At 52.1% G+C, this 144,179-nt stretch overlaps 2 protein-coding genes across 16 annotated transcripts in view; both read left to right on the forward strand.

Moving 5' to 3' along the window:
* FNBP1 (formin binding protein 1) overlaps window positions 1–38,952 on the forward strand; it is a 120,890-nt gene extending 81,938 nt beyond the window's left edge. Inside the window, exons 7-17 of one of the 15 annotated variants that reach the window (XM_075324377.1) lie at window positions 4,615–4,743; window positions 4,913–5,059; window positions 16,759–16,956; window positions 19,495–19,680; window positions 22,387–22,470; window positions 24,378–24,392; window positions 27,320–27,429; window positions 34,669–34,801; window positions 34,901–35,025; window positions 35,238–35,377; window positions 35,453–36,616. In XM_075324377.1, the coding sequence (XP_075180492.1) occupies window positions 4,615–4,743; window positions 4,913–5,059; window positions 16,759–16,956; window positions 19,495–19,680; window positions 22,387–22,470; window positions 24,378–24,392; window positions 27,320–27,429; window positions 34,669–34,801; window positions 34,901–35,025; window positions 35,238–35,377; window positions 35,453–35,631 (1,446 nt within the window). In that variant the 3' untranslated portion in view covers window positions 35,632–36,616. Of the gene's footprint in view, window positions 1–4,614; window positions 4,744–4,912; window positions 5,060–16,758; window positions 16,957–19,494; window positions 19,681–22,386; window positions 22,471–24,377; window positions 24,393–27,301; window positions 27,430–34,668; window positions 34,802–34,900; window positions 35,026–35,237; window positions 35,378–35,452; window positions 36,617–37,065 lie in introns of those variants that run through there. The other 14 variants (XM_075324364.1, XM_075324362.1, XM_075324363.1 and 11 more) reach the window with 14 other exon arrangements.
* Window positions 38,953–53,513: 14,561 nt separating this feature from the next.
* ASS1 (argininosuccinate synthase 1) lies at window positions 53,514–113,974 on the forward strand. Its single transcript, XM_075322913.1, has 16 exons — window positions 53,514–53,600; window positions 60,367–60,428; window positions 68,133–68,245; window positions 69,059–69,127; window positions 69,963–70,151; window positions 74,153–74,209; window positions 74,298–74,372; window positions 80,372–80,442; window positions 82,438–82,468; window positions 89,247–89,337; window positions 92,204–92,288; window positions 95,100–95,164; window positions 102,179–102,310; window positions 106,340–106,496; window positions 107,692–107,757; window positions 113,641–113,974. Exons 3-16 carry the CDS (start codon window positions 68,138–68,140, stop codon window positions 113,690–113,692), a joined length of 1,248 nt encoding a protein of 415 aa, XP_075179028.1. The 5' UTR covers window positions 53,514–53,600; window positions 60,367–60,428; window positions 68,133–68,137; the 3' UTR covers window positions 113,693–113,974.
* The last annotated feature ends 30,205 nt before the right edge of the window (window positions 113,975–144,179 follow it).

The raw sequence follows: 144,179 nt of genomic DNA on the forward strand, positions 1-144,179 counted from the left end.
CATCATCCTCCCCGTGTATGTATGACCCCCATCCCTCTCCCCGTGTATGTATGACCCCCATCCCTCTCCCCGTGTATGTATGTCCCCCATCCCTCTCCCCGTGTATGTATGACCCCCATCCTCCTCCCCGTGTATGTATGACCCCCATCCTCCTCCCCGTGTATGTATGACCCCCATCCTCCTCCCCGTGTATGTATGACCCCATCATCCTCCCCGTGTATGTATGACCCTCATCACCCTCCCGGTGTATGTATGACCCCCATCCTCCTCCCCGTGTATGTATGACCCCATCCTCCTCCCCGTGTATGTATGACCCTCATCATCCTCCCCGTGTATGTATGACCCCATCCTCCTCCCCGTGTATGTATGACCCCTATCCTCCTCCCCGTGTATGTATGACCCCCATCCTCCTCCCCGTGTATGTATGATCCCCATCACCCTCCCCGTGTATGTATGACCCCCATTTTCCTCCCCGTGTATGTATGATCCTCATCATCCTCCCCGTGTATGTGTGACCCCCATCCCTCTCCCTGTGTATGTGTGACCCCCATCCCTCTCCCCGTGTATGTGTGACCCCCATCCCTCTCCCTGTGTATGTATGACCCCCATCCTCCTCCCCGTGTATGTATGACCCCCATCCCTCTCCCCGTGTATGTATGACCCCCATCCTCCTCCCCGTGTATGTATGACCCCTATCCTCCTCCCGGTGTATGTATGATCCCCATCACCCTCCCTGTGTATATATGACCCCCATCCCTCTCCCCGTGTATGTATGACCCCTATCCTCCTCCCCGTGTATGTATGACCCCCATCTTCCTCCCCGTGTATGTATGACCCCCATCCTCCCCCACGTGTATGTATGACCCTCATCACCCTCCCGGTGTATGTATGATCCTCACCACCCTCCCCGTGTATGTATGACCCCTATCCTCCTCCCCGTGTATGTATGACCCCCATCCTCCTCCCCGTGTATGTATGATCCCCATCACCCTCCCCGTGTATGTATGACCCCCATTTTCCTCCCCGTGTATGTATGATCCTCATCATCCTCCCCGTGTATGTATGACCTCCATCCCTCTCCCCGTGTATGTGTGACCCCCATCCCTCTCCCTGTGTATGTATGACCCCCATCCTCCTCCCCGTGTATGTATGACCCCCATCCCTCTCCCCGTGTATGTATGACCCCCATCACCCTCCCCGTGTATGTATGACCCCCATCCCTCTCCCCGTGTATGTATGACCCCCATCCTCCTCCCCGTGTATGTATGACCCCTATCCTCCTCCCCGTGTATGTATGACCCCTATCCTCCTCCCGGTGTATGTATGATCCCCATCACCCTCCCTGTGTATATATGACCCCCATCCCTCTCCCCGTGTATGTATGACCCCTATCCTCCTCCCCGTGTATGTATGACCCCCATCTTCCTCCCCGTGTATGTATGACCCCCATCCTCCCCCACGTGTATGTATGACCCTCATCACCCTCCCGGTGTATGTATGATCCTCACCACCCTCCCCGTGTATGTATGACCCCCATCACCCTCCCCGTGTATGTATGACCCCCATCACCCTCCCCGTGTATGTATGACCCCTATCCTCCTCCCTGTGTATGTATGACCCCTATCCTCCTCCCGGTGTATGTATGATCCCCATCACCCTTCCCGTGTATGTATGACCCTCATCCTCCTCCCCTTGTATGTATGACCCCATCATCCTCCCCGTGTATGTATGACCCCCATCCCTCTCCCCGTGTATGTATGACCCCCATCATCCTCCCCGTGTATGTATGACCCCCCATCCTTTTCCCCGTGTATGTATGACCCCCATCCTCCTCCCCGTGTATGTGTGACCCCCATCCCTCTCCCCGTGTATGTGTGACCCCCATCCCTCTCCCCGTGTATGTATGACCCCCATCCTCCTCCCCGTGTATGTATGACCCCCATCCTCCTCCCCGTGTATGTATGACCCCCATCATCCTCCCCGTGTATGTATGAGCCCCATCCTCCTCCCCGTTTATGTATGACCCCATCATCCTCCCCGTGTATGTATGACCCCATCATCCTCCCCGTGTATGTATGACCCCCATCCCTCTCCCCGTGTATGTATGACCCCCATCATCCTCCCCGTGTATGTATGACCCCCATCATCCTCCCCGTGTATGTATGACCCCCATCATCCTCCCCGTGTATGTATGACCCCCATCATCCTCCCCGTGTATGTATGACCCCCATCATCCTCCCCGTGTATGTATGACCCCCATCCCTCTCCCCGTGTATGTATAACCCCCATCCTCCTCCCCGTGTATGTATGATCCTCATCATCCTCCCCGTGTATGTATGACCCTCATCACCCTCCCGGTGTATGTATGACCCCCATCCCTCTCCCCGTGTATGTATGACCCCCATCCTCCTCCCCGTGTATGTATGATCCTCATCATCCTCCCCGTGTATGTATGACCCTCATCATCCCCCACGTGTATGTATGACCCTCATCACCCTCCCGGTGTATGTATGACTCCCATCCTCCTCTGCTGGGAGTGGCCGCTCACTGAGTCTCTTCTTGGCTTGTCTTGGACTTTCCGCTGCTGTTTTGGAGATTATTCGGCGGTCCCGTCCCCCCCCCCCCCCTCCTGTCTGCGCCCGGCTCATGGCACCAATCACCTGCCGACGTGGCGAGCCACCGCTGTGTCACTCAGGAGTCTGGGAAAGTTGAGTGACAACCTCTGTAAAGATTGGCTTGTTGTGCAGGTTGTCAGAGGTGGATTATCGGACTCTCCCACTGAGTGTATGTGTGTGATGGCGGATTATCAGACACTCCCGCTGAGTACATGTATGATGGCGGATTATCAGACACTCCCGCTGAGTACATGTATGATGGCGGATTATCAGACACTCCCGCTGAGTACATGTATGATGGCGGATTATCGGACACTCCCGCTGAGTATATAAGATGGCGGATTATCGGACCCTTCTGCTGAGTGTATGTATGATGGCGGATTATCGGACCCTCCCGCTGAATATATGTATGATGGGGATTATTGGACCTTCCCTCTGAGTGTATATATGATGGCGGATTAATGGACCCTCCCGCTGAGTGTATGTATGATGGCGGATTATTAGACCTTCCCGCTGAATATATGTATGATGGCGGATTATCAGACCCTCCCGCTGAATATATGTATGATGGCGGATTATCGGACCTTCCCTCCGAGTGTATGTATGATGGCGGATTATCGGACCTTCCCACTGAGTGTATGTATGATGGCGGATTATCAGACCTTCCCGCTGAATATATGTATGATGGCGGATTATCAGACCCTCCCGCTGAATATATGTATGATGGCGGATTATCGGAGCTTCCCTCTGACTGTATGTATGATGGCGGATTATTGGACCTTCCCTCTGAGTGTATGTATGATGGCGGATTATCGGACCTTCCTTCTGACTGTATGTATGATGGCGGATTATTGGACTTTCCCTCTGAGTGTATGTATGATGGCGGATTATCGGACCTTTCCTCTGAGTGTATGTATGATGGCAGATTATCGGATCCTCCCGCTGAATATATGCATGATGGCGGATTATCGGACCCTTCTGCTGAATATATGTATGATGGCGGATTATCGGATCCTCCCGCTGAATATATGTATGATGGCGGATTATTGGACCTTCCCTCTGAGTATATATATATGATGGCGGATTATCGGACCTTCCCTCTGAGTGTATGTATGATGGCGGATTATCGGACCTTCCCTCTGAGTATATATATGATGACGGATTATCGGAGCTTCCCTCTGAGTGTATGTATTATGGCGGATTATTGGACCTTTCCTCTGAGTATATATATGATGGCGGATTATCGGAGCTTCCCTCTGAGTGTATGTATGATGGCGGATTATCGGAGCTTCCCGCTGAGTGTATGTATGATGGCGGATTATCGGAGCTTCCCTCTGAGTGTATGTATGATGGCGGATTATCGGAGCTTCCCTCTGAGTGTATGTATGATGGCGGATTATCGGAACTTCCCTCTGAGTGTATGTATGATGGTGGATTATCGGAGCTTCCCTCTGAGTGTATGTATGATGGTGGATTATCGGAGCTTCCCTCTGAGTGTATGTATGATGGCGGATTATCGGACCTTCCCTCTGAGTGTATGTATGATGGTGGATTATCGGAGCTTCCCTCTGAGTGTATGTATGATGGCGGATTATCGGAGCTTCCCTCTGAGTGTATGTATGATGGCGGATTATCGGAGCTTCCCTCTGAGTGTATGTATGATGGCGGATTATCGCACCTTCCCTCTGAGTGTATGTATGATGGTGGATTATCGCACCTTCCCTCTGAGTGTATGTATGATGGCGGATTATCGGAGCTTCCCTCTGAGTGTATGTATGATGGTGGATTATCGGAGCTTCCCTCTGAGTGTATGTATGATGGCGGATTATCGGACCTTCCCTCTGAGTGTATGTATGATGGTGGATTATCGGAGCTTCCCTCTGAGTGTATGTATGATGGTGGATTATCGGACCCTCCCTCTGAGTGTATGTATGATGGTGGATTATCGCACCTTCCCTCTGAGTGTATGTATGATGGCGGGTTATTTCTCCTCTCGCAGGCGCGGCAGCAGGCGCAGATACGTCACCAGATGGCCGACGACAGCAAAGGGGATTACTCCTCCGTCCTACAGAAGTTCAACCACGAGCAGCAGGAGCACTACCACACGCACATCCCCTCCATCTTCCAGGTGATGCCCCCCAGAATACAGAGCCGGGGGGAGGGGGGGGCATGCTGAGAGTTCCCTCAGCTGATATCTGTAACCCCCTCCAACTGCAATGCATCCCCGCAGAAACATTGTAACAAACACTCAGCTGTGGGCGGGTCCAGACCCCCTCACTATCTCCTGTCACCCCCAGAAACTGCAAGACATGGAGGAGAAGAGGATCGTGCGGCTGGGGGACTCGCTGAAAACCTATGCAGATATCGACCGGCAGGTGGTCCCCATCATCGGGAAGTGTCTGGACGGAATCACAAAGTCTGCCGACTCCATCAACGGGAAACAGGTGCGAGGCAGAACAGTGAGCGCAGCTCTGGAGAATAATGTATGTACACAGTGACTGCACCAGGAGAATAGTGAGTGCTGCTCTGGAGTATAATACAGGAGGTAACTCAGGATCAGTAATGTATGTACACAGTGACTGCACCAGCAGAATAGTGAGTGCAGCTCTGGAGTATAATACAGGAGGTAACTCAGGATCAGTAATGTAATGTATGTACACAGTGACTGCACCAGGAGAATAGTGAGTGCAGCTCTGCAGTATAATACAGGAGGTAACTCAGGATCAGTAATGTAATGTATGTACACAGTGACTGCACCAGCAGAATAATGAGTGCAGCTCTGGAGTATAATAAAGGAGGTAACTCAGGATCAATAATGTATGTACACAGTGACTGCACCAGCAGAATAGTGAGTGCAGCTCTGGAGTATAATACAGGAGGTAACTCAGGATCAGTAATGTATGTACACAGTGACTGCACCAGGAGAATAGTGAGTGCAGCTCTGGAGTATAATACAGGAGGTAACTCAGGATCAGTAATGTAATGTATGTACACAGTGACTGCACCAGCAGAATAATGAGTGCAGCTCTGGAGTATAATACAGGAGGTAACTCAGGATCAGTAATGTATGTACACAGTGACTGCACCAGCAGAATAGTGAGTGCAGCTCTGGAGTATAATAAAGGAGGTAACTCAGGATCAGTAATGTAATGTACACAGTGCCTGCACCAGCAGAATAATGAGTGCAGCTCTGGAGTATAATAAAGGAGGTAACTCAGGATCAGTAATGTAATGTATGTACACAGTGACTGCACCAGCAGAATAATGAGTGCAGCTCTGGAGTATAATACAGTAGGTAACTCAGGATCAGTAATGTATGTACACAGTGACTGCACCAGCAGAATAGTGAGTGCAGCTCTGGAGTATAATGCAGGAGGTAACTCAGGATCAGTAATGTAATGTATGTACACAGTGACTGCTCCAGCAGAATAGTGAGTGCAGCTCTCTGGAGTATAATACAGGAGGTAACTCAGGATCAGTAATGTATGTACACAGTGACTGCACCAGCAGAATAGTGAGTGCAGCTCTGGAGTATAATACAGGAGGTAACTCAGGATCAGTAATGTATGTACACAGTGACTGCACCAGGAGAATAGTGAGTGCAGCTCTGGAGTATAATACAGGAGGTAACTCAGGATCAGTAATGTAATGTATGTACACAGTGACTGCACCAGCAGAATAATGAGTGCAGCTCTGGAGTATAATACAGGAGGTAACTCAGGATCAGTAATGTATGTACACAGTGACTGCACCAGCAGAATAGTGAGTGCAGCTCTGGAGTATAATAAAGGAGGTAACTCAGGATCAGTAATGTAATGTACACAGTGCCTGCACCAGCAGAATAATGAGTGCAGCTCTGGAGTATAATAAAGGAGGTAACTCAGGATCAGTAATGTAATGTATGTACACAGTGACTGCACCAGCAGAATAATGAGTGCAGCTCTGGAGTATAATACAGTAGGTAACTCAGGATCAGTAATGTATGTACACAGTGACTGCACCAGCAGAATAGTGAGTGCAGCTCTGGAGTATAATGCAGGAGGTAACTCAGGATCAGTAATGTAATGTATGTACACAGTGACTGCTCCAGCAGAATAGTGAGTGCAGCTCTCTGGAGTATAATACAGGAGGTAACTCAGGATCAGTAATGTATGTACACAGTGACTGCACCAGCAGAATAATGAGTGCAGCTCTGGAGTATAATACAGGAGGTAACTCAGGATTAGTAATGTAATGTATGTACACAGTGACTGCACCAGCAGAATAGTGAGTGCAGCTCTGGGGTATAATACAGGAGGTAACACAGGATCAGTAATGTATGTACACACAGCGACTGCACCAGCAGAATAGTGAGTGCAGCTCTAGAGTATAATACAGGAGGTAACTCAGGATCAGTAATGTATGTACACAGTGACTGCACCAGCAGAATAGTGAGTGCAGCTCTGGAGTATAATAAAGGCGGTAACTCAGGATCAGTAATGTAACGTATGTACACGGTGACAGCACCAGCAGAATAGTGAGTGCAGCTCTGGAGTATAATGCAGGAGGTAAGTCAGGATCAGTAATGTAATGTATGTACACAGTGACTGCTCCAGCAGAATAGTGAGTGCAGCTCTGGAGTATAATACAGGAGGTAACTAAGGATCAATAATGTATGTTCACAGACACTGCACCAGCAGAATAGTGAGTGCAGCTCTGGAGTATAATACAGCAGGTAACTCAGGATCAGTAATGTATGTACACAGTGACTGCACCAGCAGAATAATGAGTGCAGCTCTGGAGTATAATACAGGAGGTAACTCAGATCAGTAATGTATGTACACAGTTACTGCACCAGCAGAATAGTGAGTGCAGCTCTGGAGTATAATGCAGGAGGTAACGCAGGATCAGTAATGTAATGTATGTACACAGTGACTGCACCAGAAGAATAGTGAGTGTAGCTCTGGAGTATAATACAGGAGGTAACTCAGGATCAGTAATGTATGTACACTGTGACTGCACCAGCAGAATAGTGAGTGCAGCTCTGGAGTATAATACAGGAGGTAACTCAGGATCAGTAATGTAATGTATGTACACAGTGACTGCACCAGAAGAATAGTGAGTGCAGCTCTGGAGTATAATACAGGAGGTAACTCAGGATCAGTAATGTATGTACACTATGACTGCACCAGCAGAATAGTGAGTGCAGCTCTGGAGTATAATGCAGGAGGTAACGCAGGATCAGTAATGTAATGTATGTGGACAGGGACTGCACCAGCAGAATAGTGAGTGCAGCTCTGGAGGATAATACAGGATCAGTAATGTCTGTATACCGGAGGTAATATGGCCGGGGTCCTGTGTCTTGTTGTCGTGCTCGCTCTTTGTTCCTCGTCCCCCCGGCTGCAGCCTCCGTGGCTGTCCTCCATATACCTGTATCGGCTCCAGGCCTCCGGTTTCCTTCCTGAGCGCTCGGTGGAGATGTGTTTGTCGCTGTCTTATCTCTTGTCGAGCCCTGGGAAATCCTGCGGAGGATGTGACGCCTATCGATCAGGGAAAAACATGAAACTGCTGCTGTGCCGGCTCTGCCTTCCTGTTATTAGGGTGGGGGATTATCACCCCCATCATCTGCTGTTATTCTACTGTGCAGAGATTCTCCACACGTCTGACACCACTGTACCTTCTCATGGCGGCAGCGGGATGTGTATATATATGAACCCAATGTGAAATGATGAATGGGACGCTCCTCTCCTGAAATACTCTGTGCTGCTGGGACCTGCTCCTTCCTCTGTATCTCTGTATCCTCCTATAAGATCAGTGTTCTCCTCTCCTGAAATACTCTGTGCTGCTGGGACCTGCTCCTTCCTCTGTATCTCTGTGACCTCCTATAAGATCAGTGTTCTCCTCTCCTGAAATACTCTGTGCTGCTGGGACCTGCTCCTTCCTCTATGTATCTCTGTGTCCTCCTATCAGATCAACGCTCTCCTCTCCTGAAATACTCTGTGCTGCTGGGACCTGCTCCTTCCTCTTTGTATCTCTGTGTCCTTCTATAATATCAGAGCTCTCCTTTCCTGAAATACTCTGTGCTGCCTGAGCACCGTATTTCTTCCACCCTGTCGTCTTGTAGTCGTGCACATGTGGCTCTCATTACTGTACAGTGATGTTTGGTAGCCGCGGTGGTGCCGGGGATGCGGCCCCTTCATTCCTGGTTGCGGCCCCCACTCCTGTCAGTGGAGATTCCAGTATAAGACACAATCCGACATCCAGGGGGTCATTTCCCCTTTAAAATGAATTTTCCGGCAGCGTGTTATCACGACCGCAGAGCGATCTCCAGATGTGTGCGCAGCGCGGAGCCTCCATCACCGGGACCTGAGACAAATGTGCCAGGATGACCTCACCGCGGCGGCCATGATCCGCCGCTCATCTCCTCCATCATCCAGACCCTGGATACAAAGCCCCGGTGAAGGAATATGGAGACAAATCGGACAACTCCTCCCATTATGTAGAGCGCAGATGTGTAATGCCCCTTGTAGCATTGGGGGAGGGGACGTGGTGACCCCACAGCACATTTGTCCATTGAGGTTCTGTTCCGCAGATGGCGGCGGCGTCGTCGTCCTCTCTGGGGTCCTAGATCATTGCAGGTGGCGGCGTCCTCTCTGGGGTCCCAGATCATTGCAGGCGGCGTCCTCCCCGGGTCCCGGATCATTGCAGGCGGCGGCGGCCTCCCCGGGTCCCGGATCATTGCAGGCGGCGGCGGCCTCCCCGGGTCCCGGATCATTGCAGGCGGCGGCGTCCTCCCCGGGTCTCGCATCATTGCAGGCGGCGGCGTCCTCCCCGGGTCCCGGATCACTGCAGGCAGCGGCGTCCTCTCTGGGGTCCCGGATCACTGCAGGCGGCGGCGGCCTCCCCGGGTCCCAGATCATTGCAGACGGCGGCGTCCTCCCTGGGTCCCGGATCATTGCAGACGACGGCGTCCTCTCTGGGGTCCCGGATCATTGCAGGAGGTGGCGTCCTCTCTGGGGTCCCGGATCACTGCAGGCGGCGGCGTCCTCCCCGGGTCCCAGATCATTGCAGACGACGGCGTCCTCCCCGGGTCCCGGATCATTGCAGACGACGGCGTCCTCCCCGGGTCCTGGATCATTGCAGGCAGCGGCGTCCTCCCCGGGTCCCGGATCATTGCAGGCGGTGGCGTCCTCTCTGGGGTCCCGGATTACTGCAGGCGGCGGCGTCCTCCCCGGGTCCCAGATCATTGCAGGCATCAGCGTCCTCCCCAGGTCCCGGATCATTGCATGCAACTGCGTCCTCCCCGGATGATCATTGCAGGCAGCGGCGTCTTCCCCGGGTCCCGGATCATTTCAGGTGATGGCATCCTCCCCGGGTCCCAGATCATTGCAGGCATCAGCGTCCTCCCCAGGTCCCGAATCATTGCAGGCAACTGCGTCCTCCCCGGATGATCATTGCAGGCGGCGACGTCCTCCCCGGGTCCCGGATCATTGCAGGCGGCGGCGTCCTCCCCGGGTCCCGGATCATTGCAGGCGACGGCGTCCTCCCCGGGTCCCGGATCATTGCAGGCGACGGCATCCTCCCCGGGTCCCGGATCATTGCAGGCGGCAGTGTCCTCCCCGGGTCCCGGATCATTGCAGGCGGCGGCGTCCTCCCTGGGTCCCGGATCACTGCAGGCGTCGTCTTCTCTTCCTACTGTATAATGACAGGGTAGATGCTCCTAATCCGACCGCAGCGTGAAAACAAGAAGCGCACGCGGCCATCGTCACCCCGCTGTTTGCCAGCTGTCCTCCAACACCTCCCCTGGGGGATGGGGTCCTGGCACCGCTCCTGGCATTGTCCCCTCCGCCAGGCGTCCCGAAATCTGCCGGCTCCTCCACGTGTCTCACATCACACTCCAGAAATAGCTCTGGAGCGATAACGAGCGAGCGCCAGTAATGGCGTCCCAGAGGATCACTGTGCCCCGGCCGATAACACCCCACAGTCCTAGGGATCGCTGTGCCCCGGCCAATTACACCCCACAGTCCCAGGGATCTCTGTGCCCCAACTGATTACACCCCACAGTCCCAGGGATCTCTGTGCCCCAGCTGATTACACCCCACAGTCCCGGTGATTGCTGTGCCTCGTACCTCCTTTTCCCATCGCCCACTCTTTGCCAGCTCTTCTTCTTACATCGATATCTTTTTCTCTCCGCAGCCTCCTCTCGGTGTCACCATTTCTTCTCCTCGCCCCAGTGCGGTCTCCGCAGCCTCCTCTCGGTGTCACCATCTCTTCTCCTCCAGTGCGGTCTCCTCAGCCTCCTCTTGGTGTCACCATCTCTTCTCCTCACTCCGGTGTGGTCTCTGCAGCCTTCACTTGGTGTCACCATCTCTTCTCCTCGTCCCGATGCGGTCTCCGCAGCCTCCTCTTGGTGTCACCATCTCTTCTCCTCACTCCGGTGTGGTCTCTGCAGCCTTCACTTGGTGTCACCATCTCTTCTCCTCGTCCCGATGCGGTCTCCGCAGCCTCCTCTTGGTGTCACCATCTCTTCTCCTCCGGTGAGGTCTCTGCAGCCTCTTCTCTGTCACCATCTCTTCTTCTCGCCTTGGTTCGGTCTCCGCAGCCTCCTCTCGGTGTCACCATCTCTTCTCCTCCGGTGCGGTCTCTGCAGCCTCTTCTCTGTCACCATCTCTTATTCTCGCACCGGTTCGGTCTCCACAGCCTCCTCTCTGTGTCACTATCTCTTCTCCTCGCCCTGGTTCGGTCTCTGCAGCCTACTCTTGGTGTCACCATCTCTTCTCCTCGCCCCGGTGCGGTCTCTGCAGCCTCCTCTCGGTGTCACCATCTCTTCTCCTCGCCCCGATGCAGTCTCTGCAGCCTCCTCTTGGTGTCACCATCTCTTCTCCTCGCCCCAGTGCGGTCTCTGCAGCCTCCTCTTGGTGTCACCATCTCTTCTCCTCGCCCCAGTGCGGTCTCTGCAGCCTCCTCTTGGTGTCACCATCTCTTCTCCTCGCCCTGGTTCGGTCTCTGCAGCCTCCTCTTGGTGTCACCATCTCTTCTCCTCGCTCTGGTTCGGTCTCCGCAGCCTCCTCTCGGTGTCACCATCTCTTCTCCTCCGGTTTGGTCTCTCCAGCCTCTTCTCGGTGTCACCATCTCTTCTCCTCGCCCCGGTGGGGTCTCCGCAGCCTCTTCTCGGTGTCACCATCTCTTCTCCTCGCCCCGGTGCAGTCTCCGCAGCCTCCTCTCGGTGTCACCATCTCTTCTCCTCGCCCCGGTGCGGTCTCCGCAGCCTCCTCTCGGTGTCGCCATCTCTTCTCCTCCAATGCGGTGTCTGCAGCCTCCTCTCGGTGTCACCATCTCTTCTCACTCCGGTGTGGTCTCTGCAGCCTTCACTTGGTGTCACCATCTCTTCTCCTCATCCCGATGCGGTCTCCGCAGCCTCCTCTTGGTGTCACCATCTCTTCTCCTCCGGTGAGGTCTCTGCAGCCTCTTCTCTGTCACCATCTCTTCTTCTCGCCTTGGTTCGGTCTCCGCAGCCTCCTCTCGGTGTCACCATCTCTTCTCCTCCGTTGCGGTCTCTGCAGCCTCTTCTCTGTCACCATCTCTTATTCTCGCCCCGGTTTGGTCTCCGCAGCCTCCTCTCTGTGTCACCTTCTCTTCTCCTCACTGCGGTGCGGTCTCTGCAGCCTTCACTTGGTGTCACCATCTCTTCTCCTCGCCCCGATATGGTCTCCGCAGCCTCCTCTTGGTGTCACTATCTCTTCTCCTCTCCCCGGTGCGGTCTCTGCAGCCTTCTCTCGGTGTCACCATTTCTTCTCCTCGCCCCGGTGCGGTCTCTGCAGCCTTCTCTCGGTGTCACCATCTCTTCTCCTCGCCCCGATGCGGTCTCTGCAGCCTTCACTTGGTGTCACCATCTCTTCTCCTCGCCCCGGTGCGGTCTCCGCAGCCTCCTCTCTGTGTCACTATCTCTTCTCCTCGCCCCGGTGCGGTCTCTGCAGCCTCCTCTCGGTGTCACCATCTCTTCTCCTCGCCCCGATGCAGTCTCTGCAGCCTCCTCTTGGTGTCACCATCTCTTCTCCTCGCCCCAGTGCGGTCTCTGCAGCCTCCTCTTGGTGTCACCATCTCTTCTCCTCGCCCCAGTGCGGTCTCTGCAGCCTCCTCTTGGTGTCACCATCTCTTCTCCTCGCCCTGGTTCGGTCTCTGCAGCCTCCTCTTGGTGTCACCATCTCTTCTCCTCGCTCTGGTTCGGTCTCCTCAGCCTCCTCTCGGTGTCACCATCTCTTCTCCTCCGGTTTGGTCTCTCCAGCCTCTTCTCGGTGTCACCATCTCTTCTCCTCGCCCCGGTGGGGTCTCCGCAGCCTCTTCTCGGTGTCACCATCTCTTCTCCTCGCCCCGGTGCAGTCTCCGCAGCCTCCTCTCGGTGTCACCATCTCTTCTCCTCGCCCCGGTGCGGTCTCCGCAGCCTCCTCTCGGTGTCACCATCTCTTCTCCTCCAATGCGGTGTCTGCAGCCTCCTCTCGGTGTCACCATCTCTTCTCCTCGCCCCGGTGCGGTCTCTGCAGCCTCCTCTCGGTGTCACCATCTCTTCTCACTCCGGTGTGGTCTCTGCAGCCTTCACTTGGTGTCACCATCTCTTCTCCTCATCCCGATGCGGTCTCCGCAGCCTCCTCTTGGTGTCACCATCTCTTCTCCTCCGGTGAGGTCTCTGCAGCCTCTTCTCTGTCACCATCTCTTCTTCTCGCCTTGGTTCGGTCTCCGCAGCCTCCTCTCGGTGTCACCATCTCTTCTCCTCCGTTGCGGTCTCTGCAGCCTCTTCTCTGTCACCATCTCTTATTCTCGCCCCGGTTTGGTCTCCGCAGCCTCCTCTCTGTGTCACCTTCTCTTCTCCTCACTGCGGTGCGGTCTCTGCAGCCTTCACTTGGTGTCACCATCTCTTCTCCTCGCCCCGATACGGTCTCCGCAGCCTCCTCTTGGTGTCACTATCTCTTCTCCTCTCCCCGGTGCGGTCTCTGCAGCCTTCTCTCGGTGTCACCATTTCTTCTCCTCGCCCCGGTGCGGTCTCTGCAGCCTTCTCTCGGTGTCACCATCTCTTCTCCTCGCCCCGATGCGGTCTCTGCAGCCTTCACTTGGTGTCACCATCTCTTCTCCTCGCCCCGGTGCGGTCTCCGCAGCCTCCTCTCTGTGTCACTATCTCTTCTCCTCGCCCCGGTGCGGTCTCTGCAGCCTCCTCTCGGTGTCACCATCTCTTCTCCTCGCCCCGATGCGGTCTCTGCAGCCTCCTCTCGGTGTCACCATTTCTTCTCGTCGCCCCGGTGTGGTCTCTGCAGCCTCCTCTCGGTGTCACCATCTCTTCTCCTCCAGTGCGGTCTCCGCAGCCTCCTCTTGGTGTCACCATCTCTTCTCCTCGCCCCAGTGCGGTCTCCGCAGCCTCCTCTCGGTGTCACCATCTCTTCTCCTCCGGTGCGGTCTCTGCAGCCTCCTCTCGGTGTCGCCATCTCTTCTCCTCGCCCCGGTGCGGTCTCTGCAGCCTCCTCTCGGTGTCGCCATCTCTTCTCCTCGCCCCGGTGCGGTCTCCGCAGCCTCCTCTCGGTTTCACCATTTCTTCTCCTCGTCCCGGTGCGGTCTCTGCAGCCTCCTCTCGGTGTCACAATCTCTTCTCCTCGCCCCTGTGCGGTCTCTGCAGCCTTCACTTGGTGTCACCATCTCTTCTCCTCGCCCCGGTGCGGTCTCCGCAGCCTCCTCTCGGTGTCACCTTCTCTTCTCCTCACTGCGGTGCGGTCTCTGCAGCCTTCACTTGGTGTCACAATCTCTTCTCCTCTCCCCGGTGCGGTCTCTGCAGCCTTCTCTCGGTGTCACCATCTCTTCTCCTCGCCCCGGTGCGGTCTCTGCAGCCTCTTCTCTGTCCCCATCTCTTCTTCTCGCCCTGGTTCGGTCTCCGCAGCCTCCTCTCGGTGTCACCATCTCTTCTCCTCCAGTGCGGTCTCCGCAGCCTCCTCTTGGTGTCACCATCTCTTCTCCTCGCCCCAGTGCGGTCTCCACAGCCTCGTCTCGGTGTCACCATCTCGTCTCCTCCAATGCGGTCTCTGCAGCCTCCTCTCGGTGTCACCAGCTCTTCTCCTCGCCCCGGTGCGGTCTCCGCAGCCTCCTCTCGGTGTCACCTTCTCGTCTCCTCACTGCGGTGCGGTCTCTGCAGCCTTCACTTGGTGTCACCATCTCTTCTCCTCGCCCCGATGCGGTCTCCGCAGCCTCCTCTTGGTGTCACCATCTCTTCTCCTCCGGTGCGGTCTCTGCAGCCTCTTCTCTGTCACCATCTCTTCTTCTCGCCTTGGTTTGGTCTCTGCAGCCTCCTCTCGGTGTCACCATCTCTTCTCCTCCGGTGCGGTCTCTGCAGCCTCTTCTCTGTCACCATCTCTTATTCTCGCCCTGGTTCGGTCTCCGCAGTCTCCTCTCTGTGTCACTATCTCTTCTCCTCTCCCCGGTGCGGTCTCTGCAGCCTTCTCTCGGTGTCACCATCTCTTCTCCTCGCCCCGGTGCGGTCTCTGCAGCCTCTTCTCTGTCACCATCTCTTCTTCTCGCCCTGGTTCAGTCTCTGCAGCCTCTTCTCGGTGTCACTATCTCTTCTCCTCGCCCCGGTGCGGTCTCCGCAGCCTCCTCTTGGTGTCACCATCTCTTCTCCTCACTCCGGTGCAGTCTCCGCAGCCTCCTCTTGGTGTCACCATCTCTTCTCCTCACTCCGGTGCGGTCTCCGCAGCCTCCTCTTGGTGTCACCATCTCTTCTCCTCGCCCCAGTGCGGTCTCCGCAGCCTCCTCTCGGTGTCACCATCTCTTCTCCTCCGGTGCGGTCTCTGCAGCCTCCTCTCGGTGTCACCATCTCTTCTCCTCGCCCCGGTGCGGTCTCCGCAGCCTCCTCTCGGTGTCACCTTCTCTTCTCCTCACTCCGGTGCGGTCTCTGCAGCCTTCACTTGGTGTCACCATCTCTTCTCCTCGCCCCGATGCGGCCTACGCAGCCTCCTCTCGGTGTCACCATCTCTTCTCACTCCGGTGCGGTCTCTGCAGCCTTCACTTGGTGTCACCATCTCTTCTCCTCGCCCCGATGCGGTCTACGCAGCCTCCTCTCGGTGTCACCATCTCTTCACCTCAATCCGGTGCGGTCTCTGCAGCCTCCTCTCAGTGTCACCATCTCTTCTCCTCCAGTGCAGTCTCCGCAGCCTCCTCTTGGTGACACCATCTCTTCTCCTCGCCCCAGTGCGGTCTCCGCAGCCTCCTCTCGGTGTCACCTTCTCTTCTCCTCACTGCGGTGCGGTCTCTGCAGCCTTCACTTGGTGTCACCATCTCTTCTCCTCGCCCCGGTGCGGTCTCTGCAGCCTCTTCTCGGTGTCACCATCTCTTCTCCTCGCCCCGGTGCGGTCTCCGCAGCCTCCTCTTGGTGTCACCATCTCTTCTCCTCGCCCCGGTGTGGTCTCTGCAGCCTTCTCTTGGTGTCACCATGTCTTCTCCTCGCCCCGGTGTGGTCTCTGCAGCCTACTCTTGGTGTCACCATCTCTTCTCCTCACTCCGGTGTGGTCTCTGCAGCCTCCTCTCCGTGTCACCATCTCCTCTCCTCACTCCGGTGTGGTCTCTGCAGCCTCCTCTTGGTGTCACCATCTCTTCTCCTCGCCCCGGTGCGGTCTCCACAGCCTCCTCTCGGTGTCACCATCTTTTCTCCTCTCTCCGGTTCGGTCTCCGCAGCCTCTTCTCGGTGTCACCATCTCTTCTCCTCCGGTTTGGTCTCTCCAGCCTCTTCTCGGTGGCACCATCTCTTCTCCTCCGGTTTGGTCTCTGCAGCCTCTTCTCGGTGTCACCATCTCTTCTCCTCGCCCCGGTGCAGTCTCCGCAGCCTCCTCTCGGTGTCACCATCTCTTCTCCTCGCCCCGGTGCGGTCTCCGCAGCCTCCTCTCGGTGTCACCATCTCTTCTCCTCCAGTTCGGTCTCTGAAGCCTCTTCTCGGTGTCACCATCTCTTCTCCTCGCCCCGGTGCGGTCTCCGCAGCCTCTTCTCGGTGTCACCATCTCTTCTCCTCGCCCCGGTTCGGTCTCCGCAGCCTCCTCTTGGTGTCACCATTTCTTCCCCCGCCGCTGCAGGCCACGTCTCCTCCTTCGTGGATGAGTCATCTGACGTTTCGGCTTCTCTCTCTTCTTCTCCTCAGGACTCGCAGACGGTTATCGAATCCTTCAAGTCCGGCTTTGAGCCTCCCGGAGACGTGGACTTTGAGGACTTCACCCAGTCCATAAAGCGCACCGTTTCGGACACCAGCCTCACCAACAGCCGGGCGGACGGGAAGAGCGAACTCAAGATCTCCGGCAAATCCCGCGGCAAACTGTGGCCTTTCATCAAGAAAAACAAGGTAGTGAGCGCCGGCTCCGACACCGGATTTTTGGGGGGGTTTATTTCTTTTGTTTTTGTGATTTTATTAATTACTTTCCCACTTTTCTTTTATCATCTTCACCGTTAATTTCACCATTAATGAGCGTTCCCGATCGGCATGCTAACAGCCCTCACCTCTGGGCGCGGTTTATACCCTGGACCTCTTCTCTGCATTACATGGCACAAACATGGGTCCCCCCGGAGTCCCCCGGCCTGTAACACCAGGAGTGAAAGGGTTAATAGTGAATCCCATCTTCCCCCATAGTAGGGGATTCGGGGTGTGACATCACCAGAATGCAGTGGCCACGCCTCCCACTTCAGTGATGTCATCAGTTGTATGCATGTTTATTGGCTTCTGGGTTGGGGGCCCGGCGGAGCTCTGGGGGGCCCCTCGCTTTCTGCCGTGCTGTCTGATAGATATTCTCTTCTTCTAGTTGATCTTGGTTTTGCGCAGTGCATGCGGCTCTCACCATTCAACAGAGAGTGATGTGGGGGAGGGGGAAATTTAAACGGGATGTCCACGGTCTTATGCTTAAAACAGCGCCTCCTCTGTCTGAGGTTTGTGGCTGGTACTGCATCTGAGCCCCTATTAAAGTGCAGTTACTCTGCGATGGCGCTCACTGGAAGTGTTTTTATGAACCTGGACAACCCCTTTAAAGATTGTCACATGCTGGAAAGAGTTATAAACGAAGTGGGTGATAACAGAGTACAGTAGCGATGTAATGCATGGCTGTGAGCAGATGGTGCAGGGGGGAGATGCTGCTGCATGAGGTTTGCATGGCTCCGGAGCAGTTTCTTGCCTGATCTCGCTTCTTCTCCTAACATTGCCGACTTCCTTCCTCTATCACCGCCGCCGCCTCCATGGAATCGCACTTCCTTCTTTCTTTTCTTCTTTCTTTCCCTTTTTTTTCCTTCTTTCTTTCATTTTCTTTCTTTCCCTCTTTCTTTCTTTACCTATATCTTTCTTTCTTTCTTTCCCTCTTCATTTCCCTATATCTTTCTTTCTTTCTTTCTTTCTTTCTTTCCCTCTGTTTCTTTCCCTCTTTATTTCTTTCCCTCTTTATTTCTTTCCCTCTTTCTTTCTCTTTCCCTCTTTCTCTTTCCCTCTCTTTCTTTTTCCCTCTTTCTTTTCTCTTTCCCTTTCTTTCTCTTTCGCTCTTTCCCTCTTTGTTTCTCTTTCTGTCTTTCCCTCTCTTTCCTTCTTTACCTCTTTCTTTACCTCTTTTTTTACCTCTTTCGTTCCCTCTTTCTTTCCTTCCCTCTTTTTTTTCCTTCCCTCTTTTTTTCCTTCCCTCTTTTTTTTCCTTCCCTCTTTTTTTCCTTCCCTCTTTCTTTCCTTCCCTCTTTTTTTCCTTCCCTCTTTTTTTCCTTCCCTCTTTTTTTCCTTCCCTCTTTTTTTCCTTCCCTCTTTCTTTCCTTCCCTCTTTCTTTCCTTCCCTCTTTCTTTCCTTCCCTCTTTCTTTCCTTCCCTCTTTCTTTCCTTCCCTCTTTCTTTCCTTCCCTCTTTCTTTCCTTCCCTCTTTCTTTCCTTCCCTCTTTCTTTCCTTCCCTCTTTCTTTCTTTCCTTCCCTCTTTTTTTCCTTCCCTCTTTCTTTCCTTCCCTCTTTCTTTCCTTCCCTCTTTCTTTCCTTCCCTCTTTCTTTCCTTCCCTCTTTCTTTCCTTCCCTCTTTCTTTCCTTCCCTCTTTCTTTCCTTCCCTCTTTCTTTCCTTCCCTCTTTCTTTCCTTCCCTCTTTCTTTCCTTCCCTCTTTCTTTCCTTCCCTCTTTCTTTCCTTCCCTCTTTCTTTCCTTCCCTCTTTCTTTCCTTCCCTCTTTCTTTCCTTCCCTCTTTCTTTCCTTCCTTCCCTCTTTCTTCCCTTCCTTCCCTCTTTCTTCCCTTCCTTCCCTCTTTCTTTCCTTCCCTCTTTCTTTCTTTCCTTCCCTCTTTCTTCCCTTCCTTCCCTCTTTCTTCCCTTCCCTCTTTCTTTCCTTCCCTCTTTTTTTCCTTCCCTCTTTTTTTCCTTCCCTCTTTCTTTCCTTCCCTCTTTCTTTCCTTATCTCTTTCTTTCCTTCCCTCTTTCTTTCCTTCCCTCTTTCTTTCCTTCCCTCTTTCTTTCTTTCTTTCCTTCCCTCTTTTTTTCCTTCCCTCTTTCTTTCCTTCCCTCTTTCTTTCCTTCCCTCTTTCTTTCCTTCCCTCTTTCTTTCCTTCCCTCTTTCTTTCCTTCCCTCTTTCTTTCCTTCCCTCTTTCTTTCCTTCCCTCTTTCTTTCTTTCCTTCCCTCTTTCTTTCTTTCCTTCCCTCTTTCTTCCCTTCCTTCCCTCTTTCTTCCCTTCCTTCCCTCTTTCTTTCCTTCCCTCTTTCTTTCCTTCCCTCTTTCTTTCTTTTCCTCTCTTTTTATCTGTTTTTGTTTTTCCTTTTTCTTGATTTGATGTCATTTGTTTGGATTTCATGTTGTTTTTAATCCTTTTGGTTTTGTGTTTTTATTATTTTTTGTTTCTTTTGGTTTCTCTTCTATCACTGCTCCTTCTCTTACACGTAGCTTATGTCCCTCTTAACGTCCCCTCATCAGCCCCCTCCTCCGCCCCCGGCCTCTGACTCCTCACCCTCTGCTGTACCCAACGGCCCCCAGTCTCCCAAGCAGCAAAAGGAGCCCCTCTCCCATCGCCTCAACGACTTCATGACCTCCAAACCCAAAATCCACTGCTTCAGGAGTCTAAAGCGCGGGGTAAGTCGTGCTCTGGTGTCTCCCTGTGTGCTTCACCTGTACCCCCATCACCCGAAACCACTGCTCACCATCACTGTGGCCACCGGCTACCTGGGTGGCAAGTAGTGGAGAGCGCGACTACTGGGCTGAATTACTGGTATGTAAAAACCTAGAGATCAGCGACTAAAAACACCGCCTATTCATCACCGGAGATCAGCAGTGACATCACTGAGAACACCTCCTATCCATCACCAGAGATCAGCAGTGACATCACTGAGAACACCTCCTATCCATCACCACAGATCAGCGGTGACATCACTGAGAACACCTCCTATCCATCACCAGAGATCAGCAGTGACATCACTGAGAACACCTCCTATCCATCACCAGAGATCAGCGGTGACATCACTGAGAACACCTCCTATCCATCACCAGAGATCAGCGGTGACATCACTGAGAACACCTCCTATCCATCACCAGAGATCAGCGGTGACATCACTGAGAACACCTCCTATCCATCACCAGAGATCAGCGGTGACATCACTGAGTACACCTCCTATCCATCACCAGAGATCAGCGGTGACATCACTGAGTATACCTCCTATCCATCACCAGAGATCAGCGGTGACATCACTGAGAACACCGCCTATCCATCACCAGAGATCAGCAGTGACATCACTGAGAACACCTCCTATCCATCACCAGAGATCAGCGGTGACATCACTGAGAACACCTCCTATCCATCACCAGAGATCAGCAGTGACATCACTGAGAACACCTCCTATCCATCACCAGAGATCAGCGGTGACATCACTGAGAACACCTCCTATCCATCACCAGAGATCAGCGGTGACATCACTGAGAACACCTCCTATCCATCACCAGAGATCAGCGGTGACATCACTGAGAACACCACCTATCCATCACCAGAGATCAGCGGTGACATCACTGAGAACACCTCCTATCCATCACCAGAGATCAGCGGTGACATCACTGAGAACACCTCCTATCCATCACCAGAGATCAGCGGTGACATCACTGAGAACACCGCCTATCCATCACCAGAGATCAGCGGTGACATCACTGAGAACACCTCCTATCCATCACCAGAGATCAGCGGTGACATCACTGAGAACACCTCCTATCCATCACCAGAGATCAGCGGTGACATCACTGAGAACACCACCTATCCATCACCAGAGATCAGCGGTGACATCACTGAGAACACCTCCTATCCATCACCAGAGATCAGCGGTGACATCACTGAGAACACCTCCTATCCATCACCAGAGATCAGCGGTGACATCACTGAGAACACCTCCTATCCATCACCAGAGATCAGCGGTGACATCACTGAGAACACCTCCTACCCATCACCAGAGATCAGCGGTGACATCACTGAGAACACCTATCCATCACCAGAGATCAGCGGTGACATCACTGAGTACACCTCCTATCCAACACTAGAGATCAGCGGTGACATCACTGAGAACACCTCCTATCCATCACTAGAGATCAGCGGTGACATCACTGAGAACACCACCTATCCATCACCAGAGATCAGCGGTGACATCACTGAGAACACCTCCTATCCATCACCAGAGATCAGCAGTGACATCACTGAGAACACCACCTATCCATCACCAGAGATCAGCAGTGACATCACTGAGAACACCGCCTATCCATCACCAGAGATCAGCAGTGACATCACTGAGAACACCTCCTATCCATCACCAGAGATCAGCAGTGACATCACTGAGAACACCGCCTATCCAACACTAGAGATCAGCGGTGACATCACTGAGAACACCTCCTATCCATCACCAGAGATCAGCAGTGACATCACTGAGAACACCTCCTATCCATCACCAGAGATCAGCGGTGACATCACTGAGAACACCGCCTATCCATCACCAGAGATCAGCAGTGACATCACTGAGAACACCGCCTATCCATCACCAGAGATCAGCAGTGACATCACTGAGAACACCGCCTATCCATCACCAGAGATCAGCGGTGACATCACTGAGAACACCTCCTATCCATCACCAGAGATCAGCGGTGACATCACTGAGAACACCTCCTATCCATCACCAGAGATCAGCAGTGACATCACTGAGAACACCGCCTATCCATCACCAGAGATCAGCGGTGACATCACTGAGAACACCTCCTATCCATCACCAGAGATCAGCAGTGACATCACTGAGAACACCGCCTATCAACACTAGAGATCAGCGGTGATATTCCGCCAGTAGCTCAGCCCTGTATGCAGCTCTGTTCACGCAGTGGTTTGATAACATGATGCTTTTATTTTCAGGTTGGGGGCTGGGCTCGGGGGTCTGCGTTTCTTACATGGTCCTCTTCCTGCTGCCGGGCATCGCGGTGCAGGAGATGAGCTGTATAGTCTGATAAGCCCCGCCCCTACTGTATAATCTGATTAGCCCCACCCCCGAGGAGCTTTTTCCTGCAGTCGTGTCCTGCCTCATACGTAGCTGGGGCTGTTCCCTGCTCGCAGAGCTGTGGTGTCTGCACAGTGTATCAGCGGAGCTCCTTGCGCTTCACCCTGCACGGTGTTAGGTCAGGCTGTACTGCAGCTTCACTATCTGGTCCTGGGAAAGCTGGGTGGGGCGCTAATCTGGATTGGATGCCTGAGTCCAGCATGCGGCCCCCGGGGACCACCCTAACGCCCTTCTTGCTTTTGTCTCCTCGCTGACTCGGCCGCAGACTCCGCCTTTGTGTTTTCACAAGGCGGTGATGAAGAGGACGCTAGGAAAGGCCACCTGCGCCTACGAGGCCAGGGACTATGTCGTAAGTGCCGCAGTGGCGATAGTCCGGCGGCCGGCTCCGCCATGCCCCAGTCCCCGGCCATCGCTGTCCTACACGCTGCGCCTGATCATAGACTCATTTCCAGATCTCTGCTTGCTGTCAGTGAAGGATTCGCCCCATGTAGACGAGGTCCATAGCGGTCCCGCCGGTGACGCTGTGCCCTCCTGATCTCCCACCATATTCCTTCCGTGCCCCCGACACTGGTGATGAATGCGCGGAGCCGGCCGGGTCAGGACTATCTCAGGCGTCGCTGTCCGCCATGACACCGAGGCTCCCATAGAGCAGGCGGACGGCGTCACCTCTGCCCCTGTGTTAACCCTTCCCTGTTCTCCACCTCTGGTCCCTGCAGATGGCTTTGGACAGAGATTAGACGCAGCCCTCCCCTCCCCCGTCATTCCGCGCTGTCGCTCTGGGGGGGGGGAAACGCTTCTCACCGCTTGTTAGTTGCGTGTCAGATGTCTGCCCGCCATGAGCTCCCGCGTGCGGCCTGCACTTATCGCCACTGACACCGCACCGCAATACGGGTCTGTGTGGCCCAGACAGCAACCATGCAGCACCAGTGGCAATGACGTGCAGACGGCGCACAGGCTCCACGGCTGCTTCATAGGCCCAGGACATGTCCGCACTCTGCCGTGTCTGTGCCCGTCTGTCTGTATCCAGAAATGTGTTCATCAAAGCCGCGCCAAAGTTCACAAGCGGCAAAAAACGGGAAATCGGGGGCTGGGGTCCCCCCGCAGCGTCATCCAGGGACGGCAGGAGACTATCACCCCCATCATCCCCGACCCCGGAGCTCACAATCTATTCTCCTCTCCATAGTGATGATGAGGGGGGTGGTAGATTCCCTCTGTGCCAGGCTGCGCCCGCTGTGTTTTGTATTCTGCTCCTGCCATCACCATCTGTCACCCTGTGCCAGGACCATGCCAGGACGGTGACCCCCCCCCAAGCTGTGCGCCCCGCTCACTGAGGACTGCGGAGCTACAGCCGATCAGGATGGACCCTGTGGTGTTGGCCCATTTCTCCTTTCTGGCATTGTGTTGTGTTTCCAGCTCTGGAGGATTGATACTGTAGACAGAATGGGGCGCTGCGGCTGATGAGGAGCCCTGGCCTGCGGGGGGCACTGCGGCTGATGAGGAGCCCTGGCCTGCGGGGGCCGCTGCGGCTGATGAGGAGCCCTGGCCTGCGGGGGGCGCTGCGGCTGATGAGGAGCCCTGGCCTGCGGGGGGGCGTTGCGGCTGATGAGGAGCCCTGGCCTGCGGGGGGCGCTGCAGTAGATGAGGAGCCCTGGCCTGCGGGGGGCGCTGCGGCTGATGACTAGCCCTGGCCTGCGGGGGGCGCTGCGGCTGATGACTAGTCCCGGCCTGCGGGGGGCGCTGCGGCTGATGACTAGCCCCGGCCTGCGGGGGGCGCTGCGGCTGATGACTAGCCCTGGCCTGCGGGGGGCGCTGCGGCTGATGACTAGCCCTGGCCTGCGGGGGGCGCTGCGGCTGATGACTAGCCCTGGCCTGCGGGGGGGCGCTGCGGCTGATGACTAGCCCCGGCCTGCGGGGGGTGCTGCGGCTGATGACTAGCCCCGGCCTGCGGGGGGCGCTGCGGCTGATGACTAGCCCCGGCCTGCGGGGGGCGCTGCAGCTGATGACTAGCCCTGGCCTGCGGGGGGCGCTGCGGCTGATGACTAGCCCCGGCCTGCGGGGGGCGCTGCGGCTGATGACTAGCCCCGGCCTGCGGGGGGCGCTGCGGCTGATGACTAGCCCTGGCCTGCGGAATGCGCTGTGCAGCTTGTGAACTTTGGCGCGGGCGGTGTGTGCTGCGGTTCCGGCGTGTTTCATCCCTCGCTGACCTGCACTTTTCTCTCTCTTTTTTTTCATCATTTTTTCTCATCTCCCGTGAAGCTTTCTCTGAAGCTGGTAAGAAATGTTCCGCATGGACCCCGCACCCCCCCGCGTCCAGTCCCAGAGGCACAAGCAGGCGCCGCTCCCGCCCCCCGCTAACGCCCCTTTAATGACACCATTGTCAGCTCCATAGAGTGATCCTGGGAGTTGTAGTGCTCACAGCAGGGCCGGATGTGATTGCAGCAGATTATACGCGGCACTATGGGGGTCCGCACCCGGCTGCTGGCACTTGTTGTCCCCCAGGTCTGTGGCTCGTGGCTTGTGCCTCTGGCGATGCCTCCTCACCCCTTTTCATATATTTGCATGTGTGGTGCGTGTCCCCCTCCTCTGAGCCCCACCACTGTGTGTCACATGACCTGTAATCCCCCGTAATAAGTGTCGTCCACGGGTGTGGCAATTAACACGTAACACCACGGCCAGTTTGAGACTTGTAGTTCCCCACAGTGGCGGATTCCACGTCTTATACTCCAGTCCCTGCCAAAGCTGCATCCACAATCTGTCTACAGGCAGAAATCCTCGCCATAAACAGAGGACAGCCTTCCCTCACGTCCCTCAGGTAGCTCCTCCGGGTAACATTACATTGGTTGTATCTGGAGATCAGTGAAGCCACAGCTGTTCGGGTCCGGCCAGATTTAAAAAAAAAAAAAGTCCGGTTAAGGACCGGTCTTAAACCCAAATTACTCCCCGAACACCGAACCCCATATAAGTCTATGGGGACCCAAACATTACCTGTAGAATGAAAGGGTTAAAGCAGGAGAATATACTTACCGAGCCTCGCGCAGCAGAAGCACTGCTACGTGTCCACTCATCAGTCCTCATACACATTCGTGGCTTTCCCCACCCATCAGCAGCTCTGATTGGCTGCCGGTAGACCACGCCCCCACCCTCTCTAACAGCGCCTGTGATTGGTTGATATCACAGGAGCTGCCTGCATGCTTATGGCATAGGGTCCCCCCTGTAGTGATAGCAGCACAGGTAAAGCTACGGCTACAGGCTACAGCTCCCAGCCGTGCACTTATCTTGGCTGTGCATCAAAATAATAGGAAATAATTAAGAAAAACAACGTTCGATCCCCCCAAATTTTGATACCCAGCCCAGATGAAGGCGACAGCTGGGGGCTGGTATTCTCAGGCTGGGGAGGCCCATGGTTATTGGGACCCCTCCAGTCTAAGAATAGCAGCCCGCAGCTGCCCCAGTATTGTCGCATCCATTAGATATGTCATTACTGACGCTTTACCCGGCTATGCACAATTGCCCTGGTGCGGTGGCGGTCAAGGTAATAAAGGGTTAATGACAGCACAGCTGTCACTAAGCCCAGAATTAGTAATGGGAGGAGTCTGAGATCCCCCCCTTCCAATTACTAATCCTAAAAGTCAAAAGAAATAAACACCAACACCGGGAAAAATCCTTTATTTGAAATAAAATACAGCACCCTATTTCCCCTCTTTATTAACCCCAAAAAGACCCTTGAAGTTCCGCCGTAATCAACACGAGGTCCCACGACGGTCCTGGCTCTGCTGCATCCGGGTCTGGAGAGACCAAAAACACGTCTGCTCTCTCCAGGCTCCGGGAAACACTGACAAGGGGGGGCCCGGCTGGCAGCAGTGATGTCACTCAATTCACCGGAGGTCATATCGGGGTTCCCACGGCATGACCTCCGGTAATCTGAGTAATGGCCGGCACGGTCAGTGTCACAGAGGGTGGGGGCGTGGTCTACCGGCAGCCAATCAGAGCCGCCGGTGGTCAGGGAAAGCAGTGAATATGTATGAGCACTGATGAGCGGACCCAGAAGCAGCGTTACTGCCGCAGGGAGGTGCGGTCAAATCCGTGTGGCCGAAGCAGAACTGTAACACGGACTTCCCAGAGACGTCTGTGTCCGGGACCCCAAACTCCTGCTGATGGGTACGGATGCCGAACTGTACAGTTTGGATTCACTCATCACTAGTGCTTATAGCCAGCAATATGGCCGCCCGGTGAGTGACAAGTCCATTATAGCGTCACCGCCCCCTAGAGGTCATTGAGGAAAGTTGCTTTATCCGAAATGGCAGAGTTTTTGCATAAAACTACTTTCCCTTTAAATGCCGCTTTGGCCCCGGGGCCCTTCACCCCTCGGTCACATGTCAGCCGTGTCCTGTCATGGTTGGCGGCTGCTGATGGAGTCCGGTGTAATACTGGGGTGTAGCCTTCTGCCACCCTAGTGCGGGTGAGGCCGGACAGGGGGTACCGGCATAGAGCAGAGGCCGGCCAGGAACGGGGGTGACACCGGGGGACAGAGGGCACAAGACAAAGCCATTGTTCTCCGCCGTGCTTTGTGTCTGTGATGCGGGGACACGAGCTGCCGTGTGGACGGAGCGCCACCTAGTGCCGGGAGCCGCTCGCTGCAGCTCCACATTACACCAGAACACCCCGCCAATCAGGGCCCTGTTACCACCTGCCGCTATTAACCCCTCCAATGCCAGCAGCACAAGTGATGAGGAGGGAGGGGAGCACTCGGTGCACCGTGCAGGTGGAGGGGAACAGTGTGTCACCCCGTGCACGCCCCGCTCACCGCCGTCAGCAGCGCTCCCTACAGAAACACATTTTTTTAATCTAATATTCAAAAACTGAAAACCTCATAAATGTCCCCGCTGAGGGTTTGTTACACTGTGTCCAGTGCTCTGAGCTGCACCGATACATTGTAGCAGAAGCTCCAGTGCGGCAATGTATCAGTCCGGGCTGGATGCAACTGGAACAAACCCTCAGCAGTGAGGACAGTGGAGGCTCCAGGGACCGCGGGAGACGCACAGTAATGGTGGGGTCTCTGCCACCTCTGCCCCGGGGTCTGGTGGGCACCTTCTCTCCCAACCCTGAGTCTCCTTATTGCATGCGGTGCATGGGTGGAGTTGTGCATGCCGCCAGGACGGATGGTAGACATGACATTGCAGTGTTTCGGCTTCCACCAGGGGGCGACACCGGAGGACTTCAGCAACCTGCCCCCCGAGCAGAGGCGGAAGAAACTGCAGCAAAAGGTGGACGAGCTGAACAAAGACATCCAGAAGGAGATCGACCAGAGGTGAGCAGAACAGTGAGCGCAGCTCTGGAGTATAATACAGGATCAGTAATGTATATACACAGTGACTGCACCAGCAGAATAGTGAGTGCAGCTCTGGAGTATAATACAGGAGGTAACTCAGCATCAGTAATGTATGTACACAGTGACTGCACCAGCAGAATAGTGAGTGCAGCTCTGGAGTATAGTACAGGAGGTAACTCAGCATCAGTAATGTATGTACACAGTGATTGCACCAGCAGAATAGTGAGTGCAGCTCTGGAGTAGAATACAGGAGGTAACTCAGCATCAGTAATGTATGTACACAGTGACTGCACCAGCAGAATAGTGAGTGCAGCTCTGGAGTATAGTACAGGAGGTAACTCAGCATCAGTAATGTATGTACACAGTGACTGCAGCAGCAGAATAGTGAGTGCAGCTCTGGAGTAGAATACAGGATAAGCAGCGCTGCCCTCTTACCCATGCTGGCGATGATGCTGTGCACCGGCAGGCGGGACGGTTCTCCGCAGATCCCTCTCCCTTTCCGTTTCTGCTTCTCTTCTTGTTTGAAGATGAATGCGGAGTTCTCCTCCTTGGTGGTGATAATGTAGAAGCAGGTGTCGGAGCCGGCCATGATGTGCCGGGGCCCGGGGTTCAGGGAGATGCTCTTGTTGTCCTCTCGCCTGACGCCTATCAGGCACACCCCATACCTATGAAGGGAAAGGGATGATAAAGAGTCAATGCTTACTGGCCATAAAGCACCAGCAGAATAGTGAGTGCAGCTCCGGAGTATAATACAGGAGGTAACTCAGGATCAGTAATGTAATGTGTGTACACAGTGACTGCACCAGCAGAATAGTGAGTGCAGCTCTGGAGTATAATACAGGAGGTAGCGCAGGATCAGTAATGTAATGTGTGTACACAGTGACTGCACCAGCAGAATAGTGAGTGCAGCTCTGGAGTATAATACAGGAGGTAACTTAGGATCAGTAATATAATGTATGTACACTGTGACTGCACCAGCAGAATAGTGAGTGCAGCTCTGGAGGATAATACAGGAGGTAACTCAGGATCAGTAATATAATGTATGTACACTGTGACTGCACCAGCAGAATAGTGAATGCAGCTCTGGAGGATAATGCAGGATAAGTGATTAACCATTTCAGTTCTTACATTTTGTTTCTTCGGCGCTCCATTGGGAGACCCAGACGATTGGGTGTATAGCACTGCCTCCGGAGGCCACACAAAGCAATTACACTAAAAAGTGTAAGGCCCCTCCCCTTCTGGCTATACACCCCCAGTGGGATCACTGGCTCACCAGTTTTCTGCTTTGTGCGAAGGAGGTCAGACATCCACGCATAGCTCCACTGTTTAGTCAGCAGCAGCTGCTGACTATGTCGGATGGAAGAAAAGAGGGCCCGTATAGGGCCCCCAGCATGCTCCCTTCTCACCCCACTTGTGGTTCGTAAGGTTGAGGTACCCATTGCGGGTACGGAGGCTGGAGCCCACATGCTGTTTTCCTTCCCCATCCCCCTGAGGGGCTCTGTGGAAGTGGGATCTTACCGGCCCCCAAGCCCTGAGGCCGGGCTCCATCCACAGACCCAGTGAACCTGATGGATAAGGAGCTGTGTACCATTCAGGGACAAGGCCCTGCAACTTTCAGGTACTCTGTGTCCCCGTTCAGGCGGGCACGCACACACCAGACTTGCTGGGTGTGTTAGTGCGCCGGGGACAGTAACGCTGGGGTTTGAGTCACAGCAGCTTAGCTGTGTGACTTCATGTGCTGGGAACTACCGCGCCGGCCACTCTCGGAGCGGCGGCGCGGCTGGGACTTGTAGTGCGCCGGGGACTTAGCGCCGACCGCGCTTTTACGGCGGCGGCGCTTATAAATTTAGTCCCCGGCTTTTGCGGCCTAGCTCCGCTTCGTTCCCGCCCCCTCCCTGTCAATCAGGGAAGGGGAGAGACGCTGTACGTTTACTCAGCGCCGAGGGCTGGAGCCTTATTTACATGCTCCAGCCCTCTCACTAGGCACAGTGGGACGCAGGTTTCCCGCTTTTGGTCTGAGCACGCCCAGGGCCCGCCCCCCCCTCCACAGGACGCCGGCAGCCATTCCTGCATGCAGTTCTGGCTGGAGGACGGACACAGGCTCTGGGAGACCCAAGACTAGGGATTTCTGGCGACCACACACCCGCGTTTAGCGGGCGGTAAGCAGCACTTTAGTGCTGGCCCCTCTTGTGCCACAGTGTGTATTGGTATACTTTTTCCTGTACCAGATATCTATATATATATACTGCACTGTACGGTCGCTTCTTGGCTGTATACCCCTATATTGCTCTGGGAAGACAACAACATGTCATCCACAAAACGCAAGGGTGCCAAGGCACGGGCTGTATACACTGCTTGTACAGCATGTGGGGCTAATCTACCAGCAGGCTCCAACGACTCTCATTGTGTGCAATGTTCAGTCCCAGTGGCACTTCGTCAGCCAGAGCATATGGTGGTAGTAGCCCAGGCAGAGTCGCCTGTGAACCCTGCCCCGGTGACGGGGACAGAATTTGCAGTCTTTGCTGATAAAATGTCTGTGACTATGACAAAAATCCTGGAGACCTTGCAGTCCAGGCCAGTTGCTCAGACCATGGACACTACTGTCCCTAGGTTCCCCGGCCCCCCTCAGTTGGAACTAATCCGTACTTCACGGGGGTCCCAGGCATCACTGGCTGAGGGCTCTGACTCCGATGACAGTCCCAGGCCGCCTAAGCGAGCTCGCTGGGAGAGACCCTCCACGTCATCACGCGGGTCAGGGTCTCAGCGAGAAGGGTCTCTGTATGATGAGACAGAGGTGGGTGATCAGGAGTCTAGCCCTGACACCGCACTCAATTTGGATACGCCAGATGGTGACGCCATGGTAAACGACCTTATAGCGGCCATCAATAGGCTGTTGGATATTTCTCCCCCAGCCCCTTCTGCAGAGGAGGCAGCTGCCCAGCAGGAGAAATTCCATTTCCTGTATCCCAAGCGTAAATTGAGTACTTTTCTGGACCACTCTGACTTCAGAGCATCAATCCAGAAACACCATGCTTATCCGGACAAGCATTTTTCCAAACGTCTTAAGGATACACGTTATCCCTTTCCCCCTGACGTGGTCAAACGCTGGACCCAGTGTCCAAAAGTGGACCCTCCAATATCCAGGCTTGCAGCTAGATCCATAGTTGCAGTGGAGGATGGGGCTTCACTTAAAGATGCCAATGACAGACAGATGGACCTTTGGTTGAAATCTGTCTATGAAGCTATTGGCGCGTCGTTTGCTCCAGCATTCGCGGCCGTGTGGGCGCTCCAAGCTATTTCAGCTGGTTTGGCACAGGTGGACTCTTTCATACGTCCAGCAGTGCCGCGAGTGGCGTCCTTAACTACGCAAATGACTGCGTTTGCGACCTACGCTATTAATGCGGTACTGGACTCTACGAGCCGTACCGCAATGGCTTCCGCCAACTCTGTAGTTTTGCGCAGAGCCTTGTGGTTAAAGGAATGGAAAGCAGATTCTGCTTCTAAAAAATGTTTAACCAGCTTGCCATTATCTGGAGACAGACTGTTTGGTGAGCAATTGGCGGAAATCATTAAACAGTCCAAAGGTAAGGACTCTTCCTTACCCCAGCCCAGATCAAGCAAACCTCAACAGAGGAAGTGGCAGTCAAAGTTTCGGTCCTTTCGAGGCTCGGGCAAGCCCCAATTCTCCTCGTCCAAAGGGACTCAGAAAGAGCAAAGGAGCTCTGATTCCTGGCGGGCTCACTCACGCCCCAAGAAAGCAGCCGGAGGTACCGCTTCCAAGGCGGCTGCCTCATGACTTTCGGCCGCCTCCCTCCGCATCCTCGGTCGGTGGCAGGCTCTCCCGCTTTTGCGACATTTGGCTGCCACAGGTCAAAGACCGGTGGGTAACAGACATTTTGTCTCACGGGTACAGGATAGAGTTCAGTTCTCGTCCTCCGCCTCGGTTCTTCAGAACTTCCCCACATCCCGACCGAGCAGATGCCCTTCTGCAGGCGGTGCATTCTCTAAGAGCAGAAGGAGTGGTGGTCCCTGTTCCTCTTCAGGAACAAGGACAAGGTTTTTACTCCAATCTCTTTGTGGTGCCAAAAAAGGACGGCTCATTCCGTCCTGTTCTGGACCTAAAACTGCTCAACAAGCATGTGAACGCCAGGCGGTTCCGGATGGAATCCCTCCGCTCAGTCATTGCCTCAATGTCTCAAGGAGATTTCCTAGCATCAATAGACATCAAAGATGCTTATCTCCACGTGCCGATTGCTACAGAGCACCAATGCTTTCTACGCTTCGTGATAGGAGACGACCATCTTCAGTTCGCAGCTCTGCCATTTGGTCTGGCGACAGCCCCACGGGTGTTCACCAAGGTCATGGCGGCAGTGGTAGCAGTCTTGCACTCTCAGGGACACTCTGTGATCCCTTACTTGGACGATCTACTTGTCAAGGCACCCTCTCAGGAGGCATGCCAACACAGCCTGAATGTTGCACTGGAGACTCTCCAGACGTTCGGGTGGATCATCAACTTCTCAAAGTCAAATCTGTCACCGACCCAATCACTAACGTATCTTGGCATGGAGTTTCATACTCTCTCAGCGATAGTGAAGCTTCCGCTGGACAAGCAGAGGTCACTACAGACTGGGGTGCAGGCTCTCCTTCAAAGTCAGTCGCACTCCTTAAGACGCCTCATGCACTTCCTCGGGAAGATGGTGGCGGCAATGGAGGCGGTTCCGTTTGCGCAGTTTCATCTGCGCCCACTTCAATGGGACATTCTCCGCCAATGGGACGGGAAGTCAACATCCCTGGACAGGAAAGTCTCCCTTTCCCAGACGGCCAAAGACTCTCTGCAGTGGTGGCTTCTTCCCACCTCATTATCACAGGGAAGATCCTTCCTACCACCGTCCTGGGCGGTGGTCACGACGGACGCGAGTCTCTCAGGGTGGGGAGCAGTTTTTCTCCACCACAGGGCTCAGGGTACGTGGACTCAGCAGGAGTCCACCCTTCCGATGCAATGTTCTGGAGATCAGAGCAGTGTATCTTGCCCTACTAGCCTTCCAGCAGTGGCTGGAAGGAAAGCAGATCCGAATTCAGTCGGACAACTCCACAGCGGTGGCATACATCAACCACCAAGGAGGGACACGCAGTCGGCAAGCCTTCCAGGAAGTCCGGCGGATCCTGATGTGGGTGGAAGCCACGGCCTCCACCATATCCGCAGTTCACATCCCCGGCGTAGAAAACTGGGAAGCAGACTTCCTCAGTCGCCAGGGCATGGACGCAGGGGAATGGTCCCTTCACCCGGAAGTGTTTCAGGAAATCTGTCGCCGCTGGGGAAGGCCGGACGTCGATCTAATGGCGTCCCGGCACAACAACAAGGTCCCGACCTTCATGGCACGGTCTCGCGATCACAGAGCTCTGGCGGCAGACGCCTTAGTGCAAGATTGGTCGCAGTTCCGGCTCCCTTATGTGTTTCCACCTCTGGCACTCTTGCCCAGGGTGCTACGCAAGATCAGATCCGACTGCAGCCGCGTCATACTCGTCGCCCCAGACTGGCCACGGAGGGCGTGGTATCCGGATCTGTGGCATCTCACGGTCGGCCAACCGTGGGCACTACCAGACCGACCAGACTTACTGTCCCAAGGGCCGTTTTTCCATCGGAATTCCGCGGCCCTGAACCTGACTGTGTGGCCATTGAGTCCTGGATCCTAGCGTCTTCAGGATTATCCCAAGGGGTCGTTGCCACCATGAAACAGGCTAGGAAGCCCACGTCCGCTAAGATCTACCACAGAACGTGGAGGATATTCTTATCCTGGTCCTCTGCTCAGGGAGTGTCTCCCTGGCCATTTGCATTGCCTACCTTTCTTTCTTTCCTGCAATCTGGGTTAGAAAAAGGTTTGTCGCTCGGCTCCCTTAAGGGGCAAGTCTCGGCGCTATCCGTCTTTTTTCAGAAGCGTCTAGCACGACTCTCTAAGGTGCGCACGTTCCTGCAGGGGGTTTGCCATATCGTACCTCCGTACAAGCGGCCGTTAGATCCATGGGATCTGAACAGGGTGCTAGTTGCCCTCCAGAAGCCGCCCTTCGAGCCTCTGAGGGAGGTTTCACTTTCTAGACTATCACAGAAAGTGGCTTTTCTGGTAGCGATCACATCTCTTCGGAGAGTGTCTGAGCTAGCAGCGCTGTCATTCAAGGCTCCCTTCCTGGTCTTCCACCAGGACAAGGTACTGCTGCGCCCCATTCAGGAGTTTCTCCCTAAGGTGGTATCCTCTTTTCATCTTAATCAGGATATCTCTTTGCCTTCTTTTTGTCCTCATGCAGTTCATCGGTATGAGAAGGATTTACATTTGTTAGATCTGGTGCGAGCACTCAGAATCTACATTTCCCGCACGGCGCCCCTGCGCCGTTCGGATGCACTCTTTGTCCTTGTCACTGGTAAGCGCAAGGGGTCGCAGGCTTCTAAGGCCACCCTGGCTCGATGGATCAAAGAACCAATTCTTGAGGCCTACCGTTCTGCTGGGCTTCCGGTTCCATCAGGGCTGAAGGCCCATTCTACCAGAGCCGTGGGTGCGTCCTGGGCATTACGGCACCAGGCTACGGCTCAACAGGTGTGCCAGGCAGCTACCTGGTCGAGTCTGCACACTTTCACCAAACATTATCAGGTGCATACCTATGCTTCGGCGGACGCCAGCCTAGGTAGAAGAGTCCTGCAGGCGGCAGTTGCCTCCCCGTAGGGGAGGGCTGTCTTTGCAGCTCTAACATGAGGTATTTCTTTACCCACCCAGGGACAGCTTTTGGACGTCCCAATCGTCTGGGTCTCCCAATGGAGCGCCGAAGAAGAAGGGAATTTTGTTACTTACCGTAAATTCCTATTCTTCTAGCTCCTATTGGGAGACCCAGCACCCGCCCTGTTGTCCTTCGGGATTTTTGGTTGTTTTTCGGGTACACATGTTGTTCATGTTGAATGGTTTTCAGTTCTCCGAGGTTATTTCGGAGGGAATTTGTTTAAACCAGTTATTGGCTTTCCTCCTTCTTGCTTTTGCACTAAAACTGGTGAGCCAGTGATCCCACTGGGGGTGTATAGCCAGAAGGGGAGGGGCCTTACACTTTTTAGTGTAATTGCTTTGTGTGGCCTCCGGAGGCAGTGCTATACACCCAATCGTCTGGGTCTCCCAATAGGAGCTAGAAGAAAAGGAATTTACGGTAAGTAACAAAATTCCCTTCTTTTGTGATATACAGAGATGCGCTGACGAAGATGAAGGACGTGTACATGAAGAATCCGCAGATGGGAGACCCCGCCAGCGTTGCACAAAGACTGATAGAAATAAGTAACAACATTGAGAAGCTTCGGGTCGAGGTGCAGAAGTTTGAGGTCAGACCCCGTTACATCAGGCAGCAGCCCTGTGTGACCCCCGCCCTCCTGTATGTATTGGGGTCTGTTCACATTGTGTTTTCTCCGCCGTTTTGGCAGGGCTGGCTAGCGGAGGTGGAGGGGCGGCTTCCTGCTCGCAACGACAACTCTCGCCGGCAGAGCGCACTATACGAGACGCAGAACGCCACGACGCCCGTCAGTAACTGCGCACAGGACCGCGAGAGGTACAGTATACCGGGCGTGAGGAACGGCGGCTGTGATCCCGGCGGGCCGTCGCTGCTCAGGGAGTGTCTCACGGAGGGGGTCATGCACCAGGAGGCTCAGGATGAGCGGTGCAAGTTGTTAGATATATATCGATAGAGTGGGGCCGGACGGGGCGCCCCCTGCTGGCTGCGGGGTCTGCTGCTATAGTGATTGTATGGCTTTGTCTCTTGAGCAGTCCGGATGGGAGTTATACGGAGGATCAGAGCCAGGAGACCGAGGTGAAGGTGACGCCCACAGAATTCGACGACGACTTCGATGACGAGGAGCCGCTGCCGACCATCGGAACCTGCAAAGCCTTATACCCCTTTGACGGTAATGTTTGCGCCTCTCCCCGGTGCGGCCGTGTCATGACCGGATCGGCACTGACTCGCGGTTTTGTGCGTCCAGGTGAAAATGAAGGAACCATCTCGGTGGCGGAGGGAGAAGTCCTGAGCGTCATAGAGGAAGACAAGGGCGACGGCTGGACGCGGATCCGCCGGAACGAGGAGGAGGAGGGCTACGTCCCCACGTCCTACATCGAGGTGTACCTGGACAAAAACACCAAAGGTGCTAAGACCTATATCTAGACCCGTCTGCCCGAGCGGGGGAGGGGAGCGGCACCCCGCCTTATAGACTGTGCCATCATGGCCGCCCGAGGGGTGCACGAAGAACGGAGCAGAATCGGCCCCTCATCCATAGCTCTGCCCCGTGGTGCGCCCCTGACACGGTCACCTGCTCTGAGCTGGATGGTGTGAAGTCGAGGCGACGGTCCCATAAATGACGCACATATTCTGAAAAGTCCGATAATCCACCATTTATCTCACCACGAATGGTGGGAGATGTAGTTTATGGGGGGTGCGGGGGGCTCAAGGCGCAAGAACCATTATATCCAATGGTGCAAATGTGCCAGACCCACGTCCCATAGCGGAGTATCAGTGCTTCTGGACTATCAGACTGTGGCCTAAAATCTGCCAATATATACAGCCCCCCGAGCGTCTGCAGCACGTCCTCGCTTACGGTGGTCCCTCTGTACCCTGTATAATATTGTACAGACAATGAGTGGTCCCGCCGGCCCCCTAAGCCTCTGCAGCACGTCTTCACTTGCGGTGGTCCCTCCTGTACCCTGTATAATATTGTACAGACAGTGAGTGGTCCCGCCGCCCCCCCCCCCCCCCCAAGCCTCTGCAGCACATGTTGGCTTGCGGTGGCCCCGCCGTCCTCTGTATAATATTGTACAGACAGTTAGTGGTCCCGCCGGCCCCCCCCAAGCCTCTGCAGCACGTCTTGGCTTGCGGTGGTCCCACTGTCCTCTGTATAATATTGTACAGACAGTTAGTGGTCCCGCCGCCCCACCCCCAAGCCTCTGCAGCACGTCTTGGCTTGCGGTGGTCCCGCTGTCCTCTGTATAATATTGTACAGACAGTGAGTGGTCCCGCTGGCCCTCCGAGCCTCTGCAGCACGTCTTCGCTTGCGGTGGTCCCGCCGTCCTCTGTGTAATATTGTGGCACATAGTATATTTTTTATCGCGGGGGGCCTCCTCCGGCCTCATAATAAAGGACGTTATTTTTTTTACACCGGTCTGCAGATCATTGCACCAAAAGCGCAAGGTCATGAAAGCCTCCAAAGCTGCATTCATAATTCTGCCCCAGGAGAAGGGGACGCAGCCTCTGTACGGTGCACTGCGACTTTAAGGGACATTCACGCTTGAATTGAAGCACTCTTTCTTATGTGTAAGATCTCTGCTTGCTGTCAGTGAATAGTACAGTGCTGAGTTGCATTCTGATGACCAGCCTATCCTCACTTTCTCGCAGCTGAGGGTTCGTTACAGTATCGCCCACACGCTGACCCCTCAGACGTGAGATTGTAACAAACCCTCAGCGTTGGGTCGGGGTCCCTGGCTCCTCCACTCACTGACCGCAAGCAGAGATAGTGAAATCACGGTGCAGTATACCTGATGGTGCCGATGACTTTCCCATGATTTTTGCCACTCTCTAACGTATTTCCCGTGTGTTTTGTCGTAGATTCGTAGAGGTGTTGCTGATGCAAGGACCCCGGGGCGAGCAAATACAGGAGGAAAATAAGACCCCCACCCTCCTCCATATCAACCCGCCAGTCGGACCGAGTAGCCAATATACCCTCCCGTCATAGGAGAATCCCGCCAGCGACTAGCGATGCCGCAGAATGGACGCGGTTATCAGTGTTACCCCGGATCCTGGTGCGGACCCCTCTATAGTGACCCTCAATACTGGGGTCTCCCCGTGTCACATAGCAGCAGACTCCACATTTAACCAACTAACCTCCCGCCTTTATTTTCCCTCCCGCCGCCTCTTTCCCACTTTTGTTTCCTCTGCTCCGCACTTCTGGTCACCGCCCCTTTAAGAGCCCTGTCTCACACTCTGCTCACCGCCCTTTTCAGGGCCCTGTCTCACACTCTGGTCACCGCCCCTTTAAGGGTCCTGTCTCACACTCTGGTCACTCTTTTTTTCCGCCTGCATGCTCGCCCTGTCTCCTTGCCTTCGCGCACCTTTAAGGGGCTCACCACCCTCGTCCTGCTGCTGCATGTGCGCTAAAAAGACGCATCACCCCCTCCCTCCTCTAAAAAAAGCCCCCCCGCACATTTAAAGGGGCAGGGGGAGAACAATATTTTTATATCAATGGTGGAGGTGCGAGGTATCACATGGCCTCAAGATTCGCACCTTTATATCATGGTCCTCGGATGAACCACTAACCTGTGACTCCTGCTGCCTGTGTCCGTGTGCTCGTCCGTGGCTGCCAAGATGGCGGCTCCCTCATCTTCTCTCCGTGTATGAGCCGGCGGCTGGAGTGGAGGCCGCGCCAAAGTTATCCTAAAGGAAATGGCTTAAATAGCAATCGCCCAATATGGACTATTAACAGAATCGCTTCCTATGGGACTGGTGTCCTGTTTGTCCCTTATAGGCCACCGTACTGTCTGTTAGTCCGCGGGTCACTCCACGCTTGCATCTCGCGCTCTCACGGCCGGTGGGAGTGAATCTGTTACTAACAATATATCGGGAAATCGCTGGTTGTCTCCTTACCTACAATATTCCGCAGAGTGACGCCAATAGTGGAGTGCCCCTTTAAGTCCTCCCCGCCGGCCCCTCCCCCTCCGTTACACAGTGGCGCTCGTGTGCTCGCGGCTTCCCGTAGGTCTTTAGTCTCGGTGGACAGTATATTATTGTCAGCACTGGCGGCGTCTCCGGCTTTAGCGCTTTTGTGTCTTGTCGTCTCCTACAGAATGTAAAAAGTATAAAAGATAGAAACTATTAACCCCGTCCCCCCCATAATGTGCACTGCCCCCCCCTCCCCCGTGTGTACATAGGAGGCGGAGCCTCCGCCACCGCGGCTGTTACATGTTCAGACTTTTGCGCTGTTTATCGTCTCGTCGTCACCGGTTTTTGTTTTTCCCACTTTTTATGTTATTTTTAGAGATTTAAAAAAAAAAGAAAAATCTATATGAAATTACTGCCAAAATGTATAGATCTATTTTATTCTCCATGTTCCGGGGCGCTCACTCCTCCCCCGATTAATTATCCACGTGCCATAAACCGTAAGATAGAAAAACTCTGCTGTTCAGTGTTCCTGTGCCAATAAGGACTGGGCTCCGCCCCCGCGGAGCCTGAGGACTGGGCACCGCCCCCGCGGAGCTGAAGAGGCCAGGAGTGTGCCATTACCCAGCGGCCTGTGCGTTTCATTGTGTATCCGTAGAGCGCTCCCCCCTTCACTTTCTGCGTCTCCGTGGAAGAGGCCGGGGGCCGTGAACCCCGACACCTGCAACCCGACTGTTCGCTGGCACAGAGATGCTTCCGGAAGTTTCCATCCGCATGATACAATATTCCATTCAGTTCTGAGAACTGCCGAACCGCTGGAAATAAAACGACTACCAGAAACCCCCCCGGACCCCGACTCTTATTATCTGATTGGGTGACGCCGGGGAGATTGTGACTTTGTAGTTTGTTCTGAGTTCCGTTGTGTCTTCTGCTCCAGTCACCACCAAAGCAGCAGCAACAGGAGCCCCACAATGCATTGCTGCCTGGCAGTGACTGGAGGAGGAGGCGGCAAACATCAGGTGGGATGTGGTGGAGCCCCCTAGTGCCGCACTGCAGGGGTGTGGATCAGATCACCTGCACTGATTTATGGGTCCTCTGTATCTGGGGGTCCCGGGGTCGGACCCCCTGAGATAATGATTGTACTTTGTGTTCAGTTTCCTCCCAGCTCTTGAGGAGGCAGCGATGAGACCAAGGGGCTGCGAGGTCTAATGTAGGGGGTCCGATCAGTGGCCCCTCTGCCTCCTGGTTGCTCCCCGCTGTTTGTTTTGGGGGTCACTTAGCGGCCACGGATTCCTGGTTATATAAGTCCCAGCCGGAGCAGCGCTCGTAATTATCCCAATATGATGAGCGCCGGATCACGGGTAATAAGAAGTGACACCTGCCGCCCGGTGTTATCCGGATCATCACCCCAACACCTGAGAATTCGGGGCGAGGTCTCCGCAGCTGCTGTTTACTGCAGAGCCAACACCGTGAGTAATGGGGTGAGGGGAGGTCTCGTACCTGACAGGTAAGCGATGCAGCCTTCACTGACACGCTGCGACAATCCTGCAGCTGTGAACAGTCAGTCTGCTCAGGTTCCATTCACTGACAGCAAGCAGAGAACAATGCAAAGTGGAAAAGCAAAGAACGAGCAGAACCTTACACTGCACAGTGACATTGCTGTAATCCGGCAGATTATAGGGTCACCCGCCAAAAAAAATGACGACGGGTCCTCCCCCATTTTTCAAACCCAGCACAGGAACAGCAGACAACTGGGGGCTGATTATTAGGGTGGGAAGGGCCATGTTTATTTGGCCCTTTCCAGCCTAACAATAGCAGCCCACAGCCACCCCAGAAGTGGTGCATCAATTAGGCTGCTTTCACACATCAGTTTTTTTGCAATCAGGCACAATCCGGTTTGATCCTGATGCAACGGATCCGTCTCCGATTGTGTAAAAATTGATGCGACGGATCCGGTAAAAAAACGGATCCGTTTGTTGTTTTTTTTTATGCTGAGAAAGACCCCATCATCACCGCCGCACAAACGCCGGCACTATTGCCCCCATCGTCACCGCACACTCAGGCACTACCGCACGCATCATCTCCGCACACCCCTGCACTACCGCACGCATCACCACACACTCCTTCATTACCGCACGCATCATCTCCGCACACTCCTGCACTACCGCACGCATCATCTCCGCACACCCCTGCACTACCGCACGCATCACCACACACTCCTTCATTACCGCACGCATCATCTCCGCACACCCCTGCACTACCGCACGCATCATCTCCGCACACTCCTTCATTACCGCACGCATCATCTCCGCACACTCCTTCATTACCGCACGCATCATCTCCGCACACTCCTTCATTACCGCACGCATCATCTCCGCACACCCCTGCACTAGCGCACGCATCATCTCCGCACACCCCTGCACTAGCGCACGCATCATCTCCGCACACCCCTGCACTAGCGCACGCATCATCTCCGCACACCCCTGCACTACCGCACGCATCATCTCCGCACACCCCTGCACTACTGCACGCATCACCACACACTCCATTACCGCACGCATCATCTCCGCACACCCCTGCACTAGTGCACGCATCATCTCCGCACACTCCTTCATTACCGCACGCATCATCTCCGCACACCCCTGCACTAGCGCACGCATCATCTCCGCACACCCCTGCACTAGCGCACGCATCATCTCCGCACACCCCTGCACTAGCGCACGCATCATCTCCGCACACCCCTGCACTACCGCACGCATCATCTCCGCACACCCCTGCACTACCGCACGCATCATCTCCGCACACCCCTGCACTACCGCACGCATCATCTCCGCACACCCCTGCACTACCGCACGCATCATCTCCGCACACTCCTTCACTACCGCACGCATCATCTCCGCACACTCCTTCACTAGCGCACGCATCATCACCATACACGCAGGCACTCCCGCACGCACCATCACCGCCCACCCCTGCACTACCGCACGCACCATCACCAAACACGCAAGCACTACTGCACGCACCATCACCGCACACACCCCGGCATTACCTTAGTGACGTCCCCGCTGAAAGCGCGACTCCCTTCAGTTGCTGCGTGGAGCTCCCGGGAGCGGCGGTGTTCTACTGCCGCTCCTGTCAGCTTCATGTAGCAGAGCTGAAAGCGTCGTGGGACCTCTGTGGATTACGTCGGACCTGGAGGGGTATTTGGGGATTTTATTAAAATGGTGAAAGAGGGTGTTTTTTTTTGTCTTTTATTCCAAAGAAAGTATTTTTTTGGGTGTATGTGTTTATTTACTTTCACTTACAGGTTAATCATTAGGGGTGTCTCAAACGCCTGCCATGATTAACCCCTTATTACCCAGATTGCCACCGCACCAGGGCAATTCGGGATGAGTCGGGTAGAGTCCCGGGACTGTTGCATCTAATGGATGCGGCAATTCCAGGCGGCTGCTGGCTGATGTTTTTAGGCTGGGGGGCTCCCCATAACGTGGAGCTCCCCATCCTGAGAATACCAGCCTTCAGCCGTGTGGCTTTATCTTGGCTGGTATAAAAATTGGGGGGACCGCACGCCTGGTTTGTTTTTTTTTTTTTGTTTATTTACTGCACGATATAGACACTCCCACCGGCGGCTGTGATTGGTTGCAGTGAAACAGCTGTCACTCAGCGTGGGGGCGTGTCTGACTGCAACCAATCATAGGCGCCGCTGGGCGGGGAAAGCAGGGAATACGAGATTGAATAATGTGCGGCCGGCATTTTCAAATCAGGAGAAGCCGCCAGCAGTGTGACAGCCGTGCAGCGCCGCGCCCATGATCGGGTGAGAGTGAATGAGAGAGAGAGATTTTCTGACAAGCAATGAATTTATATCACTTCTGGGCATGCTCAGAAGTAAAAACCGAATCCGGTACATGCTTCCGGCGTTTGATGCATGCCACCGGATTCGGCGTGCATAGACTTTCATTATGCACCATGCCGCACAGCACCGCATGCGGCGCTATGCAGTTTTTTTGCCGCTGGCAAAAAACGTTCCTTTCTGCGTCCTGTGCGGCCGCCGGAGTGACTATTTTTGCTGCAACCGAAAAAAAACAGGATCAAACGCGAGTACATGCGGAACAATCCGGCGCTAATAAAAGTCTATGAGGAAAATACGCACCCGGCGGCAAAAAAAAACCTGATGCGTTTTTCTGCAAAGCGCTGGATTGTGCCGCACAGCAAAACCTGATGTGTGAAAGCAGCCTTAGATGCTACAGTCCCAGCACTTTACCCAGCTCTTCCTATTGCCCTGGTGCGGTGGCAATCAAGGTCATAAGGAGTTAATAACAGGCCACAGCTGCCACGAAGCCCTATGCTGGCGTCATAAGAGACGATATATCGTACGATATGTTGTTGAGGTCACGTCGTTAGTGACGCATGTCCGTCATCGTCAGATATGTCGTACCGTGTGACACCTCCGAACGACTGTGAACGAGCAAAAATACCTTATTGTTGCTCGTTGACACGTCCTTCATTTTCAAAATGTCGTTCCTCCTTCTGTGCTCCGGTTGTTCATCGTTCCCGAGGCAGCACACATCGCTCCGTGCGACACCTCGGGAACGATGAACTGCAGCTTACCTGCGTCCCGCCGGCAATGAGGAGGGAAGGAGGTGGGCGGGATGTTTACGTCCCGCTCATCTCTGCCCCTCCACTTCTATTGGCCGGCTGCCGCGTGATGTCGCTGTGACGCCGAACGTCCCTCCCCCTTCAGGAAGTGGATGTTCGCCTCCCACAGCGAGGTCATCCGGGAGGTAAGTGCGTGTGACGGGGTTAACGACTTTGTGCGCCACGGGCAACTAATTGCCGGTGACGCACAAACAACGGGGGCGGGTACGATCGCACGATAGATCCTCCCGTGTGACACCGGCACTAGATTAGTGATGGAGGATGTCTCAGACAACTGGCATCACTAATCTGTAAATGAACGTAAATAAACACAAACACCCAAAAAATCCTTTTTTTGAAATATAAGACAAAAAAGCCCCCTCTTTCACCACTTTATTAACCCCCCAAACACCCAGGTCCAACGTAATCCACATGAGGTCCCACAACGCTCCCAGCTCTGCTACATCTGAAGCTCACAGCGAGCGCCATAGAACATGACTGCCTGCTATGAGCTCTACACAACGACTGAAGTGAGCCGCACAATAAGCGGTGACGTCAGGTGATTTCTGGTCACAGCTAGAGTCCTACACCTGTGACCGCAAATCAGGCCGCACCAGAAGTGAGCCGTAGGGAGAGGACTCACCTGAATGACGTCATCGCTGATAGCGCGGCTCATTTCAGTTGCAGCCGGAACGTCACATTGGGCGGTCATGTTCTATGGCGCTCGCTGTGAGCGTCAAATGTAGCAGTGTTGGAAGTGTCGTGGGACCTTGTGTGGATTACGCCGGACCTGGAGGGTTGTGTTGGGGTTAATAAATGGGTGAAAGAGGGGGCTTTTTTGTCTTGTATTTCAAATAAAGGATTTTTTTTAGGTGTTTGTGTTTATTTACTTTCACTTACAGATTAGTGATGGGGGGTCATAGATGCTGCCATCACTAATTTAGGACTTCACTACCACTAACTCCTTATTACCCCGATTGGTGATGGGCGGGGGAAGCAGTGAATATGTATGAGCCCAATCAGTGGTCCCAGGAGCAGTGTGACAGCCGCGCTGCTGACTGGTGAGTATGAAATGCTTGCTTCTACTCCCTTTGCACTGGATTCTGGTCCCGATAGGTTAAATGGGGACCGCCATCCGGCCAGATACCAGGGATCAATCCCCCACCGACCCAGAGTCAGCGGGGGATTGATCTGAGAATCCTCCCATCAATAGTGAGAAACACAAAAAGATAGAACACGCTGCAGTTTTTTCCCAGAAGTTTGTGATAAACTGCAACGTGTGTATACAGCCTTACCTGCACAAAGTGTGAGTGACGGACGTGATGGGGGCAGTGATGCCGAACGAAGGTCACACCGGGACTTGGGGCAGCTCCAGCTCTGGCGAAACCCGCTGGCACCTGTGTCCCCCTCATGTGACTGCGGCGGCAAACAAACAGCGGCCTTGACTCAGGACAACGGAGAAGACACAATGTATCATCCCACACTGCACATAGTGTCTCCTAAAAGGACAAAACTGTCCTCCCCAGTAATGGCTGATAACAGGGAATAATGGATTGTACTCACCTGTCCTACAGTCTCCTCCCCCAGAAATAGCTGATAACAGGGAATAATGGATTGTACTCACCTGTCCTACAGTCTCCTCCCCCAGAAATAGCTGATAACAGGGAATAATGGATTGTACTCACCTGTCCTATAGTCTCCTCCCCCAGAAATAGCTGATAACAGGAAATTATGGATTGTACTCACCTGTCCTACAGTCTCCTCCCCCAGTAATGGTTGATAACAGGGAATCATAGATTGTACTCACCTGTCCTACAGTCGCCTCCCCCAGTAATGGCTGATAACAGGGAGTAATAGATTGTATTCACCTGTCCTACAGTCTCCTCCCCCAGTAATGGCTGATAACAGGGAATAATGGATTGTACTCACCTGTCCTACAGTCTCCTCCCCCAGTAATGGCTTATAACAGGGAATAATGGATTGTACTCACCTGTCCTACAGTCTCCTCCCCCAGTAATGGCTGATAACAGGGAATAATGGATTGTACTCACCTGTCCTACAGTCTCCTCCCCCCAGTAATGGTTGATAACAGGCAGTAATAGATTGTACTCACCTGTCCCACAGTCTCCTCCTCCAGCAATGGCTGATAACAGGGAGTAATAAAGTATATCACAAAAGTCAGTACACCCCTCCCATTTCTGTAAATATGGGACCACACTGCAGATCTGACCCTGTGATACAATTTGCAGTGTCAGTGCGCAGCTTGTATAACTCCGGACAGCCATTAATGTCTGAACTGGCAACAAAAGTGAGTACACCCCTAAGGCTGGAATCACACTTGCGAGTGTAAAATCGGACCGAGTCTCATGCTAGAAAGTAGTGTTGATCCGTGTGCAATGGAACAGCAATGTAGTCCGTCTGCAATCCGTGTGTGATCCGTATGGGATCCATTTTTTTTCTCAGCAGCTGTCATCTGCCATTCAGCTCTGCTACACAACCGGTGGCAGCAGACACAGACAGAGCCATGTAGCAGAGCTGAATGGCCGCTGACAGCAGACACAGACAGAGCCATGTAGCAGAGGTGAATGGCCGCTGACAGCAGACACAGACAGAGCCATGTAGCAGAGCTGAATAGCCGCTGACAGCAGACACAGACAGAGCCATGTAGCAGAGGTGAATGGCCGCTGACAGCAGACACAGACAGAGCCATGTAGCAGAGCTGAATAGCCGCTGACAGCAGACACAGACAGAGCCATGTAGCAGAGCTGAATGGCCGCTGACAGCAGACACAGACAGAGCCATGTAGCAGAGCTGAATGGCCGCTGACAGCAGACACAGACAGAGCCATGTAGCAGAGCTGAATGGCCGCTGACAGCAGACACAGACAGAGCCATGTAGCAGAGCTGAATGGCCGCTGACAGCAGACACAGACAGAGCCATGTAGCAGAGCTGAATAGCCGCTGACAGCAGACACAGCCAGAGCCAGTAGCAGAGCTGAATGGCCGCTGACAGCAGACACAGCCAGAGCCATGTAGCAGAGCTGAATGGCCGCTGACAGCAGACACAGCCAGAGCCATGTAGCAGAGCTGAATAGCCGCTGACAGCAGACACAGACAGAGCCATGTAGCAGAGCTGAATGGCCGCTGACAGCAGACACAGACAGAGCCATGTAGCAGAGCTGAATGGCCGCTGACAGCAGACACAGCCAGAGCCATGTAGCAGAGCTGAATGGCCGCTGACAGCAGACACAGCCAGAGCCAAGTAGCAGAGCTGAATGGCCGCTGACAGCAGACACAGCCAGTGCCAAGTAGCAGAGCTGAATGGCCGCTGACAGCAGACACAGCCAGTGCCAAGTAGCAGAGCTGAATGGCCGCTGACAGCAGACACAGCCAGAGCCATGTAGCAGAGCTGAATGGCCGCTGACAGCAGACACAGCCAGAGCCATGTAGCAGAGCTGAATGGCCGCTGACAGCAGACACAGCCAGAGCCAAGTAGCAGAGCTGAATAGCCGCTGACAGCAGACACAGCCAGAGCCATGTAGCAGAGCTGAATAGCCGCTGACAGCAGACACAGACAGAGCCGCACGGTCAGAATGAACTCTGATGAACTTCACCCGACTTCATTGTCATCCCGCGGCTCTGTCTGTGTGCCGAGGCCTGATTTTCAGTCACAGGTGAAGGTCTCGCTGGTGACCGCAAATCCCCTGAGTGACTTAAGTGATCTGCACTATCAGCAGTGCTGTCACTGAGGTTACCCGCGACCACAGCTGGAGTCATCCCACTGAGCTCTGTGGCCGCGGGTGACCTGAGTGACGTCATCACTGATAGTGCGACTCACTTCAGTCACGGCGGGGAGCTTACAGAGAGCGGTCGTGGTCTGTGACCACTCTCTGTCAGCTTCTGATGTAGCAGAGCTGAAAGCATCGTGGGACCTCTGTGGATTACGTTGGACCTGGAGGGGTATTTGGGGGTTTAATAAGGTGGTGAAAGAGGGTGTTTTTTTTGTCATTTATTTCAAATAAAGGATTTTTTGGTGTATGTCTTTATTTTCTTTATCTTACAGGTTAATCATGGAAGGTATCTCGGGGAGACGCCTGCAATGATTAACCTAGGCCTTAGTGGCCGCTATGGGCTGCTGCCATTAACTCCTTATTACCTCGATTGCCACCGCACCAGGGCAATTCGGGATGAGCCGGGTACAGTCCCTGTCGCATCTAATGGATGTGGCAATTCCGGGCGGCTGCTGGCTGATATTTTTAGGGTGGGGGGGCTCCTCATAATGTGGCGCTCCCCATCCTGACAATACCAGCCTCCTGACGTATGGCTTTACCCTGGGTGGTATGAAAATTGGGGGGGAACCGCACGCGTTTTTTTAAAAAAATTATTTATCTAATTTACTGCACGATATAGACCCGCCCACCGGCAGCTGTGATTGGTTGCAGTGAGACAGCTGTCAATCAACGTGGGGGCGTGTCTGACTGCAACCAATCATAGGCGCCGGTGGGCGGGGAAAGCAGTGAATACGTGATTGAATAATGAGCGGCCGTCTTTTTCAAAAGAGGAAAAGCCGCCGGAGCTTTGTGACAGCCGTGCAGCGCCACGCTGGGGATCGGTGAGTATGAGGGGGAGAGGGAGAGACCGACAGAGAGAGACCTCACTCATTTCCAGTGTTTTCTGCAACATGCGATAAATGTATTTAGAAAAACGGATGTCACTAGGATGGTGTGTGTGCGCGCCGTGCGTGTGACATCCGTTTTTTTTTTTCACGCACCCATAGACTTTCATTGGAGTGACTCGCACGTGAAACTCACCCAAACGCAGCAAGCTCCGACTGAGAAGAAAATAGCAGATGGGAGCTGCCTCATTGATTAACATTGGTCCAAGGGCAATGCGAGAATTTCTTCGCATTGCACTCGTGCGAGTTAATCGCAAGTCTGAAGCCAGCCTTAGAGAGAGAAAATGGACATATTGTGCCCACCCAGCCATTACAAGGTCTCCGGTGTGACTGAAGGACCCGGTGTGTTACATTCGGTGTTATCGCTCTCACATTCTCTCATACTGGTCACTGGAGGCTCACTATGGCTCCTCGTGGCGGAGGAACGGAGGATCTGACAAAAGAAAAGAAAAAAAAAATCATCTCTCTACATAAAGATGTCAGAGGCTACAAGAAGATTGTCACCCCCCTGAGCCTGAGCTGCAGCATGGTGGCCAAGACCATACAGAGGTATAACCAGACAGGATCCACTCAGAACAGCCGCGCCTTTAATGATTGATCAAGCCTTGTGCTCCCTTACCCGCTACCTAATTTTCCATCCTCCTGTCCCTGTTTCCCCAATTAAATTACACGACTTTCCACATCCCAACCTTCCCTGCATTCTTCTCATCCCTATCTTATACCGAACCCTTAATAGAAGCTTTAAGATCTAAAAGTCTTTTGTTATCTACGTAGTATTCAATCATATTCAACTATGAAATAATATCAAATTCCTCCTTCCCCTTCTTAATTATTGAAAATAAAAATATTTTAAAACAGAACAGCCTCACCATGGCCGACCACAGGAGCGGAGTGCACGAGGTCAGCATCATATCCAGAGGTCGTCTGCTCAGAAAAGACGTATGAGTGCAGCCAGCATTACTGCAGAGGTTACAGGGGTGGGGGGTCCGCCTGTCAGTGCTCAGACCATACCCCGCACACTGCAGAGGTTACAGGGGTGGGGGGTCTGCCTGTCAGTGCTCAGACCATACTCCGCACACTGCAGAGGTTACAGGGGTGGGGGGGTTCGTCTGTCAGTGCTCAGACCATACGCCGCACACTCACTTCAGCACATTGCTCTGCATAGCTGTGGTCCCAGAAGGAAGCGTCTAAAGATGATGATGCAGAATAAAGCAGCAGAGTAAGGACATGGATTACTGGAGCCGTCCTGTGTCTGATGAGACCAAGATAAACTTATTTGGTTCAGATGGTGTCAGTGTGCGGCAGCTCCAGGTGAGGAGGACAAAGACAAGTGTGTCCTGCCTACAGTCAGGCATGGTGGAGGATAGTCATGGTTTGGGGCTGCATGGGCTACAGGTCATTGAGGGAACCATGAATGCCAACATGTCCTGTGACACTGAAGCAGAGTCCAGGATGTCATCATGGAGGATGAAGAGGATCCAGCGGCTCCTGTGAAGATCTAGTGACCTCCAGGCCCAATAGGTAAGACGCTGGAAAAGAATGGAGGCCACACAAAATATTCACACCAAGGGCACAATGTTTCACTTAGGGGTGCACTCACTTTTGTGATGTACTGTAGATTGTAGTCACTTGTCCTACAGTCTCCTCCCCCAGTAATGGCTGATAACAGGGAGTAATAGATTGTACTCACCTGTCCTAGTCTCCTCCCCCAGTAATGGATGATAACAGGGAGTCATAGATTGTAGTCACTTGTCCTACAGTCTCCTCCCCCAGTAATGGCTGATAACAGGGAGTCATAGATTGTACTCACCTGTCCTACAGTCTCCTCCCCCAGTAATGGCTGATAACAGGGAGTAATAGATTGTACTCACCTGTCCTAGTCTCCTCCCCCAGTAATGGCTGATAACAGGGAGTAATAGATTGTACTCACCTGTCCTAGTCTCCTCCCCCAGTAATGGCTGATAACAGGGAGTAATAGATTGTACTCACCTGTCCTAGTCTCCTCCCCCAGTAATGGATGATAACAGGGAGTCATAGATTGTAGTCACTTGTCCTACAGTCTCCTCCCCCAGTAATGGCTGATAACAGGGAGTCATAGATTGTACTCACCTGTCCTAGTCTCCTCCCCCAGTAATGGATGATAACAGGGAGTCATAGATTGTAGTCACTTGTCCTACAGTCTCCTCCCCCAGTAATGGCTGATAACAGGGAGTCATAGATTGTACTCACCTGTCCTACAGTCTCCTCCCCCAGTAATGGCTGATAACAGGGAGTCATAGATTGTACTCACCTGTCCTACAGTCTCCTCCCCCAGTAATGGCTGATAACAGGGAGTCATAGATTGTACTCACCTGTCCTACAGTCTCCTCCCCTAGTAATGGCTGATAACAGGGAGTAATAGACTGATGAGTGGAGCGTGTATGAGCAGGTGCAGAGCTGGGGTGCAGTTCCCAGACATTCCACTAGAGGGTGTATGACTGTCCTTCTCCCCTGACCTGTGGATTTGGGGGTCGGGGGCTCCTGCAGACCCCTGTGTCAGTGTTCCGCCCCTGTAATCCTGAGCACAATGATGGGGGTTGTCCGGGGGGAGGGCGGTTATTTCCCAATTCCGGTTACACAACCTCCTGGCTCTCGGCCGCGCTGTGTGATCTGAGTCTCAGCAGCCGCCGCCGGTTTCTAAATCCCCATCACATGATTGGCGGCCGCTGTGGGGTCAGAGGTCGCGTCATCAGAGGATCCAGACGCCCCGCCCCCCGCTCTCCAGACTGATACATTGTAACAAGGGGGGCGCTGAGCTGCGGATACAACTGCACCGAACCCTCAGCTGAGAGGAGGAAAGGTGAAGATTCACTGACAGCAATCAGAGCTCCATATAATAGCACCTCATCATCAGGGGGCGCCTCAGTGCTAGATTCTACACATATCAGATTAGAGAAAAACCCCAATATTGAGACCCCTAAACACACTACATCACACTGCTATGGGGGATCTGTGGATGTCGCTCTGTTATGGGGGATCTGTAGATGACGCTCTGTTATGGGGGATCTGCGGATGACGCTCTGTTATGGGGGATCTGTGGATGTCGCTCTGTTATGGGGGATCCGTGGATGATGCTCTGTTATGGGGGATCTGTGGATGTCGCTCTGTTATGGGGGATCCGTGGATGATGCTCTGTTATGGGGGATCTGTGGATGACGCTCTGTTATGGGGGATCTGTGGATGATGCTATGTTATGGGGGATCTGTGGAGGACGCTCTGTTATGGGGAATCTGTGGATGACGCTCTGTTATGGGGGATCTGTGGATGAAGCTCTGTTATGGGGGATCTGCGGATGACGCTCTGTTATGGGGAATCTGTGGATGACGCTCTGTTATGAGGGATCTCTGGATGACGCTCTGTTATGGGGGATCTATGGATGACGCTCTGTTATGGGGGATCTGTGGATGACGCTCTGTTATGGGGATCTGTGGATGACGCTCTGTTATGGGGATCTGGGATGACGCTCTGTTATGGGGAATCTGTGGATGATGCTCTGTTATGGGGGATCTGTGGAGGACACTCTGTTATGGGAGATCTGTGAATGACGCTCTGTTATGGGGAATCTGTGGATGACGCTCTGTTATGAGGGATCTCTGGATGACGCTCTGTTATGGGGGATCTATGGATGACGCTCTGTTATGGGGGATCTGCGGATGACGCTCTTATGGGGGATCTGCGGATGACGCTCTGTTATGGGGGATCTGTGGATGATGCTCTGTTATGAGGGATCTCTGGATGAAGCTCTGTTATGAGGGATCTCTGGATGACGCTCTGTTATGGGGGATCTATGGATGACGCTCTGTTATGGGGGATCTGCGGATGACGCTCTTATGGGGGATCTGCGGATGACGCTCTGTTATGGGGGATCTGCGGATGATGTCCTGTTCTGGGGGATCTGCGGATGATGTCCTGTTATGGGGAATCTGTGGATGATGCTATGTGGGATCTGTGGATGATGTCCTGTTATGGGGGATCTGCAGATGATGTCCTGTTATGGGGGATCTGCGGATGATGTCCTATTATGGGGGATCTATGGATGATGCTCTGTTATGGGGGATCTATGGATGATGCTCTGTTATGGGGGATCTGTGGCTGACGTTCTGTTATGGGGGATCTGTGGCTGACGCTCTGTTATGGGGGGATCTGTGGATGATGCTCTGTTATGGGGGATCTGTGGATGATACTCTGTTATGGGGGATCTGTGGATGATGCTCTGTTATGGGGGATCTGTGGATGATGCTCTGTTATGGGGGATCTGTGGATGACGCTCTGTTATGGGGATCTGTGGATGATGCTCTGTTATGGGGGATCTGTGGATGACGCTCTGTTATGGGGGATCTGTGGATGACGCTCCGTTATGGGGGATCTGTGGATGACGCTCCGTTATGGGGGATCTGTGGATGACGCTCCGTTATGGGGGATCTGTGGATGACGCTCCGTTATGGGGGATCTGTGGATAACGCTCTGTTATGGGGGATCTGTGGATGACGCTCTGTTATGGGGGATCTGCGGATGACGCTCTGTTATGGGGGATCTGTGGATGACGCTCCGTTATGGGGGATCTGTGGATCACGCTCCGTTATGGGGGATCTGTGGATAACGCTCTGTTATGGGGGATCTGTGGATGACGCTCTGTTATGGGGGATCTGTGGATGATGCTCTGTTATGGGGGATCTGTGGAGGACACTCTGTTATGGGAGATCTGTGAATGACGTTCCGTTATGGGGGATCTGTGGCTGATGCTCTGTTATGGGGATCTGTGGATGACGCTCTGTTATGGGGAATCTGTGGATGACGCTCTGTTATGAGGGATCTCTGGATGACGCTCTGTTATGGGGGATCTATCGATGACGCTCTGTTATGGGGGATCTGCGGATGACGCTCTTATGGGGGATCTGCGGATGACGCTCTGTTATGGGGGATCTGTGGATGATGCTCTGTTATGAGGGATCTCTGGATGAAGCTCTGTTATGAGGGATCTCTGGATGACGCTCTGTTATGGGGATCTGTGGATAACGCTCTGTTATGGGGGATCTGTAGATGACGCTTTGTTATGGGGGATCTGTGGATGTCGTTCCGTTATGGGGGATCTGTGGCTGACGCTCTGTTATGAGGGATCTCTGGATGACGCTCTGTTATGGGGATCTGTGGATAACGCTCTGTTATGGGGGATCTGTAGATGACGCTTTGTTATGGGGGATCTGTGGATGTCGTTCCGTTATGGGGGATCTGTGGATGACGCTCTGTTATGGGGGATCTGTGGATGACGCTCTGTTATGGGGATCTGTGGATAACGCTCTGTTATGGGGGATCTGTGGGTGACGCTCTGTTATGGGGATCTGTGGATGACGCTCTGTTATGGGGGATCTGTGGGTGACGCTCTGTTATGGGGGATCTGTGGATGATGCTCTGTTATGGGGGATCTGTGGATGACGCTTTGTTATGGGGGATCTGTGGATGTCGTTCCGTTATGGGGGATCTGTGGCTGACGCTCTGTTATGGGGGATCTGTGGATGACGCTCTGTTATGGGGGATCTGTGGATGACGCTCTGTTATGGGGGATCTATAGATGATGCTCTGTTATGGGGGATCTGTGGAGGACACTCTTATGTGGGATCTGTAGATGACGCTTTGTTATGGGGGATCTGTGGATGTCGTTCCGTTATGGGGGATCTGTGGCTGACGCTCTGTTATGGGGGATCTGTGGATGACGCTCTGTTATGGGGGATCTGTGGCTGACGCTCTGTTATGGGGGATCTGTGGCTGACGCTCTGTTATGGGGGATCTGTGGCTGACGCTCTGTTATGGGGGATCTGTGGATGATGCTCTGTTATGGGGGATCTGTGGATGACGCTCTGTTATGAGGGATCTGTGGATGACGCTCTGTTATGAGGGATCTGTGGATGACGCTCTGTTATGGGGGATCTGTGGATGACGCGGCTGAAGAATTCTTCCAGGCAGCACATGGTTAATCTGGTGACTCTTTGGCGCTGTCCCTGAGACTTTCCCAGGTGACTCCCCCTTCTCGGTGGGGCAGGTCCTGGGCAGGTGACGTCTCCTCCACACCCCCTGCCCTCCTCCTCCCTATGTAAGGATCTGCAGGAGGCAGCAGCTCAGGATCCAGCAGCCGCCGCCGCACTGTGAGTACTCTGCTCCCTGATGTCTCTGCCTCTGATGCCTCTGCCTCTGATGCCTTCTCTGTCTCCTCTGCCTCTGATGTCTCTGCTCCCTGATGTCTCTGCCTCTGATGTCTCTGCCTCTGATGCCTTCTCTGTCTCCTCTGCCTCTGATGTTGGGGGCGAGCACCTGTCATGGTGACTCGTCCGCCCCTCGTCCCTCGCCTTAGACTTTGCCCATCCTGTAGGTTCTCAGTAACTAATGTCGCTGCTCCTTGTACTTCTCCTGGGAATCCAATATTAGGGAAGAGGTCACTGATGGGGGGGGCCTGTGATAAATCGGGGAATTGCCAGATGAGCGATTGTCTCCTAAGTTGCCTTTTTACGGCTCATCACACGGGATCAGTCACCGCTCCATCATGTCGGTGCTTGTGTCCTGCGGAAGCTGCGCCTCTGTGCAGTTTGGGATCTTATGGCCATGTGCACATGTTGCATTTTTGAGTGCAGATTTGTCACAAAACTACAAGTAAATCCTGATATTGGCAGAGTCAGGGAATCCTGAGGTCTCTGCACACGAGGAGGATTCTCTCCCTGCAGATCTGGTGCAGAAAATAATCCACAGCGTCAAATCTGTTTGGATTTATTCACCCATTAAATTCAATTGAAAAAAAGCATAAAAAAACGAGCGTCATCCCCTCCGAGAAATGCAGAATACTCAACATGTGCACGTACCCTAAGGGTCATTATACCCGATCTACTCGTCTCTGCTCAAAGGGATTCTGGGTAACAGCAATCTCCAAAAATAGAGGTAAAATCCTCCAGGAAAGCACAAAAGAAATTATAGCAAATCCCTAAAGGTAATAATATTATTTCACACTATGTTCCCCTGTGTAATAAAATCATACCTTTAGCCAGCACTAGGGGGAGCTCCCTGTATACAGAGACACATGATAAGATCCTGTCTGCAGCCACCACTAGGGGGAGCTCCCTGTATACAGAGACACATGATAAGATCCTGTCTGCAGCCACCACTAGGGGGAGCTCCCTGTATACAGAGATACATGATAAGATCCTGTCTGCAGCCACCACTAGGGGGAGCTCCCTGTATACAGAGATACATAAGATCCTGTCTGCAGCCACCACTAGGGGGAGCTCCCTGTATACAGAGATACATGATAAGATCCTGTCTGCAGCCACCACTAGGGGGAGCTACCTGTATACAGAGACACATGATAAGATCCTATCTGCAGCCACCACTAGGGGGAGCTCCCTGTATACAGAGACACATGATAAGATCCTGTCTGCAGTCACCACTAGGGGGAGCTCCCTGTATACAGAGATACATAAGATCCTGTCTGCAGTCACCACTAGGGGGAGCTCCCTGTATACAGAGATACATAAGATCCTGTCTGCAGTCACCACTAGGGGGAGCTCCCTGTATACAGAGATACATGATAAGATCATGTCTGCAGCCTCCACTAGAGGGAGCTCCCTGTATACAAAGATACATGATAAGATCATGTCTGCAGCCTCCACTAGAGGGAGCTCCCTGTATACAGAGATACATGATAAGATCCTGTCTGCAGCCACCACTAGGGGGAGCTCCCTGTATACAGAGATACATGACAAGATCCTGTCTGCAGCCACCACTAGGGGGAGCTCCCTGTATACAGACATACATGATAAGATCCTGTCTGCAGCCACCACTAGGGGGAGCTCCCTGTATACAGAGATACATGGTAAGATCCTGTCTGCAGCCACCACTAGGGGGAGCTCCCTGTATACAGAGATACATGGTAAGCTCCTGTCTGCAGCCACCACTAGGGGGAGCTCCCTGTATACAGAGATAGATACATGATAAGATCCTGCCTGCAGCCACCACTAGGGGGAGCTCCCTGCATACAGAGATACATGGTAAGATCCTGTCTGCAGCCACCACTAGGGGGAGCTCCCTGTATACAGAGATACATGATAAGATCCTGTCTGCAGTCACCACTAGGGGGAGCTCCCTGTATACAGAGATATATGATAAGATTCTGTCTGCAGCCACCACTAGGGGGAGCTCCCTGTATACAGAGATACATGGTAAGATCCTGTCTGCAGCCACCACTAGGGGGAGATCCCTGTATACAGAGATACATGATAAGATCCTGTCTGCAGCCTCCACTAGGGGGAGCTCCCTGTATACATAGATACATGATAAGATCCTGTCTGCAGCCACCACTAGGGGGAGCTCCCTGTATACATAAATACATGATAAGATCCTGTCTGCAGCTACCACTAGGGGGAGCTCCCTGTATACAGAGATACATGATAAGATCCTGTCTGCAGCCACCACTAGGGGGAGCTCCCTGTATACATAGATACATGATAAGATCCTGTCTGCAGCCACCACTAGGGGGAGCTCCCTGTATACAGAGATACATGATAAGATCCTGTCTGCAGCCACCACTAGGGGGAGCTCCCTGTATACATAGATACATGATAAGATCCTGTCTGCAGCCACCACTAGGGGAAGCTCCCTGTATACAGAGATACATGATAAGATCCTGTCTGCAGCCACCACTAGGGGGAGCTCGCTGTATACAGAGATACATGATAAGATCCTGTCTGCAGCCACCACTAGGGGGAGCTCGCTGTATACAGAGATACATGATAAGATCCTGTCTGCAGCCACCACTAGGAGGAGCTCCCTGTATACAGAGATACATAAGATCCTGTCTGCAGCCACCACTAGGGGGAGCTCCCTGTATACAGAGATACATGATAAGATCCTGTCTGCAGCCACCACTAGGGGGAGCTCCCTGTATACAGAGATACATGATAAGATCCTGTCTGCAGTCACCACTAGGGGAAGCTCCCTGTATACAGAGATACATGATAAGATCCTGTCTGCAGCCACCACTAGGGGGAGCTCCCTGTATACAGAGATACATGATAAGATCCTGTCTGCAGTCACCACTAGGGGGAGCTCCCTGTATACAGAGATATATCCAGCATTGTTCGTGGCCATCATTTCAGCTCAGTGTGAATTGACTTTTATCAGTGATCAGCACTGAGGCCGTCTCTTGTCCAGCATAGATGACACCTGTTTCTGTTGGGGCGGTCAGGAACCTTGCAGATCCTCTAGCACACAGACCACGCTGATGTAAATGGTTTTGAGTGATCTGACGTGACCTTTGGGCGTCTCTCACCTCTCTTAAATGTTCCTGGAGTTGTGTGACATTCATCATCTAATTCTGAAGGGCATTGTTCACAATGAAGCATCATTAGTGTGGGATGTGACCAGAGGACGTCCACTTTTCTGCCTGTGACTCTTCCAGTCTCTCTGTGTCTCTGTACAACCTGCTGGTGACACTCTGTGACGCTCTAAGTTCAGTGGCCACTTCTCTGCCTTTCCATAATTCTTCTAGTCTCTCTTCCTCATGGGACCTGTAGAGGGGGTGGAGGCGCCTCTGGTGTGCGGTCCTCGGGGGTTGGCCTCCTATGTGCCACGCCCTCGTGGTTTCTGTTCTCGCCCCCACTCTCCATTTGTCTTTGAATCATCCTGTTGTGAAAGGTTCAGCTGCTTTTTAGTCATTTCTGCTTCTGGGAAATCTGGGTGACTCCACCATGGGGCTTTATATTCAGTCTGGAGGTTTGGGGTCAGCGCGGCCCCTCTGCTGTTATTTCTAGATGAGTCGCTGTGTTATGTTGGTTCTGGTTACGCTCCAGCGCCACACACGGATGCACTCGTCCCATCCCTAATGTGAGCTGACATATGCCATAGAGCACACAGCTGACGTCACACCTCTACCCCCGGCAATGTGTCCTCCAAGCCTTTGTAGCTTGTGAGTAAAGCAGTTTGGGTCTGGGGTACTGCTCCAAGTCAGGCGAATGAGAACCGCATGAAATAAGGGTCACAGGGCCACATATCAGCCTCATAGAGGGTTTTACTGTACAGCCCTGGTGGTCTAGAGCAAGGTAATGTGAGTTACTCTGGTGGTCTAAGGAAGCATAAAGGTATGTGAGTGTCCCTGGTGGTCCAAGGCAGCATGGGATTAATGTATCACTGGTGGTCTAGGGTAGTGTTAAGGATGATGCCAGGAGTACTGGTGGTCTAGGGGAGTGCACGGATCTATGTAAGCATGATTTAGGGCATTGTAGGGGTTAATGTGAGTATTCCTGGTGGTCTAGGGCATTGTAGGGGTTAATGTGAGTATCCCTGGTGGTCTAGGGCATTGTTTACGTTCATGGGAGTATCCCTGGTGGTCTAGGGCATTGTAGGGGTTAATGTGGGTATTCCTGGTGGTCTAGGGCATTGTAGGGGTTAATATGGTTATTCCTGGTGGTCTAAGGCATTGTAGGGGTTAATGTGGGTATACCTGGTGGTCTAGGGCATTGTAGGGGTTAATGTGAGTATTCCTGGTGGTCTAGGGCATTGTAGGGGTTAATGTGAGTATTCCTGGTGGTCTATGGCATTGTGGGCGTTAATGTGGGTATCCCTGGTGGTCTAGGGCATTGTAGGGGTTAATGAGTATCCCTGGTGGTCTATGGCATTGTGGGGGTTAATGTGGGTATCCCTGGTGGTCTATGGCATTGTGGGGGTTAATGTGGGTATCCCTGGTGGTCTATGGCATTGTGGGGGTTAATGTGGGTATCCCTGGTGGTCTATGGCCTTGTGGGGGTTAATGTGGGTATCCCTGGTGGTCTATGGCATTGTGGGGGTTAATGTGGGTATCCCTGGTGGTCTATGGCATTGTGGGGGTTAATGTGGGTATCCCTGGTGGTCTAGGGCATTGTGGGGGTTAATGTGGGTATCTCTGGTGGTCTATGGCATTGTGGGGGTTAATGTTGGTATCCCTGGTGGTCTATGGCATTGTGGGGGTTAATGTGGGTATCCCTGGTGGTCTATGGCATTGTGGGGGTTAATGTGGGTATCCCTGGTGGTCTATGGCATTGTGGGGGTTAATGTGGGTGTCCCTGGTGGTCTATGGCATTGTGGGGGTTAATGTGGGTATCCCTGGTGGTCTATGGCCTTGTGGGGGTTAATGTGGGTATCCCTGGTGGTCTATGGCATTGTGGGGGTTAATGTGGGTATCCCTGGTGGTCTATGGCATTGTGGGGGTTAATGTGGGTATCCCTGGTGGTCTATGGCATTGTGGGGGTTAATGTGGGTATCCCTGGTGGTCTAGGGCATTGTGGGGGTTAATGTGGGTATCTCTGGTGGTCTATGGCATTGTGGGGGTTAATGTTGGTATCCCTGGTGGTCTATGGCATTGTGGGGGTTAATGTGGGTATCCCTGGTGGTCTATGGCATTGTGGGGGTTAATGTGGGTGTCCCTGGTGGTCTATGGCATTGTGGGGGTTAATGTGGGTGTCCCTGGTGGTCTATGGCATTGTGGGGGTTAATGTGGGTATCCCTGGTGGTCTATGGCATTGTGGGGGTTAATGTTGGTATTCCTGGTGGTCTATGGCATTTTGGGGGTTAATGTGGGTGTCCCTGGTGGTCTATGGCATTGTGGGGGTTAATGTGGGTATCCCTGGTGGTCTATGGCATTGTGGGGGTTAATGTGGGTATCCCTGGTGGTCTAGGGCATTGTAATGGTTAATGTGGGTATCGCTGGTGGTCTATGGCATTGTGGGGGTTAATGTTGGTATTCCTGGTGGTCTATGACATTGTGGGGGTTAATGTGGGTATCCCTGGTGGTCTATGGCATTGTGGGGGTTAATGTGGGTATCCCTGGTGGTCTATGTCATTGTGGGGGTTAATGTTGGTATTCCTGGTTGTCTAGGGCATTGTAGGGGTTAATGTGAGTATCCCTGGTGGTCTATGGCATTGTGGGGGTTAATGTTGGTATTCCTGGTGGTCTATGGCATTGTGGGGGTTAATGTGGGTGTCCCTGGTGGTCTAGGGCATTGTAGGGGTTAATGTGGGTATCCCTGGTGGTCTAGGGCATTGTAGGGGTTAATGTGGGTATCCCTGGTGGTCTATGCATATAACAAACTACAGGACAGTCAGGAGCTGCAGTTCCAGTTTCAGCCACACTGGTATATACGGCGCCGTCAGGTTCTGCAATGAATGGTGGCGCTGTGGCCCCTCCGTTGCGCTGATCTGGGGCCCCAGGGGCCGTATACACATGTGTGGACTCGCTGTATACCAGTCGCCGCGGTCTGGGCTACGTCGCGACCTCCGGTCTCTGCAGTTTCCTCTCTGGGTGATGGAACAATCGGGGAAAGTAATCAGCCGTTAGTTTCCACTTCTGGCGTTTTATCCGGAAACTCCGCCCGGCGCAGATCATTAAAATATCCGCAGATTATCCTCCAGTATGCCTGGTGGTGTGCGGGCAGCGCAGGAGACAGTCATTATAATCTCCCCTGACTATCCCGCAGTGTCCCTGGTGGCCTGGGGGATGCGTAAGGGTTAATCCTTATAATACCTGCTGATTATCCTGATCCTAGTCACCCAGCTTTCCCAGGTACAGATAAAATCAGAAAACTTCTAGAACAGGTGAGGACAGGGGCAGATGGCAGCCGCCATTCATTAGTGCCGGACCGCCGCAGTGACGGAAACGTATAGCACAGGTGAGGACGGGGCAGATGGCAGCCGCCATTCATTAGTGCCGAACCGCCGCAGTGACGAAAACGTATAGCACAGGTGAGGACGGGGCAGATGGCAGCCGCCATTTAATTAGTGCCGAACCGCCGCAGTGACGAAAACGTATAGCACAGGTGAGGACGGGGCAGATGGCAGCCGCCATTTAATTAGTGCCGGACCGCCGCAGTGACGGACGTGTTTCCTTCTTTGCAGGAATCCGGAGATCTCAGCCAATCAGCGAGGAAAACTGATCATCTCCCATCTCTAACTACTGGGTAAGGTATAGCAGAGAGGAGGGATGGGTGGATGGGTGGATGGATGGATGGGTGGATGGATGGATGGATGGGTGGATGGATGGATGGGTGGATGGATGGATGGGTGGATGGATGGATGGATGGATGGATGGGTCGATGGGTGGATGGATGGATGGATGGATGGGTGGGTGGATGGATGGATGGATGGGTCGATGGGTGGATGGATGGATGGATGGATGGATGGGTCGATGGATGGATGGATGGGTCGATGGGTGGATGGATGGGTCGATGGATGGATGGGTCGATGGATGGGTGGGTGGATGGATGGGTGGGTGGATGGATGGGTCGATGGGTGGATGGATGGGTCGATGGGTGGATGGATGGGTGGGTCGATGGGTCGATGGGTGGATGGATGGATCGATGGGTGGATGGGTCGATGGGTGGATGGATGGATGGGTGGATGGATGGGTGGATGGCTGCATGGATGGATGGATGTGTGGGTGGGTGGGTGGATGGATGGATGCGTGGATGGGTGGATGGATGGATGGGTGGATGGATGCGTGGATGGATGGATGGGTGGATGGATGGGTGGATGGATGGGTTGGTGGATGGATGGATGCGTGGATGGATGGATGCGTGGATGGATGGATGGATGGGTGGGTGGGTTTCTGGGTGGGTCGATGGGTGGATGAATGGATGGGTGTTGGGTTTCTGGGTGGTTGGGTTTCTGGGTGGGTGGATGGATGGGTTGGAGGGGTGATTGGGTTTCTGGATGGATGGATGGATGGATGGATGGGTGGGTGGGTGGGTACATGGACGGATGGATGGATGGGTGGGTGGATACATGGATGGATGGATAGATGTATGGTATATCTGAGCGGCACCTTCTAGCAGGATGAGGCTAGTGTACACAGGAGGCTGCTCTGACTGCAGAGTATGTATGTATGTATGTATACAGGGTCTTGCAAAAGTATTCACCCCCTTGTCTTTTTACCTATTTTGTTGTATTACAACCTTTGTTTAGATATTTTTCTAATCTGATTTGGGTGTGATAGTCTAAGATAAGAAGGTGAAGTGGGGAAAAAAAATAAGCAAAATTTAATTTATGGGATAAAATAAATAAAAATTGCCATGTGCATATGTGTTCACCCCTTTTGCTATGAAGTCCCTAAAAATTTCTGGTGCAAGCAATTCTATCATAAGTCCCATGTTTAATGGAAGTCCACCTGTGTGCAATCTAAGTGTCCCAGGGTCTGTCAATACACACACCTTTTTTTTTGAAAGGCCACAGAAGCTGCAACACCACGAAGACCGAGGAGGTCTCCAAACAAAACCACGAAGACCGAGGAGGTCTCCAAACAAAACCACGAAGACCGAGGAGGTCTCCAAACAAAACCACGAAGACCGAGGAGGTCTCCAAGCAAAACCACGAAGACCGAGGAGGTCTCCAAGCAAAACCACGAAGACCGAGGAGGTCTCCAAACAAAACCACGAAGACCGAGGAGGTCTCCAAACAAAACCACGAAGACCGAGGAGGTCTCCAAACAAAACCACGAAGACCGAGGAGGTCTCCAAACAAAACCACGAAGACCGAGGAGGTCTCCAAACAAAACCACGAAGACCGAGGAGGTCTCCAAACAAAACCACGAAGACCGAGGAGGTCTCCAAACAAAACCACGAAGACCGAGGAGGTCTCCAAACAAAACCACGAAGACCGAGGAGGTCTCCAAGCAAAACCACGAAGACCGAGGAGGTCTCCAAGCAAAACCACGAAGACCGAGGAGGTCTCCAAGCAAAACCACGAAGACCGAGGAGGTCTCCAAGCAAAACCACGAAGACCGAGGAGGTCTCCAAGCAAAACCACGAAGACCGAGGAGGTCTCCAAGCAAAACCACGAAGACCGAGGAGGTCTCCAAGCAAAACCACGAAGACCGAGGAGGTCTCCAAACAAAACACGAAGACCAAGGGGATCTCCAAGCAAGACAGAGACAAAGTGTTGAAATGTACAGGTCAGGCTTGGGTGCTAAAAAGTATCCCAATCTCTGATCCCCCGGAGCTTCATCAAATCCATTATCATCAAATGGAAAGAACATGGTACCACAACAAACCTGCCAAGAGAGGGCCACCCACCAAAACTCTCAGTTCAGCCAAGGAGGACATTAATCAGAGAGGAGCACAGTAAGGTTACCCTGAGGGAGCCGCCAGAGTTCCCAAGAAGTGACTGGGGTATCAGTCCATACGTCTACAATAAGCCGCACACTCCATAGAGCCGGCCTCTATGGAAGATCGGCCAGAAAAAGCAGAAACTTACAGCCAAAAACTTGAAGGTTGGTTTTGATTTTGCCAAAAGCCACGTGTGAGGCCCCCAAATGTCTGGAGGAAGGTGCTGTGGTTAGATGAGACCAAAATGGACCTTCATGGCCACCAATGTAAACGCTGCGTCTGGTGCCAAGAACACCCTCCCTACAGTGAAGCATGGTGGTGGGAGGAGGTTTTTCGGCAGCAGGGACAGGGAAGATGGGCTGAATTGAGGGGAAGATGGATGGTGCGAAATACAGGGAAATTCATGAGGAATACCTGTCTGTCTGTCAATGATGTGAGACGGGGGACGGAGGTTTCACCTTCCAGCAAGATAATGATCCAAAGCTCCTGCTAAAGCCGCATTGGAGGGGAAACGTGGTAAATGTCACAGCCCAGAGCTTCATCCAATGGAGAATCTGTGGTCAGAGGTGAAGAGCGATGGTCACCAGAGGAGACATCTAATGGAAGGAGCCGGAGCAGATCTACCTGGAGGAAGATGTGGAAAGTGCTGACTACAGGGGGTGAATAGTTTTGCACACTGATGTTTCAGTTATTTTGTTCTATTTGTTGTTTGCTTCACAATAAAATAAAAACACGAATGTTCCCAGTTGTAGGAACGTTCTGAACAAGAAACCATGCAAATAAGAAAAAACAAGAAAAAACAAACAGAGAAATACCAGGGTGTGGGGTAGAAAAACATGAAAATGCCAAGGAGTGAATGCTATTGCAAGGCACTGTGCATATATATGTGTGTGTGTGTGTGTGTGTGTGTGTGTGTGTGTGTGTGTGTGTGTATGTGTATGTGTATTACACACACCAGAGAGTGCAGCCGCCGTGCGCCCAGACACTGCACTTCTAGCATGGAGACCCTTGCTCGCCCTCCTCCTCCACCTCCTCTCCTGCCTTTCACATGAGTTGTTAGCCGGGGTCTGATGGGAAGGTCTGTGTCCCATGCTAGTGGGTGTGCACATTGTCGTGGCCAGGGAGGGGTGCACATTGTCGTGGCCAGGGAGGGCGCACATTGTCGTGGCCAGGGAGGGGTGCACATTGTCGTGGCCAGGGAGGGGTGCACATTGTCGTGGCCAGGGAGGGGTGCACATTGTCGTGGCCAGGGAGGGGTGCACATTGTTGTGGCCAGGGAGGGGTGCACATTGTCGTGGCCAGGGGGTGGTGCACATTGTCGTGGCCAGGGGGTGGTGCACATTGTTGTGGCCAGGGGGGAGGGGGCGCACATTGTCGTGGCCGGGGGGGACGCACATTGTCATGGCCGGGGGGAACGCACATTGTCCTGGCTGGGGGGGGACGAACATTGTTCTGGCTGGGGGGGGGGACGCACATTGTCTTGGCTGAGGGGGGGGACGCACATTGTCTTGGCTGAGGGGGGGACGCACATTGTCCTGGCTGGGGGGGGACGAACATTGTTCTGGCTGGGGGGGGGGACGCACATTGTCTTGGCTGGGGGGGGGGGACGCACATTGTCTTGGCTGAGGGGGGGACGCACATTGTCCTGGCTGAGGGGGGGGACGCACATTGTCCTGGCTGAGGGGGGGACGCACATTGTCCTGGCTGAGGGGGGGACGCACATTGTCCTGGCTGAAGGGGGGACGCACATTGTCCTGGCTGAGGGGGAGACGCACATTGTCTTGGCTGAGGGGGGGACGCACATTGTCCTGGCTGGGGGGGGACGCACATTGTCCTGGCTGGGGGGGGGAGACGCACATTGTCCTGGCTGGGGGGGGGACGCACATTGTCTTGGCTGAGGGGGGGACGCACATTGTCTTGGCTGAGGGGGGGACGCACATTGTCTTGGCTGAGGGGGGGACGCACATTGTCCTGGCTGGGGGGGGACGCACATTGTCCTGGCTGGGGGGGGGACGAACATTGTCCTGGCTGGGGGGGGGGGGACGCACATTGTCCTGGCGGGGGGGACGTACATTGTCGTGGCCGGGGGTACGCACATTGTCCTGGCCGGGGGGAACGCACATTGTCCTGGCTGGGGGGGACGAACATTGTCCTGGCTGGGGGGGGACGCATACATTGTCCTGGCTGAGGGGGGGACGCACATTGTCCTGGCTGAGGGGGGGACGCACATTGTCCTGGCTGAGGGGGGGACGCACATTGTCCTGGCTGAGGGGGGGACGCACATTGTCCTGGCTGAGGGGGGGACGCACATTGTCCTGGCTGAGGGGGGGGACGCACATTGTCCTGGCTGAGGGGGGGACGCACATTGTCCTGGCTGAGGGGGGGGGGCGCACATTGTCCTGGCTGAGGGGGGACGCACATTGTCTTGGCTGAGGGGGGGACGCACATTGTCTTGGCTGAGGGGGGGACGCACATTGTCCTGGCTGGGGGGGGACGAACATTGTCCTGGCTGGGGGGGGGGACGCACATTGTCTTGGCTGAGGGGGGGACGCACATTGTCCTGGCTGAGGGGGGGACGCACATTGTCCTGGCTGAGGGGGGGGACGCACATTGTCCTGGCTGAGGGGGGGGACGCACATTGTCCTGGCTGAAGGGGGGACGCACATTGTCCTGGCTGAGGGGGAGACGCACATTGTCTTGGCTGAGGGGGGGGGTGCACATTGTCGTGGCCAGGGAGGGGTGCACATTGTCGTGGCCAGGGAGGGGTGCACATTGTTGTGGCCAGGGAGGGGTGCACATTGTTGTGGCCAGGGAGGGGTGCACATTGTCGTGGCCAGGGGGTGGTGCACATTGTTGTGGCCAGGGGGAGGGGGCGCACATTGTCGTGGCCGGGGGGACGCACATTGTCATGGCCGGGGGGAACGCACATTGTCCTGGCTGGGGGGGACGAACATTGTCCTGGCTGGGGGGGGACGCATACATTGTCCTGGCTGAGGGGGGGACGCACATTGTCCTGGCTGAGGGGGGGACGCACATTGTCCTGGCTGAGGGGGGGGACGCACATTGTCCTGGCTGAGGGGGGGACGCACATTGTCCTGGCTGAGGGGGGGACGCACATTGTCCTGGCTGAGGGGGGGGACGCACATTGTCCTGGCTGAGGGGGGGACGCACATTGTCCTGGCTGAGGGGGGGGGGGCGCACATTGTCCTGGCTGAGGGGGGACGCACATTGTCTTGGCTGAGGGGGGGACGCACATTGTCTTGGCTGAGGGGGGGACGCACATTGTCCTGGCTGGGGGGGGGACGAACATTGTCCTGGCTGGGGGGGGGGACGCACATTGTCTTGGCTGAGGGGGGGACGCACATTGTCCTGGCTGAGGGGGGGACGCACATTGTCCTGGCTGAGGGGGGGGACGCACATTGTCCTGGCTGAGGGGGGGGACGCACATTGTCCTGGCTGAAGGGGGGACGCACATTGTCTTGGCTGAGGGGGGGGGTGCACATTGTCGTGGCCAGGGAGGGGTGCACATTGTCGTGGCCAGGGAGGGGTGCACATTGTTGTGGCCAGGGAGGGGTGCACATTGTTGTGGCCAGGGAGGGGTGCACATTGTCGTGGCCAGGGGGGTGGTGCACATTGTTGTGGCCAGGGGGAGGGGGCGCACATTGTCGTGGCCGGGGGGACGCACATTGTCATGGCCGGGGGGAACGCACATTGTCCTGGCTGGGGGGGACGAACATTGTCCTGGCTGAGGGGGGGGACGCACATTGTCCTGGCTGAGGGGGGGACGCACATTGTCCTGGCTGAGGGGGGGGGGGCGCACATTGTCCTGGCTGAGGGGGGACGCACATTGTCTTGGCTGAGGGGGGGACGCACATTGTCCTGGCTGGGGGGGGGACGAACATTGTCCTGGCTGGGGGGGGACGCACATTGTCCTGGCTGGGGGGGGACGAACATTGTCCTGGCTGAGGGGGGGGACGCACATTGTCCTGGCTGAGGGGGGGACGCACATTGTCCTGGCTGAGGGGGGGGGCGCACATTGTCCTGGCTGAGGGGGGACGCACATTGTCTTGGCTGAGGGGGGGACGCACATTGTCCTGGCTGAGGGGGGACGCACATTGTCTTGGCTGAGGGGGGGACGCACATTGTCCTGGCTGGGGGGGGACGAACATTGTCCTGGCTGGGGGGGGACGAACATTGTCCTGGCTGGGGGGGGACGCACATTGTCTTGGCTGAGGGGGGGGACGCACATTGTCCTGGCTGAGGGGGGGATGCACATTGTCCTGGCTGAGGGGGGGGACGCACATTGTCCTGGCTGAAGGGGGGACGCACATTGTCCTGGCTGAGGGGGAGACGCACATTGTCTTGGCTGAGGGGGGGACGCACATTGTCCTGTCTGGGGGGAGACGCACATTGTCTTGGCTGAGGGGGGGGACGCACATTGTCTTGGCTGAGGGGGGGACGCACATTGTCTTGGCGGGGGGACGAACATTGTCCTGGCTGGGGGGGGGGACGCACATTGTCCCTGGCTGGGGGGGGGGGACGCACATTGTCCTGGCGGGGGGGGGACGTACATTGTCGTGGCCGGGGGTACGCACATTGTCCTGGCTGGGGGGGGACGCACATTGTCCTGGCTGGGGGGGGGGACGCACATTGTCCTAGCTGGGGGGGGAGACGCACATTGTCCTGGCTGGGGGGGAGACGAACATTGTCCTGGCTGGGGGGGGGACACACATTGTCCTGGCTGGGGGGGGGACGCACATTGTCCTGGCTGGGGGGGGACGCACATTGTCCTGGCTGGGGGGGGGACGCACATTGTCCTGGCTGGGGGGGGGACGCACATTGTCCTAGCTGGGGGGGGGACGCACATTGTCCTAGCTGGGGGGGGGACGCACATTGTCCTAGCTGGGGGGGGGGGACGCACATTGTCCTGGCTGGGGGGAGACGCACATTGTCCTGGCTGGGGGGGGACGCACATTGTCCTGGCTGGGGGGGGGACGCACATTGTCCTGGCTGGGGGGGGGACGCACATTGTCCTAGCTGGGGGGGGGACGCACATTGTCCTAGCTGGGGGGGGGGGGACGCACATTGTCCTGGCTGGGGGGAGACGCACATTGTCCTGGCTGGGGGGAGACGAACATTGTCCTGGCTGGGGGGGGACGCACATTGTCCTGGCTGGGGGGGGGACGCACATTGTCCTAGCTGGGGGGGGGACGCACATTGTCCTAGCTGGGGGGGGGGGACGCACATTGTCCTAGCTGGGGGGGGGGGACGCACATTGTCCTGGCTGGGGGGAGACGAACATTGTCCTGGCTGGGGGGAGACGAACATTGTCCTGGCTGGGGGGGGACGCACATTGTCGTGGCCGGGGGTACGCACATTGTTGTGACTGGTGAGCGCACATTGTTGTGGCTGGTGCGCGCACACAGATTGACCAGCCTGACCTCTGCATGGCTGTGACGCTGTTCACACTTGCGTATTTTCTGCAGTCCCCGCGGCTTGTACCTGTTCACAATGCGGGATAAATGACGCCTTGTTACCTAATTTTCTTCCTTCTCTCCATAGACAAGATGTCGCAGAGTAAAGGCACGGTGGTCCTGGCGTACAGCGGGGGGCTAGACACCTCCTGTATCCTGGTGTGGCTGAAGGAGCAGGGCTATGACATCATCGCTTACCTGGTGAGTTGGGACACTGGGTGACACAGCCATGATCTCTGGACAGATTTGCCGTACAGGGTCCCGGGAAAGCTGGGTGCTGGGCCCTGCAGGACTGTGGTGGTCCGGTGGGTGAGCAGCCCCACCCTCCTCTGTTATGTCAGGTGTGTATACAGTGATTCTGCTGCCGCTGCAGATTCACAGATAAACTTTCACCTTTAAATTCCGTCTCATATTTGCTGCGCTCTCACTTTAAATAGCAGATAACAGAGAGCAGCTGCGGGCAGTGAAGAGTCTGTGAATTTGGGGTTCATATTTCGGGGTCGCCCTCAGGAGATCTTGATGCCCCAAAGAGACCAAAAATCCTACTAAAGACAGAGCACAGATACAGAGGAGTGGGGGAGGGGAAGTGACAACCAAGCGGCCAGTGTGGGTGTTTGGAGTTGTCAGAGTCCGGGTGTGGATATTGGAGGAGTAGCTGCGAGCTCCGGGGTGGGCAGCACCAGCAGAGCCGACACCACCGGGCTCTGTTCACAGGTTTCTAGATCTCTGCTTGCTGTCAGTGAATGGGAACTTTCTGGTTTATATTCGGAGTCTGACCTAATACTTCTCACAGCTGAGGGTTTGTTACACTGTGTCAGTGTGGACGATCTTCTGTAAGGAATCCCAGGATCTCCGATCCTTTGTTACATTTGTATCCAGTGTAGAATCCTCAATGACTCCAGAATGATACATTGTAACAAACCCTCAGCTGTGAGAGCGCTGGGACAAAATAGGTGTTCAGCCTTTGAATATTGACACAAGACCCCCCACTAATTACTCCTCATTCCATCACAGGCAAATATTGGGCAGAACGAAGACTTCGAGGAGGCGAGGAAGAAAGCGCTGAGCCTGGGAGCGAAGAAGGTGACGGCACAACGGAGGAGTATCACCCCCATCATCTGCAACCTACTATAGTGCTGACACTGTCACCCGGCCTGCAAGGGCTGATAACCGAGAGTAATAGACTGTACTCACCTGTCCTACAGTCTCCTCTCCCAGTAATGGCTGATAACAGGGAGTAATAGATTGTACTCACCTGTCCTACAGTCTCCTCCCCCAGTAATGGCTGATAACAGTGAGTAATAGATTGTAGTCACCTGTCCTACAGTCTCCTCCCCCAGTAATGGCTGATAACAGGGAGTAATAGATTGTACTCACCTGTCCTACAGTCTCCTCCCCCAGTAATGGCTGATAACAGGGAGTAATAGATTGTACTCACCTGTCCTACAGTCTCCTCTCCCAGTAATGGCTGATAACAGGGAGTAATAGACTGTACTCACCTGTCCTACAGTCTCCTCTCCCAGTAATGGCTGATAACAGGGAGTAATAGATTGTACTCACCTGTCCTACAGTCTCCTCCCCCAGTAATGGCTGATAACAGGGAGTAATAGATTATACTCACCTGTCCTACAGTCTCCTCCCCCAGTAATGGCTGATAACAGGGAGTAATAGATTGTACTTACCTGTCCTACAGTCTCCTCCCCCAGTAATGGTGTGGTGTGTACCCCCTCCTATCTGACCTCCTGTGTTGTGTACCCCCTTGTATCTGAGCTCCTATGTTGTGTACCCCCTTGTATCTGAGCTCCTGTGTTGTGTACCCCCTTGTATCTGAGCTCCTGTGTTGTGTACCCCCTCCTATCTGAGCTCCTGTGTTGTGTACCCCCTTGTATCTGAGCTCCGCTTCTTCTCCACCCTGCAGGTCTTTATTGAGGATGTAAGGAAAGAATTTGTGGAGGATTTCATCTGGCCGGCGGTGCAAGCCAACGCCATCTACGAGGACCGCTACCTGCTGGGCACCGCGCTGGCCCGGCCGTGTATCGCCAAGAAGCAGGTGGAGATCGCCAAGAGAGAGGGGGCGAAGTACGTGTCCCACGGGGCCACCGGGAAGGTGAGAATCACTGCAGTGCTCCACTGCGGGGACCCCCAGATCACCCCCTGTAGGATTCACAGGATAGTGACTCCCCACCCCACCCCCTTCCCGGATCAGTGACCCCTGTCTCCTCATTCTCGGATCAGCAATCCCCCCCCCCCCCCCCCCCCTCCTGGATCAGTGCTCGAATCAGTGTCCTTCCCTCCGGATCAGTGACCTACCCTCCGGATCAGTGACCTACCCTCCGGATCAGTGTCCTACCCTCCGGATCGGTGTCCTACCCTCCGGATCGGTGTCCTACCCTCCGGATCGGTGTCCTACCCTCCGGATCGGTGTCCTACCCTCCGGATCGGTGTCCTACCCTCCGGATCGGTGTCCTACCCTCCGGATCGGTGTCCTACCCTCCGGATCGGTGTCCTACCCTCCGGATCGGTGTCCTACCCTCCGGATCGGTGTCCTACGCTCCGGATCGGTGTCCTACGCTCCGGATCGGTGACCTACCCTCCGGATCGGTGTCCTACCCTCCGGATCGGTGTCCTACCCTCCGGATCGGTGTCCTACCCTCCGGATCGGTGTCCTACCCTCTGGATCAGTGACCCTCTCGCATCAGTGACTCTCCTGGATCAGTGACCCCCTGCCTCCTCATTCCCAGATCAGTGACCCCCTGCCCTCTCGTTCCCGGATCAGTGACCCCCTGCCCCCTCGTTCCCAGATCAGTGACCCCCTGCCTCCTCGTTCCCAGATCAGTGACCCCCTGCCCCCTCGTTCCCGAATCAGTGACTCCTGTCCCCTCGTTCTAGGATCAGTGACTCCTGTCCCCTCGTTCCCGGATCAGTGACCCTCCCCGGAACCCCCACCATCCTACAAACCCCTACTATTTAATATCCATGCAACGAGCATGAGAAATGCCAGGAATCGCTGCACATGTAGGGCTAGTTTCACACTTGCGTTGAACGGTATCCGTTGCATTGCGTTGTGTGACGGATGCAACGGATGTGTTGCATATAGTGGCACAACGGATGCTGCAAAACAACGGAATCCGTTTTGATTTTTTTTTCTTTTTTACAGTTTTACCGGCGGCAGACTATTGTGAACGATCAGCTGATTGCTCCCAGTAGCCGGCCGCCGGGTGATCAGCTGATCGCTCCCAGTAGCTGGCCGCCGAGTGATCAGCTGATCGCTCCCTGCAGCGGCCACCGGGTGATCAGCTGATCGCTCCCAGTAGCCGGCCGCCGGGTGATCAGCTGATCGCTCCCAGTAGCTGGCCGCCGAGTGATCAGCTGATCGATCCCCATAGCCGGCCGCCGAGTGATCAGCTGATCGCTCCCTGCAGCGGCCACCGGGTGATCAGCTGATCGCTCCCAGTAGCCGACCGCCGGGTGATCAGCTGATCGCTCCCAGTAGCCGGCCGCCGGGTGATCAGCTGATCGCTCCCAGTAGCCGGCCGCCGGGTGATCAGCTGATCGCTCCCAATAACCGGCCGCCGGGTGATCAGCTGATCGCTCCCTGCAGCGGCCACCGGGTGATCAGCTGATCGCTCCCTGTAGCCGGCCGCCGAGTGATCAGCTGAGCGCTGTCACTTGCCGGCGCCCGGGCATGCCGGCGGGCGCTCAGCTGAGCGCTGTCACTTGCCGGCGCCCGGGCAAGCCGGCGGGCGCTCAGCTGAGCGCTGTCACTTGCCGGCGCCCGGGCAAGCCGGCGGGCGGGCGGGCGCTCAGCTGAACGTTCGGCCACCGCGAGCCAAAATAAAGTTTGTGATTTAAAAAAAAATAAATAAAAGAGCATGCGCAGTGAAATCCAAGGGAATCCGCTGCTCAAAACAACGTTACATGCTGCGTTCCTCCCACTGGGCGGAAGCAACGGAGCGTCGCCCAGCGGAAGCAACGCAGGTCCTTTTGGTACAATCCATCATCCATACAAGTCTATGGGAAACAGCGGAATCCGTTAACGGATTCCGCTGTTTTCCAAAAGGGCGGATTGTAACGGAAGGAAAACAACGCAAGTGTGAAAGTACCCTAATGTCTCTAGACGGCCACCAGATGGAGCCACATGACAACATTTCACTTCTGTCTGGAGCACTGGGAATCTAAGGCTAAGTTTACATTTCCGCTAAAATGTATCAGTCTTAATCCGTGGCTCTGGTAAACAACGCTATCCGTTTAGCGGATTCCGTTGTGTCCCATAGACTTGCATTAGTGGCGGATTGCGACTGATGACCCTGCGTTGCGTCCGCTGCGTCGTGGTCCGTCGTTTTTTCACTGACCGCTGGGCGGGGAGCAACGCAGAATGTAACGTTTTTCTGGCCGTCAATATTGATGCACCGCGCAGGAATCCGCCGCAGTCCGTCACGCCTGTAATGTATGTCTATGGTGCTGAATTCCATCATGCTCTACTGAGCATGCCCAGCAGGTTTGGCGCACCCACTGGGCTGTCCCAAACACAAATGGATCATGACTGATCCGTCAAAAAAAGGACGCAACGGATCAGTTTTTTCACAGGATTCCTGTGAAAGGAATCCTGTGAAAAACACATCCGTTGCATCAGCTGACAACTTAAAAACGAATGATCCGTCGCTGACTGATTTAAAACAACGGAAGTGTGAACCTAGCCTTAGCTGTCAGGGCATGCTGGGAGTTGTAGTCCCTGCATACTGAATAATTGTTGGTTGAGGAACATCTTAAATAAACAATGACTGATTTATATATGGACCCTTATACGAGGTCCTCGGCTCAGGGGCCACACGTCTGTACGCTTTGTAAATAGTTTTTAGAGCACCAAAACTATTCTCCTGCCCCTCATTACACAGCGGAGGAGAGACCGGGACCGAAATCCACAAACGCTGGAATACTGGGGTAGAAAGGCATCCTGTACAGCGCCTGTGGGGCAGCATCACAGCATCCCATAATACATCCCGTAATATGTCCCATAATACATCCCATAATATATCCCATAATATATCCCATAATACATCCCATAATACATCCCATAATATATCCCATAATATATCCCATAATACATCCCGTAATATGTCCCATAATACATCCCATAATATATCCCATAATACATCCCATAATATATCCCATAATATATCCCATAATACATCCCATAATATATCCCATAATACATCCCATAATACATCCCATAATATATCCCATAATATATCCCATAATATATCCCATAATATATCCCATAATACATCCCATAATATATCCCATAATATATCCCATAATACATCCCATAATATATCCCATAATACATCCCATAATATATCCCATCACTGGTGCAGATGACTCTCCTGCCTGTAGCTGTAACTCCATCACCCAGTCTTATGTGCAATGTCTGCTGTTATATCAGCACATGACCACTAGAGGGAGACACAGACCACTGTCCAGCAAATCCTGCAACCACTAGGGGGTGATAGGTGACCTGCAGTCCTATGTAACACCACAGATAACACAGTGATATCTCTGAGTACAGATAATGTAGTAGATGACACCTGCAGTCCTATGTAACATCACAGATAACACAGTGATATCTCTCTGAGTACAGATAATATAGTAGATGACACCTGCAGTCCTATGTAACATCACAGATAACACAGTGATATCTCTGAGTACAGATAATGTAGTAGATGTTGCCTGCAGTCCTATGTAACACCACAGATAACACAGTGATATCTCTCTGAGTACAGATAATGTAGTAGATGACACCTGCAGTCCTATGTAACACCACAGATAACACAGTGATATCTCTCTGAGTACAGATAATGTAGTAGATGACACCTGCAGTCCTATGTAACACCACAGATAACACAGTGATATCTCTGAGTACAGATAATGTAGTAGATGTCACCTGCAGTCCTATGAGTCCTATGTAACACCACAGATAACACAGTGATATCTCTCTGAGTACAGATAATGTAGTAGATGTCACCTGCAGTCCTATGTAACACCACAGATAGCACAGTGATATCTCTGCTCTGTCAGTACAGTCCGTTCACCTCCTCCTTTTTCTTGCAGGGAAATGACCAGATTCGCTTTGAACTGACCTGTTATTCTCTGTATCCGGAGGTGAAGGTAAAAGTGATCATCACCCGATGCCATCTATAGAAGGAGGAAAGTCCCCCCCCAAATTATATTTTGACCTTTTTCCCTTTCCCTTTAGATCATTGCTCCATGGAGGATGCCAGAATTTTACAACCGTTTCAAGGGGCGCACAGACTTAATGGATTATGCCAAGGTGCAGAAATTCTCTACTATATACACATATAGGAACAGTATTATAGCAGTTATATTCCTTTACATAGGGGCAGTGTTATAGTAATTGTATTCTTGTATATAGGAGCAGCATTATAGTAGTTATATTCTTGTACATAGGGGGCAGTATTATAGTAGTTATATTCTTGTACATAGGGGCAGTATTATAGTAGTTATATTCTTGTACATAGGGGGCAGTATTATAGTAGATATATTCTTGTACATAGGGGGCAGTATTATAGTAGTTATATTCTTGTATATGGGAGCAGTATTATAGTAGTTATATTCTTGTATATAAGGGGCAGTATTATAGTAGTTATATTCTTGTACATAGGGAGCAGTATTATAGTAGTTATATTCTTGTACATAGGGGGCAGTATTATAGTAGATATATTCTTGTACATAGGGGGCAGTATTATAGTAGTTATATTCTTGTATATGGGAGCAGTATTATAGTAGTTATATTCTTGTATATAAGGGGCAGTATTATAGTAGTTATATTCATGTACATAGGGGGCAGTATTATAGTAGTTATATTCATGTACATAGGGGGCAGTATTATAGTAGTTATATTCATGTACATAGGAGCAGTATTATAGTAGTTATATTCATGTACATAGGAGCAGTATTATAGTAGTTATATTCTTGTACATAGGGGCAGTATTATAGCAGTTATATTCTTGTATATAGGAGCAGTATTATAGTAGTTATATCCCTGTATATAGGGGCAGTATTATAGTAGTTATATTCTTGTACATAGCGGGCAGTATTATAGTAGTTATATTCTTGTACATAGCGGGCAGTATTATAGTAGTTATATTCTTGTACATAGGGGGCAGTATTATAGTAGTTATATTCATGTACATAGGGGGCAGTATTATAGTAGTTATATTCATGTACATAGGAGCAGTATTATAGTAGTTATATTCATGTACATAGGGGCAGTATTAGAATAGTTATATTCTTGTACATAGGGGCAGTATTATAGCTGTTATATTCTTATATATAGGGGCAGTATTATAGTAGTTATATTCTTGTATATAGGGGCAGTATTATAGTAGTTATATTCTTGTACATAGGGGCAGTATTATAGTAGTTATATTCTTGTGCATAGGGGGCAGTATTATAGTAGTTATATTCTTATATATAGGGGCAGTATTATAGTAGTTATATTCTTGTACATGGGGCAGTATTATAGTAGTTATATTCTTGTACATAGGGGCAGTATTATAGTAGTTATATTCTTGTACATAGGGGCAGTATTATAGTAGTTATATTCTTGTACATAGGGGCAGTATTATAGTAGTTATATTCTTGTACATAGGGGGCAGTATTATAGTAGTTATATTCTTGTACATAGGGGGCAGTATTATAGTAGTTATATTCTTGTACATAGGGGGCAGTATTATAGTAGTTATATTCTTGTACATAGGGGGCAGTATTATAGTTCTTGGTTTCTTCTTCGTAATGTATATGTTCGGGATAATGGGAGTGATTGTGGCAGGTGTCCTATGCACAGGTTGTGCCGGTCTCACCTGACTGGTCGCTGTGCTGTATCTGTGTAATGTGGAGCAGTCAGTGAGTGTAATGGATCCGGTGATCAATCATCATTAGTGCGGGTTGTGGTTGTCATTGACTTCTCTCACCCCTGCTCCTGGCCGGCAGCTCCTGTGTCACATCTAGGGGGTCATTAGCTCTGGTACAGATGATCAGTGAGTGCTGGGTGCGGGGGTCCTGTGTCTGTGTGTGGGATTGTGATGAGCCGGTGTCAGGATGTGACAGATTTGCCCCCTGGCACCGCCTGAGCCGCTGATTATTATCCATTCAGAATAAACAAAGGGCGTCATTAATTGACTAACAAGCTCTTGAAAAGTAATGAGTCCGGAGTGGTGGAGCGCGACGATTCCCATGTAACATTGACTGCAATCCGCCGCTCCGTCCCATCTGGGGTCCGCGCTGCCGGCTCAGCCGCCACATTCACCTACAAGAATGTCAGCCATTCCTGAAATCTGTTCCCAGGAAAGCTGGGTGTCTGGTAATCTGCCACACTGAGAAGGCGGGAAGATCAGGCGCAGAGTTCATATATGGCGGTATGATGTGAGCTCTGGTTGGGGGTATTATTTGGAGCTGTATGGTGGTGCTATTGGAGTGCGGTATAATGTAAGGACCATGTGGCAGTATTAGCTGAATATAGCAGTTTGGCAAAATATTGCCTCTATAGAGCATCACGTAATACCATAGTGCAGTGCACAAATAACACCGCCATACAGTAATCAACCACACAGCTAATACCTACATATAATGTCCAAATCACATCGCTATATAGTGACTGAACACCACACCATATTGTGGTCTAATCTGACATTGCAGAAAGGCATTATGTGGTGGCGGTATTCAGGCACTATATGGCGGTGTGATTTGGGCATTATATAGCGGTATTAGTTGAGATGTGAAGCACTGTATGACAGTGTATAAAATGTGAATCTCACGGCAGTGTTATTTAAGTATTGCCGTTCCGTATTATCTGACATTGCATAGCGGCATTATTTGGCCTCAGTATGGTGGTTGTAGTCCTGTTTCAGGCACTGTTACATTATGGGTTGGGTAGTGCTATTTGGGTACAGTATAACGCCATAATCGTGGCACTGTGTGGCGGTATTAGTTAACCATCAGTAACATATTATAATGCAGTACTTCTGGACTCTATATAGCGTCATACATTGGGCACGATATGTCGGTATTACTTGGATATTGCACAGTACTGTATGGTCACGTCATTCCTATAAAGGAGGAGCGATCCGGCCCAGGGCCCCCCGCACATTGATGGGGGGCCCCCGCACATTGATGGGGCCCCAAGTGAGTTCATTACAAGTGTTGTATTGGAATTTTCCTTGTGACGTAAAGTACACACACCCCCTCCATTGCATCTCTCCTTCTGCCCTCGCCCCTCTTGCCCCCAGGCCACCTATTATAACATGGCCTGTGCAGATCGCTATCAGGAGACCCCCCTGGTCCTTGCAGGGTCTCACTCCCCTCATAATTGGTGTCATTCTGGAAATAGATAAACTTAAGTGTCCTGTCAGCCCCCGGGGCCTGGGATAAGTAAAAGCCCCTCAGTTAACAGCCCGGCTACTGATTAACTGGCCGGGCTCACGCTGGTCCGGTGGTCTTTCCCTGCATTCCTAGGGGCTTCCCGGCCATTCATTGCAGGGACAATCCATTCACCGCAGCAGCAAAAGATACAAATTGGAGTTTTGTTCTCGGCTGATTATAAAAACCTCAGAGGGACAATGAGAAAAGGAAATAAAGGCAGCGGCCATCAAAGTGGTCCCCGCGGGAAATGTCACAGCCCCGGGCAAGGGGATACGTTATATTAGAGGGTACCACAAGGTATCCGACCGCATGGCATATATACAGGTGCCAGACATAAGGGACATTATACTGCAGAATATGGGAGCACTTCTGTTATATTACAGGACCCCATAACTAATGCAGTATACTGAGCAGTTTGTGTGGCTCAGTGGTTAAGATGTTGCCACTCGAACTATAAATTCCCGATATTAGGATAAATCCTCTTAACACTAGAACTACTGAAGTAGTCATTTTGACTACTTTGCACCATGTATTTCTATATAGGTGTCACGAGTCCAGTAGTTCTAGTGTTAAGGGATAAGATATGCAGTTTTCTATGGTGTAGTGGTTATGTGTTACTATTTTTATTCTTGTTGTGTGTACTTTTATCCACTGAGCACAGCATCTTGCTAGTTTTGCTGCTTCTGTGACTAATTTTCCACACTAACCCAGGGGACGTATCCACATTGGTTTGCTGCTATTATGGGGACTTTTACTCTCTGAGCCAGGATAAAAATACACTGTTTTGCTAGTATTGTGGGTATTGTTCCCCTCAGAGTCCAAAGATACATGCAGAGTGTTTTTACCCACTGAGCTGGGAACACTTTGCTGGGATTGTGGGTAGTTTTGCCCACTGAGCCGGGGACACATGCACAGCCCGTTACTGGGAATGTAGGTAGCTGTGCCCACTGATCCACGGACACATGCACAGCACTTTGCTGGGAATGTGGGTAGTTTTGCTCACTGAACCGACAACACATGCACAGCACTTTGCTTGGATTGTGGGTAGTTTTGTTCACTGAGCCGGGGACATGTGCACAGCACTTTGCTGGGATTGTGGGTAGTTTTACTCACTGAACCGATGACACATGCACAGCACTTTGCTAGAATTGTGGGTATCTTTGCTTACTGAGCTGGGACACATGTACAGTACTTTGATGAGATTGTGGGTAGTTTTGCCCACTGAGCAGGGACACATGCACTTTGCTGGGACTGTTATGAGTAGTTTTGCCCACTGAGCCAAGGACTCATGCACAGCAATTTATTGGAATTGTGGGTAGTTTTGCCCACTGAGATGGGGACACATGCACTTTGTTGGGAATGTGGATAGTTTTGCCCACTGAGCCAGGAGCATCTCGCTGCTGTGTGGAACGATTGCCGGTGAGTTATAATGAAGTGGATGGGACAATGAACTGTCTTTCTGCCATTGACATCTTCATTATTTCAGCCCTTTATATAGTGTGAGCGCTGCTCCGGGGGCTGAGCTGCTGAACATCACCCACCAGCCTTTCTTCTATGTGTGGGTGGCATCGCTCCATTAGCCGGAAGCTTTGGGTCCTTTGTTGTGTTCATCATGGGTGCATTGCTTACCCCTCATTGCCTCACCCAATGGGGGAGGATGCATCCGGAGAAGCCTGTCGACCACCTATGGGGGTCCTCCGAGGCCCCAGTCGGGATCCTCTTCTTCCCGTGATGGGTTTGTTAACATATTAGGGTCCCCACTGAGACGGAAGCGGCTCTGAGTTATTCTGACGCTCCGGCCCAGACGGGGAAAATGGAGATTTTTACGGATTTTCTGTGGGAAGGGAGGAATACATTTTCTGGCAAATCCGTGAAGTGTGAGTGTTTTTCACTTGTCATTAAATTCCCCCAGTGTTTATAATGCATAGAATCCATCTGTCTGCTCGCTCGCTCGTACATGACGTGCGGCCCTTTGGCGGTGGCGGTGTGCTGTGTCTGCTTGCTCGCTCGTACATGACGTGCGGCCCTTCGGCGATGGCGGCGTGCTCTGTTGGCTTCTTACTTCCATTTACTGCGCGTTTGTGGAAATGTAAAACTGTAAAGTCCAAACGGGGTGAATTCATACATTCTGATCAGCGGCGGACACAAGTCCTCTGAACCCCCATGTGTGCCCATCCTGCGGACCCTCGGGCCAGGGCCCTTCCAGTGGTGTGGGGCCTATGGAGATGTGATGGGCCTTCCTTCAAGGGCCCCATCACCATCTTTGGTACCTCTGACTTTATTCCTAGCCCAGGTGATACGCCTCATGCCGCCATAATCCTTCTATACCCAATAGCCCTATTGAGTCCATTATCAGGCCGTCCCGGCCCCCATAAATCACCCAGATTACTTATTAAACTAGAGGACAATGGCCGCTGCCACACGGCCACCAGAATGACAGATTGACTGGAGAAGACACAATTCATTTTATAGATTTGCTTCCTGAAATGTCGGCATCAGGGGCGTCCCCCCCCGGGCCTCAATAGACCCCAGAACACACAATAAGTGGCATTCGTGCTCGTGTATGTGACGTATAGGGGAAGATGGCCACCCAAAGCCCCTCATAGAATGTTATACTGGACCATGGTGGAGGGTATAGGGGTCCCACGAAGAAAACATGGATAATACCCAGTATAAGGCAGTTATAGGCCAAAGCCTGAGGTGGCACTACTGAGAGTCTGCTATCAGGTGTTGTCATAGCGATCATGTAAAGCAGTGAACAAACATGGCTGCCGGCAGGAACTACACAAGGCCTCCATGTACAGGCGATGGTGAAGGAAGCTATTTATTCAGAATATTTCTATGGTATATTGGATTTTTGTAAAATATAAATAATAATATATATTACAGAAACATGGCATCCCTGTACCTGTGACCCCAAAAAGCCCCTGGAGCATGGATGAGAATATCATGCATATAAGGTAATGGACACCAACATGACACTGGGGGTACAGGATAATGACACTGGGGGAACAGGATAATGACACTGAAACTGGGGGTACAGGATAATGACACTCGGGGAACAGGATAATGACACTGAAACTGGGGGAACAGGATAATGACACTGGGGGTACAGGATAATGACACTGACACTGGGGGTACAAGATAATGACACTGGGGGTACAAGATAATGACACTGAAACTGGGGGTACAGGATAATGACACTGATACTGGGGGTACAAGACAATGACACTGGGGGTACGGGATAATGACGCTGACACTCGTGGTACAAGATAATGACACTGACACTGGGGGTACAAGATAATGACACTGGGGGTACTGGATAATGACGCTGACACTCGTGGTACAGGATAATGACACTGGGGGTACAGGATAATGACACTGGGGGTACAGGATAATGACACTGGGGGTACAGGATAATGACACTGAAACTGGGGATACAGGATAATGACACTGACACTGGGGGTACAAGATAATGACACTGGGGGTACGGGATAATGACGCTGACACTCGTGGTAAAAGATAATGACACTGAAACTGGGGGTACAGGATAATGACACTGAAACTGGGGGTACAGGATAATGACACTGATACTGGGGGTACAAGATAATGACACTGGGGGTACGGGATAATGACGCTGACACTCGTGGTACAAGATAATGACACTGGGGGTACAGGATAACGACACTCGTGGTACAGGATAACGACACTGACACTGGGGGTACAAGATAATGACACTGGGGGTACTGGATAATGACGCTGACACTCGTGGTACAGGATAATGACACTGGGGGTACAGGATAATGACACTGGGGGTACAGGATAATGACACTGGGGGTACATGATAATGACACTGAAACTGGGGATACAGGATAATGACACTGACACTGGGGGTACAAGATAATGACACTGGGGGTACGGGATAATGACGCTGACACTCGTGGTAAAAGATAATGACACTGGGGGTACAGGATAATGACACTGAAACTGGGGGTACAGGATAATGACACTGATACTGGGGGTACAAGATAATGACACTGGGGGTACGGGATAATGACGCTGACACTCGTGGTACAAGATAATGACACTGGGGGTACAGGATAACGACACTCGGGGAACAGGATAATGACACTGGAGGTACAGGATAATGACACTGAAACTGGGGGTACAGGATAATGACACTGACACTGGGGGAACAGGATAATGACACTGACACTGGTGGAACAGGATAATGACACTGATACTGGGGGTACAGGATAATGACACTGACACTGGGGGTACAGGATAATGACACTGACACTGGGGGTACAGGATAATGACACTGGGGGTACAGGATAATGACACTGACACTGGGGGTACAAGATAATGACACTGGGGGTACGGGATAATGACGCTGACACTAGTGGTACAAGATAATGACACTGGGGGTACAGGATAATGACACTGAAACTGGGGGTACAGGATAATGACACTGGGGGTATAAGATAATGACACTGGGGGTACGGGATAATGACACTGGGGGTACAGGATAACGACACTGACACTGGGGGTACAGGATAATGACACTGGGGGTACAGGATAATGACGCTAACACTGGGGATACAGGATAATGACGCTGACACTCGGGGTACGAGATAATGACGCTGACACTGGGGGTACAGGATAATGACACTGAGGGTACAGGATAATGACACTGGGCGTACAGGATAACGACACTGACACTGGGGGTACAGGATAATGACACTGGGGGTACAGGATCGACACTGACACTGGGGGTACTAGATAATGACACTGGGGATACAGGATAATGACGCTGACACTCGGATACAGGATAATGACGCTGACGCTGGGGGTCCGGGATAATGACACTGGGGGTCCGGGATAATGACACTGGGGGTGCAGGATAATGACACTTATTGTGACTGCAGATAATACATGTGCTCTTCTTCTTTCAGCTATGAGGGGGGGATCCTGGAGAACCCTAAGGTGAGTGACAATGTCATTATGGGTTGGTTGCTATTGGTAACAGGCGCTTTGTCATATGACAGCATTTGTCCTCCTAGATCTCCCCTGTGTGAACCCTATAACACCCTGAGACTTGGTCCCATCCTCTGTCCCGGGGAGCTAACAATCTATCATGTATCCCCGCGGTGTGCGACACTGGTGGCGGCGTCCCCGGATGACGCTGACATTTTTCGTGCAGTGACTGCCATGTCTGACAGCAGTGGAGACAATCGATCTGTCAGCACTGGCTGCCCGCAGGGGACGGCCGCAGCCGCAGGGCAGGATCCACTTTGTTCTCGTATTGTGATAACACTCCAGTCTTTGATCACTGTCACCCGAGCGACCGCCATCTATGGGGGGTTGTTATTTTTTCTGTTCGTTCAGCATTGGATGTAGAATGGGCCGCATGATGGCGGCGAAGAATCCGGAGCGTTTATCTACATATGTGACCAATGCTTAGGCCATTATAAATTGGATTTATTAGTAACATTTGCCATCTCTGCGGCTACTGACAAAGGAACAAAAACAATGTGAATATCTGAGCAACGAGAAGAACTATTTCTCCATATTCACTGCAAAACGCCGCATTTACTCTGACTCCTGCAGTCTCAGGATTCATCTTCACTTTAAGGCCAGGGTCTGGCTGTTATAACCTGCTGCCGACATGATCCATAATCAGCTTTCTTGAGGAATCTCGGCCCATTGGTCTCCATTTCACTTATATTCTTGTGTTATCAAGAGAATGGTCCAAAAAAGAGCAGAGATCATTGTACAACAAGGAGAAGGATACAAGATGCCGAGACAGAAGCAGAGGGCACATAGGAGATCCAGCTGCATGTAGCAGGAATAGGAGGCTGTCTCTGGCTGTACGTTGCGAGAGGAGGCTGTCTCTGGCTGTACGTTGCGAGAGGAGGCTGTCTCTGGCTGTACGTTGCGAGAGGAGGCTGTCTCCGGCTGTACGTTGCGAGAGGAGGCTGTCTCCGGCTGTACGTTGCGAGAGGAGGCTGTCTCCGGCTGTACGTTGCGAGAGGAGGCTGTCTCCGGCTGTACGTTGCGAGAGGAGGCTGTCTCCGGCTGTACGTTGCGAGAGGAGGCTGTCTCCGGCTGTACGTTGCGAGAGGAGGCTGTCTCCGGCTGTACGTTGCGAGAGGAGGCTGTCTCCGGCTGTACGTTGCGAGAGGAGGCTGTCTCCGGCTGTACGTTGCGAGAGGAGGCTGTCTCCGGCTGTACGTTGCGAGAGGAGGCTGTCTCCGGCTGTACGTTGCGAGAGGAGGCGGTCTCCGGCTGTACGTTGCGAGAGGAGGCGGTCTCCGGCTGTACGTTGCGAGAGGAGGCAGTCTCCGGCTGTACGTTGCGAGAGGAGGCGGTCTCCGGCTGTACGTTGCGAGAGGAGGCTGTCTCCGGCTGTACGTTGCGAGAGGAGGCTGTCTCCGGCTGTACGTTGCGAGAGGAGGTTGTCACCGGCTGCACGTGGCGAGAGGAGGTTGTCACCGGCTGCACGTGGCGAGAGGAGGTTGTCACCGGCTGCACGTGACGAGAGGAGGCCATAGACTGGACTACCTGCACGTGGCGTGAGGAGGAGACTGCCACCAGATTCCTGAGTGGCAGGTGTTGCTCAAACCCCTCCAGTGACTGCACAATCTCTGCAGCGAGATCGGGGGCGGCCGGCTCTGAGGTCACAGTTTGTACAGTGCTAAACACTGAAGGTCTCTGTTCCTGAACTGCAGGACGTCTCCTCTACTGACCTAAAAGCACAAGACAAGTCACCTCCAATGTGCAAAACCAAAGAAGTAACCACAGAAGTTCTGGGATTCTGTTCTGTGGAGCGAGGAAATGACACTGGAACTTTTCTTAGGATCAACGGAGTCTGGAGGAGGAAGAATGAAGAATCTGCTGAAAACAAGAACAGCAGCTACGGTGAAGCACAGCGGCAATGCCTACAGTGAAGCATGGCGGGGGCTCGGTGATGCTCTGGTGCTGAACACCTGCAGTGTGTGGAGCACAATATGCATTCAATCAAGTATATGGAAATCTTAGGAGTACACGTCCTGTCTTCTGTGAGGAGCTAAAGCTCAGGCGTTATTGGACCTTCCAATAAGACAATTATCCCAGAACCTCACAGTCCACCAAGACTTGGCATCAGAAAAGTCCAGGCAGACTCTGGGGAGGCCATCAGTCACCTGACCTGAACCCCAAAGATGGTGGGGCGTGAAGAAGGTGCTGTCAGCAGCAAACACAAGAATTTCATCCTGAAGGCCATTACCCATAAAGAATATGTTCAGATTCCTTAGGAAAGCTGCCAGAAGCTGGAGTTTGTTGATGTACTCAAGTCTGCAGCAGGTCAGAACAGCCAGATGGACGGCTGGTAATAACAGCCAGAGGATCGGCAGGTAACACTAGCCAGAGGATCAGCAGGTAACACCAGCCAGGGGGGCGGCAGGTAACACCAGCCAGGGGGGCGGCAGGAAACACCAGCCAGGGGGGCGGCAGGAAACACCAGCCAGGGGGGCGGCAGGTAACACCAGCCAGGGGGGGCGGCAGGAAACACCAGCCAGGGGGGCGGCAGGAAACACCAGCCAGGGGGGCGGCAGGAAACACCAGCCAGGGGGGCGGCAGGAAACACCAGCCAGGGGGGGCGGCAGGAAACACCAGCCAGGGGGGCGGCAGGAAACACCAGCCAGGGGGGCGGCAGGAAACACCAGCCAGGGGGGCGGCAGGAAACACCAGCCAGGGGGGGCGGCAGGAAACACCAGCCAGGGGGGGGCGGCAGGTAACACCAGCCAGGGGGGGGCGGCAGGTAACACCAGCCAGGGGGGGCGGCAGGTAACACCAGCCAGGGGGGGCGGCAGGTAACACCAGCCAGGGGGGGCGGCAGGTAACACCAGCCAGGGGGGGCGGCAGGTAACACCAGCCAGGGGGGGGCGGCAGGTAACACCAGCCAGGGGGGGCGGCAGGTAACACCAGCCAGGGGGGGGCGGCAGGTAACACCAGCCAGGGGGGGCGGCAGGTAACACCAGCCAGGGGGGCGGCAGGTAATACCAGCCTGGGGGGGCGGCAGGTAATACCAGCCTGGGGGGGGCGGCAGGTAATACCAGCCTGGGGGGGGCGGCAGGTAATACCAGCCTGGGGGGGCGGCAGGTAATACCAGCCTGGGGGGGGCGGCAGGTAATACCAGCCTGGGGGGGCGGCAGGTAATACCAGCCTGGGGGGGCGGCAGGTAATACCAGCCAGGGGGGCGGCAGGTCATACCAGCCAGGGGGGGTTCTACTGAGTACTAAAGACTGGTCATGAATGGCTGAATAATCCTGAGACTAGAGGTGTCAGTAAAAGGGGGATTTTGTGTAAAATTTGAAGAACCCGCTAGTTATGTTAGCTGTGATTAACTGTCTGCATTCTTCTATTGGTTTATCATAAACATCAGTAACTTTATCAATTTTGCTAATAAACCCAATTTACAATGACGGTGGAAGGCTCGATGGTAACGGCATATTATCTTTCGCTTTCTTTCCCTCCCTCTTTTCCTTCCTCTTCTCGTACCTCGTCTTCCCAACTGCATGGATTTATGAAAAAAAAAAAAAAAAAAACAGATGGTTGGGCCATTTTCTGCCTCCATGAGACCCGATTGAGGGGCAATGAGGCGTCCTAATGTTAGAAAGATAGAAATTTACTTGCTTTAACTTCATCTGTCGCTTTGAAAGAGTTCATTCAGCCTCGGACACAACAAGATCAGCGGGTGAATAAAGCATTGACGGCAGCGGCGCCCTACACCGGCCTTCACTTCACGCCCCATTTCCTCCTAACCTCCCTCTCCTCTTTTCTCGCCCTCTCCCGTATAATGCCGCTCCCCTCCGACAAACGCTCTCACATTTTCTACATTTTTTAATCTTATTTTTATGAATAGATTTTCTTTTTTTTTCTGCTTCCCGTCATTTCTCGGTGACATCTCTGTCTGGTCACATAGATGGGAAGGCTGGTGGCAGAGGCCGCTAGTCAGATTAACTGCAACAACATGGCCGACACAAAGGCGCCAACGGCATTTTATTTCCAGTTGTTGTGTAGAGGGAGCGGAGTGACTTTTATCTCTGGGGTTTAGTAAAAGGATCTTGTAATTTCATAGAGTAACTCCCCGACTTAGACTGACCCCCATTACCTAAGTAGCCACAACTTTCACCTGAACCCCGTGGTCAGCCCAATTCCCTCACATAGCCGGAGCCCCTAAATTAGCGTGACCGCCTGGCCCCTTTTACTTATCTTGAGCCCTCAGTTAACCTAAACCCATCACTAAGTCCAACTCTCTGTAAGCCCGACCCTACAAGCCTCTAAGCCCAATGTCCCCCCAACCCCTCTAAACCGGAGTCCATCACGTAATCCGATCGCCTCACTCACACCGGCTCCTTCTTTCAGTCCGATCCCCTCACTTACGCCGGCTCCTTCTTTTAGTCCAATCCCCTCACTCATGCCGGCTCCTTCTTTCAGTCCGATCCCCTCACTCACACCGGCTCCTTCTTTTAGTCCAATCCCCTCACTCACACGGGCTCCTTCTTTTAGTCCAATCCCCTCACTCACGCCGGCTCCTTCTTTTAGTCCGATCCCCTCACTCATGCCGGCTCCTTCTTTTAGTCTGATCCTCTCGCACCGACTCCTTCTTTTAGTCCGATCCCCCTCATTCACACCAGCTCCTTCTTCTAGTCCGATCCCCTCACTCACACCGGCTCCTTCTTTTAGTCCGATCCTCTCACACCGGCTCCTTCTTTTAGTCCGATACCCCTCACTAAAACCGTCTCCTTCTTTTAGTCCGATCCCCCTCACTCACACCGGCTCCTTCTTTTAGTCCGATCATCTCACACCAGCTCCATCTTTTAGTTCGATCCCCTCACTCATGCCGGCTCCTTCTTTTAGTCTGATCCCCTCACTCACGCCGGCTCCTTCTTTTAGCCCGATCCCCTCACTCACACCGGCTCCTTCTTTTAGTCCGATCCTCTCACACCGGCTCCTTCTTTTAGTCCGATCCCCTCAGTCACACCGGCTCCTTCTTTTAGTCCGATCCCCTCACTCACACCGGCTCCTTCTTTTAGTCCGATCCCCTCACTCACACCGGCTCCTTCTTTTAGTCTGATCCCCTCAGTCACACCGGCTCCTTCTTTTAGTCCGATCCCCTCACTCACACCGGCTCCTTCTTTTAGTCCGATCCTCTCACACCGGCTCCTTCTTTTAGTCCGATCCCCTCAGTCACACCGGCTCCTTCTTTTAGTCCGATCCCCTCACTCACACCGGCTCCTTCTTTTAGTCCGATCCTCTCACACCGGCTCCTTCTTTTAGTCCGATCCCCTCAGTCACACCGGCTCCTTCTTTTAGTCCGATCCCCTCACTCACACCGGCTCCTTCTTTTAGTCTGATCCCCTCACTCACACCGGCTCCTTCTTTTAGTCCTATCCTCTCACTCATACTGGCTCCTTCTTTTAGTCTGATCCCCTCACTCACACCGGCTCCTTCTTTTATTCCGATCCCCTCAGTTACGCCGGCTCCTCCTTTTAGTCCGATCATCTCACCTCTCACGTATACTCCGTTACTTTGCCCAACTCTATGTGGCTCTGGCGTATCGGAAGGGGGCTCCTGGAAGCCTGTGCATTTATTCCAAACTATTGGAATGCCTAGTAATCCAGAAAATGCCGTCACGTATAGGGAATACAAGAGTCCCCCCTCTCCCCTCCCGGGCCCCTGGAAGTCCAGGCCCCGCTCCCAGCCAGGATTGCTGCTCCGGCACTTTTTTTTTTTAGGTGTCTGTGGTTTTACCGAGCGTGGAGCGCAGGGTGCCGGAGTGATTGACGGCCATCACCACGCCCACAAGTCAGGGACCGCGAGCAATCAAATGGCCACCGCAGATTTCAGCCAGTAACCCAGAAAGGGCGTGAATGATGAGCGCGGAGAGAAGGCGCCTTCTCATTGTGCCGCTGCCAAGGCTGGCATTAGGCTGATCTGTTTTTAGATGAGTTTCTGCTTTGTTCCTCTCCGCTCCCCCGGATGTATTAACCTCGGGGACACGGTACGAGTGCGTTCCTGCGGAGCACCTGCTGGGGTCACCCGCTCTGATTTCTTTCTGGATTTCTGCAGAATAAACTGCTGTGATAGACGCGGCTCGTGCATCCGTTATGGGCGCTCGCCCCCTCCCCCGCGCCCGGCCCGTGCTTTTTACCATTATATCATTTATTACAGTTACTAGAGAGTCATTATAATGGAGGGGGGCACTGTCATTCCAGCAGGGGGGACACTACAACTCCCAGCATGTTCGCACAGCCTAAAGTAATAACTAATTATAAGAAACTAGTTCAGCCAATCAGATTGCAGGTTTCATTGTATTTGTACAAGTTTGACAATGAAATAAGTGATCGGATTGGTTGTTGAGGCCTACACCTAAACTATAGGCCTCATCCATAAGAAAATAGTCAGTTGCCCTTAGCAACCAATCTGATTCCTTCTCTCTTTCAAGTGTAGGAATGAAAAGTGATCTGATTGGTTGTTAGGAACAGCACTTGACGACAGGCCTTGTGTTGTTCATAACAACCAATAAGATTTCATCTTTCATTATTAAACTTGCTCTGCAAGAATGAGAGAAGTGATGTGATTGGTTACAATGGCGAATAGACATAAAATGGAGAAATGGCGCAACCAGTGGCCTTCCCTTGAGGTTGTCCGTGTCGCTTTGTCAGGTATTTCTACCCCAGAACTTCCCATAGTCCTCACTGTTCTCATTTCCCTACAGAACCAAGCACCGGATGGGCTGTTTGTGAAAACGAAGGACCCCAGCACGTCCCCGAGCACCCCCGACATCCTGGAGATTGAGTTTAAGAAAGGTGCGTGTCTGTGACCAAATTACCAAAAATCCTGAATTTTTGTTAACCATGAAAAAATTTACAAAAGGGGCAATTTACTTTAACTCCACCCAAAAGGCGGTATTCCCACCCATTCTCTTTCCTGGCAGAGTCCAGGGGGCGGGACTCAGACATCATTCTGTTACCGATGATGATGTTAGTAAATATGAGGACGGATTGTGGCCCATGCCCTACGGGGCCCCAAACGCCTCTCGTGTATGGTGGATGTGCGGAGTCTAACAGCTGGGATCAGACCCACCTCCCATACCGCTGTAACCTCTTAGGTGCCGGTGTCAATTGTGACCACAGCATTTAAGAGGTTGGACAAAGGGGAAGAAATACTTTGGGTACCCATCTCTTCCTCCATACAGGCAGCTGCTGGGAGCCCCCATAATGTATACCTGCAGGACTGTGTGCGGTTGATTGTTGGTGTGGCCCTGTTTGGCCACCATCCCCTCTTCCACCAGACAGGCAGCTGCTGGGAGCCCCCATAATGTATACCTGCAGGACTGTGTGCGGTTGATTGTTGGTGTGGCCCTGTTTGGCCACCATCCCCTCTTCCACCAGACAGGCAGCTGCTGGGAGCCCCATAATGTATACCTGCAGGATTGTATGCGGATTGTCGGTGCGGCCCCGTTTGGCCATTGTCCCCTCCTCCACCAGACGGGCAGCTGCTGGGAGCCCCCATAATGTATACCTGCAGGACTGTGTGTGAATGATTGTCGGTGCGGCCCTGTTTGGCCGCCGTCCCCTCTTCCTCCAGACGGGCAGCTGCTCAGAGCCCCCATAATGTATACCTGCAGGACTGTATGCGGTTGATTGTCGGTGCAGTCCCTTTTGGCCGCCGTCCTCTCTTCCACCAGACGGGCAGCTGCTGGGAGCCCCTATAATGTATACCTGCATGACTGTGTGCGGTTGATTGTTGGTGCAGTCCCTTTTGGCTGCCGTCCTCTCTTCCACCAGACGGGCAGCTGCTGGGAGCCCCTATAATGTATACCTGCATGACTGTGTGCGGTTGATTGTTGGTGCAGTCCCTTTTGGCTGCCGTCCTCTCTTCCACCAGACGGGCAGCTGCTGGGAGCCCCTATAATGTATACCTGCATGACTGTGTGCGGTTGATTGTTGGCATGGCCCTGTTTGGCCGCCGTCCCCTCTTCCTCCAGACTGGCAGCCCCCATAATGTATACCTGCAGGACTGTGTGTGGATGATTGTCGGCGTGGCCCTGTTTGGCCGCCGTCCCCTCTTCCTCCAGACTGGCAGCACCCATAATGTATACCTGCAGGACTGTGTGTGGATGATTGTCGGCGTGGCCTTGTTTGGCCGCCGTCCCCTCTTCCTCCAGACTGGCAGCTGCTGGGCGCCCCCATAATGTATACCTGCAGGATTGTGTGCGGTTGATTTTCGGCGTGGCCTTGTTTGGCCGCCGTCCCCTCTTCCTCCAGACTGGCAGCTGCTGGGCGCCCCCATAATGTATACCTGCAGGACTGTGTGCGGTTGAATGTCGGCATGGCCCCATTTGGCCGCCGTCCGCTCTTCTTCCAGACGGGCAGCTGCTGGCAGTCCGCGCCGTCACATCCAGTGGCTCATTCACACGTGGCATTATGGCACCTTGTGCTATTGTCACGGAATTATCCCCGAGAAATTAAAGTCCCATCGTCATCCCGGCGGGGACAATGGCGTCTCCTTTCAGCCGCAGTCCCTCAGCTTTATCTATTCATCTCCCGCGCTTTATTTATTTGAAGTTTTAATCTAATTATTGACTATTTGAAAACTATAAGCCGCGGATCAAGTCTGCGCCGGGCAAAAGTGACGAGCAAAATACGGCCCTAGGAAAAAAAAAAAAAAAATACACCCCCTCCTCTTCAAATACCCGGAAAAAAACCCCTTTAAATCTAAATAGGATCTGCAGACTGATGAAGGCGGCTTAAAGTTCATTATTGCAAAGAATTACATTTAATAGCATAAGAGAGCGAGAGTGCTCTTGTTAAGAGGTGATTGGCATTGAATGGTGCAATCAATACTAATGGGGGCAACAGATGGAGAAAAGATTAAGCACAAAACTAGTCCCGGCTCCGCTTTGTGGCGAAACAAGCCCTTGTCAGATTGCTGATACATTTATTGCTCATTTCACTTTGCAAAAGAATAATGCGGCCTTTCTTTTCATAGTCTGTCCTCTCCCTCCCACCCGTAGCCCTTCCATCCGAAAATCCCCCCCATCCGCCCTCCCCGTACACCACACCCTTCCCTCGGCCTTTCTTGTTGAAGGTGTAATAATTAATTCATGGGGTCTCTCGATGGCTTTAACTTCTTACTGGTGGACCCCCCTCCCGCCCTCGTTCCCTCTTTTGAGTGTTGACAGGTCTAGAACTTGGTTGGCGCTCATTGAAACAGACATTATGGGAGGGTTGGATGGATGGGTGGGTCGCAAAAACACCGAGCAACTGGCCACCGGCGTCCCCCCTCCTCCGTGCCCATTTGTCAGGCTGAAGTCTCTGAGTGGTGAGACAGAAGGTGCCGGCCCGTAAGACAATGGGGGACCGTGAAATGCAATTAAGAATGGGGCTGGTGGCAATTTCACAGTGTATGAAATGAAAGCCAGGGTGACAGTGGAGACAGGCCGCGGGCCCGGGGGGCTTAGGGGGCTCATTTTATTGCACTTTCTATTTTACCCTAAATCTGTAACCTCTCCCCCCTCTTCCCTTCTCTTCCCCGCCACCTTCTGGTTCTTAAGGAGTTATTTAGAGTTCATATCTGTCTCATCCATTAAACGCTTCTGTGTGGCGCAGCCGCCGCCTCGTCAGGCCGTGTTCAGACCACTTTCTCACGTACGCTCCATTTCAATTCCAGGTGTCCCCGTGCAAGTGACAAACCTTCGGGACGGGAGCCGGCACCACTCCGCGCTGGAGCTCTTCTCCTATCTCAATGAAGTGGCGTAAGTTGGAAATGGAGAAGTGGAAAAGTGTGTGATGTAAAACTATGTACTGTCACTTTAAGAGCCGATCCAGTTTGGGGGGGGGACCTGGACCTGTATTTGGAAATGTGGTTACCTGCAAATCCCTAATTAGGCCCCGTACCTGCAAGATGGCAGCTAAAGGTCCCACAAAACATCAATGGCGATGGGGTCAGGTGATGTGACCAGTCCACCTGCAGCCATCATGGGGTCCCGCCACAGCGTAACACATCTACCGCCCTAATGATGTGCACCTCTTCTCTCCACCCATCACCGCAGCCACCATGGGGTCCCGCCACAGCGTAATACATCTACCGCCCTAATGAAGTGCACCTCTTCTCTCCACCAGTGACAGCAGCCATCATGGGGTCCCGCCACAGAGGAGTACACCTACCTCCCTAATAGTGCGCACCTCTTCTCTCCAACCATGACCATAGCCATCATGGGGTCCCGCAACAGAGGAGTACATCTACCGCCCTAATGGTGTGCACCTCTTCTCTCCTCCCACAACCGCAGCCACCATGGGGCCCTGCCACAGAGGAGTACACCTATCTCCCTAACGGTGTGCACCTCTTCTCTCCACCCATGACCGCAGCCACCATAGGTTCCCGCCACTGAGTAACACCAGCTACCGCCCTAACAGGGGGCTAATCTCCACATATACCACAACAGTTGGTGGAGCACATGGGCAAATTTTGACTGTCATCAATTTTAGGACCCTGGGACCTCCATGCCCTCCCAACCCAGCACCTCCACCCCCGACTACTCCTAAACGAACTTTGGGGCCAATCTGTAATCAATAATGACGAGCGCTATACCCTATCAACAAGTTCCGATTAGATCTGTCATGACCCCCGGACCCTCGTACCATTATTGGAGGGTCTTCTGATCCTATGATGCCACCATGCCCCTCATCTAAGGTGAGTTTTCTTGTCTTGTGGCACATTTACAATGGGTTATTCATGCCTCATGGTCCTGAACACAGGCACAAATGTATGAGACCACCATTCAGGCACTGACCGGACCCCCACCCCAGGAAAATGACATCAGGCAATAAGTGCAATTAGACCAAGGCCTCTATGACCCTGCAGCCGCCATTAACCTGCGAACCTTCAATGCCACGCTACATTACGGCGCGGCTCCTTCCAGAAACAATAACCGTACCAGCCTTAAAGTGGAGCAGAGAGGCTGCTATAAAGCTCCATGCTGCCGAGACAATGCCGAGACAACGCCGAGACAATGCCGAGCCATCACAATAACAGATCAACCTTGTAATAAATGGCCTATTGTGATTGAAGAGCCTTATCTTCTGCTCCGCCTGGTGAGCGCCCCCTACTGGAGGATAAAGACGCTGCGCCCGGTCTGACTGCGGCCTCAGGGGGGACCCCTACTCTATATACATATCGCCCCCTACTGGAGGATAAAGACGCTGCGCCCGGTCTGACTGCGGCCTCAGGGGGGACCCCTACTCTATATACAGAGCACCCTCTACTGGAGCATAAAGACGCTGCGCCCGGTCTGACTGCGGCCTCAGGGGGGACCCCTACTGTATATACAGAGCACCCTCTACTGGAGCATAAAGACGCTGCGCCCGGTCTGACTGCGGCCTCAGGGGGGACCCCTACTGTATATACATATCGCCCCCTATTGGAGGATAAAGACGCTGCGCCCGGTCTGACTGCGGCCTCAGGGGGGACCCCTACTCTATATACAGAGCACCCTCTACTGGAGCATAAAGACGCTGCGCCCGGTCTGACTGCGGCCTCAGGGGGGACCCCTACTCTATATACAGAGCACCCTCTACTGGAGGATAAAGACGCTGCGCCCGGTCTGACTGCGGCCTCAGGGGGGGACCCCCTACTCCATATACAGAGCGCCCCCTACTGGAGGATAAAGACGCTACACCCGGTGTGACTGTGGCCTCAGGGGGGACCCCTACTCTATCCTCCAGTAGAGGGCGCTCTGTATATAGAGTAGGGGTCCCCACTGAGGCCGCAGTCAGACCGGGCGCAGCGTCTGTATCCTCCAGTAGCGGGTGCTCTGTATATAGAGTAGGGGTCCCCCCTAAGGCCGCAGTCAGACCAGGCGCAGCATCTTTATCCTCCAGTAGGGGGCCCTCTGTATATAAATTCGCTGCGCCTGGTCTGCCTGCGGCCTCAGGGGGGACCCCCTACTCTATATACAGAACGCCCCCTACTGGAGGATAAAGATGCTGTGCCCGGTGTGACTGAGGCCTAAGGGGGGACCCCTACTCTACATATACAGATCGCCCCCTACTGGAGGATAAAGCCACTGTGTATAGTCTGACTGCGGCCTCAGGGGGGACCCCTACTCTATCCTCCAGTAGAGGGCATTCTGTATATAGAGTAGGGGTCCCCCCTAAGGCCGCAGTCAGACCAGGCGCAGCATCTTTATCCTCTAGTAGGGGGCCCGCTGTATATAAATTCGCTGCGCCCGGTCTGACTGTGGCCTCAGGGGGGACCCCTACTCTACATATACAGAGCGCCCCCTACTGGAGGATAAAGACGCTACGCCCGGTGTGACTGAGGCCTAAGGGGGGACCCCTACTCTACATATACAGATCGCCCCCTACTGGAGGATAAAGCCACGGTGTATAGTCTGACTGGCCTCAGGGGGGACCCCTACTCTATATACAGAGCGCCCCCTACTGGAGGATAAAGACGCTGCGCCCGGTCAGGGGGGACCCCTGCTCCATATCCCCGTGCTGTATTGTGTTATTATGTATTAGTTGAGGAGATGTTTGTGACCCTCTGACGCGTTTCGTCTTAACAGGGGGAAGCATGGCGTGGGGAGGATCGATATCGTGGAGAACCGATACATCGGGATGAAGTCGCGGGGTAAGTGTCCTCTAAAAAGTAGTGAAAATCTCCATTCATACCGCTACCTACCACCCATATACATGTGCCCTCTACATTACTGTCAGTCTGTCTGCAGCTGGGAAGTTGTCAGCGCCCCCCTCAGTTGTCAGAAGGATCTGCGGCATGGCTGCAACTTTCCTACTCTAGTTACAGAAGGAACAGCAGCTCTGGAGCACAAAGTGCTGACACATTCATATACAGAGGCTGAGATACTGGACTGATCGCAGCTGCAGACTTGTTACATTTGCACCCAAACGGGAAGTAGATTGGCACCGCATTGTACATTGTAACAAAGCCTCAGCTGTGATAGAAAGAATAGTCATGATATTCTTTATTACTGACAGCAAGCAGAGCTGTTGAGGGTTTGTGGCGGGGGGCTGCGCGGTGTGCGGCGGGGGCTCGCCCCGGCGCGGTGACAATAGGCTGCTCCCTGCTCGGCGCTCGGGCAGCTGAAATTACAATAGATTTGATGCAGATTCCGTCTTTTCACAACCTCATTATCAAATTATGTTTTTTGCGCTGAAGGAGGCCTAATTAAGTCAAGTAAATTAAATCTGTGGGAGGGAAAAAGTGCGGCGCGTTTCAGCTTCTAATTCTGCCAAAAGAACAAAGGCCATTTTCTTTCTTTCTTTGCTGCTTTAATTTCCCTTTTTTGTCTCCACTTTCCTTTAAGACAAGACGTGATCATTTACCGTCTGAATGTAGGAAAAAAAAAGTTCTAAAAAAGTTTGTTTTGCGTTTTTTTGGTCAAGTCGGGGTCGTCCCGGAGGCGGGGGGCTCGGGGGAATTTTTTTTTTTTGTCAAACAAAAGGGGAAAATTGTGTCTGGTTTTATGGCTTGTTTTAGGTAATGTTCCTGCTGGTCTAGAGGGGCTTCAGGGTTGATTCTATTATTCCTGGTGGTCTATGGAATAGTGAGTTATCTGTATTTAACCCATAAATCACCCCGGATCTCCAGAAATACAATATGGTTTGGTCTTTGGTGTTTTAAAGCTATTTACTCCTGGTGGTCTAGGGTCACGAATGAAATACTCTTCGGAGGCAACTGTAACATTCCCTGTAGAATACAATGGATGCATGGAATGTTCCTGGTGCTCCACGGTAATGAAAAGGTTACTGGTAACATTTCCATGTGGCCTAGGGAAGAGAATGTGCTCACTTTTAGATCCCTGGTGGTATAGGGTGGAAAAGGCATAGCTTATAATAACAAAGCATTTAATGGAAACATCCCTGGTGGCCTGGGGTGGTAATACCTGCTACCCCCTGGTTACACAGCGGCCTCCGGCGCCCTTTAGTGGACATGTCCTCTCAGCTCAGTTCTGGTCAATATAAGAGTGATCTCTCAAGTTGGACCTATGGGGTTCAAGGCACAGACCTCCCATGTGCATCCCCTGTGATTGTCAGGATCTGGTGGCCCTTGTGATTGTCAGGACCTGGCGGCCCCTGTGATTGGCGGTTCCTGTGATTGGCGGGGCACGGTGGCCAGTGTGATTGGCGGGGAACGGCAGCCCCTGTGATTGGCGGGGCACGGCAGCCCCTGTGATTGGCGGGGCACAGCGGCCCCTGTGATTGGCGGCCCCAGTGATTGGCAGCCTCTGTGACTGACTGGACCCAGTGGCCCCTGTGATTGGCGGGGCAGAGCGGCCGCTGTGATTGGCGGAACATGGCAGGCCCTTTGATTGGTGAGACTTTTTGGCCCCACTGATTGGCAGCCTCTGTGACTGGCAGGACCCAGTTGTTGGCGGGGCACGGCGGTCCCTGTGATTGGCGGTTCCTGTGATTGGCGGGGCACGGCGGCCCCTGTGATTGGTGGTTCCTGTGATTGGCGGGGCACGGCGGCCCCTGTGATTGGCGGGGCACAGCGGCCAGTGTGAATGGCGGGGTACGGCAGCCCCTGTGATTGGCGGGGCACGGTGACCCCTGTGATTGGCAGCCCCTGTGACTGACGGGACCCAGCGGCCCCTCTGATTGGCGGGGCAGAGCGGTCGCTGTGATTGGCGGAACATGGCAGGCCCTGTGATTGGTGAGACTTTTTGGCCCCTGTGATTGGCGGCCCCGGTGATTGGCAGCCTCTGTGACTGGCAGGACCCAGCGGCCCCTGTGATTGGTGGGGCACGGCAGCCCCTGTGATTGGCAGGTCACGGCGGCCCCTGTGATTGGCGGGGCACGGCAGCCCCTGTGATTGGCGGGGCACGGCAGCCCCTGTGATTGGCAGGGCACGGCAGCCCCTGTGATTGGCGGGGCACGGCGGCCCCTGTGATTGGCAGGTCACGGCGGCCCCTGTGATTGGCGGGACATGCCGCCTCTCTGCTCTATTTGTGCTCTCTCCGCTGTATAATCAGCCGCACTCGTCAGCTCGGATACAGCGGGGAACAACATGTTTATTCATCAAACGGTAAAAATAATTCAGCCGAACGCCGAGCTGTAACCGAGCCAAAAATCTGATAAATTACACAAAAATATGAAGCGCCACCAAGTGAGGTGACAGGAGGGGGACGCCGAGAAAACGCCGAATATCACCTACTGTATGCCTGCGCTGCACTGCTGAGCCGTATATCTAATCCCATCCTGTGATACTGTCTGCTGAGCCGTGTATCTAATCCTCTCCTGTGTGATACCATCTACTGAGCCGTGTATCTAATCCTATCCTGTGTGATACTGTCTGCTGAGCCGTGTATCTAATCCTATCCTGTGATACTGTCTGCTGAGCCGTATATCTAATCCCATCCTGTGATACTGTCTGCTGAGCTGTGTATCTAATCCTATCCTGTGATACTGTCTGGTGTGCTGTGTATCTAATCCCATCCTGTGTGATACCATCTACTGAGCCGTGTATCTAATCCTATCCTGTGTGATACTGTCTGCTGAGCCGTATATCTAATCCTCTCCTCCTCCTCTCCTGATACCTTCTGCTGATGTGTGTATCTAATCCTATGTGATGAGCTGCATATCCAATCCCCTCCTGTGTGATACCATGCACTGAGCTGTGTATCTAATCCTTCCCTGTGTGATACTGACTGCTGAGCCGTGTATCTAATCCCGTCCAGTGTGATACCGTGTGCTGCGCGGCGGTGCCGATCACACATATGACACTTCGGTGGCGTGTAGCGGGGCGGTGTCACCGCCGTCATCCTCTGGTGCTGCGGGGGGCTGCGCCTCCGGTGCTGTCAGCAGATTCAGTCACTTTCCTTTAACTGTTGACAGCTGTCACAGCAGAGAAAACAAGACCCCCATCATCCGCTGCGGAGAGGGAGGATGCCACACAACGGTGTGCATGGCAGTGCCAGGGCTGATCCTGTGCCCCCTACACCTGCCCACGTACCCGGAGAGGATAACAGCGCCCCACACTGTCCGAGCAGGCAGAAGACAGCCCAAGTGTTTAGATACACGGGTCAGGAGCACATGATGGGATCAGATACAGGGCTCAGCAGCCGGTAGCACACTCCAGGATTAGATTCAGCTCAGCTGCCGGTAGCACACACACCAGGATTAGCCGCAGCTCAGTAGCCGGTATCGCACACACAAGGATTAGATGCAGCTCAGCTGCCGGTATCGCACACTCCAGGATTAGATGCAGCTCAGCTGCCGGTATCGCACACTCCAGGATTAGATGCAGCTCAGCTGCCGGTATCACACACTCCAGGATTAGATGCAGCTCGCAGCTGGTATCTCACACGCCAGGATTAGATGCAGCTCAGCTGCTGGTATCACACACTGGAGGATTAGATGCAGCTCAGCTGCCGGTATCACACACTCCAGGATTAGATGCAGCTCAGCAGCTGGTATCTCACATGCCAGGATTAGATGCAGCTCAGCTGCTGGTATCACACACTCCAGGATTAGATGCAGCTCTGCAGCTGGTATCTCACATGCCAGGATTAGATGCAGCTCAGCTGCTGGTATCACACACTCCAGGATTAGATGCAGCTCAGCTGTCGGTATCACACAGTCCAGGATGAGATGCAGCAGTCTCTGTTCTCGGCTCTCTTTCCCCCCCCCCCTCGCGGTTGGACCTGTCATCGCTCCTCCATTTCCTGCACTTATTTTGCGCGGACTTTCGAGGACGGTGACGGGAGTAATTTTGGAGACTTAGAGATGGGCAGATGTCGCCCTGAAGATTACTTTGCGGCTGGTTTAGCAGAACATCATCTTTGCTGACAACTCCCGTCCTTAATAAGCTTTCAAGATGTCAGGCAGGTCTGCGCTGGTGGCCCGGGCGACTTCTGACGTCTGCCCACCACCACGTGGCCAACTGACGGTCCGTGCCACGGATGCGGCCCATCGGCTCATCATTGTGCTCCTGCCCGCTCACTGTGTGCCATAGGTGCCAACTCCATAGCATGGTGACAGCCCCAAAGCCAGGGAACTATGGGGCAAAACAATCACAGATCTCAGGAAGACCAGCCAGAGAAAACACTGCCGGCAGCCAACGAGGGCGCTCAACACAGTGAAATCCTAGGTGCATTGCCCCCTGGGAAATTTGCAAATCAAAGAAGGTCCGTGGAGCCTCTGTTAGGAGTCTCGACACAGAAAATAGCCAGATATCCCTCCGGTAAGGACCTAGCCAAGGAGTGGCTCTTTTTAAAGGAAACCACCATATTAAGTGGCCCTATTAGTCAATATCCAACTCTTTGACAAGTTTAAAGATATGACAAGGGAAATACCAAGGCCAGGTATCCATCCACAGACCGCTGTTTCGGGGTGTTGCCCCTCATCAGTGTGGAGTAGGATTCTGGATAGGTGGAAGATTAGTGATTGGTTTGTCTTGTTGGTCTACTAGGCATTGCTCCCACCTGGCCAGAATCCTACTCCACACTGATGAGGGGCAATACCCCGAAACAGCGGTCTGTGGATGGATACCTGGCCTTGGTATTTCCCTTGTCATATCTTTAAACTTGTCAAAGAGTTGGATATTGACTAATAGGGTCACTTAATATGGTGGTTTCCTTTAAAAAGAGCCACTCCTTGGCTAGGTCCTTACCGGAGGGATATCTGGCTATTTTCTGTGTCGAGACTCCTAACATCCTGCAGAGAGACTCCGGCCACCTGGGGGTAAAGGGGGTTTATACGGCATTAATAGGCTTACTGACCCCCACTGCAATACCAGACACAGCCTGTGAGCAGAGGAGGCGCTGTGTTCAGAGTAAAGCGGCTATGTTAGCCCTTGGGAAGGCTGAATAACATCTCTACATATACCTTTCTGGGGATAATTATAATATACAATATATTTTATATAATACATAAGTGTAAATATATATATATATATATATATATATATATATATATATATATATATATATATATATATATATATATATATATATATATATATATATATATATATATATATATATATATATATATTTACACATGTATTTTATAAAATATATATCTTATATATACTACATATTTTATATTGTGTGTGTGTGTGTGTATATATATATATATATATATATATATATATATATATTATACACACACAATATAAAATATATAATATAAAATATGTATTTTATAAAATATATATATCCATATGTGTAAATAAATATATATAATTATACACACATATATATTATATAAAAATATATTTACACATATGTATTATTTATAAAAAAATATATATATTTTATAAAATACATATATTTTATATATATATTATATATTTTATATTGTGTGTATATTTTTTTATTATATATATATATATATATATATATATATATATATATATATATATATATATATATATATATATATATATATATATATATATATATACACACATATATTATATAAAAAATATATTTACACATATGTATTATATAAAATATATATATATAAAATGTTATAAAATACATATATTTTATATTGTGTGTGTGTGTGTGTATAATATATAAAAAAAAATTGAGGGGGGTGCAAAAATTCACTGTTGCAGTCGGGTTACATTACATACTTCTCCCCTTTTGCCTGCTATATCCTGTGTTGCACCGTCTGATGCTTGCTGCAGAATGAGTTTTCTGAGAATCTGTCAGTGAGCTCCTCTGATCCCGGTGGGAGAGTTTCTGACTTTTCTCTCTTTTCTCCGCTGACTTATGACCACATGAAAGTTCAATGTGAAGGGAAACAAAGAGCCTGTAAAAGTCACACGACGCAAAAGTTTTAATGGAACCCGATTGCAAAAATGATTGTTGGCCCCAAATACATGGAATTTAGTAAGAACAAGCCCCTCCTGCCCCGATGCGGCTGGATCACAGGCCCAGATGTCTTCCCAGCCCGGCACTGCCGTGGCGCTCAGAACCTCACAAGTTAGAGGCATCGTGTCCAACATAGTTTAACATTGTTCTGACAGGCGGAGAATTAACCTGTCACTCCGCTCGGCTGCCTTCCAAAGCCGGCGGACACTTATCTAAATGAGCAGTTATCCTCGGGAGGGAGATACTTTCAGCTTTGTTGCCTGGCGTATCGCTCTCCATCGCGGCGTGAGCCGGCGCGGCTTCCAATCACGGCTGTTTTAAATAGTATTATTTCCTAAGCGCTTATGCTTGGCCGAAAGTGAGAGTGAAGTAGAGGAATAAAGGGAGGGGAGGCGAGGAGGGGGGTCCACACAGAACTGTTATTTCAGGCCCTTCTCCTCCGTGCCTCCTCTCCTTCTCCTTGGCTTTAATTACAGCCTTTCTGCGGGAGTCCGGTGGGCTAGAGACGGTGAAGCGATCAGTTCTTGAAACCTGTCATTTCAGCCTCTTCAAAAAAAGAGGAATCTACACATTTTCACCACAAGGTGCGGAGTGGTCTGTCTTTGCCCCCAGCGGGGTAGTAATGACACACACACTTTGCAGCAAGCTGAGAGTGAATGAAGTCCGTCTGCAGCTCTGCTGTCACCGGCCTCATTAATGGTGTCATTTGACAGCAATTTGGGCTTCATGTATCCTTGTCTTTATTTTTTTTTTCTCCCTCCCTCCCCCTGCCTGGGAAAAAAAAAAAACCCTCATCTGACTAGGTATCTACGAGACGCCGGCGGGGACCATACTGCACCACGCTCACTTAGACATCGAGACGTTCACCATGGACCGCGAGGTGCGGAAGATCAAGCAGGGGCTGTCACTGCGGTTCTCCGAGCAGGTGTATAACGGTAGGTGACCCTCTCCAGTGCTACCCGTGTCGATAGTGAGAACATCCTAAAACAGCGCCGCTTATCACTTCTGCACATACCAACAATGGTGACTGTGGTGCTGAAAGGAGAGCGCCAAACAACATCAGGATGATAAATATAATGTCCGAGATCTGGTCTGGAAACTGACCAAAGCATGGTCACAGAGACATATAATGTGATCCTGTCTGCAGCCACCACTAGGGGGAGCTCCCTGTATACAGAGATACATAAGATCCTGTCTGCAGCCACCACTAGGGGGAGCTCCCTTTATACAGAGATACATAAGATCCTGTCTGCAGCCACCACTAGGGGGAGCTCCCTGTATACAGAGATACATGATAATATCCTGTCTGTAGCCACTACTAGGGGTAGCTCCCTGTATACAGAGATACATAAGATCCTGTCTGCAGCCACCACTAGGGGGAGCTCCCTTTATACAGAGATACATAAGATCCTGTCTGCAGCCACCACTAGGGGGAGCTCCCTGTATACAGAAATACATGATAATATCCTGTCTGTAGCCACTACTAGTGGGAGCTCCCTGTATACAGAGATACATGATAAGATCCTGTCTGCAGCCACCACTAGGAGGAGCTCCCTGTATACAGAGATACATGATAAGATCCTGTCTGCAGCCACCACTAGGGGGAGCTCCCTGTATACAGAGATACATGATAAGATCCTGTCTGCAGCCACCACTAGGGGGAGCTCCCTGTATACAGAGATACATAAGATCCTGTCTGTAGCCACTACTAGGGGGAGCTCCCTTTATACAGAGATACATAAGATCCTGTCTGCAGCCACCACTAGGGGGAGCTCCCTGTATACAGAGATACATGATAATATCCTGTCTGTAGCCACTACTAGGGGTAGCTCCCTGTATACAGAGATACATAAGATCCTGTCTGCAGCCACCACTAGGGGGAGCTCCCTGTATACAGAGATACATGATAATATCCTGTCTGTAGCCACTACTAGGGGGAGCTCCCTGTATACAGAGATACATGATAAGATCCTGTCTGCAGCCACCACTAGGGGGAGCTCCCTTTATACAGAGATACATGATAAGATCCTGTCTGCAGCCACCACTAGGGGGAGCTCCCTGTATACAGAGATACATGATAATATCCTGTCTGTAGCCACTACTAGGGGTAGCTCCCTGTATACCGAGATACATAAGATCCTGTCTGCAGCCACCACTAGGGGGAGCTCCCTGTATACAGAGATACATGATAATATCCTGTCTGTAGCCACTACTAGGGGGAGCTCCCTGTATACAGAGATACATGATAAGATCCTGTCTGCAGCCACCACTAGGAGGAGCTCCCTGTATACAGAGATACATGATAAGATCCTGTCTGCAGCCACCACTAGGGGGAGCTCCCTGTATACAGAGATACATGATAAGATCCTGTCTGCAGCCACCACTAGGGGGAGCTCCCTGTATACAGAGATACATGATAAGATCCTGTCTGCAGCCACCACTAGGGGGAGCTCCCTGTATACAGAGATACATGATAAGATCCTGTCTGCAGCCACCACTAGGGGGAGCTCCCTGTATACAGAGATACATGATAAGATCCTGTCTGCAGCCACCACTAGGGGGAGCTCCCTGTATACAGAGATACATAAGATCCTGTCTGCAGCCACCACTAGGGGCAGCTGCCTGTATACAGAGATACATGATAAGATCCTGTCTGCAGTCACCATTATGGGGAGCTCCCTGTATACAGAGATACATGATAAGATCCTGTCTGCAGTCACCACTAGGGGGAGCTCCCTGTATACAGAGATACATGATAAGATCCTGTCTGCAGCCACCACTAGGGGGAGCTCCCTGTATACAGAGATACATGATAAGATCCTGTCTGCAGCCACCATTATGGGGAGCTCCCTGTATACAGAGATGCATGATAAGATCCTGTCTGTAGCCACCACTAGGGGGAGCTCCCTGTATACAGAGATACATGATAAGATCCTGTCTGCAGCCACCACTAGGGGGAGCTCCCTGTATACAGAGATACATGATAAGATCCTGTCTGAAGCCACCACTAGGGGGAGCTCCCTGTATACTGAGATACATGATAAGATCCTGTCTGCAGCCACCACTAGGGGGAGCTCCCTGTATACAGAGATACATGATAAGATCCTGTCTGAAGCCACCACTAGGGGGAGCTCCTGTATATGTATATTGCGATACCCTTATTTTCACCTGAAATTTAGTGAACATCAATAGACTAAATGAGAAAGCCGTTTTGTCCAGATAAGAATTGACGTTCATTGACAAGTCACACAGGATTAGAAAAACAAGTGTTTCTTTAAAACAAAAAGAGAGGGAAAATCAGCGTTGTCTCCCCCATCAACCTGGTGCTGTTCCTTAAAGTTAGCAGCCATGATTTATTTAAAAAAAAAAAAATCCCTTACAGGCCCTTTAAATCTAAACCTTCTTTATATGTAAGGCGTATGTTCCTCCTCTGTTACGGTAATATGGCGGCCACTAGGGGGCATTACCCAGATTACTGAGTATCAGCCATTGTCCAGTGGATATAGAGGAAGACTGACAACCCCTGTGGGAGATTGAATCTTGGACAAATTGTTTGTCACCCCAGTTTTCCCTGGAAAAGATCCAGCTAAGAATGGGGGAGGTGCCCTTTAAGGACTTTTTCTGATTACAAAAAAGAAACCCCTCTTCTGTTAATGCCCCCGTTGCCCGGTTAATTGATGGCGTCCGCATAGCCCAGGGGAACGGCCGGAGACTTAGGGACAGATGTGCTCTGGTATTTCTATCCCGGGAGGAAAGTTGAGGTCCTTTCTTCTGGCTGTGACTAATGTTACCTTCGGAGAATGCTATGGAAGGTGAGCTCACCTGAGCCGGCTCCCAGCGCACACACGTCCATATGGTCTCTGATTCCTGACCCTGATAAGGCGCGGGGTCAGGCTGCAGCCTGGCGTCTTTTATCCGGGGGAGCAGAGTGATCCTGTGCGGCCCCAGCTCTGCCTATAGATCGCTGCTTTTCTAGGATTACCATCCAAACGTTTCATGTCACCGCCGCGTTTCCTCCCGCGGTTCAAGGACGTCGCTAATTAGAGCGCACAGCGCAACCATGCATGGAAGACGGGAACTTATCAAGAGCGATCTCCAGCAAATAACCCAGCTCTCATGTTTCATCTTAATGTGTCACCATCCAAAACCCACGAGCCCTCGATTTACATAGTTAGTAAACAATTGGTAAAACTCCAATAATCTGGCAGGCTTTTTCTGGACTAGTGGACTTTTTTTTTTTTTTGGACTAGCGGGCTTTTTCTGGACAAGTAGGTTTTCTGGACCAATGGGGTTTTTTTTAATGGACTAGTGGGCTTTTTTTTACTAGTAAGTTTTTTTTTTTTCTGGACATGTGGGCTTTTTCTTGTCTAGTGAGATTTCTGGCCTAGTGACCTTTTCTGGACTAGTGGGTGTGGGTTTGTTTGTTTGTTTTTTTACTGGATTAGTGGGCCCTTTCTGGACTAGTAACACCCCCCCCCCCCCCCGACGGCCTAGTGGGTTTTTTTTTTTTTCTGGACTAGTAGGCTTTTTCTGGTCTAGTGAGCTGTCTGGACTAGCGAGTTTTCTGGGCTAGTGAGCTTTTCTGGACTAGTGGTGGATCATGAGCTTTTTCTGGACTAGTGGGGTGTGTTTTGTTTTTTTCTGGACTAGTAGTCATTTTTTTTTTCTCTTTTTTTTTCTGGACTAATAGATTTGTTTTTTGTTTTTTTGTCTAGTGAGATTTCTGGACTACTGTTTTTTTCTGGTCTAATGAGCTTTCTGGACCAGTGGGCTTTCTGAACTGGGCTGATGTTTTACTATATATGAATGGAGATGGCACCTTTTCCAGAAGATTATGGCAGCCCTTAGTGCGTCACGTAAATGGAGAACTAGGCCAAATGCCCAATAATTCCACTGGCCTCCTCTGTCCTCTTAGTTCCTGTCGTCCCCCTGTCCTGACCAGTCCTCTGGTCTCATTTCTGCAGGTTTCTGGTACAGCCCTGAGTGCGAGTTTGTCCGCGCCTGTATCTCCAAATCCCAAGAACAGGTGGAAGGCAAAGTGCAGGTGTCGGTCCTGAAGGGGCAAGTGTACGTGCTGGGCCGCGAGTCACCACAGTCTCTGTATAACGAGGAGCTGGTCAGGTAAGACCTGTTTGAGATTGTCGGGGTGCCATTGTCACTCCTGACCCATCACCTCTTAACATTGAGGGGGGGCTGGAGTGTGGAGAACGCACAGATTTGCAGTCGCTAGCCTTTTCGTCTTAATATCATCTGTGGGGGGCGGCTCCAGACTACATAAGGGTCATTGTGTGTAGTCTGACCCCACCCCATCCCATGTAGGATATAGCCACATGCCGTCACCACGATATTAAAACTGATAGTTAATGTCCACACAGTTTTAACTGCAAAATTGTGTGATCTGAGATGGATGGAATGCAACGTTGTGGCTACCAAGTCGGCCATGACACTGCCGCCAATCCAATCCCTGGATGGGTCCGCCAAGCATAAGAGCACCACGACCTGGAAGCGATACCCCACCTGTGTTTATGTTACCTGAGCGGAGGCCGGAGCTCTCCTATTATCTCCTCCACCCCTCCGCCCCTCTCATTATGTCACTTTCGCTCTCCCTCTCGGGGAGATTAGATGAATAAAGTGAAAAGAGGAGAAAAAAAAAAATAAATCCCCCAACAACCCGCTAAAGCGAGCGCGATCAGCGGAGAGCCGGCTTTTATACTCGCCGCGGCTCCAACCATTTTGCCTTTCTTCTTCTTGACTTTTGCATCTTTGCTTTGAAAGCTTTTGAATGACAGCGTAACGGGAAGCGAGGGGAACGACGCGCCGCTGCAACCAGCGCCGGGTGGAAATGCCTCCGCTCAGTGGGTATAAAGTAATGTAATTATAGAGCAGGGCACAGCCACTTCAATGAGCAAAAATAAAAGGCGCCGCTTTTCTTCTGTGTCTCTTTCCTTCATACTTTACTTTCACGTCAGGGGAGGTAAAATCGTTTTTTTTTTTGGTGGTAATTTCTATGATGGGGGTAGGAGCGGGGCTGGCGGGGCACACCGGCACTGCGCTTTTACAATTCACATGTTTCAGTCGCCCCATAATTGTAAGTGTGATATTAACAGCGAGAGAGAAGAGAGTAGGGAATAGAGAAGGCATCGAAGGGACCTTCCATGTATATTTGGACGCCATCCTTACCCAGCTTTCCCACAATACTGACTGGTTAGCTTTGTATAGATCAAGGTCAATGGCAGAGTTGACAAACGGGGGTCTGGGAAAGCTGGGTGACAACCCCCATGTCGCCCTGTACTGACATGCCTCTTTCTCTCCGCAGCATGGATAAGCAGGGAGATTACGAGCCCTGTGACGCTTCTGGATTCATCAGGATTAATGCCGTCAGGTGAGGCCCATTCATTTTTTGGAGGGCGGCGTTTGTGTGCTCGATCACGGGTTGCTAGGCAACAAGGATAGGAGGAGACGGTGACAGCGTGAAGTAGTCACCCATACCAACCAATCAGGTTTCAGCTTTCACTTTGCCGATGCACATTAGGAGTTCTCAGTGGTTGCTATGGACGACACTTTCAGGTATTTCTTATCAATCATCGCAGTCATACCGACACTTTCCCTCGTTGCTTCATCAAATTCTGCCTTATGTGGTTCCCCCGACCGTCCCGTCATCAGATTACCTCTATTTGTAACATACATGTGGTTTCAGTTATCAAAACCATCTAATAGGCCTCGTCTCCCATAGCAACCAATCAGTGCACAGCTATCATCTTTTACCATGCTGTAGAAAAATGTAAGCTGTTTTGTGATTGGTTGCTATGGGAGATTATATTATTAAACAGGTCTTAGCGACCAATCACAGTGGAGATTTCAGTTTTCCAGAGGAAGATTAGAAATGAAAGCTGCGCTCTTATTGGTTGCTAGGGGAGATGAGGCCTGTTAGATGGGTTTGATAAATATAGTCTAATCTATGTGAAAAAGAGAATAAAGCTGAGAGCTGCATGACGGAGGGGTGGTCCGGTTGTGATGACATTGAAGTAGACAAGTCAATCAACAGCAGGTCTAATGGCTGAAATCATCCAGAATTGTCACGATTGAGAGGTTAAAGAGATTAATCTCCATCTCCTCCGTCCTCAGTATCCGGGGACCGCCCGTCTCCTCCATTCTCAGTATTCAGTGACCGCCCGTCTCCTCCGTCCTCAGTATTCAGTGACCACCCGTCTCCTCCATCCTCAGTATTCAGTGACCGGCCGTCTCCTCCGTCCTCAGTATCCGGTGACCGCCTGTCTCCTCCGTCCTCAGTATTCAGTGATTGCTCGTCTCCTCCGTCCTCAGTATTCAGTGACCGCCCGTCTCCTCCGTCCTCAGTATTCAGTGATTGCTCATCTCCTCCATCCTCAGTATTCAGTGATCTCCCATCTCCTCCGTCCTCAGTATTCAGTGATCTCCCATCTCCTCCATCCTCAGTATTCAGTGATTGCTCTTCTCACCCGTCCTCAGTATTCAGTGATCGCCCGTCTCCTCCATCCTCAGTATTCAGTGATTGCTCGTCTCCTCCGTCCTCAGTATTCAGTGATTGCTCTTCTCCTCCGTCCTCAGTATTCAGTGACCGCCCGTCTTCTCCATCCTCGGTATTCAGTGATTCCTCATCTCCTCCATCCTCAGTATTCAGTGATTGCTCATCTCCTCCGTCCTCAGTATTCAGTGACCGCCCATCTCCTCCATCCTCAGTATTCAGTGACTGCCCGTCTCCTCCATCCTCAGTATCCAGGGACCACCCGTTTCCTCCATCCTCAGTATCCAGGGACCGCCCGTCTCCTCAGTCCTCAGTATCTGGGGACTGCTCGTCTCCTCCGTCCTCAGTATTCAGTGACCGCCCGTCTCCTCCATCCTCAGTATTCAGTGACCGCCTGTCTCCTCCGTCCTCAGCATTCAGTAATTGCTCATCTCCTCCGTCCTCAGTATTCAGTGATCGCTCATCTCCTCCGTCCTCAGTATTCAGTGACCGCCCATCTCCTCCATCCTCAGTATTCAGTGATTGCTCGTCTCCTCCGTCCTCACTATTCAGTGACCGCCTGTCTCCTCCGTCTTCAGCATTCAGTGATTGCTCATCTCCTCCGTCCTCAGCATTCAGTGATTGCTCATCTCCTCCATCCTCAGTATTCAGTGATTGCTCATCTCCTCCGTCCTCAGTATTCAGTGATCGCTCATCTCCTCCGTCCTCAGTATTCAGTGACCGCCCGTCTCCTCCATCCTCAGTATTCAGTGACCGCCTGTCTCCTCCGTCCTCACTATTCAGTGACCGCCTGTCTCCTCCGTCCTCAGCATTCAGTGATTGCTCATCTCCTCCGTCCTCAGCATTCAGTGATTGCTCATCTCCTCCATCCTCAGTATTCAGTGATTGCTCATCTCCTCCGTCCTCAGAATTCAGTGATCGCTCATCTCCTCCGTCCTCAGTATTCAGTGACCGCCCATCTCCTCCATCCTCAGTATCCGGGGACTACCCGTCTCTTCCGTCCTCAGTATCCGTGGACCACCCGTCTCCTCCATCCTCAGTATCCGGGGACCGCCCGTCTCCTCCGTCCTCAGTATTCAGTGACCGCCCGTCTTCTCCATCCTCAGTATTCAGTGATTCCTCATCTCCTCCATCCTCAGTATTTAGTGACTGCTCATCTCCTCCATCCTCAGTATTTAGTGACTGCTCATCTCCTCCATCCTCAGTATCCAGGGACCACCCGTTTCCTCCATCCTCAGTATCCAGGGACCGCCCGTCTCCTCAGTCCTCAGTATCTGGGGACTGCCAGTCTCCTCCGTCCTCAGTATCCGGGGATCACCAGTCTCCTCCACCCTCAGTATTCAGTGACTGCTCGTCTCCTCCGTCCTCAGTATTCAGTGACCGCCCGTCTCCTCCATCCTCAGTATTCAGTGACTGCCCATCTCCTCCGTCCTCACTATTCAGTGACCGCCTGTCTCCTCCGTCCTCAGCATTCAGTAATTGCTCATATCCTCAGTATTCAGTGATTGCTCATCTCCTCCGTCCTCAGTATTCAGTGATCGCTCATCTCCTCCGTCCTCAGTATTCAGTGACCGCCCGTCTCCTCCGTCCTCAGTATCCGGGGACTACCCGTCTCTTCAGTCCTCAGTATCCGTGGACCACCCGTCTCCTCCATCCTCAGTATCCGGGGACCGCCCGTCTCCTCCGTCCTCAGTATTCAGTGACCGCCCGTCTTCTCCATCCTCAGTATTCAGTGATTCCTCATCTCCTCCATCCTCAGTATTTAGTGACTGCTCATCTCCTCCATCCTCAGTATTTAGTGACTGCTCATCTCCTCCATCCTCAGTATTCAGTGATTGCTCATCTCCTCCGTCCTCAGTATTCAGTGACCTCCCGTCTCCTCCGTCCTCAGTATTCAGTGACCTCCCGTCTCCTCCGTCCTCAGTATTCAGTGACCGCCCATCTCCTCCATCCTCAGTATTCAGTGACTGCCCGTCTCCTCCATCCTCAGTATCCAGGGACCACCCGTTTCCTCCATCCTCAGTATCCAGGGACCGCCCGTCTCCTCAGTCCTCAGTATCTGGGGACTGCCAGTCTCCTCCGTCCTCAGTATCCGGGGATCACCAGTCTCCTCCACCCTCAGTATTCAGTGACTGCTCGTCTCCTCCGTCCTCAGTATTCAGTGACCGCCCGTCTCCTCCATCCTCAGTATTCAGTGACTGCCCATCTCCTCCGTCCTCACTATTCAGTGACCGCCTGTCTCCTCCGTCCTCAGCATTCAGTAATTGCTCATATCCTCAGTATTCAGTGATTGCTCATCTCCTCCGTCCTCAGTATTCAGTGATCGCTCATCTCCTCCGTCCTCAGTATTCAGTGACCGCCCATCTCCTCCATCCTCAGTATTCAGTGACCGCCCATCTCCTCCATCCTCAGTATTCAGTGACCGCCCATCTCCTCCATCCTCAGTATCCGGGGACCACCCGTTTCCTCCCTCCTCAGTATCCAGAGACCGCCCGTCTCCTCCGTCCTCAGTATCCGGGGATCACCCGTCTCCTCCACCCTCAGTATTCAGTGACTGCCAGTCTCCTCTGTCCTCAGTATTCAGTGACCGCCCATCTCCTCCATCCTCAGTATTCAGTGACCGCCCATCTCCTCCATCCTCAGTATTCAGTGACTGCCCGTCTCCTCCATCCTCAGTATCCAGGGACCACCCGTTTCCTCCATCCTCAGTATCCAGGGACCGCCCGTCTCCTCAGTCCTCAGTATCTGGGGACTGCCAGTCTCCTCCGTCCTCAGTATCCGGGGATCACCAGTCTCCTCCACCCTCAGTATTCAGTGACTGCTCGTCTCCTCCGTCCTCAGTATTCAGTGACCGCCCGTCTCCTCCATCCTCAGTATTCAGTGACTGCCCATCTCCTCCGTCCTCACTATTCAGTGACCGCCTGTCTCCTCCGTCCTCAGCATTCAGTAATTGCTCATATCCTCAGTATTCAGTGATTGCTCATCTCCTCCGTCCTCAGTATTCAGTGATCGCTCATCTCCTCCGTCCTCAGTATTCAGTGACCGCCCATCTCCTCCATCCTCAGTATTCAGTGACCACCCATCTCCTCCATCCTCAGTATTCAGTGACCGCCCATCTCCTCCATCCTCAGTATCCGGGGACCACCCGTTTCCTCCCTCCTCAGTATCCAGAGACCGCCCGTCTCCTCCGTCCTCAGTATCCGGGGATCACCCGTCTCCTCCACCCTCAGTATTCAGTGACTGCCAGTCTCCTCTGTCCTCAGTATTCAGTGACCGCCCATCTCCTCCATCCTCAGTATTCAGTGACTGCCCGTCTCCTCCATCCTCAGTATCCGGGGACCACCCGTTTCCTCCATCCTCAGTATCCAGGGACCGCCCGTCTCCTCCGTCCTCAGTATCTGGGGACTGCCCGTCTCCTCCGTCTTCAGTATCCGGGGATCACCCGTCTCCTCCACCCTCAGTATTCAGTGACTGCTCGTCTCCTCCACCCTCAGTATTCAGTTACTGCCAGTCTCCTCCGTCCTCAGTATTCAGTAATCGCCTGTCACCTTCGTCCTCAGTATCCGGGGATTACCCGTCTCCTCCGTCCTCAGTATCCGTGGACCACCCGTCTCCTCCATCCTCAGTATCCGGGGACCGCCCGTCTCCCCCGTCCTCAGTATTCAGTGACCGCCTGTCTCCTCTGTCCTCAGTATTCAGAGACCACCTCTTTCCTCCGTCCTCAGTATCCGGGGATCGCCCATCTCCTCCGTCCTCAGTATTTCGGGACCGCCCTACACTTGGCTTTGTATTCATGTAGAAGATCTGGTTAATGGCCGCAATTCCTCCATGAAGACGCCTTATGGCCAATCTTCTGGTCGCTGCCAGTTTGAGCTGATGCCACTGCTGGAAATCTTCATGATGTTTTTCATCCTCTCACAAAGTTTCTGTTGCCAAGCATGTGTCTACAGGTTCTCAAAGTTGTCCATTTCTTGTCCATTTCTTCTTGAGCAGCACACCTCATCTCCACTCTCTGCCTTGAAGTCCTTGCTTAGGAGACACCTCACTGATGCAGTATAACTTCCTAGTGTCTTGATCTGTCTTCTACATCCTCACCGTTGTAGTAGTTTAGCTGTTGATCACCTAGTTTTTAGCCTCCTACACAGCTGTTTCTGTTTCAGTTAGTAATTTTTTTTTCTATTATACATATATAAATGATCATGATCTCCTGTCCGGTAAAATTGGTCACTATAATCCTGTAAATTCCTAGTATTTACAAGTGACTGAGAGGAAGTAATGGAGACGGCAGGGGGGGTCACCGGATACTGAAGGGACCCCCAGATAATGGGGGTCACCGGATACAGATTGGATTTACATTTCTCTTTAGTTCTTTCACACGTCTTCCATTTATGAACGTTGTTTCCACACCTGCTTAGAACTTTTGCACAGTCCTGCAGGTCTGAGGGACGGTGCTGATGGGGTTAACCCTGCGTCGGGTCCTGGGTGGGTTTTTGCAGGGTTCCCGCAGCATTTACATAAAAGGCTTTCTCTCTATTAATTGCCGGTGATCTGCATTCACCTTTGCATCCTCCAATGCGTTTCGGAATAATAATCCCCCCCGCGTAATTCATGCCTCCATAATAAAGCGCTTCCTTCATTTATTAACAAATAAAATTGACCTTGTAACTCCTTGCCATTGATTTACATGAATGACATCGACCTTTCGCTAATTTCCCCCCTCCCCTCCCCCATCTTTTGTTTTCTTCTCTCCGGTTTCTACAGATTAAAAGAATATCACCGATTGGGGAAGAAGGTCACAGCGCACGCGAAATAAAAACTGGAGCAAAAGAAGAAAAAGAAAACGAACAAAGCCGCGGCGACAGAACAGGAGCGCGGCGGCGGCGGCTGCGTGCGTCTTATCCTCATCCCGTCTCCACTTCCTCGCATTGATTGGTCGCCGTGATCAATGAAGATCTTTAGCGCAGTAAATCGCAGGTTAGATGAGTCTACGAGCAGCAATTACCAGGGGGCCGGGCGGGGTGGAAGGGGTTAACAGCGCAGATATTAAAGGAAATCATTTCTGTAGAGTCAATTAAAAATAAATAAAAGCCGTGTATTCAACGTTTGTTTGCGATGGCGGCGGCAGCCGCAGCGGTCTGATTCTGACGGGTAATGGGCTGCGCAGAAGATTAAAGCACAAAGCTGCGGTGTATTAATAAAGGAAAAAGGAGATTGCAAGCGGAGGCACATGATACATACAATAGCAGAATGGTGAGTGCAGCTCTGGAGTATAATACAGGAGGTAACGCAGGATCAATAATGTAATGTATGTACACAGTGAGTGCAACAGCAGAATAGTGAGTGTAGCTCTGGAGTATAATACAGGAGGGGTAACTCAGGATCAATAAAGTAATGTATGTACACAGTGACTGCACCAGCAGAATAAAGAGTGCAGCTCTGGAGTATAATACAGGAAGTAACTCCGGATCAGTAATGTATGTACACAGTGACTGCAGCAGCTGAATAGGGAGTGCAGCTCTGGAGTATAACAAAACTATTCCATGTGAACTATTCACAGTTAGGTCCACATGTAATATGTGCAGCCATACAGTGGAATTGCATTTATGAACCAGGAGGTTCAGGATGAAGAAAGCAATAAATCCTTCCCAGGTAATGTGATGCTGTGCAGGGAGCGATGGGAGGATGTGATGAGACTAACAGCAGTCGCTCTCCTTATTATCACACATTTGGCCATTAATTGGGTTTTCTGATTTGATCAGATATTGGAGGGTCCTAGGGGGCAATCAGTGCCGTTGCCTGGTTATTTGTAGGTCACTGATTTTCCAAATGAACTCATTATAAAAGCATCAAATAAGAAATTTCTGGTAAAAACAAGAAAAAAAAAAACAACTTAAATTTTGTCAAAATAATTTTTAAAGCAAATGACATAATATTGCGAAAAAAGCATCCTGCCAATTTCTGGGGTTTACCCAACAGCCAATATTCTGGTAATCCGGCACATGAGTCTCTGCAGCCATTTCTGTCCTGTAATCCGGAATATCTGACCCTATGGCATCGATCTGCGCTCCGTGGATGGCGGATTACAGAGACTCTACATTTACAGTTATTTCCCCCATATTCTAAATCATTTTACCGCTAAGTGGCCGAAAATGAGAAAAGAAAATTAAACTGGAAAGAGGTGAATCTGATAGAACCCAAAATTATCCCGGCTCTTAAAGGGCCAGCTCTGCACAAAGCAATCGCGGTTCATGATTCCAGGTAATAATGAGTGCACACATGCGGAGCACAATAGTGATCTGACGATGGATGCACTGACCTTTTCACACTGTATTGCGCCCCCCGCTGCCGGCTGACAGCTCCTGCAGAGCTGCACTCACATGTCATCAGGAGCGGATTCGAGCTGCAGGTTCCCTTTAAGACCCCGCGGGACACAATCCACATTCACTTCTAAAACACCTCGGACCCCCATTCATAATGTGAGATTTATTAAAGTCACTTTTCTTATTTTCTTGCAATAAAAAATATTTTTAATTAGTTTTTAGAACTTTTTTTTTTTTTTTAGTACAAAAAGTTGCAAATGCACCAAACTGCCAGGACGAGAAGTGACGCTGAGGGTTTGTTAGAATTGCGTCCATTCCCCGGCACCAATCATTCTCCTGGACGCTTTGTTACAATGTATCGGTGCAGGTTCCAGACTGGATGCAATTGTAACGACCCCTCTGCAGCGAGATGAACGCGATCCGGACGGGTTTGGGTTTGCGGACTATGGACGTGAGGGTGGGATATACTTCAGCGAGCGCGGACGAAATGCAGAATACAGAGAGGCGCCGGGCACAGCCACGCGAGTCTCCCGGATTGTCATTTTCTTGGTTATCACCCGCGACATGTCCTATTATGGGGCCGGTGCAGCGCAGGTCACGGCCCCCCGCTGGCGCACATCTCGCCTCCTGGCGCGGCGGATTCCCAGGCTGATCTGTAAGCGTGTCAGGCCTCGAGAGATGACCTCGATCAATATCTCATCTCTGGGCCTCTCCTAGCGGAAGTGATAGTCTATTGCCCGGCTCTAATGGATCCTCTCTACTGGAAAAGGCTAATCTCCCTCAGCTGCTCCGTCACCGCAGGTGTCCTGGATCTTCACAAGGTGCCACCGTCCCCACCGGAGCCGCCATCAGCGGCCGCCCGGCGACAGCCAACCGAGGCGCGATGAGAGCGGAGGCAGCCGACCAGATAACACCTTCTTAATGGCGGCTTTATAGGTTAACCCTGCATCTGCTGGACAGAAAACGGCGCATCTATACATTCCATATGTGACGCCGGAGAAAGAGCCAAAACTCCGTCACTGTAAGGCCGGCTTCACACTTGCGATTAACTCTCGCATTGCACTCGGACCAATGTTAATCAATGAGGCAGCTCCCATCTGCTATTTTTTTCTCAGTCCAAATCGGAGCATGCTGTATTTTGTAGAGTTTCACGTGCGAGTCACTCCCATGAAAGTCTATGGGTGCGTGGAAAAAACCGGATGTCACACGGACGGCACACACACCATCCTTGTGCATGCGTTTTTCTAAATACATTTATCGCATGTTGCAGAAAACACTGGAAATGAGTGAGGTCTCTCTCTGTCAGTCGGTCTCTCTCCCCCCTCTCTCATACTCACCGATCCCCGGTGCGGCGCTGCACGGCTGTCACAAAGCTCCGGCGGCTTTTCCTCTTTTGAAAAAGCCGGCCGCTCATTATTCCATCATATATTCACTGCTTTCCCCGCCCACCAGCGCCTATGATTGGTTGCAGTCAGACACGCCCCCACGTTGAGTGACAGCTGTCTCACTGCAACCAATCACAGCTGCCGGTGGGCGGGTCTATATCGTGCAGTAAATTAAATAAATAATTAAATAAACCCGGTGTGCGGTTCCCCCTAATTTTCATATCAGCCAGGGTAAAGCCATACGGCAGGAGGCTGGTATTGTCAGGATGGGGAGCGCCACGTTATGGGGAGCCCTCCAGCCTAACAATATCACCCTGCAGCCGCCTGGAATTGCCGCATCAATTAGATGTGACAGTCCCGGGACTGTACCCGGCTCATCCCGAATTGCCCTGGTGCGGTGGCAATCGAAGTAATAAGGAGTTAATGGCAGCCCATAGCTGCCACTAAGTCCTAGGTTAATCATGGCAGGCGTCTCCCCGAGATACCTTCCATGATTAACCTGTAAGATAAAGATAATAAAGACATACACCAAAAAATCGTTTATTTGAAATAAATAAAAAAAAAAAATACCCTCTTTCACCACTTTATTAAAGTCCCCAAATACCCCGCCAGCTCCGACGTAATCCACAGAGGTCCCACGATGCATCCAGCTCTGCTACATCAGAAGCTGACAGAGAGCGGTCACAGTCCCCGCAGCGACTGAAGTGAGTCGCGCTATCAGCGGTGACGTCATTCAGGTCACCCGCGGCCACAGATCTCAGCGGGAGGACTTCTGCTGTGGCCGTGGGTGACCTGAGTGACTGCACCGCTGATAGCGCAGATCACTTAAGTCACTCTGGGGATTTGTGATCACCGGTGAGACCTTCACCTGTGACCGAAAGTCAGGCCTCGGCACACAGACAGAGCCGCGGGATGACAATGAAGTCTAGTGAAGTTCATCCGAGTTCATTCTGACTACGCAGCTCTGTCTGTGTCTGCTGTCAGCGGCTATTCAGCTCTGCTACATGGCTCTGTCTGTGTCTGCTGTCAGCGGCTATTCAGCTCTGCTACATGGCTCTGTCTGTCTGCTGTCAGCGACCATTCACCTCTGCTACATGGCTCTGTCTGTGTCTGATGTCAGCGGCCATTCACCTCTGCTACATGGCTGTCTCTGCTGTCAGCGGCCATTCAGCTCTGCTACATGGCTCTGTCTGTGTCTGCTGTCAGCGGCCATTCACCTCTGCTACATGGCTCTGTCTGTGTCTGCTGTCAGCGGCTATTCAGCTCTGCTACATGGCTCTGTCTGTGTCTGCTGTCAGCGGCCATTCACCTCTGCTACATGGCTTTGTCTGTGTCTGCTGTCAGCGGCTATTCAGCTCTGCTACATGGCTCTGTCTGTGTCTGCTGTCAGCGGCTATTCAGCTCTGCTACATGGCTGTGTCTGCTGTCAGTGGCCATTCACCTCTGCTACATGGCTCTGTCTGTGTCTGCTGTCAGCGGCTATTCAGCTCTGCTACATGGCTCTGTCTGTGTCTGCTGTCAGCGGCTATTCAGCTCTGCTACATGGCTCTGTCTGTGTCTGCTGTCAGCGGCCATTCAGCTCTGCTACATGGCTCTGTCTGTGTCTGCTGTCAGCGGCCATTCACCTCTGCTACATGGCTCTGTCTGTGTCTGCTGTCAGCGGCTATTCAGCTCTGCTACATGGCTCTGTCTGTGTCTGCTGTCAGCGGCTATTCAGCTCTGCTACATGGCTCTGTCTGTGTCTGCTGTCAGCGGCTATTCAGCTCTGCTACATGGCTTTGTCTGTGTCTGCTGTCAGCGGCCATTCAGCTCTGCTACATGGCTCTGTCTGTCTGCTATCAGCGGCTATTCAGCTCTGCTACATGGCTCTGTCTGTCTGCTATCAGCGGCCATGTAGCAGAGCTGAATGGCAGATGACATAGATGCTGAGAATAAAAACGGATCCCATACGGATCACACACGGATTGCACATGGACTACATTGCAGTTGCATTGCACACGGATCAACACTCGGACAGAGCTCATGCTACTTTCTAGCATGAGACTCGGTCCGATTTTACACTCGCAAGTGTGATTCCAGCCTAATAAAGCGTGCATCTCATCCCATGGACTGTGATAGGTGTATCTAAGCCCATCATGTATGGATTTTGGGTACCCTGGGAGAAGTTGTTCCCCAGTGCCAGTGCAGAAGTTTTGGCGCCCTCCTCACCCTGCGTACTCTGTAAATGATTATAACAAGGTGTCTTTGTGTGGGCCGTGCTGCGGCGGCTCCTTCTCCTTCTTCTCAGGCCCTGTAACCAGTCCCTGAAAGGACACATTATGTGCATGCCTTAGGGACAGGCGGCGGTGGGGGGGGGGGGGGACGGTCCCTTTAAAGTGAGATGAGAGATTTAGCAGGGTAAATACACACACACCAGTCCACATATCAGAGGCCGGCCGCCCCGGGGGACAGCATTCATACATACAGTGTACAAAGATGACAAGGACCTCATAGACCGAGCAGGGGCTGAGATGCCCATCTGGACCCCGAGTGTGAGGGGCTCAGAAAACACTCTGACAGTTCCCAGCCCCTCGTACCTGCCCTCCTGACCTAGGGGCAAGTGGACAGGAGGGGGAAGGGGACCCTCTACTGAGAAGTAATAGACAGGTAGAGGTTTGTACCTTGTGTATAACAACGCAGAGTGTAATAATGGAGAAAAGGGGGGGTCACACCTGCTGACCCCAGACCACACAATACCCTCATCACTACTGCTAATCCATGTGCTGGGAAGCCTTAACCTGCAGCAGGTACACTGGCCATTATGTATTATACTCCAGAGCTGCACTCACTATTCTGCTGGTGCAGTAACTGTGTACATACATTAGTGATCCTGGGTTACCTCCTGTATTATACTCCAGAGCTGCACTCATTATTCTGCTGGTGCAGTCACTGTGTACATACATTACTGATCCTGAGTTACCTCCTGTATTATACTCCAGAGCTGCACTCACTATTCTGCTGGTGCAGTCACTGTGTACATACATTACTGATCCTGATTTACCTCCTGTATTATACTCCAGAGCTGCACTCACTATTCTGCTGGTGCAGTCACTATGTACATACATTACATTACTGATCCTGAGTTACCTCCTGTATTATACTCCAGAGCTGCACTCACTATTCTGCTGATGCAGTCACTGTGTACATACTTTACATTACTGATCCTGAGTTACCTCCTGTATTATACTCCAGAGCTGCACTCACTATTCTGCTGTTAGACACTCAGGCTTTTCATTTATGCAGTCGCCTGGTGAATTGTTAACCAGCAGATCGTGCGCTCGTCTCGGTCCGGCTCGCGGTTAACACGGGCACGTCATCATTATGTCAGATTACATTGAGCATTAGGCTCCTGGGCGCGGGCGCTGCTGCCAGTCATAACACAGATTTACGGTCACACATGAGGCATGCTGGGGTCAGGGGTCACGCCATCCTTCCCTATCCCAATATTGATCTGTTTTTAGCGGCCTCTTCTTAGGCTTTCTGCCCCCCGGGCCTCGGTCCCCTGGAGCCGTATCATAGTACACGGAGGACTGCCCTGTACTGGAGGATGCCCGGGCCGGCATGCCAGGAGACAGATGTGAGGCCAAACCTCTGACCCGCAGAGTCTCCCGGACCATCGATCGCTCCATCAGGCGCAGGGGAGGCCGCAGCTCACACGTCTCAGGGCCCGGGACTATCGATCCCACCTCTTACATTACTGTTTATGGAGCTGTAGATCTGTAACCAGCATTGTTTACAAATATCATCAACCTGCGCAGGGGAATGCAATTACTCCCTGTTATCAGCCATTACTGGGGGAGGAGACTGTAGGACAGGTGAGTATAGTCTATTACTCCCTGTTATCAGCCTTTACTGGGGGAGGAGACTGTAGAACAGATGAGTACAATCTATTACTCCCTGTTATCAGCCATTACTGGGGGAGGAGACTGTAGGACAGGTGAGTATAGTCTATTACTCCCTGTTATCAGCCATTACTGGGGGAGGAGACTGTAGGACAGGTGACTACAATCTATTTCTCCCTGTTATCAGCCTTTACTGGGGGGAGGAGACTGTAGGACAGGTGACTACAATCTATTACTCCCTGTTATCAGCCATTATTGGGAAGGAGACTATAGGATGGGTGAGTACAGTCTATTACTCCCTGTTATCAGCCTTTACTGGGGGAGGAGACTGTAGGACAGGTGACTACAATCTATTACTCCCTGTTATCAGCCATTATTGGGAAGGAGACTATAGGATGGGTGAGTACAGTCTATTACTCCCTGTTATCAGCCTTTACTGGGGGAGGAGACTGTAGGACTGGTGACTACAATCTATTACTCCCTTTTATCAGCCATTATTGGGGAGGAGACTGTAGGACAGGGGAGTACAATCTATTACTCCCTGTTAGCAGCCATTACTGAGGGAGGAGACTGTAGGATGGGTGAGTACCATCTATTACTCCCTGTTATCAGCCATTACTGGGGAGGAGACTGTAGGACAGGTGACTACAATCTATTACTCCCTGTTATCAGCCATTACTGGGGGAGGAGACTGTAGGACAGGTGAGTACAATCTATTACTCCCTGTTATCAGCCATTACTGGGGAAGGAGACTGTAGGACAGGTGAGTATCTATTATTCCCTGTTATCAGCCATTACTGGGGGAGGAGACTGTAGAACAGATGAGTACAATCTATTACTCCCAGTTATCAGCCATTACTGGGGGAGGAGACTGTAGGACAGGTGAGTACAATCTATTACACCCTGTTATCAGCCATTACTGGGGGAGGAGACTGTAGGACAGGTGAGTACAATCTATTACACCCTGTTATCAGCCATTACTGGGGGAGGAGACTGTAGGACAGGTGAGTACAATCTATTACTCCCTGTTATCAGCCATTACTGGGGGAGGAGACTGTAGGAAAGGTGAGTACAATCTATTACACCCTGTTATCAGCCATTACTGGGGGAGGAGACTGTAGGACAGGTGAGTACAATCTATCACTCCCTGTTATAAGCCATTACATTATCCGATGAGCTGATATGATGGCGGTGGGTCGGGACCTCCGCCTGCGTTGCACGCGCTCATTTCTCGGGTTTCCTGATCTAGCGGCGTCCTTGACGGGGCTGAAAGCGAGCGCTGGTTTTGGTGAAGTGCTCAGACGCGGGGGAGGGGCGGTGACGTCTCCGCTGTATTATGCCTATAACAATATAATACTCCGCTAATTATTTGCTGCCGCTTTATTTGGGCTCCGGAGCTGCATTCTTATTTAAAGCTGCCCCTGCTGATGGCGGGTCCCATCTGGTGAGCCGGGTCCTCGCGATGGCGGCCCATTATCCCATCACTGGAGTCGCTCGGAATCTTTTCATGCCTTTTATTCTTGCTTTGCTTTCTACTTTTTAAGCTTTTTTTATCTTTTCTTTTTTTTTCCACTTCCACCGGTGGCGGCCGAGCTTAATAGAGTAACGTCAGATGTGCGCAGAGCGACCAATAAACCTAATGCACTCGGCCTTTGTGTGTTACTCGCTCACACAGACATTTTCCACTCAGAAAAAAACACTTAAAACACATCAGCCACAATCCAACACAAAACAGCCACTTGTTAGCTAATTGTGCGCTTACCTGCAGGGTCCCCGCCACCGCAAACACGCACCGCCAACCTAAACAAACAGAGGCTGCCCGCCGGGAGAGAGCGCCACCGCCACATGTCCACCGCCGGGAGAAAGTGCCACCGCCACATGTCCGTCCACCGCCGGGAGAGAGCACCACCGCCACATGTCCGTCCACCGCCGGGAGAGAGCACCACCGCCACATGTCCACCGCCGGGAGAGAACGCCGCCGCCACAGGTCAACAGCTGAGAGAGAGCGCCACCGCCACATGTCAACTGTCAGGAGAAAATGCCACCGCCACATGTCCACCGCCGGGAGAGAGCGCCACGCCACACATCCACCGCCAGGAGAGAGCGCCACCGCCACACATCCACCGCCAGGAGAGAGCGCCACCGCCACACATCCACCGTCAGGAGAGAATGCCACCGCCACAGGTCAACAGCCGGAAGAGAGCGCCACCGCCACATGTCAACTGCCAGGAGAGAGCGCCACCACCACATGTCTACCACCGGGTGAGAGTGCCACCGCCACATGTCCACTGTCAGGAGAGAGCGCCACCATCACATGTCCACCGCTGGGAGAGAGCGCCACTGCCACATGTTAACTGCCAAGAGAGAGAGCATCACCACACACCGGCCCATGTCCACCGCCGGGAAAGAGTGCCACCGACACATGTCAACTGCCAGGAGAGAGCGCCACCGCCACATGTCCACCGCATACCAGCACATGTACACCACCGGAACAGAGCACCACTGCACACCAGCACATGTCCACCGCTGGGAGAGAACAAAATCGCACACCAGCACACGTCCACCACCGGGAGAGAACAAAATCGCACACCAGCACACGTCCACCACCGGGAGAGAACAAAATCGCACACCAGCACACGTCCACCACCGGGAGAGAACAAAATCGCACACCAGCACACGTCCACCACCGGGAGAGAACAAAATCGCACACCAGCACACGTCCACCACCGGGAGAGAACAAAATCGCACACCAGCACACGTCCACCACCGGGAGAGAACAAAATCGCACACCAGCACACGTCCACCACCGGGAGAGAACAAAATCGCACACCAGCACACGTCCACCACCGGGAGAGAACAAAATCGCACACCAGCACACGTCCACCACCGGGAGAGAACAAAATCGCACACCAGCACACGTCCACCACCGGGAGAGAACAAAATCGCACACCAGCACACGTCCACCACCGGGAGAGAACAAAATCGCACACCAGCACACGTCCACCACCGGGAGAGAGCGCCACCGCACACATATCTGTCCTGTATCCAGTCCCCAACCTGTTCCCACAAAACTGAAGCTACAATTGTCCATAATACCTTGTGCTGGAGATTTCCCCTCACTGGTGTAAGAGGCCGCGGCCGCCCCCTGATAACAGCCCCCAGCATCATCCTCCTCCACCATCTACAGCAGGTACAGAGCAGTCAGGGGGTAACGGCCTCCATCACCAAACCCAGACTCCTCCATCATATGCAGATAGAGAAGTGCGATCCATCCCTGCACAGGACACATCTCCTCCCAGAGTCTGGTGGCGACTTTACACTGCTCCATCCGACGCTCGGCATTGTTCTTGGTGATGTACGGCTCGGCAGTGTGCTCGGTGATTTACGGCTCGGCATTGTGCTTGGTGATGTACGGCTCGGCATTGTGCTTGGTGATGTACGGCTCGGCATTGTGCTTGGTGATGTACGGCTCGGCAGTGTGCTCGGTGATGTACGGCTCGGCATTGTGCTTGGTGATGTACGGCTCGGCATTGTGCTTGGTGATGTTCGGCTCGGCATTGTGCTTGGTGATGTACGGCTCGGCATTGTGCTCGGTGATGTACGGCTCGGCATTGTGCTCGATGATGTACGGCTCGGCATTGTGCTCGGTGATGTATGGCTCGGCATTGTGCTTGGTGATGTACGGATCGGCATTGTGCTTGGTGATGTTCGGCTCGGCATTGTGCTTGGTGATGTTCGGCTCGGCATTGTGCTTGGTGATGTATGGCTCGGCATTGTGCTTGGTGATGTATGGCTCGGCATTGTGCTTGGTGATGTACGGCTCGGCATTGTGCTTGGTGATGTACAGCTCGGCATTGTGCTCGGTGATGTACGGCTCGGCATTGTGCTCGGTGATGTACGGCTCGGTATTGTGCTTGGTGATGTATGGCTCGGTATTGTGCTTGGTGATGTATGGCTCGGCATTGTGCTTGGTGATGTACGGCTCGGCATTGTGCTTGGTGATGTACGGCTCGGCATTGTGCTTGGTGATGTACGGCTCAGCATTGTGCTTGGTGATGTACGGCTCGGCATTGTGCTTGGTGATGTACGGCTCAGCATTGTGCTTGGTGATGTACGGCTCGGCATTGTGCTTGGTGATGTACGGCTCGGCATTGTGCTTGGTGATGTACGGCTCGGCATTGTGCTTGGTGATGTACGGCTCAGCATTGTGTTTAGTGATGTACGGCTCAGCATTGTGCTTGGTGATGTACGGCTGCAGTTGCTCGGTTAGAAGCTCCCCTCGGGCGCAGTGTTTGGGGAGTCTGGACTCTGCACTTTTGGGGTCAACAGAGCGGTGGAGACTCCTCTGCCCTCTGCTTCTCAGCACTCGCCCCCCCACTCTGTAACGTTATGGGGTCTCCACTTTGTGGCTGAGTTGCTGTGTTTCCTTCCACTTCTCAATAATATCACTCACAGGTGATGGGGAAAATTCAGGAGGAAGAAACATCAGGAACAGACTCGTTACCCCGGAGGCTCCAGGACGCGCTGCTATCAGTGAGCTCTGCACCACTGGCCGCTCCGTCACAGGGTAGTAAGGGCAGACGACATGGCAGGGGGACGTAGGTTATACACCGGGGACGGGGGGGATGGAGGTTATACACCGGGGACGGGGGGGATGGAGGTTATACACCAGGGACGGGGGGGATGGAGGTTATACACCGGGGACGGGGGGGATGGAGCTTATACACCGGGGACGGGGGGGATGGAGGTTACACACCGGGGACGGGGGGGATGGAGGTTACACACCGGGGACGGGGGGGATGGAGGTTACACACCGGGGACGGGGGGGATGGAGGTTATACACCGGGGACGGGGGGGATGGAGGTTATACACCGGGGACGGGGGGGATGGAGGTTATACACTGGGGACGGGGGGGGGGGATGGAGGTTACACACCGGGGATGGAGGGGATGGAGGTTACACACCGGGGATGGAGGTTATACAGCAGGGACGGAGGGGATGGAGGTTACACACCGGGGATGGAGGTTATACAGCAGGGACGGAGGGGATGGAGGTTATACACCGGGGACGGGGGGGATGGAGGTTATACACTGGGGACGGGGGGGATGGAGGTTACACACCGGGGACGGGGGGGATGGAGGTTACACACCGGGGACGGAGGGGATGGAGGTTATACACTGGGGACGGGGGGGGGATGGAGGGTACACACCGGGGACGGGGGGGGATGGAGGGTACACACTGGGGACGGGGGGGGATGGAGGATATACACTGGGGACGGGGGGGGGGGGGATGGAGGTTACACACCGGGGACGGGGGAGATGGAGGTTATACACTGGGGACGGGGGGGGGGGATGGAGGGTACACACCGGGGACGGGGGGGATGGAGGTTACACACCGGGGACGGAGGGGATGGAGGTTACACACCGGGGACGGGGGGGATGGAGGTTATACACTGGGGACGGGGGGGGGATGGAGGATATACACTGGGGACGGGGGGGGGGGGCGGAGGTTACACACCAGGGACGGGGGGGATGGAGGTTACACACCAGGGACGGGGGAGATGGAGGTTATACACTGGGGACAATGGGGCTGAATAAGCCGTTTGCCCCGGGACTTTTCTCCTTCTTGCCCCGGATGGCTCTCGTTCTTCCTACCCCTACACAATGCGTGCAGCCCCCTTACCGCCGGCAGATAATGCCCACGATCACCTATAGCGGCCGCTGTCGCTCTGCGTCCTGCCGCTTCCCCCGCGGTCGTGCGCCGGCTGCACTGTAGCTTTAAATCATCAGGTGCCAGGCAGCAATCATGGGATTAGAGGTTTTGGGGTTGGACGGTCCCATCTGTCAAGGCGACAGGAATCCACACACCCTCCGCCGGTCGCCCCGGCCCCCTCCGCGGGCAGAGCTGTCAGCGCACAGGCCTTGCTGCATTTCACTTCCATTATGGCACCGGAGCCGCAGCAAATAGCACCTGTCAGGCTATCATCTATGGAGTAATTCACTGTACTTCACCCCCCCACAGCAGGGAAATAGCAGGTCTACCCACTGGGCCAATTTCGCCGGCTCCTTCCCGTGTGTTTTTTCCCCCTCTCTTAAAGATACAGCACACATATTTATCCCCTGCAGCTTAATGCTTGCCTGACTGTAGCCAAGAACATTAGCCAAGTGGCTCCCCGGCTCCTGAGAGCGGATTTTCTCTGCTTATTCCTTACATACAATTATTTCCATCCTGTATTTCATGCACCGCGTTCACACTCCACAGCTGCTCGGCCTTTTCCAGTTACTGATGGAGCAGATCACGTGATCTGCCCATTCATTAGAAGCATTAATGGAAATCTCGTAATTGGCCGATCACTACTGGCCTCTGACCACAGGGCAAAACTGACGATGGCCATCTGTTTCCAGGCAGATCCTGCGCTGCTCCACGGTCAGGCCTCGGCCCCTGCCCGCCGCCGGCCTCTCCGCCCTGCCCTGCCGCCGGCCTCTCCGCCCTGCCCTGCCGCCGGCCTCTCCGCCCTGCCCTGCCGCCGGCCTCTCCGCCCTGCCCTGCCGCCGGCCTCTCCGCCCTGCCGCTGGCCACCCCTCCCTGACCTGCCGCCGGCCTCTCCGCCCTGCCGCTGGCCACCCCTCCCTGACCTGCCGCCGGCCTCTCCGCCCTGCCGCTGGCCACCCCTCCCTGACCTGCCGCCGGCCTCTCCGCCCTGCCGCTGGCCACCCCTCCCTGACCTGCCGCCGGCCTCTCCGCCCTGCCACCGGCCTCTCCGCCCTGCCGCTGGCCACCCCTCCCTGACCTGCCGCCGGCCTCTCCGCCTTGCCACCGGCCTCTCCGCCCTGCCGCCGGCCTCTCCGCCCTGCCGCTGGCCACCCCGCCCTGACCTGCCGCCGGCCTCTCCGCCCTGCCGCCGGCCTCTCCGCCCTGCCCTGCCGCCGGCCTCTCCGCCCTGCCCTGCCGCCGGCCTCTCCGCCCTGCCGCTGGCCACCCCTCCCTGACCTGCCGCCGGCCTCTCCGCCCTGCCGCTGGCCACCCCTCCCTGACCTGCCGCCGGCCTCTCCGCCCTGCCGCTGGCCTTCCCTCCCTGACCTGCCGCCGGCCTCTCCGCCCTGCCACCGGCCTCTCCGCCCTGCCGCTGGCCACCCCTCCCTGACCTGCCGCCGGCCTCTCCACCCTGCCACCGGCCTCTCCGCCCTGCCGCCGGCCTCTCCGCCCTGCCGCCGGCCTCTCCGCCCTGCCGCTGGCCACCCCGCCCTGACCTGCCGCCGGCCTCTCCGCCCTGCCGCCGGCCTTTCCGCCCTGCCTCTGGCCACCCCTCCCTGACCTGCCGCCGGCCACCCCTCCCTGCCCTGCCGCTGGCCACCCCTCCCTGACCTGTCGCCGGCCTCTCCGCCCTGCCCTGCCGCCGGCCTCTCCGCCCTGCCCTGCCGCCGGCCTCTCCGCCCTGCCCTGCCGCCGGCCTCTCCGCCCTGCCCTGCCGCCGGCCTCTCCGCCCTGCCGCTGGCCACCCCTCCCTGACCTGCCGCCGGCCTCTCCGCCCTGCCGCTGGCCACCCCTCCCTGACCTGCCGCCGGCCTCTCCGCCCTGCCGCTGGCCACCCCTCCCTGACCTGCCGCCGGCCTCTCCGCCCTGCCACCGGCCTCTCCGCCCTGCCGCCGGCCTCTCCGCCCTGCCGCTGGCCACCCCGCCCTGACCTGCCGCCGGCCTCTCCGCCCTGCCGCCGGCCTCTCCGCCCTGCCGCTGGCCACCCCTCCCTGACCTGCCGCCGGCCTCTCCGCCCTGTCGCCATCCTCTCCTCCATGCCCTGCCCTTCCGACGGCCTCTCTAAGGCTGGAATCACACTTGTACGTGTAAAATCGGTCCGAATCTCATGCTAGAAAGTAGGAATAGCTCTGTCCGAGTGTTGATCCGTGTGCAATGCAATTCTGTGATTTTTCTCATGATTGTAGTCCATGTGCAATCCATGTGTGATGCGTATGGGAGCCGTTTTTATTCTCAGCATCTGTGTCATCTGCCATTCAGCTCTGCTACATGGCCGCTGACAGCAGACACAGCCAGAGCCATGTAGCAGAGCTGAATGGCCGCTGACAGCAGACACAGACAGAGCCATGTAGCAGAGCTGAATGGCCGCTGACAGCAGACACAGACAGAGCCATGTAGCAGAGCTGAATGGCCGCTGACAGCAGACACAGACAGAGCCATGTAGCAGAGCTGAATGGCCGCTGACAGCAGACACAGACAGAGCCATGTAGCAGAGCTGAATGGCCGCTGACAGCAGACACAGACAGAGCCATGTAGCAGAGCTGAATGGCCGCTGACAGCAGACACAGACAGAGCCATGTAGCAGAGCTGAATGGCCGCTGACAGCAGACACAGACAGAGCCATGTAGCAGAGCTGAATGGCCGCTGACAGCAGACACAGACAGAGCCATGTAGCAGAGCTGAATGGCCGCTGACAGCAGACACAGACAGAGCCATGTAGCAGAGCTGAATGGCCGCTGACAGCAGACACAGACAGCCATGTAGCAGAGGTGAATGGCCGCTGACAGCAGACACAGACAGCGCCATGTAGCAGAGCTGAATGGCCGCTGACAGCAGACACAGACAGAGCCATGTAGCAGAGCTGAATAGCCGCTGACAGCAGACACAGACAGAGCCATGTAGCAGAGCTGAATGGCCGCTGACAGCAGACACAGACAGAGCCATGTAGCAGAGCTGAATGGCCGCTGACAGCAGACACAGACAGAGCCATGTAGCAGAGCTGAATAGCCGCTGACAGCAGACACAGACAGAGCCATGTAGCAGAGCTGAATAGCCGCTGACAGCAGACACAGACAGAGCCATGTAGCAGAGCTGAATAGCCGCTGACAGCAGACACAGACAGAGCCATGTAGCAGAGCTGAATGGCCGCTGACAGCAGACACAGACAGAGCCATGTAGCAGAGGTGAATAGCCGCTGACAGCAGACACAGACAGAGCCATGTAGCAGAGCTGAATGGCCGCTGACAGCAGACACAGACAGAGCCATGTAGCAGAGCTGAATAGCCGCTGACAGCAGACACAGACAGAGCCATGTAGCAGAGCTGAATAGCCGCTGACAGCAGACACAGACAGAGCCATGTAGCAGAGCTGAATGGCCGCTGACAGCAGACACAGACAGAGCCATGTAGCAGAGCTGAATAGCCGCTGACAGCAGACACAGACAGCCATGTAGCAGAGGTGAATGGCCGCTGACAGCAGACACAGACAGCGCCATGTAGCAGAGCTGAATGGCCGCTGACAGCAGACACAGACAGAGCCATGTAGCAGAGCTGAATGGCCGCTGACAGCAGACACAGACAGAGCCATGTAGCAGAGCTGAATGGCCGCTGACAGCAGACACAGACAGAGCCATGTAGCAGAGGTGAATGGCCGCTGACAGCAGACACAGACAGAGCTTTGTAGCAGAGGTGAATGGCCGCTGACAGCAGACACAGAGCCATGTAGCACAGCTGAATAGCCGCTGACAGCAGACACAGACAGAGCCATGTAGCAGAGGTGAATGGCCGCTGACAGCAGACACAGACAGAGCTATGTAGCAGAGGTGAATGGCCGCTGACAGCAGACACAGACAGAGCTATGTAGCAGAGGTGAATGGCCGCTGACAGCAGACACAGACAGAGCCATGTAGCAGAGCTGAATGGCCGCTGACAGCAGACACAGACAGAGCCATGTAGCAGAGCTGAATGGCCGCTGACAGCAGACACAGACAGAGCCATGTAGCAGAGCTGAATGGCCGCTGACAGCAGACACAGACAGAGCTATGTAGCAGAGGTGAATGGCCGCTGACAGCAGACACAGACAGAGCTATGTAGCAGAGGTGAATGGCCGCTGACAGCAGACACAGACAGAGCTATGTAGCAGAGGTGAATGGCCGCTGACAGCAGACACAGACAGAGCTATGTAGCAGAGGTGAATGGCCGCTGACAGCAGACACAGACAGAGCTATGTAGCAGAGGTGAATGGCCGCTGACAGCAGACACAGACAGAGCCGCGCGATCAGAATGAAGTCGGATGAACTTCACCCGACTTCATAGTTATCCCGCGGCTCTGTCTGTGTGGCATGGCCTGATTTTCAAATTCAAATTTTTGCAAATCCCCAGAGTGACTGCAGTGATCTGCGCTATCAGCGGTGACGTCAATGAGGTTACCTGCGGCCACAGCTGCAGATCTCCCTGAGATCTGTGGCCGCGGGTGACCTGAATGACGTCATGGCTGATAGCGCGACTCACTTCAGTTGCTGTGGGGAGCTCACAGAGAGCGGTTGTGGTCGGTGACCGCTCTCTGTCAGCTTCTGATGTAGCAGAGCTGAAAGCGTCGTGGAACCTCTGTGGATTACGTTGGACCTGGAGGGGTATTTGGGGACTTGAATAAAGTGGTTAAAGAGGGTGTTTTTTCATGTCATTTATTTCAAATAAAGGATTTTTTGGTGTATGTCTTTATTTTCTTTAACTTACAGTTTAATCATGGAAGGTATCTCGGGGAGACGCCTGCCATGATTAACCTAGGACTTAATGGCAGCTATGGGCTGCTGCCATTAACTCCTTATTACCCCGATTGCCACCGCACCAGGCAATTCGGGATGAGCCGGGTCCCAGGACTGTCGCATCTAATGGATGCGGCAATTCCGGGCGGCTGCTGGCTGATATTTTTAGGGTGGGGGGCTCCTCATCCTTACAATACCAGCCTCCAACCGTATGGCTTTACCCTGGCTGGTTTGAAAATTGGGGGGAACCGCACACCGTTTTTTTTAATGATTTATTTATTTAATTTACTGCACGATATAGACCTGCCCACCGGCGGCTGTGATTGGTTGCAGTAAGACAGCTGTCACTCATCGTGGGGGCGTGTCTGACTGCAACCAATCATAGGCGCCGGTGGGCGGGGAAAGCAGTGAATACCAGATGGAATAATGAGCGGCCGGCTTTTTCTAAAGAGGAAAAGCCGCCGGAGCTTTGTGACAGCCGTGCAGCGCCGCGCCGGGGATCGGTGAGTATGAGAGAGGGGGGGAGAGGGATAGACCGACAGAGAGAGATAGAGACCGACGACAGGGAGACAGCGAGACCGACAGAGAGAGAGACCGACATCGACAGACCTCACTCATTTCCAATGTTTTCTGCAACATGCAATAAATGTATTTAGAAAAACGCATGTCACTAGGATGGTGTGTGTGCCGTCCGTGTGACATCCGTTTTTTTTCACGCACCCATAGACTTTCATTGGAGTAACTCGCGCGAGAAACTCACCAAAACGCAGCATGCTCCGATTTGGACTGAGAAAAAAATAGCAGATGGGAGCTGCCTCATTGATTAACATTGGTCCGAGTGCAATGCGAGAATTTCTCGCATAGCACTCGTGCGAGTTAATCGCAAGTGTGAAGCCGGCCTAATCAGGAGGAGCCCACGTTTCCTAGATAAACAGATGATGCTGCAATTTTTAAATTCATTATTCTACTTTTCTGGAACTTGTGGTCACTAGGTGGCGCTGTATTATGAATTAATAGTCACTAGGTGGCGCTGTATTATGGATTAATAGTCACTAGGTGGCGCTGTATTATGGCTTAATAGTCACTAGGTGGCGCTGTATTATGGCTTAATAGTCACTAGGTGGCGCTGTATTATGGCTTAATAGTCACTAGGTGGCGCTGTATTATGGCTTAATAGTCACTAGGTGGCGCTGTATTATGGATTAATAGTCACTAGGTGGCGCTGTATTATGGATTAATAGTCACTAGGTGGCGCTGTATTATGGATTAATAGTCACTAGGTGGCGCTGTATTATGGATTAATAGTCACTGGCTGGCGCTGTATTATGATCAATAGCCACTAGGTGGTGCTATATTATGTATTAATAGTCACTAGGTGGCACTATATTATGTATTAATAGTCACTAGGTGGCGCTGTATTATGTATTAATAGTCACTAGGTGGCGCTGTATTATGTATTAATAGTCACTAGGTGGCGCTGTATTATGATCAATAGCCACTAGGTGGTGCTATATTATGTATTAATAGTCACTAGGTGGCACTATATTATGTATTAATAGTCACTAGGTGGCGCTGTATTATGGATCAATAGTCACTAGGTTGCGCTGTATTATGGCTTAATAGTCACTAGGTGGCGCTGTATTATGGATTAATAGTCACTAGGTGGCACTATATTATGTATTAATAGTCACTAGGTGGCGCTGTATTATTGATTAATAGTCACTAGGTGGCGCTGTATTATGGATTAATAGTCACTAGGTGGCGCTGTATTATGGATCAATAGTCACTAGGTGGCGCTGTATTATGGATCAATAGTCACTAGGTTGCGCTGTATTATGGCTTAATAGTCACTAGGTGGCGCTGTATTATGGATTAATAGTCACTAGGTGGCACTATATTATGTATTAATAGTCACTAGGTGGCGCTGTATTATTGATTAATAGTCACTAGGTGGCGCTGTATTATGGATTAATAGTCACTAGGTGGCGCTGTATTATGGATCAATAGTCACTAGGTGGCGCTGTATTATGGATCAATAGTCACTAGGTGGCGCTGTATTATGGATTAATAGTCACTAGGTGGAGCTGTATTATGAATTAATAGTCACTAGGTGGCGCTATATTATGTATTAATAGTCACTAGGTGGAGCTGTATTATGAATTAATAGTCACTAGGTGGCGCTGTATTATGGATTACTAGGTGGCGCTGTATTATGGATTACTAGGTGGCGCTGTATTATGGATTAATAGTCACAAGGTGGCGCTGTATTATGATCAATAGTCACAAGGTGGCGATATATTATGGATTAATAGTCACTAGGTGGCGATATATTATGGATTAATAGTCACTAGGTGGCGCTTTATTATGGATTAATAGTCACTAGGTGGCGCTGTATTATGGATTACTAGCTGGCGCTGTATTACGGATTAATAGTCACTAGGTAGCGCTTTATTATGGATTAATAGTCACTAGGTGGCGCTGTATTATGGATTACTAGCTGGCGCTGTATTACGGATTAATAGTCACTAGGTAGCGCTGTATTATGGATTAATAGTCACTAGGTGGCGCTGTATTATGGATTACTAGTCACTAGGTGGCGCTATATTATGGATTAATAGTCACTAGGTAGCGCTGTATTACGGATTAATAGTCACTAGGTGGCGCTGTATTATGGATTACTAGGTGGCGGTGTATTACGGATTAATAGTCACTAGGTGGTGCTGTATTATGGATTAAAAGTCACTATATAGCGCTGTATTATGGATTAATAATCACTAGGTGGCGCTGTATTATGGATTAATAGTCACTAGGTGGCGCTGTATATTCTTGCATTTGTGCTCATGACACAGAGATGTAATTTTCATGGATTAGTGGCCACTAGGTGGCGTCAGTCTGTCTTTTTGGCTCTTACATAATTCTGCGTAGGCTATAAATAAATGTGGTCCATTATCGCCATCCTTCGGATTTCGCTGAGTGACAATGTATCTCCTCCACACAGTCATGTATTTCTTGTCGCTCTCATCAGATCATGTCACTACAAATATCTCATGATCTCAGGAAACCCAAGAGGAGCAGCCAAATCCCAACTGAAGGCGTCTCCCCCAAAAAAAAAAAAAAATGCCCCCAATGCTTCCCTGATACCTTGTGGTCTGAGGCCAGATTCTCACTCCATCAGAGCTTTTATCTCGGGCGATTTCACGGACATGTGCCCCCCTATAATGACCTCAGCCCCTTTAAGAGCGTCATGGTATCAAATTTGGGACCAAATCCTCAGAAAGAAATTTGCACTGCACGTCTGCTAATAAATTACTGACATTTACAGTCTTGAATATGGATACAAAAAACTTTTTTCCAGAATTTTTGTAAACTTTTACAATTTGTCATGAATATCAAATTATGCAAAATTCTCAATAATAAAAAGGTGTAAGAGAAAATATATCTAAAAAAAAATCTAGGTATTTAATAATAAAACAGAAATTATATATAAAATATATGAAATATTTATTATTAATAAATATATTTTTTTAGATATATTCTCTTATATTTAAATATATTTAAATACTATAGAATTTTTAATTTAATGTTTCAATTTTTATTATTAATATCTAGTTATACCGTATATTTAACTATTGAAGTTTTTAAATTTTTAATATCTAGATTTTTTTTAGATATATTTTCTCTTCTATTTAAATATATATTAAAATACTATTACTTTTTTTATTTCATTTCTTTATTAACAAATATCTAGAATTATTTTTGATTTTCTCTTATATTTAATTTATTTTTATTATCTAGATTTCTTTATTTTTTTTCTTGTCTTTAAATATTAAATATATATTTAAATAAATATTTATTTTATTTATTAACTTTTAGATTTATTTTCTTTTCTTTAAATCTTATATATTTAAATATTTTTTTATTTCATTTTTTTATTAGTAAATATCTAGGTTTTTTAATTTTCTCTTAATATATATTAATATATTATAGAATTTTTTAATTATTTCATTTTTTTATTAATATCTAGATTTTTTTTAGATGTATTTTATCTTATATTTAAATATTAAATATATATTGAAATACTACTGAATTTTTTATTTATTTTCTCATATTTAAATACTATTACATTTTTTATTTGTATTTAATTTTTTAGATTTTCTTTTTCATATTTAAAGAATATATATTTAAATTCTATTTTTTAATTTCATTTTTTATCTAGATTAATTTTTTCTTATATTGAAATAAATATATTTAAATTCTATTGAATATTTTTGTATTTCATTATTAACATCTAGATTCTGTTTTTAGTTTCTTATTTAAATATATATTATATATAATTTAATTACATAAATATTAATATAATATATTTAAATACTATTGCATCTTTTTCATTTTTATATTCTCTAGATTTTTTTAGATTTATTTTCTTATATTTAAAAAAAAAATAAAAATTATATATATATTATAATATATATATATATATATATATATATATATATATATATATATATATATATATATGTATATATACTGTTGCTTTTTTTATTTCATTTTGTATTACCTAGATTTTTTTAGATTTATTTTCTTACATTTAATTAAATATATATTTAAATACTATTGCATTTTTAATTTTATTTTTTATTATCTAGATTTTGTATTCTCTTATATTAAAATATTAAATCTATATTTCAATATTGATTTTTTTATTATTTCATTTTTTATTAATATCTGATTTTTGTTTTAATTTATTTTCTCTTATATTTGGATAATAAACATATTTAAATACTATTGAATATTTTTTTAATTTCTTTTTTATTATTAATATCTAGGGATTTTATTTCTTTTCTTATTTAATACATATTTAAATACTATAAAAAATATTTTTTATTAATAAATATCTAGTTTTTTTTATTTTCTCCTATTAAATATATATTTAAATACTATTGAATTTTTTTTCTTTTTTATTACATCTAGATTTTTTTTTTAGATTTATTTTCTCTTATACCTTAATATAAACATAGATAAAAAAAATATGAAAAATATCTTGTTTTTTGTTCTAAATGTAGAATTTTAGTAATATTTATTATTTACCCACTCGGCCAGCGCGGGTTTTGCCCTTTTCCCCATAAGCTGCTATTAGCAATGAGATTTTGGCGTTGGTGGCACAATGTACAGAGAATCATCCGCTGAGCGCCTGCCCCGAAAGGAATTGAAAAGAAATCCTTAAGCAGCTCTCGCCCCCTCCCGAGACGGCAATAATAATAAAAAAAAAAACAAAAAAAAAAACACAAAATATCTCCAGTTGTCCAGACTGGGGGAGAAAAATACAGTCAAACAGCCATAATTTTCTCTGTGGGGTTTTTCAGTAATTGAACCATTATGATACAAATAAAGCCGGCATTGGCGCGGAGGTGACGGGGAGCGCTGGAGATGCGGAGATTATGTCACAGGCGCCGTGCTCACACCCCTCACCCAAATCGCTTCATTCCTTATTTTCCGCCGACGACTTCTGCACGTGGAAAAAAAAAAAATGAAAAAATTCATTTTTGGTGATTGAGCGCCGGCGGTTTAATTTTTTACGTTTCTTATTGAAAGATTTACATCGGAAATTTGTTTCTTCGTGTTTAAGGGCCGTAATTTCCTGACAATGAATTATCCCGTCTCTGCGAAGTTCAGATTGAGATCCTGCAATTTTTAGTTGTTTTTTTTTTTAATTTACTGTCTTACATCTCCGGGTAATTTTTTTCCTTTTCTGACTCGTTAACCCTTGAAAATGAAGGAAGAGGATGAGCGGCGACGATGATAAGAGAGCAAAGACCCCAGGCCCACGATGTAAAAGAAATGAGGGATTCCACTCGTCCGGCACCTGATAGTCTGGAATCCGGCACAGAGGCTGCAGGACTGGAAGCGGCAGGTGCAGACGCCTCCTGTGCAGGGTCACAGTCTCTGCCCGACCACCCACCGGGCACCTGCTCAATATACTGCCAAGATGTTCGAGGGCCAATGGCGATTTCTGCTGTACTAAGATGTCCCTATATTGAAAGATAAGCCGTCACCTGCATCCCACTGAGCTGTGTATCTAATCCTATCCTGTGTGATACTGTCTGCTGAGCTGTGTATCTAAGCCTATCCTGTGTGATACTGTCTGCTGAGCTGTGTATCTAATCCTATCCTGTGTGATAGTGTGCTGAGCCGTGTATCTAATCCTCTCCTGTGTGATACTGTCTGCTGAGCCGTGTATCTAATACTCTCCTGTGTGATACTGTGTGCGGAGCCGCGTATCTAATCCCATCCTGTGTGATACTGTCTGCTGAGCCGTGTATCTAAACCTATCCTGTGTGATACTGTCCGCTGAGCCGTGTATCTAATCCTATCCTGTGTGATACTGTCTGCTGAGCTGTGTATCTAATCTTCTCCTATGTGATACTGTGTGCTGAGCCGCGTATCTAATCCCATCCTGTGTGATACTGTCTGCTGAGCTGTGTATCTAATCCTATCCTGTGTGATACTGTGTGCTGAGCCGTGTATCTAATCCTCTCCTGTGTGATACTGTCTGCTGAGCCGTGTATCTAATCCTCTCCTGTGTGATACTGTCTGCTGAGCCGTGTATCTAATCCTCTCCTGTGTGATACTGTCTGCTGAGCTGTGTATCTAATCCTCTCCTGTGTGATGCTGTCTGCTGAGCTGTGTATCTAATCCTATCCTGTGTGATACTGTCTGCTGAGCTGTGTATCTAATCCTATCCTGTGTGATACTGTCTGCTGAGCTGTGTATCTAATCCTATCCTGTGATACTGTGTGCTGAGCCATGTATCTAATCCTATCTTGTGATACTGTGTGCTGAGCTGTATCTAATCCTCTCGGCTGCTGTAGTATATATGACATGGCGCTCCGGGTGCAGGGAGGGAAGGATTCGGTGTCGGGTGCCATGACTGACATCGCTTTATAAAGCAATTACTGCCCATTTTGGGTCTGTTCCCGGGGCCGGGATGATGAGGGTAGGAGTCCTGCTGCTCTTCGGCTTCACCTGGCTATAAGGTTGTGATGATGGGGGTTATTGTTACTTGGGAATCAGGAGGCTGCAGCAACAAAAAAAAAAAAAATGGACATTTTTGAGTTTTTATTTTTTTGCTTAGAGACGTGGAATCATTTTCGATTGGAAAAAAGTGGTAAATTCAGATTTCTTTTTGAGGATGATGGGGGTCGTCCTGCTGCTGCTGTCCTCGCTCAGCTGTGATGTGTCGGGGGCCGGCTCTCGCTCCTCTGCCCCCATCATCCGCCTCAAGAGACCGGATAACAAGGAGCAGAGGCCGAAACTGACCGGAGCGCGATGAGGACTGGCTCTATGGTGGATATCTGGGCCGCACACGTACAGACGGCTACGGGGGCATGCTGGGAGTTGTAGTGTCATCACGGTTCTAAATTTTAAATAATTGGCTTGTGGCTCCATTTTTTCACTGATACCATTTCGGGGTACTGTATTTTTTTTGGAGGGGGGACGTCAATAAAGAAACAAAACATAGACGTCTTGATTCTTTTTCTGCTTTTCGTAGTTTATTTCAGATTTTTATAGATTGGACCTTTTCAAAAATTTGTCAAAAATGGTGGAAAATAGAAAAAACAATAAAGTGTTGCATTGAGGGTGTAATGCGCCATGACAGTGCGTTATCTGTACCCGCGAGTCCTGGAGTCTCCTGCACATGGCGGGGATCCGGCTCCATCGACGTGGCCGTGTTTATCCTGCAGATCCCGACGCACCTATAGAGAAGGAGCAGAGGTCGGTCATTACATGGCTCAGTGGACAGATGCAGCTATGGCCCCAAGTGACTGCTCAGAAATCAGGAAGACTTCATTCTGCTTTTCCACTTTTTCCAAAATCTCTCAGAACAGTGGCGTAATGTCATAGAAAACGCCGCCAGACAGATCGTGCCTCATATGGACAGCTACAGACATGGCACTATCTCCCCCCAATCAATACACAGACATGGCGCCGTCCCCCTCCCCATTATTACACAAACACGGCGCCATCTTCCCCCCCCTCGTTACACAGACACAGCACCATCTCCCCTCCCTCATTACACAGACACAGCACCATTTTCCCACCATCATTACAGACACGGCGCCATCCCCCCCTCCCCCATCATTACAGACACGGCGCCATCTCTCCCCCATCATTACAGACACGGTGCCATCCCCCCCCTCCCCCATCATTACAGACACGGCACCATCTCCCCTCCCATCATTACAGACACGGCGCCATCCCCCCGCCTCCCCCATCATTACAGACACGGCGCCATCTCTCCCCCATCATTACAGACACGGCGCCATCTCTCCCCCATCATTACAGACACGGCGCCATCTTTCCCCATCATTACAGACACAGCGCCACCCCCCCCCATCATTACAGACACGGCGCCATCTCTCCCCCATCATTACAGACACGGCGCCATCCCCCCCCATCATTACAGACACGGCGCCATCGCCCCTCCCATCATTACAGACACGGCGCCATCGCCCCTCCCATCATTACAGACACGGCGCCACACCCCCCCCCATCATTACAGACACGGCGCCATCTCTCCCCCATCATTACAGACACGGCGCCACCCCCCCTCCCCATTATTACACAAACACGGCGCCATCTTCCCCCCCTCGTTACACAGACACAGCACCATCTCCCCTCCCTCATTACACAGACACGGCACCATTTTCCCACCATCATTACAGACACGGCACCATCTCCCCCCATTCATTACAGACATAGCGCCACCTCCCCTCCCATCATTACAGACACAGCGCCATCTCCCCTCCCATCATTACAGACACGGCGCCATCTCCCCCCCCATCATTACAGACACGGCGCCATCTCTCCCCCATCATTACAGACATGGCGCCATCTTCCCCCCCCATCATTACAGACACGGCGCTATCCCCCCCTCCATCCCCCCATCATTACAGACACGGCGCCATCTCTCCCCCATCATTACAGACATGGCGCCATCTCTCCCCCATCATTACAGACACGGCGCCTTCCCCCCCCTTCATCATTACAGACACGGCGCCATCTCCCCCCCCCATCATCATTACAGACACGGCGCCATCTCTCCCCCCCATCATTACAGACACGGCGCCATCTCTCCCCCCCATCATTACAGACACGGCACCATCTCCCCCCCACCATTACAGACACGGCGCCATCTCCCCCCCCATCATTACAGACACGGCACCATCTCTCCCCCCCATCATTACAGACACGGCGCCATCTCCCCCCCCCCATCATTACAGACACGGCGCCATCTCCCCCCCCCATCATTACAGACACGGCGCCATCTCCCCCCCCATCATTACAGTCACGGCGCCATCTCCCTCCCCCATCATTACAGACACGGCGCCATCTCACCCTCCCCCCCATCATTACAGACACGGCGCCATCTCCCTCCCCCATCATTACAGACACGGCGCCATCTCCTCCCATCATTACAGACACGGCGCCATCTCCCCCCATCATTACAGACACGGCACCATCTCCCCTCCCATCATTACAGACACGGCGCCATCTCCTCCCATCATTACAGACACGGCGCCATCTCACCCTCCCCCCCATCATTACAGACACGGCGCCATCTCCCTCCCCCATCATTACAGACACGGCGCCATCTCACCCTCCCCCCCATCATTACAGACACGGCGCCATCTCCCTCCCCCATCATTACAGACACGGCGCCATCTCCTCCCATCATTACAGACACGGCGCCATCTCCCCCCATCATTACAGACACGGCACCATCTCCCCTCCCATCATTACAGACACGGCGCCATCTCCCCCCATCATTACAGACACGGCACCATCTCCCCTCCCATCATTACAGACACGGCGCCATCTCCCCCCATCATTACAGACACGGCACCATCTCCCCTCCCATCATTACAGACACGGCGCCATCTCCCCCCATCATTACAGACACGGCACCATCTCCCCTCCCATCATTACAGACACGGCGCCATCTCCCCCTCCCCCCATCATTACAGACATGCCAACATCTCCCCACTCATTACACAGACACAGCACCATCTCCCCCATCATTACACAGACACGGCGCGATCTCCCCCCCCCCCCATTATTACAGACACAATGCCATCTCCCCCCCATCATTACAGACACGGCGCCATCTCACCCTCCCCCCCATCATTACAGACACAGCGCCATCTCCCCCATCATTACAGACATGCCAACATCTCCCCCCCCATTATTACAGACACAATGCCATCTCCTCCCATCATTACAGACACGGCACCATCTCCTCCCATCATTACAGACACGGCACCATCTCCTCCCATCATTACAGACACGGCACCATCTCCTCCCATCATTACACAGACACGGCACCATCTCCTCCCATCATTACAGACACGGCACCATCTCCTCCCATCATTACACAGACACGGCACCATCTCCTCCCATCATTACACAGACACGGCACCATCTCCCCCCCATTATTACAGACACAATGCCATCTCCTCCCATCATTACAGACACGGCGCCATCTCACCCTCCCCCCATCATTACAGACACGGCGCCATCTCCCCCCATCATTACAGACACGGCGCCATCTCCCCCCATCATTACAGACACGGCGTCATCTCCCCCCCATCATTACAGACACGGCGCCATCTCCCCCCATCATTACAGACACGGCGCCATCTCCCTCTCCCCCCATCAATACAGACATGCCAACATCTCCCCCCTCATTACACAGACACAGCATCATCTTCCCCATCATTACAGACACAGCACAATCTCCCCCATCATTACAGACATGGCACCATCTCCCCCTCCCCCCATCATTACAGACATGCCAACATCTCCCCCCTCATTACACAGACACAGCACCATCTCCCCCCTCATTACACAGACACAGCTCCGGGTTTATGTGGCGCTTTGTTTCCCTGCCTGTGATACTGTCACTGGCGCCATGTGGTGACATCACCACAACAGGAAGGAGACCACCCATCAGATTGGTTCCCCTGCTGCCCCCCCACAGGGTGTCCTTTAACCCCTAGAGCCAAATGGGTTCGCCGTCATGAATATCACGGGTGCGGACGTCACAAATTTAGGCCTCGTTGAGACGGATGTGATGCAGCGGCCACATAACCACCACAAGTCCCTGTAGTCCCCCGTACACAATGGCGTTCTCTGCCATTGCAATTATCACCTGGAACTTATTTTAGTAGGATTTCTAACTTTTACCATTTGGTGTAAATGTTTTTGAAATCGGACGTAAAAATGGAGGCGCATAACATAGACTGCCAAATGTTCTCACTACACATCATAAAAAGTAATCACACCCCGGGAAGATCTGCTCCACGTCAGTAATATCACTGGTTGCTAGGTGCAAATCCTCACTTTCCTGTCTAAGCCTTGGCAACCAATCAGATCCCAGTACACATCTTTCCTGAGCACATTAGAAAATGAGAGCCAGGATCTGATTGATTTACAGTTGTCAGCTGCTCCACATGTTGAGCAATGATTTCATTGGTTGCTAGGGGCAAGATCCTTCCAATCAGATCCCAGTTTACATCTTCCCTATAGAGAATAGGCAGGATCTGATTGGTTGCTAGTGTACTGTTCCACATTTACGAATGACTTGATTGGCTGGAAGAAGAAATGGCTATATTTTGTTTGTGGCCCTCAGCAACCAATCAGAATCTGGTTTACATTTTCTCTGGCAAATAAGAGGCAGGATCTGATTGGTTGGTAGGAGGCAGTTGCTTCACATCGTGACAATTCTAGGAAAATGAAAGCAATGATCCGATTAGTTGCTAAGGGCAACTGTTAGTGACTACCTGTAGATAAGTAGAATAACATTTCTGGTTTCTTTAACCCCGTTGTGTCCTGGCAGCAGCCGTGCATCCCCCGTCCTAGCACATAGATGGCGCCCGCCCCCGTTCTGTGATCTTGGCAGCCTTTCATGGCATCTGTCCGTGAATCTTCTTCGGCAGCGTTCTGTAATTGATGTCGTATTAAGTTTACTAGTTTTTCCCCATTTTCGTGGCAGGAACAGGCGGCTGAGTAATCGGCGGCAGACATGTAAATCTGCTGAGCCGCGGAGGTCGAGGATACGAGGTGTCAGGAAATCCTAGTGATTGGTCATGTGACCGAACCGCCAACAATGTGCGGGATGCGGAGAGTTAAATATCTCCTGAAGAGGAGTCTGACAATCACAAGAATGTATTATGTCCATCCCTCATGCTTTACACTACAGCTCTGCTCTATAAGGGCACCGCTATGATCCACTACAGCTGCCGCGTGTGCTGGAGTCTGCAATTCTCCTCTGTCATCAGTGTTTCAGTCTCCATTTTCCCCCTCTTTGATGCTTTACACCACAGCTCTGCTCCCTTCTACAGTAGGGATGTAATTTATATCGGAGCGGTTAGCCAATTCTATTGAGTGCTTGCCGGCTCTATTGGAGCGGATCACAGGTTCTATCAGAGCGGCTCGCCCAGTTCTATTGAGTACTCGCCGGCTCTATTGGTGCAGCTCACTGGTTCTATTGAGTACTCGCCGGCTCTATTGGTGCAGCTCACTGGTTCTATTGAGTACTTTCCGGTTCTATCAGAGCGGCACGCCCAGTTCTATTGAGTACTCGCCGGCTCTATTGGTGCAGCTCACTGGTTCTATTGAGTACTTTCCGGTTCTATCAGAGCGGCTCGCCCGCTTCTATTGAGTACTGGCCGGTTCTATCAGAGTGGCTCGCCCGGTTCTATTGAGCACTTGCAGGTTCTATCAGAGCGGCTCGCCCGGTTCTATTGAGCACTTGCAGGTTCTATCAGAGCGGCTCGCCCGGTTCTATTGAGTACTTGCCGGTTCTATCAGAGCGGCTCGCCCGGTTCTATTGAGTACTTGCAGGTTCTATCAGAGCGGCTCGCCCGGTTCTATTGAGTACTGGCCGGTTCTATCAGAGCGGCTCGCCCGGTTCTATTGAGTACTGGCCGGTTCTATCAGAGCGGCTCGCCCGGTTCTATTGAGTACTGGCCGGTTCTATCAGAGCGGCTCGCCCGGTTCTATTGAGTACTGGCCGGTTCTATCAGAGCGGCTCGCCCGGTTCTATTGAGCACTTGCAGGTTCTATCAGAGTGGCTCGCCCGGTTCTATTGAGTACTGGCCGGTTCTATCAGAGCGGCTCGCCCGGTTCTATTGAGCACT

Source organism: Anomaloglossus baeobatrachus, chromosome 9, assembly GCF_048569485.1.
Source record: "Anomaloglossus baeobatrachus isolate aAnoBae1 chromosome 9, aAnoBae1.hap1, whole genome shotgun sequence".
NCBI classification, from domain to species: Eukaryota; Metazoa; Chordata; class Amphibia; order Anura; family Aromobatidae; genus Anomaloglossus; species Anomaloglossus baeobatrachus.

Excerpts from the sequence above, each read along its gene's own strand:
- ASS1 (XM_075322913.1), top strand. The coding sequence starts at position 68,138 with ATGTCGCAGAGTAAAGGCACGGTGGTCCTGGCGTACAGCGGGGGGCTA. Across the intron at positions 82,469-89,246 it reads GGATCCTGGAGAACCCTAAG|AACCAAGCACCGGATGGGCT; the intron begins GTGAGTGACAAT and ends ATTTCCCTACAG. Across the intron at positions 92,289-95,099 it reads TCCTATCTCAATGAAGTGGC|GGGGAAGCATGGCGTGGGGA; the intron begins GTAAGTTGGAAA and ends TCGTCTTAACAG.